Raw genomic sequence first — 139,680 nt, forward strand, 5'->3', positions numbered from 1 at the left:
TGGCCCAGGAGGAGGTGGCATTGATGGCTGCTGGGGGCAAGAGGCTTGAGGAACTGTCGGGGAAGTGGCTAAGGCTCAGAGAGGCAGCTAAGGGGCAGACTGGTGACCAGCGGCTTTAGAACCACCCAGGCAGAGGCCCAGTGCCAGGGAATGGTGCTGCCAGAAGCCAGAGCCCACCCACTCCAGGCACTCTGCCCACATCCCAGAGCACAGGAGCCAGGAAGACTCAAGACTTTAGGGTCCACCCCACTAGGAGACAGGGACACTGAGTCCCACATGTGCCCGCCCCACCCCCACACTCCAGCTTGGCAGCTGATACCGTTGGGATGCACTGCACAGCCCCATCCCTAGCATCCTCCTCCCCCAAAAAGGGCAGGCTTGGCTATAAATACTAGTAGAGGTGAGCTCTGGGGCCCCAGAAGCCTGAGAGGCCTTGCATATTTGGTTTAGAAGCCAGGAATATCTTGACAGGCCAGAGGAGGAACCCTGGGGCTTCCTCCAACCCTTCTAGACAATCCCTGTGAGAGCCCACCCCTTAATACATAGGCATTCTGAAGCCAGGAGGGGAGTTCATACCTTCCATCCTGCTGAGGTCTGGGAGCTAGATCCGCACTCTGTAAGACACAGGCAGGGGTGAGGGAGTCTCCTGCCACTAAGCCCCACCCACAGGAGCGGCAGGTAAGTGCCAGGTTCCAACACGCAATCTCCAAAGCACCGAGAGGCCAAGAGGGGAGATGAACGTCCAGGAGGCAGAGTGACCTTGGAAAAGTCACCTTCCTGCTGGCTTTTACTGCCTGTCACCCTCCAGTGAGTGTGTGCGCCTTGGTCTGTTGGAGGCCCCTGGGTAGAGGTCACAGAGGGGTATGAACAGCAATATGGAGTCTACCAAGAGGCCCTAGTACATGGGCCAGGTGCCTTGACAACGCTCCCCGGGGCACGGGAATGCTGGCAGGGGTGTCCTGCTTTCTTGCCTGGGGACAAGACCCGGAGACACTCCTGGAGCACAACCCTTTACAGTTTGTTTTGTTCTGTTCAAGACAGGGGTCATTCGCTGTAGCTGGCATCAAACTAACAGCAACCCTCTCGCCTCAGCCTCTCCGGCGCTGGAGCTGCAGGAATGTTTATCACACCTGGCTCTTTGTGGTTTGTTTTGTTGTTTTTAATTTCATGTGTATGAGTGTTTGCCTGCATGTATCTAAGTGTACCATGTGCACACAGTCCATGAAGAGGCCACAAAGGTGTGCTGGATTCTTTGGAACTAGAGTTACAGGTGGTTGCGAGCTACCATGTAGGTGTTAGAAACAGAACCCAGGTCCTTTGGAAGAGCAGCAAGTGCTCTTAGCTGCTGAGCCATCTCTCCAGCCCTTTTCCAGTTTTTAAACTGAAGGCGGGCCAAGTCCACCTCGCCCAAAGCCCTCCTACTCACCCCATGGAGGACTTGCGTCACTGTCCCCAGCTCACCCATCCTTTCTCCACAGTTCCCAAACTCTCCAGCCTCTTTAGAACTATTTCCTCACTCCCTACCTGTCCCACCATCTCAAGACTGTCAACACCATTCTTGTCAGCCTTCTGCCCTGGTACACACTTCTCTCCTCTCACCCTGGCTTCAGGCCCCCCCCCCCCCCCCCCCCCCGCTTCCCACCTCTATAGTCAGTCCTACGTCAGCATGCATGCTCCCCACAACCCATCCCAACTCTGCCCTGCACATGCTATCCCTACATTCTTTTCTCCAGCCTTTCTCCAACCTAGACCATAGCCTGCCCTCCCCCCGGGAGCCCCCCCACACACACACACACACCAAGCAATGGACAGATGTATTTCCTTAGCAAGCAACAATTATGTGACCCTTCTGCTCATAGCCTTCCATGTATTGTCCTCTTGGCTCCCTAAACCAGACTTGAACCTCTCAACCTCGCTGGCAGGGCCTAGGCAATCTGACCCTTGCTTCTCATCTGCTGCAATGTTGCCCCCACTCACCCACCCACCTGCCCACAGGCCTTTGAAGCGCTACACCCAATTCTTGGGATGTCTTTCTCCAATGCTACTGGAGACCTCAGCTCAAGCCTCGCCTCCTTCAGGATGCCTTCCTAGACTCCCCGCAACAATCCCACAGGTGTTCTCTCCGAACTTCTGGTTGCAAGGCACCCAGCATAAAGTGCTAGACTATTCTCTTGCACCATGGGCCTTATTCCTGGCCCTGATTGGGCCTGGCAGGAGATGAGCCCTGGACTAGGACCCTCATTCCATCATGCCCGCCACTTGGGGAGGGGATAGGCTTGGAGAGAAAGGCAGACTAGCCCCAGCTTCTGGCTGGGGTCAAGCTCAGGCCTGGTGCCCCAAACCAGACAAGGACCTTGAGCGACTTTGCATGGATACACGGCCTGAGCTGCAGCCTCCAGGCCTGCCGAGTGTTCAGAAGGAGGCGCGCAGCTGCCTGGCCCCTCGGCAGCTGCCCAGGGGAGGAGGAGTGTCCCAGGCTCTGGACAGCCACCAGGATGTCCTAGGAAGTCACTCCACTCCACCTACCCCACCCCCTCCTGGTAACCTAAGCCCCCCTGCCTCACAGACACCTGCTACTTCTTTGGTCTAAAATAACTTAGGTCATGAGGAGGCTTCCAGGAAGCCAGGGGTCCCAGACAGACTAAGGTTACAGAGTAAGCAGTCGGGCCTTATAAGGCTCCCTGGGCCAGGGCCCCAGCGACTCCTAATATGACTGAGTGGTCTTCCAGGTGGTTCAGGGGGCAGAGGCTCCAAGGGATAAGCATCTCCCATCTCAAGGCCTGGCTGTCTGAGATGCACGCTAACAGAAGCCTCACAGACTGCAATCCATCAGGGCTCTAATCACAGCTCCATCACTCAGCTGTATGACCTTGGGCAGCCGCTGTCCCCTCTCAGGTCGGTCTTCCCGCTGCTGAAGTGTCGTGGCTAAGCAGCTGATCAGAGTTGTGAGTCAGGCTCCCAGGCGCCTTCTTCAGAGCCCCTGATCCAGCAGGAGGTCCTGGCAGGGCTCCAGCGTCCAGAGGCCCCAGGTCCTCCCAACACTCAAAGTGACATTACAGCTCTTGGAGCACACAGGCTGCCCTTACCCAGGTCTTCTGGGGCAGGGAAATCGGCTACTGTCCGTCCCCCTTCCCTTCAGGGATGTGCCAAGGGCACAGACCTGATTCCCCAGTAACACCAACCTGGGACAAAGGGGCCTGGGAGGAGACACACACACACACACAGCCACAGGCACATGCACCCAGAGCTGACAGAACACACATGCAAATACACAGTTCATAACCATGGATACAAACAACAAATACACAAGACATACAGAACCCAAGGGTAGCCTGACCAGAGCACACCCACACACATAGGTGATGCCTCCCCATTCCCCTTCGCGGGTTTCCACACAGGCGGACAATGGAGCAGTCCCACACTGACCTGGGGGAGGGTGTGGTGGGCACTAGGGCCAGTGCGTGCCCGTCCGTCCTCTCAGCCGCCTGCAAAGGCTGTCAGTGCGCGCACGCATGGCATGCCGGGAGCCAGCTCTCTGGCGAGATGGCAGGGAGAGAGAAGGGAGGAGGGAGAGGGGGGAAGGAGGAGGGGGGAGGAGGAAGCAGGGACTCTGATGGGAAGCCTGGCGAAGAGTGAGCGTCCCCAACAGGCACCCCCAGGGACTGAACCTGCACACAGTTCTGCCACCCCCACTCTGTCCACATGACTCCCCACGGACAAGGGTCTACACCTGGAGAAACTGATGCTCGGACAGATGATTTGTGTGTGTAAACTCTCACTGTGTTGGTGGTAAGGAGGCCGGACCAGGGAAGTAAGGAGGGGGTGGGGAACCAGGGTATAGACCTCGGGGGTTCAAAGGCCACAGTCCAGAGACCCCCTACCCTGAGACATCTTTGTTGGAAAAGACTCTTTGGGCTCCTCCAAGTCCCAAAGATCTGGTGGTTAGGTAGAGAAGCCAGCCCTGACCCCATGAAGCTGGAACACTTGAGATAGGGACTTTCAGAAACCTCTGTGTATCCAGATCGAGGGGTTGGAAACCACGAGAGCTCTCCTTTGTGAGCACCTGGGTGGAGCACCATGCCAGCAGCAGACCTCAGCTGTGCCCAGGGAACCCCTAAGCACAGAGCAGTACCCAGAGGCTAGCTGAGGCTCCGGGCTGGGAAGCCATGTGCCTATGGAGCACCCTTGAGGACAACTGGCATAGGGTAATAGGTACTCAAAGCCCATCAGGGCAAATCTGAGAGAAAGCCCAGGACCGTCAAGGTTCAGAACTAATGTATTTGACCATTGGCCCGGTAAACCAGGCACTGGCTCCAAATGGCAAGATGGGATGAAATCAGAAATTGTCTTGTAAATACTAGGGAGCCATAGAAGGCTTGGCGTTGCCTTAGCAACAGCAGCAGCGTGGGTACCAAGATGCCTGATCTAACCCCAACTCTGCCACCTGTGGCATCAAGCAACGCAACTTTTGCAGTTGGAGGCTGGGGGGCAGATGCAGTAAGCCAGAGGTCCTGTGCTGGTCTGAAAGGCCCTCTTAAAAGACTTAGGTGGGGGGCTGGGGAGATGGCTCAGAGGTTAAGAGCACTGGCTGCTCTTCCAGAGGACCTGAGTTCAATTCCCAGCACCCACATGGTGGCTCACAACTGTACTCCATTTCCAGGGGATCTGACACCCTCTTCTGACTTCCCACAGCACCAAGCACACATATGGTGCACAGATATCCATGCAAGCACAACATTCATTGGAGATTTTTCCTCCATACATCCCCCCCACCTCCTCTCCCCTTTCCTCTCTCTCCCTCTCCCCCCTTTCCTTTGAAACCTAATCTCACATAGCTCTTCTGATTCTGCTGCCTCCTGGGTGGCAGGATTACAAAGCCGCCATGCCCAGTTTCTGTGGTGCCAAGGATGGAGCCAGAGCCCCTGCATATGAAGTAAGCTCTATCCCAACTGGGCTATATCCACAGCCTTTTTATAATTGTTTTTCTCTTACATTCAGTGTATATGTGGGGCCACATGAACGTGTGGACGCACATGTGCTAGGCACACTTGTGGAGGTCAGAGGACAACTTACACGATTCGGTCCTCTCCTCTCACCATGTGAATTTCAGGGATTGAATTCAGGCTTGGCGGCAGCATACACCATTACCAGCTGGGTCATCTCTCTGGCTCTGTGCTTTAATTACAAACCTTTTTTTGTATAATTAGATTCATTTTATATGTGAGCACTTTGCCTGCACACATATATGTAGCTTGGTGCCCAGAGGTCAGGAGGAGGAACTGGAACCTCTGAAACTGGAATTACAGATGGCTACGAAGCGCCGTGTGGGTGCTGGGACTCACACCCCAGTCCCCTTCCAAGAGGACCTACTGTACCCCGGCCCCAGCTGTGAGCTACAGTGTGGGTTCTGGGAATCAAACTTGGGTCCTCGGTAAGAACAAGTGCCCATAACCACCAACCCATCTCTCCTGCAGCCTCATACCTACATACGCCCGCTTTTTCCTTTTATTTTTGTTTTTTGTTTTTAGTTTGTTTCTGAGACAAGGTGTGCCTATATATCCCTGCCTGTCCTGGAACTCACTATGTAGACCAGGCTGACCTCAAATTCAGATTGGCTTGTCTCTCCCTCCTGAATGCTGGGGTTAAAGGCATGTGCCACTACGCTGGCTTTAGGATTTTATTTTTATGGGTATGTATGAGTGTATATCACACATTTGCAGGTGCCTGTAAAGGCCAGAGGAGGACACCAGATCCCCTGAAGCTAGAGTTATAAGTGGTTGTAGCCACTTGATACGGGTGCTGGGAATTGAACCTGGGTCTTCTAGAAGAGCAACAAGCACTCAAAACCACTGAGCCATCTTTCTGGCCCCCAGGTTAAGTTATTTTATACCTAGAAAATTCTATGTCAGGCAGTGGTGGTGCACACTTTCGATCCCAGCACTGGAGAGGCAGGTGGATCTCTGTGAGTTCGAGGCCAGCCTGGGCTACAGAGCGAGTTCCAGGACAGCCAGGGCGACACAGAGAAACCTTGTCTTAAACCAAACAATAAAGGTGAAAGCAGTTGAAAATACTAAAACATATCTTGAGGGCTGGGGAGATGGCTCAGCAATTAAGAGTGCCCGGGGCTGTTCCAGGGGACCCAGGTTTAGTTCCAATCACTCAAGTGCATGGCTCCCAACAGCCTTTCGCTGCCGCTCGTCACTCTGGCTTCCTGGACCACCTGCACTCAATATGTACATGTCCACACACAGACACATAATTAAAAATAAAATGAAATATTTTGACTGCAGGAAGAACTCCAGGGCTTGAAAACAAACCCCATAGGGGTGAGAGTGGGAGAGGGTGGATGACCCTGGTCCAGCCATACTGAGGCTCACAGCTGGATCGGTGTGGGTTAGTACTGAGAGGGGGTGGGAGTGGGCACGCCCCAGGTGGACTGGCGGAGCACAACCACCAACATCCGCAGGAAACATCTGGATAGGAAGCCGAGAACAGAAGGGAAAGGCTCTGCAGATGCTTTAGGTGAGCCGCAATCACGAGGCAGGGAGGCTATGGCCTCTGGCAGGGGAGAGACAGGCAGCATGGCTTCCCAGGCCACCCCGCCCCCCAGAGTGCAGACATAGACATAGGCGGACACCTCAAACGCCAAATGAGGGAGGTTTGCTCCCGGCCAGGGAGTGAATGGGGATCCATGGAAGATTTCAGAGCTGTGGGGACGTGGGCTTCAGAAACCAGCAAGTTTCCAATGGGTTCCACCTGAGGTGAGAACTGGGGCTGGGGGACTGGGCCCTGCGACCTCCAGCCCTCAGCTCAACTGACCTCCCAGTACCAGATCCACATTCAGCATCTGATGTTCTCTTCATACCCACCTGTGGGAGAGCAGAGGCACCAGTTTTATGGGAGAAATTCTACCCAGGCACACTTCACAGGATCGTTTCAGCAGAAGCCTTTACATGGAGCTGGAGTGTGCTGTGTCTCAGGCCCACAGGGCTCAAGACACCCCTATTATGACAGTGTCAGAAGTCTCTGCCTCTCTGGTCCCCTTGTCTCTGCCTGCATCACAGTGGTTGCTTAGCTACTGGCCCTGCCACCTAGCCTGGCCTGCTGCTGCCCCACTGAAGGTGGCAGACAAGCACCAAGCCTTTGCCGCCGTCGGGTGGGTAGTCCTGGCTGCTGGCCATCTGGCCCTGACTCCTGCCTTACCACACTCTTTACTGTTGCTGGAGTTACAGGTCCCGGCTGACACTGTTTCACGGAGGCCACCTAATATGGTTTCGGGCATCTGATGATTAATGGACCACACGGGACAAGGAACAAATGCTAGGTGTCTCTCTTGCCTCCCCGCCCTGGCGGCCCACCGCCTTGCCTGGCCCGGAGCCCAGGACAGTTCTTTCTCAGCCCCTCTGCAGCCCTGTACTTGTCTCACACACAGTCACCCTTTGTCAGGCCTGGCTCCCAAGGGAATCTTATCTGCTCCAACAGGCTGTAATTTCCTCTGGAGTCAGGGACCCTTCACCTCCTGCCCGTCTGGAGTAAACAACACTCGCACTAAGAGGCTGGCAGCCATGTTTACAACCTGCCAAGCTCACTCTACCTGGAGGGTCCTTTTTCCTGCCCTCAGGCCCCAGGTCCCAGTGCTGACTTCCGGTCCCAGACCATTGCTCTCCCTACAGTCCTTCTTCTCCAGCTGTTCTGAGGCTTCAACTTCATGCAAGCTCCTAACCCAAAGGCTACAGGCCGGTCCTTAGGATATTCCCAGCTGGGAGAGAGGAGGGCACATGCAAAAATGCAGACTCGCGACACAGAACACTGAGCTGGGGCTTACGTGTGTTTATTTCTGTATAAATCATTACAAAACCAGATCTGGGACTGTCGCTGCCCCCCATTACCCCAGTGTGCAAGGACTCACAGCTGGCCAGCCCCTACCCCGCAATCCACAGCCTCCTTTTGGAAGCCCTTCCCTCGAAGGCTGTGGAAGAGGGGGAATTAAACACACCCCACCCAGCCCCAACTTTAATAAAGTGCTTGAGCAGGGGACAGAACCCAGGTAACCCAGCTCCTGTGTCTCTATTCCCATCCCAAACTCGGAGGGAGACACTTCTCCCCCAAATCCTCAGCATCTCTAAACAAAGGCTGTCCTGGTGTGGCGGGGTACCCTTTCTCAATCCCAAAGGCTCCTCGGGCAGCAGGGACCGCTCTCCTGCTGCAGGGTAGGAAGAGACGCCTGGCCGACAGGAGCCAGGCTAATGGCAGCTGGACTGACAGCCGCTAAGAAAACAGCTGTGTGTTTGTCCCACATCTGCCCGAGTTCTTCAACCACAGGGGTATTTACACAAAAATACCCTAAAGTTTCCAGGAGGTGGGGAAGAGTACCCCGGCTCCCCATCCCCAGGGAGCTGAGTCCCCAGTGAGGGATGACAGCTGGGGGAATTTACACTTAAGTACAATGGAGAGTGAGTCTGTCTGCACACAGGAATGTGATCTCATAGTATGCCAGAAAGAGAGGAGGGCTTGTCCAAGGTCACTCGGGAAGAAGCCAGGACCTGGACACAGGCCTCCTACCATTTCCAGAACTCCACAAACTCTCTGGCCTGGCCTCCTGGCAGCTCCTACCCCATACGGTATCTCTGATTCTGGAACTGTGGGCCAAATCCTTGGGACAGACCTTTGTCCCAGCTAAGGAGGGAATGATTTGGGGCCCATTCCCGGGGCTCTGATGCAAGGCCTTACAGGAAAGGACATGACGTAAGCCTCAGACTGACTCAGAAAGACCCCTATACCCTGATTGACGATGCTCAGACCCTGACTAGACAAGAAAGACCCCCTGACACCCGATTAAACCATACAGAATTCCAAATCCCTGATTGGCCAATAGATAACTCCAGCCCTGATTGGCTGGAGGAAAAACCCTCATCAAGGCCCTGATTTGATTGACTGGGAAATACTCCAGCCAGCCCAAACTGGCTGGAAGATGGCCATGGTCAAATGGTTGAGCCCAGAGCCACTCTGCCTGTATCTCTCCGAGGTTGTAAGGACAGGATGACTAGGTCCAGGAGGGATGGGAGAAGGTGATGCCGTAGAGCTGGGCCCAGGATGAGAAGACCCTCTTCTCGGTGATGAAGCGGTGGTGATTGCCCTTACGGCTGTGCTCATTCTGGATGTACGTGACACACTCATCGGGCCCCTTGGGCTCATAGTAGTGGTATGGCATGCGCTGCAGGCGGGGCCGCTGGCTGGGCACAGCAGACAGGGGAGTCAGGGGCATGGGGGCAAGACCCCACCTGTAAGGGGTCTTTTCTACTTCCACCCCTCTCCTATTCTAGAGTCTCAGTGGAATAAATCCTCAATCCCTTCCTCAAGCCTCAGTTTTCCCATCTATAAAGTGGGTATATGGTAGACTAAGTTTGTGGAAACATCAAGCTTCTTTTTTAAAAAAATGGAACTTTTTTCTTTCCCCAACAGAGCAGCAGTGATCAAGAACTGTGGGCTTGGAGGCCTGGTACCCCTTATAATTTCTGAGACCTTCCTTGGTTCCCCTCACTAAACACCCTCCTCAATTTGCACTCATAAAATGGGGAGGACAGTATCCTGGCACTGTGTGAGGAAATGACACTTGGTGCATGGTCAGCACTCAGTAACGTATGACTAGCACTCCATGGAATTCTCATAGTCAGTACCAACAAACAAGCTCAAAACCCAGCTTGGAGTGGAAGCCCCTGGGGCAGCTCCAAGAAACCCACCTCTGCAGAACAGCATGAATTTATCCCACAGAGGCCCTCAGAGGAACCCTCAGCAGCGTCCCCAGACCTCCCAGCTCCACCCTGTAATCAGTAACCGGGTATGGTTCTGGGGTGTACCGGAGCTCACCTGCAGTAGTCAGGAGGGACCATGCCATACACGTGCACATGGTCACACAACTCCACCGCAATCACCATGGTAAACCAGCCCGTGCTCAACCAGGAGTGGGACTTTTCCCTGGGGGCAGAGAGGAGTCTCAGTGAAGGGGCATGCAGGCAGGGATGGGGAGCAGGCAGGGAGAAATGGTCCACCCCCACGGAGGCTCCCAGAAGCTCTACCCACTGTCTCTCCAGGCTCTGCCTCTACATCAGACTTGTGTACCACCCACTGTGGGAGCACTCAGGCTGCTGAGGGGAAAGGGCACAATGCAAACAGGTCATGAACTCAAGAGGCTAATAATTCAACGGTGCACACTGCGATTAACCATGACGACCATAAAGCATGCTAGCAGCAGCTGTGTGTCCTCTGGGACCAAACTCCTATGGGGATACTAGATGATGCTGAGAAGATGATGCCGAGGTGACCACAGAGCAAGGCATAAAGGAGAGCCCACGCCCTGGGGCTACAGCAGCCACCAGCTACATGTGGCTTTGTAAGCACTTGATATGTACCTGAGAGGTACTATGTCACCAGCTACGTGTGGCTTAGTAAGCACTTGATATGTACCTGAGAGGTACTATGTCACCAGCTACGTGTGGCTTAGTAAGCACTTGATATGTACCTGAGAGGTACTATGTCACCAGCTACGTGTGGCTTAGTAAGCACTTGATATGTGTCTGAGAGGTGTATGTCAAATGTGCACTGGAGCCCTTGGGTAGCATGAAAAGCAGAATGTAGACTATGTCATTCATAGTATTTTGATATTGATTTAATATATGTTTTATATATATATATATATATTATATATATAGTTTTGTGTTTGTTTTGTTTGTTTTCCCTGAGACAGAGTTCTCTCTATGTAGCCCTGGCTGTCCTAAACTTGCTATGTAGACCAGGCTGGCCTCAAAGATGTCTGTGTGCATATACCATATGAAGGCAGTGTTCATGGGGGCCAGCAGAAGGCATCAGATCACCTGGAACTGGGGTTGCAGGTGGCTGTGAGCAGTCTGTCCTGGTGTGGGTGCTGGGAACCGAACTCAGTCCTCTGGAAGAGTGCATGTGCTCTTAACCGCTGAACCATCCCTCCAGTCCTAAGTACACCTGAAGGTGAGACTATTTCCACGTATTTGGTGGGAAGTGGTTCTTTGGCACATTTAAAAGAAAAGCACGCCTGTAACAAGTGTGACAAAGAAAGATGACACAAAGCTGCCCAAGACAGGAATAAAAGAAATGACCACACTTCCTCACGGATGCTAAGGGAACCCACAGATACTACAGATATAAATCCGATACCTGACATGAAATGGCCAACTCCTTAAAACCCACGAACTCCCTAAGATGAAGGAGGCTGCCTGAACACTCTATAATATTAAAGAAAATGAACCCAGTAATTCCAGGGCCGGGGGTGCAGCTTTCATAATAGAATGTGTGCTTACCATGCTTTGGGCCCCGAGTTCCACCCCAGAAATAAAAACTACAAAGACTAAACATCTTCTACAAAGGGGCTCTACAGACCCAGACAGTTTCACAGCAAACTCTACCAAATGATATCTGTTCTGTACAACCTCACCCACAAAACAGAAGGGGAACTTCAATGTGTGACCCCAAACTCAACCTAGAAAGAAAACTACAGCAAAACCAGCCTGGGTTGAAAATCCTAGTGCGACATGGTGAGAAAAAAGAGGCACAGATTGGGAAGGAAGAAAAAACAAGCCAGTATCTCCACATAACATGATTATTAATGGGTGAAAGACCCAAAGAACCTACAAAAATCTCCTTCAACTGGTGAGTTTAAGAGTCAACACATTGCCGGGCGGTGGTGGCACACGCCTCTAATCCCAGCACTCGGGAGGCAGAGCCAGGCGGATCTCTGTGAGTTCGAGGCCAGCCTGGTCTCCAAAGCGAGTTCCAGGAAAGGCGCAAAGCTACACAGAGAAACCCTGTCTCGAAAAAACAAAAAAAAAAAAAAAAAAAAAAAAAGAGTCAACACATTAAACACTAACCATTTTTAAAAACACACACACTAGCAACAGGGTTGGGGGGTGGCTTGGAGGGTAAAGCACGCGCTGTGCAAACATCGGGGCATGACGTCCACGCATCCACAAAATTCCAGATGGGCGTGGTGGCCCATTTGTAATTCAAGTGCCCAGGAAGGAGACACAAGGGATGCCCTAGCCAGATCAGTGAGTACTGGGTTCAAGTGAGAGACTCTGCCTTGGTATATAAGGTAGAGAGCGAGCCAGGAAAACATCTGACCTCAACCTCAGACCTCTATATGCATATGCACACATACGTATGCACACTTACACACACACATGAACACGCATACATACACACAGAAAAAATACACTAACAATAAACTGGGAGCCTAAAATAAAAATTGAAAATTGTCACTTATAACAGCTGAAGGGACACTGGCCCACTCGAGCATGTGGCCCTGGCAGGCCTTGCCCTTCTCCCCATTCCCTCTGCCTTGATAAAAACCATCAGATTATAGTCCTCAAGATGCCACCAAGGCCTGTTCCCTTATTGGGCCACTTCCTCCTCCTGAGGCTAACAAGGTCCAGCTATCAAAGTATTGAAGTCCAGCAATCAGAAGCCCCCTTTGGTCACCTAATTAACCTGCCCAATCAAAATTAAACACTTCATCCTAACACGGGGGTTCCCTCTTTACCTTTATAAACCGCCATTTGCCCATATGCCACGTCTGTCTCCTCTCTATCCAGAGACCGTCCTCTGTCCCTCTGGACAGATGACCCTCCCCCTTTCCCTTCCCCCCTCCCCTTCTCCCTCATCCCCATCTCCTCTACCACTGCATCCTAGCCCACCCTAACAGAGACCTCCCCTTCTTCTCCCTTTAAGAATGACACCTGCAACATCATTTGCTGTTTTTCTGCCTAAGTCAGGAAGCAGCCACTTTAACTTTTCTTCCCAGCTTAATAAAGGATCTCTCTGTGAAAACAGGTGTTTGGGTGTGGTTTGTGCCTAATCCATGGTTTGTGCCTAATCCGTGGTCTGGAAACACCCCCCCCCCCACCGTGTGGGAGTCTCTTTCAATAGCCACAAATCTTTAAAAACAACTAGGTATAAAGGGGGCTGAAAAGATGGTTCAGTGGTTAAGAGCAGTGACTGCTCTTCCAGAAGACCTGGGATCAATTCCCAGCACCCACATGGTATCTCACAGCGGTCTGTAACTTCAGTTCCAGGAGACAGAACACCCTTTTAGGAGCTCCTCGGGCACTAGGTATGAAGTAGTGCTCAGACACATGCAGGCCAAAGGCTCAGACATATGAATCTTTGAAAAACAATAATTGGGTATAAATCTACCAACATACACATAGAAGCTGTATGTTGAACCCATTGGTTTAAATAACATTGAAGTTAAATGCATCCACTGCCATTATCATTAGCTTTTTTGACAATAACTACCATAATATTTTAAATGTGGCCCACATTGTATTTATACAGGAGGGGACTGACTAGGTTTCTAGGGAGATTAGTCAGAGAAGAGCATGATGGGAAAGCTATTTCCTTAGAACAGAGCATGCTAGGCGCACCTGTGTGCTTACACTGAGGTATGCCGCTAACAGTCTAGACTCTAGGTGCCACACTGTGGAGAGTACCACCTAGAAAGATGCCAGTGCAGAGCATTCTGGGAGCCCCTGTTCCCTTGGAGTGGAGGATGCTGGGAAGAAGCTGGGGTGGGGGGTGGGGGTTTGGAGTGGGCAGGTGGGTGAGGCCAAGGTGAACATTTTGAAGATGACCCACGCTAACAGCTGAGGAGAGCTGGGGGGACCTGACCAGAGGAGGGTGGCAAGAGGTGACTACACCCTCAACATAGTGCATGCTGGGAGTATCAGGCCAGGGATGACCGCAGCGGGCAGGTGGGAGGTTGGCTGGTACCTGTCCTTGCCCGTCTCACCCCGGAAGAGGTCGTCAAACTGCTGCATGCGGGTGGGAGAGACGGCGTAGGCCTCCATGTTCGGGAAGGCGAGGCCCGCCCGCTGGATGACGCGCAGGAGGCTGCCCTGCGGCTTCTGCATCTTGTTTGGGGGGCCCCAGAAGATAAACACCGTTTCAGGGGTCCGGTTGACAAACTCCTGGGGCCTCCGCAGCACACGGAACACACTGGAATGGGCCACTACGCGGAAGGTGGTTTTGTTGCCGACATCCGCCGAGTAGCCCGTGGTGGGAGCATCGTTCATGCGGATGGTGCACTCAGCCCGCTCAATCTCGGGGCCCAGTTTGGTGCCCAGCAGGTGGCTGGAGCTGGTGATGATCACACACTGGTTGCACCGGGAGGGCAGCGTCTGTGGGGCAAGAAGGGGGACACTATCAGGGCTGCTCTGTGCAGGGTCCCCAGCGCTAGGCAGCCAGGCCTGCGGGAGCCGGGGACCATCTCGACCTTTCAAAGCACATATTCCTAACCATCTGGGGACACAGCAACAAAGGACAGCCAGTTCCTGTCCCTCAAGATGTTTGCCATCCTAGGGAGCAGCACAGGCTCCAGAGGTCCCACCCCTCCCAGACTCTCTCTAGGCGGTTTATGGATGCTGGTGTAGGGGTTGGGTAGGGGTTTGAGAGGGGGAGAAGAGAAAATAAAGGAGAATAAAGATGATCAAAATACATTATACACATGCATGAAGATGTCATAAGAAACCCATTATATAATTAATATATGCTAATAAAAAACCAAAACCAAAAAAAAAATGCTTAGAGTTGGGGAGACAGACAGCATAATACACATTAGGAAAAAACATGGAAAGAGGTGATCGGAAACAGAGAAGTGGAGGCTTCTTTAGAACAGTCTTTAGAGCCGGGCGGTGGTGGCACTCGCCTCTGATCCCAGCACTCAGGAGGCAGAGGCAGGCAGGTCTCTGTGACTTCGAGGCCATCCTGGTCTACAGAGCAAGTTCTAGGACAGTCAGGTTGTTAACAGAGAAACCCTATCTTGAAAACAAAACAACAACAACAACAAAACAGTCTTTAGAGTCACACCACTTAGGCAAAAATGTTCAAGGCCAGAGGAAAAGCAAGTACAAAGACTTGAGACAGAAATATACAGGCGGCACACTGAGAAACAGAAGATGGAGACCAGCGTGTGTGGCCCAGCTCCCCCAAAAGAACGCTCTCTCCCAAAGCACCAGGTCATTTTCCATGGCCTCCAACAAGCTCCAACACTAGTTCTCTCGCCATCAGGCGGGGAGAAGCAACAAGCCACGCTCAGACCCTTTCCCTTCAAACCACCCTCGCTCACGAGGTCCCTCTTTCTCCCCATCTACTCTCCCATTCCTCTTAACCCCTACTATGGGTCCTTTTCAGGGAGGGTGTGTCCACAGCCAAGGGGCCTCCATACACAAAGGCTCTGAAGAAAATTCAACAAAGGAAGACAGTCTAAATACATGAATTTCATAGACACCCTAAGGCAGAGAGAGGTCCCCAGGATGACATGACTGGCTGACAAACCAAGTCTGTAGAGGTGAGAGTGCTGAACCCTAGCCACCAGGCCCCCGTCGCTAGACTTTTCTGTCTAGCTGCAATTTAGCAGGGGCTGGGCAAATCTCTGGCCCTCCCATGCTGCGTGGCTGCATGATCACCTCAGGTCTGCTAGGGAGATGACAGCACTGAGCAGCTGGTACTGGAGAAAGGGCAGCCGGCCATTACTGTTTCTGCTCTTGTGTTCTCCAGAACCTCAGGGGTCTCCGCCCAAGCTTGTCGGGGTGTGTCCCCAGAGAGCCATGAAAACCGGAAGTCTGACTCAGGAGCAACAGAAGGTATGTTTTTAATTATTAAAATACATTTGTGTGTGCACATGTGTGTTGTGTGTGTGTATGGGGGGGGTGGCATCCCACAACACACTCCCTTGTGTGTGGAGGTCAGAGGACAGCTTGCTGGAGGGTTTTTTTTTTCCTTCCACTATGTAGATTCCAGAGATCGACCTAACTCAGGTCATCAGGCTTGGCAGAAACACCACCTTTACCTACGGAGCCATTTCACTGGGCCAAGACAGACTTTTTTTTTCCTTTGGTTTTTCGAGACAGAGTTTCTCTGTGTAGCTTTGTGCCTTTCCTGGATCTCACTCTATAGACCAGGCTGGCCTCGAACTCAAAGAGATCCGCCTGCCTCTGCCTCCTGAGTGCTGGGATTAAAGGCGTGCGCCGCCACCACTGCCTGGCCCAAGACAGACTTTTTAACACTAAGGGTGGGACCTTAATGAGAACTAAGGCCCACTGTCAAACACCTGTTCAAGATCCCGCCCTAAGCAAAGGGCCGGGATCTTGACTGATGACCCTCATCCATCCTCTCCTCTCGGAGGCACAGAAGAGAGAAGAGTTGGAAGGTGGACATATCGGCAGCCAGGGAACTCCCCACAGAAGCTGCTCTACCTTGTTTCCGAGGATAGGGAAGTAGGCGTTGGAGAAACTCCACTTCTTGAGGTTGACAGGCCGACGCGTGCGGCCCCTCAGGGAGCCGTAGTGGAAGACCTCGTTGGCACTGTTGGAGCTGTAGAGGATGAGGATGGTGATGAGAGCCAAGAGGACCACAAACACTGCTGACCGCTGCTCCTGGAGAGGGAAGAGGCCATGGAGGGTTCAGGCACACACACACACACACAACAGGCTCGGTACCCCCTGCCTGCAGCCCACCATGCCCTTCATACCAGAGCAGATGAGTTCAGGTACCACCTCCTTCTCCTGGCAATCCGCCTATCTCGTTCCTTCTTAGTCTCCCCCCAGCCCTAGGGACTGAACCTAGGGCCTCATGTATGTGAGACAATTACTCTGCCTCTGAACTATCCAGTCCAGTCTCGTCGCTTGCAAACTGCTATCCCTCCAAACTAGACCTGGAGCTCTGAGCCCTAAGGTTGGGTCAGCCTTGTTCCCCAGGGTGAGGCCTGCGGAAGGTGCCCAGGCCCCTGGGTGAGGCCTGCGGAAGGTGCTCAAGAAGAGAGCCCAACACGGTGTTGCACACTCCCAGTGCTTTGGAGGCTGAGGCCTGAGGATTGCTGCATGCTTGATGCTAGCCTGGGCTACAGAGAACAGGAAAAAGTGTTTCTGGACTGAACTGGATGTGGGTGACAAGGTCCTCTGCCTAGACACAGGTGGGGAGAGGGAATATCCAAATACAAGATCCAGATGGTCCAATGATAGTAACTCTCCATACGCTGTCTATATAGCTGGCCCCACACACTTTGAGGTTTGTAGATTCAACAGACCACAATCAACAGTCAAGCCTATAATGACTGTACCAGTACTGAACACATGCAGGCTTCCTATCTTGTTATCAGTCCCTAATTTTGGGAGGTTTTTGTTTGTTTGTATAGAAATAGGCTCGTGCTGGGTGGTGGTGGTGGTGGTGGTGGTGGTGGTGGTGGTGCATGCTTTTAATCCCAGCACTCGGAAGGCATAGGCAGGTGGATCTCTGTGAGTTCGAGGCTAGCCTGGTCTACAGAGCGAGTTCCAGGACAGGCTCCAAAACTACACAGAGAAACCCTGTCTCGGGAAAAAAAAAACAAGAAAGAAAAGAAATTGGCTTACATGGCCCATGCCACCTCCACCTCACTGTGTAATCAGGGCTGGCTTTGATCTACTGATCCTCCTGTGTCCGCCTCCTAAGTGCTGGGATGACAATCAGGCAGCATGACACCAGCAGTTTTGGTTGCACACATTGGGTTAGGCATTATAACTTATCTAGAGATGATAAACTCTGTTTTGTGGGTTATATGCAATTACTAAGCCATCCTATATGAAGAACCTGAGCTCACACCCTTGGATTTCTCTCTCCTCGGGATCCCGGGAGCAATCCCTTACATATATGAAGGAACATGTCACTTCTCATTCCTTGCCTGCTTGGTGAAAAAAGGTCTGGGCTCTTTGAGGTATTTTTTCTTGCCAAAGCATCTTAAGATTTCTCAGTAGAGGGCGCTGGAGAGACACTGTTAAGAATAAAGACAGTACCCCTAAATCGCTTTGGTTCTTACTGGGACCACAAGTATTTATTTAAAGTTCAGCTCCTCCGGGACACTCAACCACCAGCAGCACCCAGAAGCCAGCAGCTTCCCCTTCGCAGGGCCATGTAGTAGACGGTGAGTGGGCTGCGGCTGGGCTGTCTCCAGCTGGGCCTGCACCTCAACCCTTGGGGCTTACACCCGGTCCTGGATTTAACAATCAGGTTGCATCCTGATCAACTCCACTCAGCAGTGTGTGTCAACCGGCTCCTCTCAGCAAGAGGGGCTCTTTGGAAGCTGCGGGTCTCAGCCCCACCCAGTATCACCAGGTAGCAAAGGAACAAAACTTCAAGTTTCAAAGCGCAGGTCCCACTGAATACTTCTCATTTTTGCATCACCAAAATTCAGAAAGCCCACGTCTGGCAGCTGGGGGTGCGGGTCAGTTGACAGAGTGCTAGGCTAGTATGCCTGAAGCCCTGGTTCTGATTCCCAGCACTACATAAACTGGGCATGGTGGTACAGGCCTGAAGTCCCAGTGCTCGGAAGTGGAGGCAGGAGGATCAGAAGTCCCTTAGACTACACAGTGAGGCCAGCCTGGGATACACAAGACCCTGTCACAAACAAAATTTTTTTTCTAAGTCTAACATGACAAGTCAGAGATTCCCACATTTCTTTTTATTTTTGAGACAGGTCTCTCTATTTAGACCAGGCTGGCCTGGGATCACTCCAGAGATCCACTGCCTTGGCTTCCTGGGTGCTGGGATTGAGTCCCATTCCCTGTTTGTTGCTCCATGTCCCATTGCCACTGATAATTCTCTGTATTAAATCATTCCTGTCAAAGGGCTGTTATCTTTCCCCTGGACTCAGAATGCTACAACCACACGCCCCACTTTCAAATCTCACGTTCTGCCATGGAGCCCCGGGAAAGGTGTTGGGGGGGGGCGTGTCAAACACATAGTAGGACCTCAGGAAATATGAACAAATACATGATGGGGAACTCAGGTACTGTGACTTTGAACATGGCCATTCCCCCAAGGCCCCTGCTCACCTCCCTACCCGGTTTCCCCGCATGCACAGCATCCACCTTCACACAGTGCTTTCCCATAGGTAAGTCAAGCTTAGGACATAGGACATTGGGCCCAGAAAGAGGCAAGAGGCCCCCAGATCAACGGCTCAGTGGCTGAAGCCAGGGTCTGCACCCAGGCGTCCTGTGTGGGTTAGAGTGGCGGTGCCCTGGCCAGGGCGGGTTTCAGAGTCCACTCCACAGCAGGTTGCCAGCAGCTCAGATGCGGGCAGGAAATGAGGGGGACTTACTTTGTTTCCACTCATCTCTCTCCGGCGTCTGCTGAGGGGTAGGGGCCAGCGTCCTGCAGGTGGCCCGGGGGGCAAGGCTGTGGGGTCACACCTGTAAGCCACCAGAAAGGGTTATGGCCCGAGGCCCTCCCCTGGATGCGGCTGGATGACAGGTCTCACCTCTACCCAACAGCTCTCCTACATGCCCCCAAACTTTAAGGCTCAGGGCTGCATCCATTTTGCCCTGGTTCCCACTCATCATACTTCAAGCAGGGACGGTTCAAAAGTTTCCGACGTCCCTGACTCTCCCCAGGGGCCACCTCACTGACCTCTGAACTATGACTCGATGAGTTCAGTCATTGGCCAGTGTGATCTTGGGGTCAAGGGCACAGCCATGATTCTCGGAGGTACAGTGTTGTCTCAGCTGAGGGACGGCTGCAATCACAGCCGTGCACAGGCCTGCCTGCCCCGAACCCTCGCCCCCACGGCTGGGCCGAGCCCGGCTACACCTCCATTTCCCCACCTGTAAGCAGGCCGTCAGCATTCGGGTCAGTCCACCTCCTCCGACAGCAGAAAGGGATGGTGCGGAAGGAAGGCTGGGCCTGGATCCTCGCAGGGGATCCCCGGCTGGGAGCCTCCCGGGAGCCTCCCGATTCCTGTCACTATCCCCGCCCCCTGACCGAGCTGCTGTTTACTCCCTACCCCAGGAATAGCTAAAAACCTCAGGCCAGAGCGCCACACACTCACCCCGCTCCGGATTGGCCAGGCCTGGCCCCGCCCCCCGCCGGGCCGGCCCCGCCCCCCGCCGGGCCGGCCCCGCCCACCGCCGGGGCGGCCCCCTCCGCCCTCCCCAGGCCAGGGTTCTCTTGGGCCGTCCCTGCACCTCCGGGCGTGGAGACCCCAGACTCCCATCTGTCCCCACCGGGCAGTCCGGGAAACTGAGGCTCGTCGGAAGGGGGGCGCGGCTTGTCCTTGGACTCAAACCGTTAGGAACACACACAGGAGTCCGGAATGCAGAATCCGAGCGTCCCCATCAGCCCCGCCACCTCCAGCACTCAGAGCGCTCCCGGGTCTGGCCGCAGCTCCCGGGCAGACCTCGGGCACACTACCCTGTCCTGCGCATGCCCCGTGCTCCAGCCACCCGGAGCACTCCAGGTCCCAGGCCCACGCCCCACTTTCCCACCTTTGCCTGAGCAGTGCCCTCAGCCAGGACCACGGTCCCCCTGGTCAGCCCCGTCACGGTCCTGCTCTGAGAAGGCCATGGTCAGGACAGCATGTCAGGTGCCAGTGCGAATGTCGGGTCCACACTTACTGGCTGGGGGGCCTCGAGCAAGCCATGTGACCTCTCTGAGCCTCAGTTTCCTCATCTGTGAAATGGGAATGATAAGAACTAGTAACTCCTGGGGTGACTGGAAGGACGCATGCAGATGTGACAAAGGGCGCCCAGGGCTTGAAAGTGCTCTATCAGATGTCCTTAGCCTTTAGGGTTCAGAGCCCGCCCCTGCACAAGCCTGTCCCACAAACAATCCTCCTCCCCTTGACCCCAAGCCAGGGACTACCCTTATATTACGGAACGAGCCCCGGGGCCACGCTAAGCATCGCCCGCCTACAGAATCCTCCTGGCAACGCGGCCTGGTAGGTGCTCTTGCTCCCCATTCCACAGATGAGGAGACTGAGGGATCAGAGAGACGAGGCGCCTTGCAGGCCGCCGGAGCAAGCAGAGGGAACCTTGTGGACACGTTTGTTTACAGGGCGGAGCCTGGCAGGGTCTCCCAGGAGGGTCCCCCCCAGTCCCTGCGTGCGCCCGGCGTGGACAGGCCTGGTGGGGAGCGGCTCACGCCGCCGGGGAGGCGGCAGCCCCGGAGCCTGCACCCCGCCCCGCTGGACGTGCGGAGGCCGAGCTGCGGGTGAGGGCCGCACCCTGAGCTCGCCCCGGGGCTTGGCTTCTCCGGGCGCCGGGATCAGGGTGCCCCCAAGTGCCGCGTGGGAGGCTCGGCCCCGCGCCCCCTCTTGGGCTGCTGCAACCCGGGGTCGGGCACCCTGACCCCAGCTCCGGAGGAGAGGGGTGCGGGGCCGCGGCAGGGTCCCCTCGTCTCCAAAGCGGCAGGCCCAGCGAACCCCGCGGGCTTTCACATCTCGGGGTGCGGTTAGCAAGGAAAGTGGGTCTCGGGGCGCCCCGGGGTCCCCCGCCCCGGCGGCTCTCCATCCCCGCGGCGCCGGCACAAGCCCCCGCCCCGCCGCCCGCCCCCGCGCGGCGCCCGCTCACCTCCGCCGGGGAGCGCCAGGCCCCCCGCGGCCCCCGAACCCCCTCACATGGCGCCGGGAGCCGAGAACCGGGGTCCGCGCTGCCCGGGCCACCCAGGCCCCGCCGCAGCTCCCGCCCGCGGGGTCCTAGCGCCGACGCTCACGGGCCCGGGCCAGGCAGGAGGGAGGGCGGAGCCTCCGGCTGTGGGTGGCCCCGCCCCAGGGAGGAGCCAGAGAGGAGGGATGCTCTCCATCAGCCTCCCATGCCATCCCGAGTCCGGATGTTTCTCCATTTCTCACACCCACGCCCCGCCCCGCCCCGTATGGACACCAAGACCTCCGATTAGGAAGGAGGTGGGGATCACTGGGCTCGAACTCTGGTTCCTCCACCTTGAGACCCAGTAGTAACCCCTGGGCAACCTGATACATTGCTTTATTTCCTTACTGACGGAAAATGGAGAGAAGAAGGTCTCAAAATGTAGCTTCTGCTGGGCCTAGTGGTGCAGGCCCCTGAGCCCAACACTTCAGAAGGTAGGAGAGAAGATTGTTGGAAATTTGAGGCCAGCCTGGTAGACATAGTGAGTCCCAGGCTGGCCAGGGCGACATAGGGAGACCCTGGCTCAACTCTCTTCCTCCTGCCCCGTGTATTCATTGTATGTTCTGCGATTAAAAGGAAGCAACATGGGACTGGAGAGATGGCTCAGCAGTTAAAAATACTGGCTACCCTCCAAAGGACCTCGGGAATCTGACGCCCTCTCCTGGCCTCCATGGACACTGCACATATTTGCGGTAAACAGACATGCAGGCAAAGCACCCATACACATAAATTTTAAAAAAGGCAATTTGAGGGCTGAGGAGATAGTCAAGTAAGCCAGACATGATGCCCCATGTGTTTTTGTTGTTGGTTTGGTTTGGTTTTGGTTTTTCAAGACGGGATCTTACTGTGTAGCCCTGGCTGTCCTGGATCTCGATCTGTAGACCAGGCTGGCCTCGAACTCACAGAGATCCGCCTGCTTCTGCCTCCCGAGTGCTGGGATTAAAGGTGTGTGCCACCACTGCCTGCCAAGGCCGTGTGTTTGTAACCCCAGCTGGGATTACTCTGGGCGTGTGAAGGAAGACAGGGAGATCCCTCTGGCTAGCTTACCCTGTCTGAGCCTTCCAGGTCAGCGAGAGAACATCATTGGAAGTTCACCTTTGACCTCCACACACACGGACATGCACATATGTACACACCCACGCGCAAAAGCAACCTAAGTAGCATGTTAGACTGGGTAAATAAACACACAGTCTGCTCATAGTGTTCTAAGAGGCTGGTAAGATGAAGCACGGGGGTCAGTGTGCGTGCCGGGAGAGGGGGCTGGGACACGGGGGTCAGTGTGCGTGCCGGGAGAGGGGGGCTGGGACACGGGGGTCAGTGCATGTCGGGAGAGGGGGCTGGGACACGGGGGTCAGTGCATGTCGGGAGAGGGGGCTGGGACACGGGGTCAGTGCATGTCGGGAGAGGGGGGCTGGGACACGGGGTCAGTACATGTCGGGAGAGGGGGGCTGGGACACGGGGGTCAGTGCATGTCGGGAGAGGGGGCTCGGACACGGGGGTCAGTGCATGTCGGGAGAGGGGGGCTGGGACACGGGGGTCAGTGCATGTCGGGAGAGGGGGGCTGGGACACGGGGGTCAGTGTGCGTGCCGGGAGAGGGGGGCTGGGACACGGGGGTCAGTGTGCGTGCCGGGAGAGGGGGGCTGGGACACGGGGGTCAGTGTGCGTGCCGGGAGAGGGGGGCTGGGACACGGGGGTCAGTGTGTGTGCCGGGAGAGGGGGCTGGGACACGGGGGTCAGTGCATGTTGGGAGAGGGGGGCTGGGACACGGGGGTCAGTGTGTGTGCCGGGAGAGGGGGGCTGGGACACGGGGGTCAGTGCATGTCGGGAGAGGGGGGCTGGGACACGGGGGTCAGTGCATGTCGGGAGAGGGGGCTCGGACACGGGGGTCAGTGCATGTCGGGAGAGGGGGGCTGGGACACGGGGGTCAGTGCATGTCGGGAGAGGGGGCTGGGACACGGGGTCAGTGCATGTCGGGAGAGGGGGGCTGGGACACGGGGTCAGTGCATGTCGGGAGAGGGGGGCTGTGTGTGTGCCGGGAGAGGGGGGCTGGGACACGGGGTCAGTGCATGTCGGGAGAGGGGGGCTGGGACACGGGGTCAGTGCATGTCGGGAGAGGGGGGCTGGGACACGGGGTCAGTGCATGTCGGGAGAGGGGGGCTGGGACACGGGGGTCAGTGCATGTCGGGAGAGGGGGCTGGGACACGGGGGTCTGTGCATTCCGGGAGAGGGGGGCTGGGACACGGGGTCAGTGCATGTCGGGAGAGGAGGGCTGGGACACGGGGGTCAGTGTGTGTGCCGGGAGAGGGGGCTGGGACATTTACAGGACACTTAAGTATAGAAAGCAAGTTTGAAGAGCTTCATGTTATGCAATCCCTTTGGAAAACAACATAGTAAAAATTTCCGTTTAACACCCTGGGTACCTAGAAGTCCCTGCAGATGTACCCAGCCACGTGATGTTCACAGCAGCGTGGTTTAAAGACAAAAGTGGCAATAGTCCAGATGTCTGGCAACAGGAGAGCAGAAGGTTTTGTTTGGTCTGGTTTGGTTTTTTGAGACAGGATTTCTCTATGTAGCCCTGGCCGTCCTGGAACTCACTCACTCCGTCGACCAGGCTGGCCTTGAACTCAGATCTACCTACCTCTGTTTCCCAAGTGCTGGGATTAAAAATGTGCAACACCACTGCCTGGCAAAGGTTTTTCTAAATATTATGAAATATTCACACTGGAATATTACACAGCAGGGGCAATTAATAAGCTACAGCCACGCTGGTGAATCTTGGAGACCTAAGGAGTACAAAAAAGAAATGTGGGGAGGTAAGTAAAGCTACACACATGGCTAGCAGAGGGGATAGAGTAGGCCAAGACTATCCTCAGCTAAATATCAAGGTCAAGAGCAGGCTGGGCGGCTGAGGCTGTTTCAAAAAACAAAACCAGATGAAGGGAAAGATCAGTTTTCTTCACCCCCGTTTCTACCCCTGCTCCCATCTGTGAATCAGGCTGTAGCCCCCAGCTACTGCTCCAGCACCACGCCATGCTCCCGGCCGTGATGAAAATGGACTAAAGCTCTGCAACTGTAAGCAGACCCCCAGTTCAATACTTTCTTTTAAAAGAGTTGCCGTGGTCACGGTGTCTCTGCACAGCAACAGAACAGTGACCAGGACACAAACAAAAGAAACCCTAACAGCGTTGCCAAGGGCAGGAGAGAGCCTGTGCCCGGACCACTGATTAAAGTTTTAAGAGCCCTGAGGAGGTGTGCACATTACAGTAAGCATGGGTATTGAGTTCAAGAGGCTCATAGAGTCCACGTGCGTTCTAATTTACTAATATAACGTAGACAGCTCAGCCTGTCACAAAATCAGAATATCACAATTTTAAAAGAAGAGGTTCAGGGCTGGTGAGATGGCTCAGCGGGTAAATAGCGATTGCCACCAAGCCTGATGACCCGAGTTTAGTCCCTGGGACCCGTGTGGTAGGAGAGAATCCACTCTCGCAAGTTGTTCTGACCTCCACATGCGCACTGTAGGGTTCTCACACCCCCCAATAAATAAATAAATAAATAAATAAATAAATAAATAAATAAATAAATGTAAGAAAAAGAAAGAAGGTGCAAAAGAAGATAAAAAGATAAAAACGAGATACTCTTTGATCATTATGACAGCATGTCTGCGAATGCCTGGTCTCTGAGACCACCATGGTCCTTCTCAGGGTAGAAGTTTCAGCATGACTCAGGAACCAATGTTGGTTCAGACGTCGGGAGTCTGACCTCGAGTTTATTTCAGGATGATTATGGTGGCACAGGCTGGTCGTCTCAGCTACTGGGGAGGCTAAGGCAGGAAACCCCAAGGGTGCTGGTGCCCTCTCCTGGCCTATGAGGGCACCAGCACACACTTGATTTACATGCAGACAAGCAGGCACACACACATACAATAAATTAAAATTTATAATTAAAAATTTTGTTTTTAATTTTTATTTTATATATAGGGGTGTTTTGCCTGCACGTATGTCTGTGCATCTCTTGTGTTTTGGTGCCATGGAGGTCAGAAGAGGACACTGGATCCCCTGGACCCTGAGTTAGAGATGGTTGTGAGCCATCGGGTGGTTGGGAAAGGAAGCCAGCCCTCTGCAAGGGCAGCCAGTGTTCCTAACTGATGAGCTCTCTCCAGCCCCAGGACTTTAAAATTTTAAAAACTGAGTCGCACCTGCGGCTTTGTGCGAGCATGTGCTCAGGAGTGCTCACGTTGGTGTCGGCTGCAGCCAGCGCCTGACCTCACTGCTCAGCCTTCTTGTTAGGTGCCTAGGAAAGACACGGAAAGAAACTCCGCCTTGTTCTTGGTGAGGCAGGGGTTCCTCCAGGCTGGCCAGAGAGCCTCGGGGATCCAGCTGTCTCTTCCCCTTTCTTGTTGTGAACAAGGACCTCACACTTAGGATTTTCGGGGGGGGGGGGGGGGAGATTCGGAGGGCTAAGCTCAAGTCCCCGGGCTTGCGCTACACAGTGCTTTACCAAGTGAGCTCTCTCCCCAACCTCCCTTTCTTTTCTCCTACTTTTTCTGTTACCTCCCCTTTAATATAATCACCATGTTAGTAAATGCACGTAAAAGGTGTGGGATAGAGTCCACATGGAACTGAAGCGGTAACTGCCTAGCTCAATAGTTCTCAACCTTCCTAAGGCTGCGACCCTTTAGTACAGTTTCTCATGTCGTGGTGAACACCCAACCATAAAATTATTTTCACTGCTACTTCATAACTGTAACTTGCTACTTTATGAATCATAAGGTAAATATCTGTTTTCCGGTGGACTTAGGTGACCCCTATGAAAGACTCCCAAAGGGATCTGGACCCACAGGTTCAGAACCTCTGCTCTAGAGGTTCGTAGGAGTGCTGCCATAACTTTTAACTTTATAAACTTCTAAGTTGTTTGCATTTCATTAATTTAGTAAGTTGTGATTGGTTGATTGGTTTGAAAGTCTTACTACGGTGGAGGGGGGGTGCTATGTGACCAAGGATGACCTTGAATTTCTGATCTTCTTGCCCCCTTTCAAAGTATTGGGATTGCAAGCATGTGCTGCTATGCCAAATCTACTTTGGGAAGTTAATAACACTGTTTTATTTTTATTATTATTATTAAAACAGGTGTGATGGGGTTGGAGAGACGGCTCAGTAGTTAAGGGCACTGGCTGCTCTTCCAGAGAACCTGGGTTAGATTCCCAGCCCCCACATGGTGGTTCACAATCGTTTGTAACTCCCATACAGGAGATTGGGGGCCCTCTTCCAGCATCTGATGGCACCAGGCATGTACATGGCACACAGATGTGTATGCAGGCAAAACACACAAAACAGATTAAAATTGAGGAGAAACAAACGTGTGTGTGATAAACTCCAGACTCCAGCCATGGTGGGCAAGCAGACGACCCAACCAGAGTGGACGCAGGACAGAGTCCTGCTCTCCAGGACTAGCCTTCAGTGCTTCCTGCAAGGCAGGCCTCCTGACCCCACCCTGCAGGACAGAACGGAAACCACGGTGGGCGTGGTTGAGGAGAAAGAAAGGAAGGGCGGGTGAACAGTCTGATGAACTTGACTGCTAGGTGCTCAGAGACCAAGGGCTCTCTAGCAAGGACAGCCAGGGCGTGGAGGTTGTGCCAGTCATGGGAGTCTCCTGTCCCCACTACAGCCCTTCTCTACCCCAGGCCCTGCTAGGGACCCTGAAAATGAAGGGATGCTTAAGCCCAGATCCAGACCAAAGCAGAGTGGACTCAAGCCCGTCAGATTTCTGGACTCCCGTTCTAGGAGGGCTGGCTTCCCTTCCTGGACCCCAAGAACAGTAACAGCCCCCTTTTGTGGTACTAATAATGCGGGTAAGAGTTGGTGTACACCTTTAATGCCAGCACTCGGGAGGCAGAGGCAGACAGATCTGAATTTGAGGCTAACCTTGTCTATAGAGCTAGTTCCAGGACAGCGAGGGCTACCCAGGGAAACCGTCTCGGAAAAAGAAACAAAAGGGGGGCTGTAAGAAAGACATAAGATCCTGTTGGGGTGCTAGTCTCTGCATTAAGCCCTTTCCAAGCACCCCTCACCAAATCCCTAAAGGAACCTGTTACAGGGGAGCGACTGGAAGTCCACTTTCCAGAAGACCGGAACGTGGGAGTGACAGGTTCCAGCTTGGGGAACATGGAGGTGACGGGCTGACGATCATCTAGGCCTGCCTATTTAATGACCACTGAGCTGTTAGACACACAGACCCCAAGCCTGGAGGAACTGAACTGGCCCAGCCACAACAGAGGCTCATGGATGGGACCAGTCCCGCCTCATTCCTGGAGAAGTTCACTCAGTTTCAGTCCTTTCTCCCCAGGGAAGGCATATATGTGACAGCCGGGTACCCCTACTTCCTGCAGTTTACCAATTGGTCCCCCTGACACACACGGTTGGGGCTGGAACCCAGGTGTATCTAGCAAACACCCTATCACTAAGCAACACTTAATCCTTCCTTTAGCAAACTTCTTTGTGCTCTTATGATTTTTCTGGAGTCTTTTCCTCACCTACCATCTCAGATCCACAGACAGATTGGTGCTCAGCTCCACTGAAGTCAGGCCTGGGGACTCCAACTTTCGATCTCTAAGGCGGAGGCTGGAGACTGAGTCAGAGCTCTGAGCATGGTGCTGGGGTCCCCAGGTCCCTGTGGACAGGGGCTGGACAGAGGTGCCCAGCTGTTCCCAGTAAGCTTGGAGTTCCTTTCTTCCCCTGAATAGACACCGTAGAGAAACGCATACCCCAGCCAGAGGTCCCTGAGAAAGGAGTTCTAAGACACCTGGTGCTGTGGGACCCACCTCACTTCCTTTCTGGGCTTAAATGGAAGTTGGTGGGTCCCCAGTGAGTTCGCTGAGAGACAAAGGAACCAGAGGAGGGATAAGAACACACAAGTTCAGAGTCTGTAAACCTGAGTGACCCCCACAACACCTCAAGGCTTTGCCCGGCTCCTGTCCCCTACTCACCTTCCAGCAGGTGCCAGGCCCACAGCAGCGAAGGAGGGGACTCCTCACTGTCATCACGGGAGAGCCTTCAGTAGACCCTATTCCAACAACCAGACCTGTCAGAGGGCATCTCTGTGTGCCTGGAGGAAGTAGCTGGCAGTTTCCTGAGAAACATAATTATTCAGGCCAACCCAGCAAATAAACACCTCCCCCGGAGGCAGGGCCAGGACAGAAGCGTTCCTGTGTGCTGGACCCAAGGATTCGGCCAGCGATTCCTGGTGGGTAGAAAATGTGAAGACTGACTCCCAGGAAGGAATACAGCCTAAATCCCACCAGGATGGGGATGAGGGTGGGGGACGTCTCTGAACACCCAGGGTGAGGGCACGGGTCAGAAGACTTCAACTGGGGTAGAAGGCCCACTACCCCCTGGGAATGAGAACTGGAAAGCAGCTGTAACTACAGAGACCGCCCAGAGGCCAGAACTCGCTTGATCTTGGGCTCGCTTTGGCTGGAAACAGCCATTCCTTGCATATCTTTAGTCTACCATCCCGTAACTAATAGATAAAAACCTTTGAAAGCTATTAACTTAGCAGATCATGAGCTTCTACCACCTCAAAAGCTAAGAACGCCATCAGATAACATCTCAGGCCTATAGGAGGGCTTCCCCCATCTTGCTGTGACTGCCTCTCTGATGCACCAGGCAATGTATTTTAAACTCGCCTTGATGTATGACTTTGTCCTGTGAAATTATAAAACTTCAAGAAACTGCTTCCACATTGGAACATGGAATTTGGGGTAACCCAGATCTGTGTCCTGGGCCACAGATACTCATAATGGCTCCAGAATTACCTCTCCCATTAAGATAAGAACAGTATTTTTTGTTATTTATTTGTTTGTTTTAAGACAAGGTTTCTCTGTGTAGCTTTGGCGCCTTTCCTGAAACTCACTCTGTAGCCCAGGTTGGCCTTGAACTCAGAGATCCTCCTGCCTCAGCCTCTTGAATGCTGGGATCAAAGGTGTGCGTCATCACCGCCCAGCTCCAGAGGCAGCCCAGCATCTCTGAACTCATGCAATCTTGTGAGGTAGGAATTACTTGATTGCCTTTTTTTTTTTTTTTTAATCGATGGGGAAACTGAGACCCAAAAAGGTTCTAATGAACCAGAGCCATAAATCAGAGAGTGGAGCCGTGGAGCCAGAGTGGAGTCGAGCCTGCTGCCCGGGTCCTCCATCTCACCCACTCCTCACCTCTGCCCTAGCACTGCCCCTTAGCACTGCCAGGCCTGCGGAAGTGCCTTGGCATTCAGCCTGCATGCCTGGCTCAGAGTTCCCCCCTCTCCCCTCCTCCTACTTATGAGAAGGCTTCCGGGCCACCTGGCACAGGATACACAGGGGACAAGGGCAGTGCTGTGGGCCAGGCGCCAGGTCTCCAGTCACTCCTGAGGAAATGGGTAAGAGGGAGAGAGGGCTAGGCCACTAGAGTCCTCAGCAGGACGGGCTCTGTCATTTGTGTGATCCAGTACAGTATCTCAGTGAGAGGTTCCTTGTTAAAAATGAAAACCTAACACTATAAAGAGTTTTAAGTTTGTAGCCAGAGAGACTAAACGAAGCCCAGGGCTGTGGGGACTGCACAGGTCATACCCAGAGTGTCCTGAGCTCTGAAGCCAAGAGCTAAACACAGGGTTCCATTCCTCAGTCGTCCAAAGGGGGGAGGAGGCAGGGGTAAGTGAGCTCCCAGGTCTGACAGCCCCCCAGCTCAGCCACCTCACCAAAGCTAGCCTGGGCTACCTCATCTGTAATAAGCACCAGCTCCATCCTCAGGGGGGTGTCACACCGTCATTAACAGCAGGAAGGTGGCTGTGTCAGTACTTCAAGGGCGAGAAAAGAGAAGTTCACATCCTTCCACACAGCGCCCACTCTGAGCTGCAGAGTTAACAGGCAGTTTGACCGGCAGGTTTTGGAATCGGACTCATAGGACAGGAAAGCAACGTTGGGTAGGGTTTCTTTCTCACCCTGAGCCCTCCCAGGCCCGGCTCTGTGCCTGCCTGGGACAAAGGGAGCTTTCCTGGGCCAGCATCATCCTGTGGTCAAACCTGAAAGAGCAGGCGTCTGTGGGCCGAGAGAAGGGCTGGAGGGCTGTCTGCCCTCAGTGAACATGCTCCAGGTCTGTGTCCTAACCCCCATCCCACATCGGTTACCACACTAGACACCATGTCCAGAAAATATGCATTTACTGGCACACTCCTGAGACAGGGCTGGGAGGCTGATGCTCAAAGACCCTTGTGCCCATCAAATCCCAGGCTCCAGGCTGCACCAACCCAAGGGCCACCAGCCCAAGAACGTGGCACCGTGTGGACAGGGACAGGTAGAGGAAAGATCAAAACTGGCACAAAGTCATGATGCTGGTGGGGGGGGGGCATCGGCCCCAGGGCAAAGGCCACTTGAACGCCCTGGAGGCAGGATGGACCCCAAGATGAAGACGTGGATTTGCCAAGGAGCAGGGGTGGTATAAAATGGCACCCTCCTGACTCCCCTTCAAGTCACAAGGCCCAAGATTTCTCCAAGTATACCCAGCCTAGGGTAACAGAGACCCCAGGTTCCACCTGGCATCAGGCAGAAGGCGAGAGTCATAAAAAAATGTTCACAATGGAGTGTGGTGGCCTCGAATGGGCTGCAGGCCTGGCGAGGCCTGGTGGCCACTGGCAACGGGAACTACTCGGCCCTCCAGGAGGGGTGGGCGAAGACGATGGGCCTTTTCTTGGCCCAGCGGGAGAACACGGCCTTCTCAGTGATGAAGCGATGGGCGCTCCGTGGTGCCCTCTCATGCAAAAGGTACATCTGACACTCGTCCAGCCGGCCCTTCTCAAAGTAGTGGTAAGGCACGGAGGGAGGGCTCTTCTCACTGTTGGGAGGGAATAGGGTCAGGTGGGACAGACATGGGACCTCAGAGCCGCCTGCCTCCAGGACTGTGCCTCAGCTGCTGGGACATCCACATCTGAACAGCAGGCAGGAGGCCAGCAGGTGTGGAGCCCAGTGGCCAAAACTCAGAAACTGCTTCTTGCAAGTTGGGTGACGGGATAGAGAAGCATGCCTGAGCCTTACCAGTCCTTCTGGAAAACTGAGTGGGGCATGCAGCTCCAGGGAGAGCAGGTCACTCAAAGGATGAGTTCTCCAATTAGTGGTGCCCAACTCCCATGCCCAGAGCCACTGGCTCTGCACAGCCCCTGCCTGGAGGCACTTTGTGGGCCAGCCATGGCAGGGGCCACCCTCTTACCCTCTCTCTCATATGCCCAAGGCATAGGTTCTGAAGGGAAGAGAGTGAAAACCTGTGGCCTTTTCCAAACTCCTTAGTTATAATAATATTGAAATATAATAAAGTAACATGGTCACAATACAATTCCATTTCACATCTGAACTCACAGTACTTAAGTAATACTGCAACTATTTGTGGTGTTTTCTTAAAATATATATACGCGGGGCTGGAGAGTTAAGAGCACTGGCTGCTCTTCCAGAGGTCCTGAGTTCAATTCCCAGCAACCACATGGTGGCTCACAGCCATCTACAGTGGGATCTGGCGCCCTCTTCTGGCATAAAGTTGTACATGTAGACAGAGCAGACATATACATAAAGTAAATAAATCTTTAAAAAAATAGGCTCCAAGGGGGATGGGCAACACTTTTAAAGATTACTCCATCAGGTGGGTCCAACTCAAGGCCCATTTTTGCCAAATCTTTTTTGGCAACTTAAAAATGTTAATTTTTTTGCATTTTTGTGTTTGTGTGTGGTGGTGGGCGGACAAGAACCTGACACAGAGAACAAGTGGAGGTCGGCAGACACATTGAGAGTCAGTTCCCTCCTCCTGACATGTGGGTCCTGGGGGCTGAACTCAGGCTGTCGAGCTGGGCAGCAAGTGCTGTTACTGCCTGAACCAGTCCACCAGCCCCTTTTTAAACTTGACGGAATGGTTCTTGTTTGTTTGTTGAGACAAGGGTTTCTCTGTGTAGCTGTGCTTGTGCTGGGATTAAGGATGTGTGCCACCACCACCATCGGTGATGACGTGGTTCCTAAGTGTGAACTTTGTAGATGACGATGTTGCAATGTCACAAGCTTAGACACGCCTGCTCTGACAACTCAACAACCTTCCGAGAAAAGTACAAGTCTTGGCTTTTGCTTGAGTTTTTTGAGAGGCTCTCAAAAAGAGGGCTAGCCTTGAACTTGATGTGGAGCCAAGGCTGGCCCTGTTCCTAATTCTACCCCCTCCACCTCCTAAGTAGGATGACGATGCCCAGCTAGAGGCCACACTTTCCCCCAAAGGTCTGCACTTGGGGGTGTCTGTGCCTACGTCACCCATCATGAAGCCCGCACAGCTCACAGACCCTCTGGCTCAAGGCTTCGTGACCACCCCACCCCTCCCCCACCCCTCCCCCACCCCGGGAGCTGGTCTGACCTGCAGTAACTGTCACTGACCATCCCGTAGACCACGATCTCCTCACACAGCTCCAGGGCCAGGATCATGGTGAACCAACCAGTGCTGAGGAAGGAGCCCGACTGCCTCCTGGGGAGGACGGGACATCGTCAGTGGTCCCTCCGACACCCCTGCTCCCCACCTGACAGCCAGAAAGGGGTCCTGGGGAGGATGGGGAAGAGGCAGCGAGGCAGCCTGAGGTCAGCAGTGGGTCAGAGGTGAAGCTGCACACGAACCCAAGTCTGATCAGTCTTGCTACCCAAGCTGATGATGCGCCTGGGCCTGGGGAGACCCCAGGGCATGAGAGCACAGTTGGTAAAAGTGATGGAGTCTGCTGGAGAGCCCCGCCTCTGCTGTAGGAAACCTGACTCACTCCTGGAACTCAGCCTTAGTGACACAGCTGTGAAATGGGGAGACTTCCAGGTGGCTTTCATGGGGGAACACGCTAGCCTTGCCCATGCCCTCCCCATCCCGCCTGGATCAAAGGTCACCCCCTCTGAGGGTACAGGCTGGCTCCCCCATTCAGGCTGAGTACAACCAGCACCTGCCCCACCTGGTGCTAACACTCTGACGGAGAAAACATAAACAAAGTGATGTCTAACGGCGGCGAGAGCCCCTAAGAGCCTGGGAAGGGCGTGGGATGCAGAACACGGGGGCAGGCCTTCAGAGGAGGTGGTCGTTCCTCTAGACCAGACAGAGACAATCATGGGAAATTTTAGAATATTCTAGGCAGAAGGAACTCTAGCTATGACAGTGTAAACATCTGGGGATGGGGGTTGGGGCGAGGCATGTAGGTGAGGTCCCACGGGGAATCCTGAGGGCCCTTTTGAATGAGGTATTAAAGAGGTGTCTGATGTAGAGTGCTTAGCACAGGGCCTGAGTCGGGTTGAGAGTCTCGTGTAGCCCAGGCTTACCTCAACCAAACTCCCTAAGTACCTGAAGATGCCCTTGAACTCCTGACCATCCCGCCTCTACCTCATGAGTGCTGGGATTACGGAGGTTAGTTTATTCTGTGCTGGGGATGGAACCCAGGACCTCGGGCACGCTAGGCAAACTCTGCCAATGGAGCCGCATCCCCAGCCTGACGGCGGCTGTTCTGACGGCAACTCTTACTTCAGTTATCTGGAACAGACCTCAGAGGCCACCTCCAATCTGAAAGCATTTCCTGGCACAAAGAGGCTCTCCGAGAAGACAAGCCCCAGGTGCCGGGGGTCCCCGGCTCACCGGTTCTTGCCCGTCTCCTCCTGGAAGATCTGGTCACAGTAGGCCATCATGCGTTCAGTGAAGGTGTACACCCGCAGGCCTGGGTACATCCTGGTGAGCTGCAGCAACGTGCGGTAGGTGCGGCCGCCCAGCATCCGGTCCATGTGCCTGCCCTGGCCCCACACCACGTACAGCGTGTCCTGGGCCTGCTGGAAATAGTGTGAGTAGTTGCGCAGAAGCAACGGCACGCTTGTGTGCGAGATCACGCGCAAGGTGCTGCGCTGGCCCACGTCCTCCTCAAAGCCCACGGTGGGCGCCTGGTTCATGCGTAGCACACACTCGGCACCATCGATCTGGGCACCCAGGCCTGAACCCAGCATCTGGCCAGAGCTGGACACCACTGCACAGCTGTGGCAAAGCTCTCGGACAAGGGGCTGCAGAGGAAAATGGAGAAAAGTCAGAAAACCTCCACGCCAGCTGCCACCCGCTTGTCCTACCTGTCCCCATCACACCCACTAACCTGCCCGATAGCTGGATCAGTTCCAAGGACTAAGAGTTACTGGTTTTCGTTTTTAAATTTTGTTTATGTACATACGTGCATGCACAGGGGTGGGTGTGCTTGCACACATCTGTGTATGTGTGTGTGTGGGGGGGGATCAGAGGTTGACACTGAGTATCTTCCTTTTTTTTTTTTTTTTTCGAGACAGGGTTTCTCTGTGTAGCTTTGCGCCTCTCCTGGAACTCACTTGGTAGCCCAGGCTGGCCTCGAACTCACAGAGATCCGCCTGGCTCTGCCTCCCGAGTGCTGGGATTAAAGGCGTGTGCCACCACCGCCCGGCCTGAGTATCTTCCTTAATCACTATTTATTTTTTTGAGACAGAGTCTCTCACTGAACCAGGATCTCGCCCATTCTGCTACACTGGCTGACTAGGCAGCTCCAGAGAGCCTCCCGGCCCAGGATTACAGGTGCATGCCAGGCACCCACTCTTTTTTTTTTTTAATGGTTTTTCGAGACAGGGTTTCTCTGTGTAGCTTTGCGCCTTTCCTGGAACTCACTCTGTAGCCCAGGCTGGCCTCGAACTCACAGAGATCCGCCTGCCTCTGCCTCCCGAGTGCTGGGATTAAAGGCGGCGTGCGCCGCCACCACCACCCGGCCTGGCACCTGGCTCTTACATGGATGCTGGAGACTGATCTCTGGTCCTCAGGCTTGCCCACTGATCACTTTTACCAAGTGAACCACCTCACCAGACCCTAGGGTTTTTTGTTTTTTGGGGGGCGGCGGTGGCGGCGGCGGCGGCGGGGGGGGGTGGGGTGGGGGAGCAAGTGCCATAGTATGCATGTGTCGATCGAGGGACAACTGGCGTGAGTCAGTTCTCTGCTTCCACCGTGTGGGTTCCAAGGTAGAACTCTATAATAAGTGCTTTCATTAGGCCCTGGCTAGTCCCAGTTTTCATTTGTGATATGAAACTTTGTTGCTTAGATGTGCCTTGAACTTGTGGCGCTTCTCCTGTTCAGCTTCACAAACGCAGGAACTATATAGAGAGGACAACCACCACATCTGCCTCCAAAGACCAAAGTTTGCCCACTTGGCAAGCTAGGCATGGGAAAATAACTTTCCCGAGCTTCCTTATCAGTTATAGGTAGCACTGCTGCTGTCCCCAAGGCCTTAAACAGGCCCTATACTATTGGGACCTTGTTAAGGCTACAGGAACAAATATTTATAAGGTACTTAGAATGGCCTCTGGCACAAGCTTGATGTCAGGCAAGTGTTTGTTAAGCAAATGCAGAGCCACATAAGCCCCTCCCCGCCCTGTCCAAGCCCAACCCACACTGTACCCAGTTTATGACAGAAGGGTTTTTGGTAAGAGGGGTCTTCCATGGCCAGCCCATGACAGCTTTGGCAGTCTGGTTCCCCAGCCTAAATCCTGGCTCCAGGGCAGGGCATGTCGCCTCTCATCTGTGAAGTGGGTGTGAGAACCATCTCCTCTTGAGAATACAATAGAAAAAACACAAGGAATAAGGAGCTGGGGGACAGGGTGGTCTTGGGGACAGGCTGCCAACGTCAGCAGGCTAGAATACAGTGGAATGGAAAAATGCCTCTCCAAGCTTCAGGCCTGCCCTAGTGTTTCTAAAAGCCAGAGATGGCTGCAAAAGGCCATGAGAGAACTTTCAGGAGTGACCGGAAAGTTCCACGTCACCATAGTGAGGGCTATTCATGTTCTACTTCTGTCAAGACTCACTGTCTGGGTGTGACGGCACAAGCCATTGGTCCCAGCACTGGGGAGGCAGAGGCAGGTGGATCTCTGTGAGTTTGAGGCCAGCCAGGGCTATATGGTGAGACCTTGTTTATAACAAAAAAGCTCCCTTGAACTGTACACTTATAATGGTGAATTCTTTTACAAATTGTAGTTTATTAAAGCCGATTTCATGTGTTTCCTCTCATGTGTGTTTACATGTGTGGATTCACATCCATGTGGAGGCTAAGGTTGACACAGAGTGTCGTCTTTGGTCATTCTCCACCATGTATAATGAGATAGGGTCTCAGAGGTGGCACACTAAGAAGCCTGCTTTGGCTAGTCTGACTAACTACCTTACCCTGGGGTCCCACCTCTGCCTCCCCAAAGAAGGGATCACAGGAAGCTACCACGCTGACCTAGCTTTTTGTGGGTTTGGGGCCCACACTCTGGTCCTTACAGTTGCATGACACACACTTTATGGCAGCCATTTCCCCCATCCTGCCCCACCTCTTTTGAGATGAGGCCTTGATATATAGAGACTGACATGGCACTCGAGTGCTGGGACAACAGATGTGAGCCACCACACAGACCTCTGCCCGGAAGGGCCACTGGCTCCACTATGTTAGGCACAAACAGTCAGTGTCAGGGCTCCCAGGGAAAGGCTGGGGCCTCACCTGCAGGAACTCAAGTTTATAGAGGCATGTGAAAGATACAGGGACATTAATTCCACTCAATAAAAGACATTGTGAAATACCACTTAGGTACGTTTCTTTTTTTATTTGATAAAATGTTGATTTAAGAACTCATATTTTCTGTACCACGGTGTTTAAAAAAAAAAAAAAGGCATTCTAGACCAGGCAGGGTAGGGCAAGCCTATAATCCCAGCACTTGAGCCTGTGGCCTGAGGATCAGCTCAAAGACATCTGCCACACAGCAGGTTCCAGGCCGCCAGGGCTGTATGGGACCCTCTCCTGAAAGAACAGAAAACATCAAAAAGGACAAAAGGACTTCCTTGTGGTGCCATCAGTCTGAGCCTGTCCTGGCCATGGGGAGACGTTTATTCTGATCCTAGTCACCGTCAGCTCCATCAAGTATCCTTGTACTGGCCCTCGCAAGACCTTAAGTTCTGTTCACTATTACAAGTGTGTAAAAAGTATCTCTGTTGACATTCCATGTCTGGATTTCCCACTTAAGAAAAACAAAAGGAGGCCGGGGAGAGTTCTCCGTGGCGAAATAAGAACCTGAGTTCAATCTCCAGTCCTTGCGGGGAAGGAAGGAAGGAAGGAAGGAAGGAAGGAAGGAAGGAAGGAAGGAAGGAAGGGTAAGTAAGTGCATGAGCTGGGCACCATGGCATGAGTTAGTAATCCCAGCACTACGAGGGGCAGAGACAGGTAGATCCCTAAGACTCACTAGCCAGTCTAGCTGACTTAATTCCAGGTAGTGAGAGATCCTGTCTCAAAAAATAAAATAAAATAAATAAAGGTGGACAACATCTGAGAAACCAAGGCTGACCTCTACACACACACACACACACACACACACACGCAAAGAAAATGTTCTGTGAGGCCTAAGTGTCTAAAAGAACTCTGGTCACATCACGGCAGACTGGACAGTGTCCACCCAGCACACCTGGCATCTGTCCCACTTGGCCATCCTGGGGGAGTGGAGAGTTAACACCCCCAGGAGTCTTATGCTTTGGTTTGGTTTGCTTTGGGATCATGGGGATTGAACCTAGCACCCAACCTTGCTCACAAGCAACACTCTAGACTGAGCTACAGCCCCGGCCCACCCCAGCAACTTCCACCCTTTATCAGCTATGCCCACGTCTGCCAGTCACCCTTTGAATCTCGAAGCAGCCCAACACAGGCAGGAACGGTCCTTTACAGATGACGAGGTGGCGGAGACTCCGAGGGATGAGGACCCACACGTCTCCAGCAAGCCAGTGCTAAGCATGCCCCTGGGGCCGACTAAGAGCCATCCAACCAAGAAAGAATTTCAGCGTCAAGAACTAGATGAGATGGAGTTAGGAAGCTGCTGAATGTGGGTGACACACAGGGTCACTGCTATGAGGTCAAGGATGGGAATGTCCCTTTGCCACACCAGGTAGAGCAACTATGGGGACAGGAGCCACGGGTGTCCTGTCACTCTTGGACTCCAGTGTCCCTGTCTCGTGAGTCCTGGGACCACACATAAGCTTGACCTGTGTTGGCTCTTTACCCTCAGCTGCCACACAATGACAGGTACAGTGCAGGGGCCAAGCCATGTTTGCTGAGCATACGGTGTGGAGACACACAAGTCTAAAGGTATACACTGACACACAACGGCACTCCCAAGTGGGCAGCTACCCTTCCATCCCAGCATGTAGCTGGAAGTAGCCAGGCAGCGTCTGCTTAGTGCAAACCATACTTCCTCCTTGAGTGCTCAGAGAGGTTGGTCAAGTGACTGGCAGAAGTCACACAGTGGCTGGTGAGCAGAGATGTCGTGCTCAGAGTCGAGGCCGTCTTGCCAGCTGCCCAGTTCTCAGTGTTCCCCAGAGCTGGGGACACGCGGGCCTCCTTAGCGTTTCCCGGCTGACTCACCTTTCCGTCTGGCACGCTGCTGTAGCCACTGAAGTGCAGGGGCCCTGGCACAGTGGGTCTGGGTGCCACAGGGAGGCGGCGGTCCAGGCAGGTTGCCAGGCAGAGGGGCAGGCAGGCCCAGCAGCACAGGAAGATGTAGACGGCGGAGAATGCCAAGGTGCACAGTACGAGGAGCAGAAGGCGGCCCTGAAAGAGACAGTGGTCACGGGCCTGTGCGGTGCTTGTGGAGAGCACCCAGCCTCCCTGTGTAGAACCTCTCCAGTAGAATTCAATCTCTGTTGATGAGACCTTCATCAGGGATGCCCAGCTCTTGGCCCTTGAGACTACAGGTAACTCTCTAAAGCCCCTCTTCCAGGTCAGGACACCCACTTGGGATGAAGCCTACATACTGCTCAAGGCCACACACAAGGGTGCGGGGTACAGGCTGGAGTCGTAAATCCAAACTGCAGAACCCAAATTCTCACCCAGAACCCAGATACACGCTGGAGTCTGGGGTCTCGATGGCCTTCAGCCCGGGCTAGTACTGCCCTCATGGCCCCACCTCCATCACCCCGGCCGCCCCCAGCTGGCCCAGTGTGTCCCCTTGGCTAGGATCTGGGTGGGCAGTATAGGAGGTGGATGGGGACTTGGGGGAAGGCATCTTTTAAGAAATGCCTTCAAGGGATAGGAAGGAGGCTGAGTGGGGATGAGAGCATTCTGCACTTGCACCAGGTCCCAAGAGCTCACGTAGGATGTCTCACGACCACCCATCATCTAGATAGATTAGAGAGATATCTCCAAGCATGGCAGCTCATCCCTTGCCTGAGGCAGGACTGCTACAAGTTTGAGGCTAACCTGGGCTACACAGTGAGTTCCAGGCTAGTCCAGGCTACAGACTGAGATTCTGTCTCAATAACCAAAACCAAACAGGAATATGCTTTCAATGGTTGGAACGCTTGTTTCTGCTCGGTCATTCTAAATTCTAGAAACGATACACCAAAGGCCACTGGAGATAACCCTCTGGCTCTCTCACCTTGGGGTGGCTACCTACGCACTCACTGGAAATGCCCAGCAAGCTTTGAAGGAGTCATGCCTCAGGTCACTGTCTGCTGGGCCATCCATCTCGATACCCGTGACTCTCGGAGCTACGATTTTCTAGGCCAGGGCCATTCCAGAGGAGGCACTAAGAGCTGGCCAGTATGCCCAGAAACCAGAGGTGCGGAACAGCCCCTGGCACATCCTGCCAGGGGCCCACCCTTCCTTGTCTGTCCACAAGCCACATCAGCTTCTAAAAATAAGTCTTCTCTGTGTGGCCAGCTGTCCAGGAGACAGGGTTCACAGCCCCCGAGGCTTCGGGCTCTGCATAGCAATTGGTCCCCTGCCCACAAGGGACCAGTGACCTTGACTCAGGCAGTGATTAAATCTCCCCACCCCAACATTCAAGGGGCTCACCATCATGCAGTCTCATCCCCTCCACTGAGTGACATTGTACCCTTACTTCCATTTCAGGTGAGAAGAGCAAAAAGTGAAACCAAAAGGGGAACCGGAAATCACTCGCCTGGGGTCACAAAGACTCAGGAGCAGGGGTGGCACAGGGGCGCACAGGGGCGCCCACCGGGGCTGTGGGTGGGGCTCTGTTCGGGGTGTGTGCTCAGCATGTGCATGGCTCTGAGTTCCATCCCCAGCACCAAAAGGGATGGGGAGGATCACTATAACTCCTGGCATGGGAAGGTGGCTGCGAAGCTCTGCCCAGGTTGCCCCCAAGCTCTGCCCAGGTTGCCCCCAAATCCCCAGTGAGCGTTCTCTCTTCCATGTCACTTACCCGGGCCTTCATGCTGTCTGCGCCCTCAGCAGTCCGGAGGCTGCTGTCTCCAGAGCTTGGGATGGGAGAGGCTGGAAGCTGGTCCTATGATGTGAGGGAAACTGAGGCAAGGGAAGAGGGTACAGATCCAGGTCAAGGCAAACGGGCCCAGGAACCAATAGCCTTAAACTCTCCAAGCATGCGACAACGTGCCCCAACCTAAAGGATGTGGGTTCAGAGACCCTGCCAAACCAATGCCATTGTGCAGATGGGGAAGGACAGGCAGAGAGGAGGCGCTCTCGGCCCAAGGTCACCCATTTGGTCAAAAGCAGGCAAAGAAAGCCAAGAGCAGGGATTTCTTCCCCATGCATCCCACCTCTCTACCGCGGTGCAATGGAGAGGCCTGGGGCGGCCAGGATGTGGAGTTATCACCCTGCTAGATTCCACCGTCCCCTCCCCAAGCTGCGCGCTAACCAGACGGGCAGGTTGGGGCGCGCCGGGGGCTCACGATGCGCTGCTCGGAGCTCCATGTCCAGTGGGCCCGACTAGAGGGCCTGGAACCGACCCCGGTGGGAGGCGGTGCTGCGGGCGCAGCTTCTGCTAGATGGAAGCTCGAGCAGCGCAGCCCGGGGGCAGGGGCGGGGCCTGTCGGATGGGGCGGAGGCTTTGCGCACAGGGGGCGGGGTCTACGCAGCGGAGGCGGGCGGAGCGTGGAGGTCTCCGAGACCTCCGGGCTGGTGGGGGCGGGGCCTGTCTACTTCAGCATCCCACCCTACTCGGTGTGCGCCAAGGGCATGGAAGAAAGAGGAAAAGGTCTCCAGAAGGTCTGAGCCACCATGCAATGGCTGCCTGACCGGAGCGATGAAGTTCTCCATTTCTGAAATTGCCGGGAAGTGACAGGGGGACAGGAAATGAAGCAAGGGCTCCGAGTTAAGCAGCCCTGGGTTTCAGGCTGGTAGGGCTGTCAGCTCAAATGAAGTGCAAGATGTGAACTTGAATCTAAAATTCAGATGGGCAATGATGAAACGTTTTCGTTTTTGAGACAGAGTCCTACATATTTGAGACAGACCTCGCCTCGGGCTTACCAAGATCGGGCTTCCTCTGCTAGCTGGGGCAGAGGGTTGAGAGCTGGGATTAATGGCTCAGGCTGTTTTCCACACAGCCAAAGTTTTGCACTGATTATGTCAATACAGCCTTTGCCTGAGCTGTCCCCCCTCTCCCAGTGAGAGAAGGGCAGTGGTGACTCAGGGCACTACCAGAAAATTCTGTAGTCCCAGAGAGGCACTTCAGCTTGGTTTTTGTGGAGTTCCTACTGCCCTCTCACTGGCCTCTGGGCCTCTGGGGACAAGAATGGAATCCCTCATGGAAGCCGCTGTCACATCCAGCGCATTCCTATGGCAGGACCTTGCATTTCCTGCATTCTCCCCCCGGGCTGCTCCAGCCACATGCCTAGTGGGACTCCCTGTCACTCAGCTCAAACCTCAGCTCCTCAGGAGGACCCTTTCCAATGGTACACCCCAAGTTTATTTTATCATATCAGACAGGATCTTCCTATGTGGCTGTCCCAGTCTGCTTTCTGTTGCTGTGACGAACACCAGGACCAAAAGCAACATGACAAAGGGTTTATTTCGGCTTGCAGTTCCGCATCACAGTCTTCACTGAGGGAAGAAGTCAGGGCGGGGACTCAAGGCCGGAGCGTGGAGGCAGGAACTGAAGCAGAGGCCATGGAGGGTGCTGCTCACTGGCTTGTTCCTCAGACTCACATTCAACCACTTTTCCTATACCACCTGCCCAGGGGAGACACCACCCACAGTAGGCTAGGCACTCCCACATCACTCATTAATAAAAGGAAGGAAGGAAGAGAGGAAGGAATACCCGCAAAGATATACCTATAGGTCAATGATGGAGGCATTTCCTCCACTGAGGTTCCCTCTTTCCAAATGACCCTACTTTGTGTCAAGTTGATGGAAACTCACCAGCACACTCCCGGGTAGTCTTGGACCCTGCTCAGCCCCATGAATGCTGGGATTACAGGCATTAGGCACCCCAGCCCCCAGCTGTGCACCAAGAAGTCACTCTGTGAATCAGTTCCCTTGTTCTCATGCCCATGTGCCCATTAGACTCATTTCCAGATGCTGATGTTATCACCTTCAGCACCCACATGGTACCCACACATACAAAACAAGGCAGGAGAGCCGGCAGGCCTGGGTCTCTGAGGTCTTAGGTCACTCCCCACACATCCTCAGGCCCTGTCAAGGTTCCCAGGTAGAGGCAAAGTTGTCACCTTTGTGTGTGACCTCAGGGCTCTGAGTTCAAGGTCAATCCCCTGGGAGCCAGACCCCAGAAGATGTGGGAGCAGATCCCAGCTCCTGTTCTGGCCCCTTCTACCTTCCTACATCCCCAGCCGGACACCTGTGGGTGGCATCAGAAGCTGAACACACTTTCTCAACTTCCTGCCAACCAAGAACAAATCCCTACACAGAGTAATCGTCCAAGAACACCCAGAACAGGCCATGTGTCTGTCTGAAAAGTACCAATTCCTGGAATGTTCCACTGAGGCTAACCTCTTCTGCCCTCCCTTCCTGGCCCTGTCCGCAACCAGCCACTTTTCAAAGTCTGGCCATATCCGATGGGCCAATAGAAGAGTTATTGGGAGGCTTTTCCAGGAACCTAGCCGGCCAGTCCTGGGGGGGGGGGGGCATCCCTCAACACCCCTCCCCACACCCCCCACAATGCTACTTCTTGCTAAGATGTTTACTTTCTCCCAAATTCCAGGTCCTTCACTGTGCTCTTGGCCTGGAACCTAACAGGGACACGTCTGACCCTTCTGGTCTCAGCTTAGAAGATAAGGCCCCTTCCCTCCTGACACCATCTGTGAGGTGATTTGGTAATGGTTCCTTTTCCTGGGACTTTGGGCCTAGCCTTCTTCCCAACTGTGTGTATCCCAGGAGAGAGCCTGTTTTGGGCAGCTGCCCAGGCAGTGTCGAATGAGTTCCTGAGGTCTGTGTGCACCATTTCTACTTCACACATTAGAGCAGGGAGGCAGGGGTTAGCACCATGCCTGGGAAACACAGCCAGGCTCTACAGCACCTTGGAAGAAAAGGCCATTGAGCAAAACTGGATCAGATTGGGGTCAGAGGCCATGCTGGTTTCCCAGAGGAAGGGACTCTACAGGCCAGTCTAAAACCCTTGGGCTAGCCACTGAAGCTTCCTCATTTGACAGGGGACTGAGAGGTCATTCAAGATCAACGGTGACAGGTCACCTCCCAGCCAACTCCAGGAGGCCTGCCTCGGCTTCATCTTCTACTTGTCTCCCAGAGGGGAACTGTGGAGCCTTAATCAGAGCTGGGCGTTGGGAGGCCTAGTGTCCGGGGCTAGTCTTGCTCCTAACTTGCACCTTAAACCTCTGGACTTAGCCGGGCGGTGGTGGCGCACGCCTTTAATCCCAGCACTCAGGAGGCAGAGCCAGATGGATCTCTGTGAGTTCAAGGCCAGCCTGGTCTACAGAGCAAGATCCAGGAAAGGCACCAAAACTACACGGAGAAACCCTGTCTCGAAAAACAACAGCAACAAAACAAAAACAAAAACAAACCCTCTGGACTTGTTCCCCCATTGGGACAAGGGGGCAAAGCCTCCACTTTCCCCTCTCCAGAGTGTGAGGCTTTGGCTACAGGAGCTGGGTGGTCAAGACTCTTAAGTTCCCAGGTCCAAGGCATGGTGCAGGCTGCTTACAGCATTTATTGCTGAATGGTCTCTCTCACCCCCTTCACCCCATGAGCCTCCATTTCTCTGTCTGTAAAAAGAGAATACCAACATTTTTTTAATAGTAAATGAGCTAAGGGGGGGGGGGGAGAGTCCTTTCTCTAAACAGGGTACAGCACCATCACCGGATAGGGCTGAGTAGTTACAGCATTAGTTAGGGGATGCTGCCCTCCTGTGGCTAAAGCAGAAACTGCAGCTAGCTCCTGGGTATCGCTGGAAAACTGTTGTGGGCTCATGCCCTTTGTCCAGATGAGGAGAACGCAGACAGGTGGGAGTCGAGTCACTCGGTGTGCATCTCCACCCACTGACAGAGGCGACGGGCGTAGAGAGCCGGTCTGACCGTGGAGAAGGACTGGCCTGGATAGCGCATCATTTTCCACAGATGCTCCAGCCGTTTGCGAAGCCCATAGACGGTGGTCAGATCCACCAAGCCCAGAAAATAACGTTGGTCTGGCCCGTCCAAGACATGGAGGGCGTTGGGGACGTCGGGCAGCAGCCGGCGGTTCTGGTCCTCCGCCCCCCACGAGTTTGGAGCACCATGTACGGACCTAGGTGTGGGAATAGGATAAAGCCGTCCCCTCCCAACCAGCGAGCCTAGGAGGCTGAGGAATAGCATACTTGACCGTCAGGCACTGGCCACAGTGGCTGCTGAGCCCTTGAAATACAGCCAGTGTCATGGGAAGCATCAGGCTCCAATATAAACTGAACTTCAAAGTCAGCAGTGAGGGGCTGGAGAGGTGGCTCAGCCATCTTGCTGTTCTTGTAGAGGACCAGAGTTCAGCTCCCAGCATAAACCAAGAGCCCCTCAAAACTGCCTGTAACTCCTGAATCCCCGGCTCCAAGGGATTCATCGCCATCTTCTGGCCTCCGCAGGCCGTGCACTCATATTCACACAGTAATTTAAAAATAAAATCTTTACAAAAGGCAGTATTGAAAAATAATGCAAACGATCTCATCAACTTTTAGGTTGATGAAATAAAATAAAATAAAAAATTTTTTTTTGGATTTTTGAGACAAGGTTTCTTTGTGTAACAGCCCTGGCTGTCCTGGAACTCACTCAAATTCTGGCCTTGAATTCAGAGATCCACCTGCCTATGCCTCCCAAGTGCTGGGAATTAAAGGCGTGTGCCACCACATGCGGCATAATCAAATATATTGATTCAATATTATTATTTTTTTTTTTTTTGGTTTTTCGAGACAGGGTTTCTCTGTGTAGCTTTGCGCCTTTCCTGGGACTCACTTGGTAGCCCAGGCTGGCCTCGAACTCACAGAGATCCGCCTGGTTCTGCCTCCCGAGTGCTGGGATTAAAGGCGTGCGCCACCACCGCCCGGCTCAATATTATTATTTTTAAAGGTATGGGTTTTTACATTTATTTATTTTTATCTTATGTGCATTAGTATTTTGCCATGGGTGTTGGGTTCCCTGGAACTGGAGTTATAGACAGTTGTGAGCTGCCATGTCGGTGCTGGGAATTGAACACAGGTCCCCTGGAAGAGCAGTCAGTGCTTTTAACCACTGAGCCATCTCTACAGCCCCCTCAATATTATTTTTTAAATTTTTGGTCCCCCCCCCCTTTTAAGACAGGGTTCCTCTGTGTAACAGACCTGGCTGTGCTAGAACTCACTCTATAGACCAGACTGGCCTCGAATTCACAGAGATCTGCCTGCCTCTGTCTCCCGAGTGCTGGGATTAAAGGCATGTGCTACCATGCCCAGCTACCAGCGCCCCCCTTTAAAAAAAAAAAACTTTATAAATGAGGCTACCAGGGAAAAAATTAATTCTATATTTCAAAGACTCAGCAGCCACTTGTGGCCTATGAATGAGACATAGGGCTGTAGATTGAATTATATTTCTGTTGGGGAAGACCAATTTCAAGCATTTTGGTCATGCAACCTGGCCCTCATCTTGAATCTCCTAAACCTCTGTTTGTGGATAGTCCAATTGTAGAAGCCTTAGGCTCATAGAGCTGAAGAACCGAGAACAGTCTAGCCCCAGTTTGTAGACCTGTGATCTCTCTTAGGCGCAGGTTCCCCAGTCGCCAAATCCCAGGAAAAGCAAGTTCAACTTTTCTACCTTGTCCTGGAGTGGACGCTATAGGGCAGTGGTTCTCAACCTTCCTAACCCTGCAACCCTTTAATACAGTTCTCACATTGTGGTGGCCCCCAACCATAAGATTATTTTCACTGCTACTTTGTAACTTTGCTACTGGTATGAAACATAACGTAAATATCTGATATGCAGGATATCTGGTATGCAGCCCAAAGGGGTCAAGACCCACAGGTTGAGAACCACTGCTATAGAGCTATGCTGAGGGCGGGCTCTTGGAGAAAAGACAACCAATTAGAGACGAGCCCCATTACAGTATGGACCAGTCAAAATGGGTGGCAGAAGAGCCTGGGCGGGATTAACCTGGAAGCTAGGAAGGTGTGGGGCAGCGATGAAGAGCCTATTGGGAAATACTCAACATGATGACTTGGCAGTGGGCAAGAGCTGGCTTGAATGACACTGCTCCATGGATGTTCCTTCAACATCTGATCCAGGCATGCTTGGGCCGTGACTGTGGGGAGTCTGGATCCTGCTCCAATCTCCTTCACCCCAAAGCCTCTGCCATAGATGGAGCAGGAACAGAAACTGCATGAAAGCTGAGGGCAACCTCTCTTTCACTTCCCCGGCCATGCATGAGACCAACGGGCTTGGATTCAGGGTTGGTGCTATTTGAGACAGGGTCTCAGACAGTGGCTGACCTCGAACTCAGAGATCCACCTGCCTCTGTCTCCGAGTGCTGGGATTAAAGGTCTGCTTTAAAGACCACATTCAGCAGGATTGGCCTCTTAAATGACCTTTCTGTTCAAGCACAGGGGTGAGCCTGGGAGAACTGTTATGGGATTAGGAGCCTTTTGACATCCCTCGCCTGCTCTGAGCTTGTTTGTCACACCCGGAAGGTGAGAAACAATTCTAGTCAACATGGACAGAGTGACAGCTACTTCTACACAGGACACGATGATGCCAGTGGCGGTGACTTCAGAGGTCTAGGGATGGAATGACTGGGTAAGAGGGCACAAAACTAAATGGGTCTTGTCCCTGCTCAGAAACCTCTGGTGGCCCCATAGGTCCTGCCAGAAAATAGCAGAGTGCTCAAACCATCATTAAAACCTTGTCCGGCTGGGCGGTGGTGGTGCACGCCTTTAATCCCAGCTGGTCTACAAAGTGAGATCCAGGAAAGGCGCAAAGCTACACAGAGAAACCCTGTTTCGAAAAACCAAAATAAACCTTGTCCAGTTAGGGCCCTTCAGTTCTGTCCTCTGCTGTGGTCAGTCTGGGTCCCTTGCCTCCAGCATACACACACACACACACACACACACACACACACACACACACACATGAGTACTTCCCAGCCTCCAAGCCTGGGCCATGCCATCAGAGGAAAGGGAGTCTTACACTTACACCTCTCTTTCCACACCCGTCTTGCCATCACTCATGGAGGCAGGGCTCACCTGATTGTACGGAAAATGCTGCCACGGTCCTTTTGGCCCTTTTCGTCTTTGTGGAGAAGCTGAAAGGCCACCAGGAGACTGTAGTCCAGCACATTGAGGTCCCGCAGGAAGGCGGTGTCCAGCTCCATCTGGCGGAGGAACCAGCTCCGCTGGGGTCCTGTGAGAGCACCAGACCCCAGCTGAGTCCTTCTGTGGTGGCTGCACCTGCACTTGCCCCAAAAGTGGGAACGTCACTGCCATCCCCGGCCGGTGACTTGCCATGCACTCCATTTGTGGGAGTCTAGAGCAAGGATCAAAGTCCTGGGCTGCTAAGAATCTGGGCAAAGTACTAGGGACCCGCTCCCAAAGCTCACCCTGAGTGGAGGAAGAGGAGATAGCGACATCATGTGACTCACCCAGGTTAATGGTCTTTCCCTGAAAGTTGAGGTCCTTCAGCACCAGGAGAAGGGGGCTGCCCTCGGGAACTGGCTCCACCCAGCGGCTCAGCTCACAGGCCTTGATGTCATACCTTGGAGGAGGTAGGGGACACACAGAAATCACTGGAAGTAAGAGCTTCCCAGATGTGATTGTTCCTGTATGGGCTAAATCACTAGGGATGACACTTCCTGACACCTCCAAACCTCAGCACCCCCTTAGACTGTGCCCATGTTAGAGATGCAGAAATAGAGGCTCAGCACCCCCTTAGACTGTGCCCATGTTAGAGATGCAGAAATAGAGGCGCAAGCATCTCTTTAACCTGCCTGTGTCACAGGGTAAGCAAAGAACAGAACAAGGATTTGAACTCAGACCTTTGCAAGTCCAACCCAGGCATAAGCCCTGCCTTGCCTGTTTCTCAGTATCTTGTCTGCCAGGAAAGGATCTCACCAGTAGGGTGGATCTGTTCTCCAATTTCAACTACATTTATTTATTTATTTATTTATTTATTTATTTATTTATTTATTTATTTAGAGGCAGGGTTTCTCTCTGTAACAGGCCTGACTATTCTGAAACTTGCTTTGTAGATCAGGCTGGCCTTGAATTTACAAAGATCCTCCTGCCTCTGCCTCCTGAGTGCTGGGATTGAAGGTGTGTGCCACCGCTGCCCGGCCATTTATTTATTTCTATGTGCATATGAGTGCATGGTGCCTGTCCATGACTTGAGAGAGTTGGACATGGCTTTCTACCGTGTGAGTACTGGGGACTGAATTCGGGTCCTCAGGCTCGCGTGCAGGTGGTTTGATTGACTGAACCATATCACCTGTCCTGTTCTCTGATCCTATGAGACTTCCTCAGTTTATCAACTGTAAAATGAAGGTGGCTAGTACAGTGGCCTGTGATCCCAGTACTGGGGAGATAAGGCGAGAGAATGGAAGGCTGGAAACTAACCTGGACTACGGAGACTGTTTCAAACTAAAAATTAAACAAAAAAGATCTGGAGGGAGATGTAGCTCAGTGGTGAGCCTAACATGTACAAAACACTGGCTTCTGTCCCAATCCTGGCCCCTCAAAGAGAAAAGAACGCAAACAACTTAACGCATTTTTAAGAGAAGTGGGTGATGGAGAGCTCTGTCTCCTGCCTACTGGATCTTGGGAGGATCAGTTCTTCCTGGGCCTATTTGGGGTCTAGCGGGTAAGAATCGCAGCCTCAGATTTCACTGTGGCATCGGAACCGTGTATCCGCTTCAGATGGTCTCACCTCTCAGAGATGCGGCTGGGAGGGTAGAAGACGCTCTGCATGATGATGAAGTACATCTGGGGACAGGGATGGCGAGTGAGGGAAGCCCGGATCTCACCCTCCAGCAGCCCCCAGCTGCTGAGCCACCTCGCCTGTGCCACACCCACCTTTTTCCCGCGAGCCACGCGCAGACTGTGCACCCCTGGAAGAGGACAAGGCACCAGGTGAAGGCTCTAACTCCGCAATCGCGGATCCATGTGACCGGAGTTCCCTGCTCCAGGCCACGCATCCTTCTTAAGACCCACCGCATTCCTGAGCCTGTCACTCCAGTCCCGTCCCAGACTCCCTTCTGAATCTGTGTCCCTTGTGAATCAGTGAGGTCCTACCCGGAAACACGGGCCCGAGACGATCCATCCCAAATCGGCCACTTTGGGCTCCGCCCCGTCCACAGACCCCTCCCTCCCCAGGCACTTTGCGGTTTAGGACCCTCCTCCAGCCGCGTACCCAGCAACCGTGCCAGCAACGTGTGTGGGTGCCGCCGCAGGTGCTGCACGTAGCGGGGCAGGTGGGCGAGCAGCACCTGCACCTCGTGGCGCCTCTGGGTCTTCAGGAAGAAGCGCTGGTCGTGGCTGCCGGTGAGAAAGAGCAGTCACTGTCCAGGCTTGGCTGGAGCAGTTCTGACCCAGTCTCTTTCGTGCCCCTGCTTTTGCATGAGCGTGGATGTGTCTGGCCACCCTCCCTCGCTTCATCCCACCTTCCTCCGGCCCTGCTCCTCTCTGCCCATGGCCATTCCGCCAGCCTGGAACCGAGCCCCCACCCCGCCCCACCCTGGCTGCAAGCTCACGACAGAAAGAAGCTGGCTTTGCTCTTGGAGGTGCTGATAAATTGAAGGTAGGGACCACCGGGGCCCAGAGTAGCCTGATAGTCTTCTTCAGTCAGACCTAGGTATTGCCTCAGACGTGCAAAAGCCGGACCGGCCAGGGTTCCCAGCTCGAAGCCCTGTAGGGGAGAGAGTAGCCCCGAGGGAGTCCACCCACGTGGGTCCTGGTTCCGGAGAGGCAGGGTCCGGCAAGGTCCTGAGAACAAGCCATCACTGCCACTCACAGCTAAGGAGGAAGGCGCCAAGGCAGACTCCAATTCCTGCTGGGCTCCTTACCTCTTGGTGAACCTGGGTCATGACTTCCGAGAAATCCTTCTGGGTGGGAGGTCCCTGCAGGGGTGGGTAGAGGGGTTCAGAGAAAGTCAGGGTCTGCCATCACCTACCCGGAGATTTTGAGTACAACACCTGGCCTTGTCCATTACTTTATCAAACAGGGACCCTATGAGTCTTGCTAGCAATTGGGCTTCTGGTTAACCCAGGGCTGGAGGAAGGATGGCGGAGACCTGAGGCAGGGCCCCATGGGTGAGTCTTCAGCACCAGGCTGTGAGTTCAAGCCTGCTACATGCTTTCAAACACTCATGCTGGCTGTGTACAACCAGATTACACCCCAGCAGAAGGAAATGCCCCTAAAGTCAAGTGATCTGCCAGGTGTGCCCAGGAGAACCAGACTGGGCAAGGTGACCTCTGAGCAGAAACCTGAAGGGGATGGATTGGAGAAACAGGGTCCTCAGTACTGGCAGCCAGGGCAGGGTAAGAGGATTCAGGTGTTTAGAGCCCAGAACTGAAATGGATGAGACTGGACAGGCAGCCCGGCCACCAACGGTATCTTCAGGCTGTACTCAGTCTCAAGGAGCCATAGGAGATTTTCTGCAGGTGATGAAGTCAGGCTGTGGTCTAGGGAATTTCCTCCAGCCTGGTTGGACTGTGCACACACAGACAACATACAGGCTCACCCGCCTGCTGGGTTGCTGAGTTGGCAGTTAGGTGACCCTGTCTGCTGAGCCAGCGTGGCCCAGCCTGATCCAGGGAGGATGGGCTGGGTTAGGCTGGGTGGGGGTAGGGGCCCTTGTTAACTCTGCAAGCTAGCAGGGCCTGGGGGGGGGTCTCAGTAACCAGTGGGTAGTAACCCCTCCACCCATTATACAGATGGGGATACTGAGGCCTAGAGAGAGAGAGAGAGAGGCCCACCTGAAGCACACATCCACCGCTTGAAGCAGGAAGTCCCTTCATACCTCCTAGGCTTTCCAGCTTCCCACCCCAGAATTTCTGCTTCCTGACACACATCCCTGCCTCCCCCTTTTTTGTAGGTCTCTCTGATCCCCAGTGTCACAGTATTAGCAAGACAGATAGCGAGCGGGGTCTCCCTCTTGGGGTTTGAGTGGCATGGGATGGACTGGCCATTCACCTTGGGTGGGTTGTCCATGGAGACCTGGGTGGCAGCCCAGAGCCCTTCCTGCAACATCTGCGTCATTCTGTGCAGTTCATGCCCTGGATTGATCTCAAACAGGCCCACTCGATTCTGCTTGTCTCGAAGGCTCAACAAGAAGCCACGGTGACTCCCTGAGGCAATTGGCCTGTTTCCAGCCTCCAGGGAGGGGGCCTGGGTCTGATGGGAAGAGGTACAGGAAACAAAGAGCATGTAGTGGTGTCTCCAAAGGAAAACGCACACGGGTTCAAATCCTACTTTCACTCATTCGAAATCTTCTTATCTTTCTCTTCCTCAGCCATAAAACACAGGGATAATGCTATAGCCACGCCCCAGGTGTTGAGGGGCCACACAGCACCTGGCACCTGGTATCCAAATAGGATGTAGACAGAGCGTGCTTTTTTTTCCCCACGTTCTTTTTTATTTATTCTATGTGCCTTTCACATCATGGGTCTTGATCCCATCCATTTCCCTGTCCTGCATCTGCCCAGAGCATGCCTTCTATAGTCAAGCCCAGTTGAGTCTGCCTGACCTTAGGTCAATCGGGCCTTTTCCCCCTGGCAGCGTGTAAGGTCTGTTACACGTTATCGGCTACTGCTGTGCCTCAGCTGCCTTCACATGAAGCCTTGCCAGCAGGCGCTAGGATGCTGGCAGATCCATCCTGTTCCTCCTCTGTGCTGTGTTCTTCTGTGCCAGCAAGAAGGGTCAAATGGATGCTGAAATCATACCAGCTGACCCACTGCTAGTGGAGACCCATCATATGCTCAAAGCTGAGAGCTTGAGCTCTTAACAGCCTTATGGAAGAACTTATCATCCCCATTTTCCTGAGGAGCAAACTGAGGAAGACCTGGGGAGGAGAGACACCCACCTGATCACCACCCCTTTTATACCTGCGCCCATGTGGGGCGTGTCCTGGTTTTTCCAGAGCAAAGTCCCACCCTGACTGAGATGGGGGCGTGTCCACACCTCTGGCCAAGAGGAAGGCGGGACCTGCTCACTCACCCTTCCCTTTTCTGTCCCGGTTCGGTCCGCATCTACCTCGCGGGGCCCAGGGCTTGGAGCGGCCATCGCCCCCAGCTGCAGCTTTTCTGGCTTTTGCTGTGTCCCCGAGGCCCCGGTGCAGGAATCAAGTTCCACCTCTGCATTGCGAAAGGCCAATCGCAAGGCTCCTGTCATGGTTACGCCCAATCCGCGAAGCGGGCTCTGGCCTTGGCCGGCGGATCCCACCTCCGCGGCTGCAGCATCCGCGGGACCCTGGTCCTGGCCGGGCGGGGCCGCCGAGCGTTGACTGGGCTGCCGGAGAATGGGCTTTCTGGTCACGGTTGTGCCCAATCTGGGAATGGAGCTCTGGCTTTTGCCTGAGGGTTCCACCTCCGCTGATGAAACATCTTCCGAACTCTCGCCCTGGCTGGACGGGGCCGCTGGGCATTGGCTGGGATGCTGGAGAACGAGCTCTCCTTTCAATTTCCTTCTGGACCGACTATGTGGTTTTCTGGTGCTGGTTCTGGAGGCAGGTAGCCTAAGTCGTGAGCCTCGGATCTTTGTAGACATGGAATTCCCATTGACTGTCTCTCTAGTGAAGAAACTAAACGCATAGAAAGAAATGACTATCGCCAGGTCGTACAGAAGTCAGCACATCCTTCCGTATGATTTGAAGCACCCACTGGGGGCCAGAGCGGAGCCAGATTCCGGAGATTTCGTGGTGAACTAGCTGGAGGGACACAGTTCTAGCCTGATCTTTTAAAAGCATAGACAGGATGATGTCACTCTGGTACTTTAAGCCTCGAGTGACTTGTCTTGGCAGTAGAACAGAATTCAAACACCCCACCGTGGCCCAGGCCATCTGCCCTGCTCTAGACTTGACTCCAAACACCTGCCTGCCCTGAGCCCCGCTGCAAGCTTCCTCCTCTAGGCTTTCCCCTTCCTGTCTGGACTTTTACTTGCCTTGATCCTTCTCGCCACCTTGCAGGACTCTATGCACTTCCCCCACACTCTGGACCACATGACCTTTATTCTCATCACCCTTGACATGAGCAGAGATTGTCTTGCTCATGTATTGGTTTATTACATCAAACCTCCTAAAATGGGAGTGCCACCAGGGCAGGAGCCACATGGACCTCACTTCCTGCCTCAGTGCCCTGCACAAACTGGTGCTTGAGAAGCAAGGATCGGAATGACGGGAGTGGGGGTGCACAGGCCTTGACGTGCCCCCACAAGTAAAACACCACAGTGGCTGTAGTAATTATAGTCGCTGTCATGAGCCTTGGGACAGTGGGAGGGACGACCCGGAGGAACTGGAGGGGAAGGTGAGAAGGATGTTAGATGTGCGGGCTTCAGAATGTTTATTCATCTTTAAAATTACCTACCCATGTGTGTGCATACGTGTGGGGGGGCAGTGGCATCTACACGGGTCAGTGGCTGGAATGGCAGGCATTTGGAAGTTACTTAATGTGGGCGTTAGCACTGAACTCTGGAGAACTGCTAAGACATGGTTCCAGCCCGATAGGTACTTTTGAGAAGCCATCAGGAGCCAGAGTGGTAGGGAAGCGCAGAGCTGAGACCCTCACTTTTTTAGGGAGAGGTGGCTCTGTATCCAAAAGGGGGCTGGAGAGAGCATGAGAAAAGGGGAGTGAGAACTGATACAACTTGGGGTTATGTAGATGAGACGGGGGAAGGAGCCACGGTGAGGGACACAAGCTTGCCGAGCACACATGAACCCTACATTCAGACCTCAGGTGTGGTGTCCCAACCTTGGAGTCCCAGCCCTGGGGAAATGGAGACAAAAAAAGATCAGAAGTTCAAGGCCATCCTCACCTACGTAGTTTAATGCCAGCCTGGGCTCCACAAGACTTAAAGTGTGCCAGGCTTCTGTTGACTCCCCAGCTGTGACTTTTACCCAGTCAGGACCATGTCTGTCCCAGTCCCTGCTTGACCCTATGTCTAGCATAAGGCCAGCACAGAGGCAGCACCTGAGGTACCCTCACTGCTCAACTAGGCAATCTCGGAAGCTCCTCCAGCCAGTCTCCCCAAAGCAAGGACGTCAGAGAGATAAACACCATGATCAACATTTATTTGTAAGTTTTCCCAAACAGGCCAGCTGGGACCTGGGGCGGCTGCCTGGATGTCTCAGGGTTCTGTGGTCTGTCAGTCTTTCCCTAGGGCTTTCTGGGTCCAGAAGTCCTCACGGGGTCTGGACAGTGTCAGACTCAGAAGAGCTGCCGTGTGAAGGGACAGGGTTTGAACAGAGGCAGGGAGGCTGCACACAACCGGAACCTGCTCTGTCCATCAGCACATGACAAGGGGAAAACCGGGAGCGGAACCCAGTGGGAGTGGCAGGGAGCTTTGACTGGTGGGCAGGACCAGCAAGGTTCAGGCCCTGAGCCTGAAGGGGGCGAGGGAGAGGTCCCAATCCACCTTCCTCTCGACTTCTGGAAGGACAAGTAAGAGAGGAGGGCTCCAGTTTGTCAGAGTTGAGTTGTAAGCAGCTCCGCCTCCTGAAGAGGGTTTCAGCACAGCCAGGATGACTGTCTTGCAGGCTGTGACCCTTGGTCCCTTCCCTGGAGGAGCTATGGAGAAGGCTCTGGTAGTCTCATCCCTGCTGGACCTTCACTGAGCCTTCTTGGTCACCCTCTGGCTCTTCAGCATCACGTAGGTGATGAACAATCCTGGAACACAGAGAGAAAGGACTGGGAGGACTCAAGTGAAGGCTGGACGACCAGGGCAAGGTGACCCACATGCAAGGCCGGGCTCCCAAACAAACACCCTGCAGGCGTGCCTTCCCAGTCATTCCTTAAGCCACACAGCCACTCACGGAGAGTCAACCATCACCAAGTGAACACAAGGTGCTTTGTTGAAGGCTTCAGGTTTCATGGGGAATGATCTACCCATCCATCTACTCATATATCTGCCCTCCTACCTAGCAGCACCCCATCCCATCATCCATCCTCCGAGCCACTCTGCTAGCACTAGCCCAGGGCCGCTCCGGTGCTAGAGCCTAGAACGCTGTCATGATGAAGACATAGTCCCCAACCCACAGAAGCAGTAAGAGATGCAAGGTGACAAGAGGGGTGAACAGTGAAGATGAAGAGAAGGGTGGGACAGGAAAGGGGGGGCGTTTCCTTACTGCCCCTAGAGCCTGAAGCACTGGGAGGACCAGAGGGGTTTCTGCCTGTGGACTTTAAGGAGGAACAGGAAAACCCCAGGGAGAGTTGGGGACAAGTAGCTTCTAAGCAGATGTACAGCAAGTGCCAAAGTGTGGAAGCACACCGGGGTGAGTGGCCAGCCTTCGAGACACCCTGCCCTGGATCAGGAGACCTTTGGAGAACGGGAGACTTACCCACAAACAGGAGTAGCAGGAGGCCTGTGGCCAGTGGGATGAGGACAGCGTAGGCGCGAGGCAGGAAGTACTTGTGGATGACATGCTGGCTGTCAATGAACGGCTGCCACCGAGGGAAGAGCTCGGTGAGTACTGCTCATCTTACCCAGCCCAAAGGGGAAGCCATCCCACCGCCTCTGTCCAAGGGGCTGAACCCACTGACAGCACTGGGTACTGAGGACCTGCCCTGATGGCATCCCCAGCCTAGCAAAGAATTTATGAGGAATCCCCAAGGGGTTCCCAGCCTTGGCTCTTCTGGGTATGGACACGTATTTTTTTTTTTTTTTTTTTTTTTTTTTGGTTTTTTCGAGACAGGGTTTCTCTGTGTAGCTTTGCGCCTTTCCTGGATCTCGCTCTGTAGACCAGGCTGGCCTCGAACTCACAGAGATCCGCCTGCCTCTGCCTCCTGAGTGCTGGGATTAAAGGCGTGCGCCACCACCGCCCGGCATGGATACGTATTTTGACAAGTCTCATTATATTATCTCAGGTAGCCTGGAACTACTGCCTTAGCCTTCTGAGTGCTGGAAATCATTCTTTTTGTTTCCTGAGGCAGGGTCTCATGACATAGCCCTGGCTGACCCAGAACTTGCTCTGTAGACCAGGCTGGCCTCACAGAGACCCACCGTCCTCTGCCTTTGGAATGCAGGTACTCTAGGTCTTTTTAAATTATTTTATTTTTTGATTTTATATATATGTGCACATGCATGCAGGTATACCTCATCCAAGCCCTGGATCTCCAGCTCCTAACACTCAAGCAGCACTGCTGTTTCAGGCACTTTGGCTGGATCTCCTGGAACTGGAGTTACAGACGGTTGTAACTGGCCATGGGAGTGTTGGGACTTGAACCCCCAGTTCTCTGGAGGAGCAGCCATTGCTCTTAACCACTGAGCTATCTCTCCAGGCCCCTAATTTTTTTCTCTAAAGGATACTAAGTACTGCAAGATCCCCCTTTTCAAACACAATGCACTTTTAGGCAATAACTAACAAATTTTCCCACATTAAAAAAAGAGAGAAAGCCTCAAGGTGTTAATAAAAACCACTGGCGATTGCTACACCCAGGAGGTGGGGCTAATCTCACAGTACAGCAGTTGAGAGGCTGCGCCTTACCCTTCTCCCTGCGTCTCAATCTCATCTATAAAATATAGACACCATCAGCAATCATAGTGGAGATTTCGTGAAATTAGGGCAGGCCAAGCATCCAGCAGTGCTTGGCATGCAGAGCTGCTTAAGTCGTGTTAGGGGTCGGTTTGTTAAGAGATCCAGGGCAGGATGAAGGTGGACTGGGGGGGGGGGGGAGCAGATGGGAGGGCACATACCAGAAGAATCACCCAAGTAGTGTAGTAGGTGAAGATAATCAGGCTGATGGCGACGAGGCCAAACCCCACCGCTTGGTCTGTCCCTGTGGCCTGGAGAAAAAGGAGGGCTCAGCTGGCGAGATGACTCGACCTGCGAGCGCACTAAAGGAGGGTCCGCGCAGACGGTTTACACTCCAAGCTTCTCATTCGTTCAGCAGCTGTACACGGGGGCTGACTAGAAGTGGCTCTCCGGTTTAGGAAGCCGCGCCGGGCCCGTGTCACCTGTCCACCAGCGGTCCGCAGAGCGATCCGGGTTCGGAAAGCCCAAGCCCCCCAACTCCAAAGGAGTCTCCAGGCCTCACCCCTGATATCCCAAAATCACAGAGGTACCGCACCCCGAGGCTCACCATCTCACCAGCGTTTCGCCGGAGCAACAGGTCATATCCGGTTCCTGGTTCAGGACTTTCCGCCTTGTAAAGCTAGAGTGGTACTCTGGGAGTTGTAGTCCTTAAATCCGTCCAGGACAGACGTGCGGGTACGTCCCCCACCCCGCCCACTTTGCATGTCGGGAAATGTAGTTTCTGAAGGGAACTACGTAGCTGGGACTTCCTGGTCTTTGTGGCTACAGCACTGTCAGACCCTCCCCAACCAAAAATCTTCCTTTAAACAACACAGTCCCAAACCAAGCAAAATGCATCCCGAGGTTGGAAGTTTTTTTTTTTTTTTTTTCCCCTTCACGTGGGAAAAGTGAGGCTCAGAAAGCCATAATCTGAGTCAGTGAAGCAGACACCAGAATAAAGACTGTTTCCTGGTCTGGTCCTGAAATTGTTGAAAGAGATTGTAGAATGATGACACCACCAACCCCCCCCGCCTAGGAGAGGTGGGGTCAGACAAGCCAGCACACATGAGGGTTTCCACTGGCAGAGAGAGAATGATACTCCCTCACATTGGCTGGTTGCCTTCCCTTCACTGCCCTCTTCTAGGTCCTGACTGCCACAGATTGCTGAATGGCCCTGCGTGTCTGCACCTGAGGCAGCAGCTCCCTTTGTGTCCCCACAGTCCCAGGTATTCTAACCAGTTTTTTCTGTGAGTAGCACCCCAAGTCCAGAGTGCCTGAGCACTGGAGTGTCATGGATAAATATTCAAGACAGGGTTTCTCTGTTTAACAGCTCTGGCTATCCTGGAACTTGCTTTGTAGACCAGGCTGGCCTTGAATTTACAGACATTCACTTGCCTCTGCTTTCCAAGTGCTGGGATTAAAGGTGTGCGCCACTACCACCTGGCCATGTTCTCTGACCTTTGCTCATGCTCACTCCCCACAAAATAGAACTGAAAATGTTTTTTTAAAAAAAGCAAAGTTTGGCAATGGTGGCGCACACCTTTAATCCCAGCACTCAGGAGGCAGAGGCAAGTGGATCTCTGAATTCAAGGACAGCCAGGGCTACACAGAGAAACCCAGTTTGGGGTGGTGGTGGTGAGTTTTTTGTTTGTTTGTTTTGTTTTAAGGGTGTGAGGATTATGACTGGAGGCAGGATTGGAAAACCCTGGCCTCCTAAGCTTTCTCCCGGCGAGTCACCCTGCATATGTAACATATATGGCTAGCTTCTGTCATTTCGGCCCCCAAGTGAACATGGTAATGAGATAATTAAAAAAACAAACAGCCGGGCGGCCGTGCCACATGCCTTAAATCCCAGCTCTCCGGAGGCAGAGCCAGGCGAATCTCTGTGAGTTTGAGGCCAGCCTGGTCTACAGATCGAGATCCAGGACAGTCACCAAAACTGCACAGAGAAACCCTGTCTCGAAAAACAAAACAAACAAACAACAAGACAGTAACAAAAACATCGACGTTTAATCCCCCCCCCACCAAACATTGACACTAGGCTGATTTCCCATACGACATTATTTTCTACTATAAGCCGAGACAGAGATACAAACAGCCCATGGAATGAGAGCAGCGCTACATTGTTAGAAAGGAGGGAATTAAACAAAAGCAAACCCTCTTCCCCAGTCACCTCCCCACAGAGGAAGACCCGCCTTCTCCATCCTGCCAGACCATGCAGTGTGGTCAGTTGTGGGAGTAACCAGAAAAGAATCCTAAAAATAATGATTTTGTATCTCCTTAGTAGAAACATTAAACTGTCTTTCAAGGTTCCAAACTGGCATTGCATAGACCAATTCCTTTCCAAAAATATCTCTTAATAAATCCTATCTCTGTATATAGAATTTGAAGTCCAGGTGCTCTGGGCACCCTGTGGGAATCACTGAGCTCAAGGGGACCCTTAGGCTGGAGAAAGGCTTAGTCTCTGGCTCGCGTCAGTGTTCATTTGGTTGTGGCCATGTTTTCAGGCCAATGCCTAGAACGGGAGGATGTGGCATAGTGACCATCTGGTTCAGACCCTAGGGTTGGTTTGGAGGAGTCCCTCCTGACAGGACCAACTGCTTTGTGTTTGGAGCCCTGAAATTTTGAACCGGACTGAAATAATGCTCCGACTAGGCAGTCACAGACCAGCAAGGGTAGTGCTCTCTCCATCTTCTGGGGGTCACCTCACTAAGAAACAGAACCGTCAGCGTCCCTTAAAGTGCCAGATACCTGCTGGGCAGGAAAGGACTCTCTGAGCTGAGCAGAACCTTTTCCAGCCATGTTCTGCCCTGCCTCGGCAGCACCTTCTAACATTCATTTCCAAGAGTCCTCAGGTGTTGAAAATAATGGCAACAAAATCCCAAGAAATGCTCTGGTCCCAACACCAGGAAGTTCTAAAACCACAGCCCAACTCATTAGCTAAGGAAGACAGAAACCGGGCAAGGAACCTCCGGACCTGGGGAGTCCAGCTATCCCCCACCCGCAGAACAAGTGTCCCACCCCGTCCCCACCCCTGCTGAGATGAAGGTGGAGTGGGGAACAGAGGCACCTACCTCCCCTTGCTGGGGGAGGAGGAAACAGGACTGTGAACTCAGGAGGAAAAGGAAAACACCAGCCTGCTGGGTTGATACAAAATGGGTGAAACTTAAAAGAGGCGCGAGTTTATCCAGGGCTGGACTGGCAGCCAGTACCATCCTTTAAGCACATTACGGGACAGACAGAAAGTGCTAGAGTTGGGGAGGTATCAAGAGGGTGGGTAGTAAGGGGAAGGCCTGAGCAGGGCACAGGACCAGACTACCCAGGAAAAGCATGCCCCTTGCCCAGAGGAAGGCAGAGGCTTGTCTGGCAATAAGCCAGCTCCAGTCCATCCAGTCACAGCCCGGCACCTGGCCGACTGCCTCTCCAGCCTGGAACCCAGCCAGGTCTGCTGACATGAGCAGAGGAAGAGGCCTTTGCTTACCCAGCACAGCTGGGCCCTACCCTTCCTTTCCTGCAGGAAGGCCAGCTGCTCAGGACCCAGCCCTGGGCAGATGGCACCTTGATGCTCAGACCTTTCTAGGCTCTGCTCTCCGTCTGAGCTGGGGATAATTAGAGGGCAGGGACAGTGCCACGCTCCAGCCGGGCTACTGTACCCTATGTCTGGCTGCACAGCAGACAGCACCCAGGAGTCCTGGGGAAGGGCAAGGGCCAGTGGCTGTGCTGGGGACAAGCACGTGCAAAGTGCAGGCTGCAGGGCAGCAGGAGGACATCTGACGAGGGAGGTGGGGTCTGAGGTCTTGGCTCCCAGGAGAAGGCTGCCAGCAGGTCTCCTCAGGACATAGAGGACAGCTGAAGCACGAAGCAGAGGGTCAAAGGTGGCAGGATTCTGGGGGTGGTCCAGCTCCTGAAGGGCAAGGGCACAGGAGCAAGAGCCCTGTTAGACTGGCTGAAGCTGTTGCTCCTGAAGTAAGTGGGTCATGGGGGTGGGGGGGCAGCCACAAGCACCCCAACATGAAGGAGTGGCTGTGTCCTTTGCTGGGCCCAGGTCCTCTCTAGTCTGGGCAGTTCTGGATAGCTCCATCTTGCCCCGTTTTCTAGTGGTTCAGAGGACAATATTCACAGTGGCACCCAGGACCAGTGGTTCCAGGGTGGATGAGAGGACAATGGAATGATGCTTTGGGGGCTGGTGTGGCGAGAGTACAAGGAGGCACAGACGCAATGCAGAGCAGATCCGAAGGGCAGGTTCCTGCTCCTCCAGGAATGCCGTTGGCCTGGGTACAAGAGATGGCAGGGCCCTTCTTCAGCTGGCCACCTCATCCCTCAATGGCTTTCAATCACGACTGGCTCATAGACTCCAGAGGAGACTCTGCAGGGAAGAGAAAGGTGAGCTTATCCCTCTGATGCTCCAGTTGGGCCAGGCCCTTGTCCCTCACATGCAATCACTGCTGTCAGTCTCTTACAGACGGGCTGAACTGAGGCCCCAGTGGTGTTTAGTCATTTGCTCAGGGTGACAGAGACAGTACCAAGAGTCAGTGGGGTCCACAGCTGTGCCTGATCCCCTCTGAATATCACCTGTGTACACACCTGGATGTACCACCCTGGCAAGGAGGGGCTGTAAGATTTGTTAAGAAGGCAAGAGAATGGAGGTACCCATGGTTTCTTGCTCTTTCACCCAGAGCAGCCCAGGACTGCTGGGAGAGGGTGGTTGTAATTTCTAGCCTCAGCCAACAGGGGTCAGCAGAGCAGCACAAGACACGCCCTTCACAAAGTTGTCTGGCCTCTGGATCCAGAAGTTCAAAGGACATGTTCTTAGATCCCCCAAAACACAAGGAAAATCCCCAGGACAGCCCAGTATGCTGGATACTACTTTCACTCACTGGCTCAAAGGCCTGGGGAACTAGAAGTCCTGGAGTTCACCACCCAAAGGCCTGTGGGAAGGCACTCTGAAGGTACAGTTATCAAGGACTCTGAGGATGGGTGGGTCCAAGGTCACTGGTGACAAGACCGGTGTTCAAAGCCAGGCCAGGGGTCCCCATGGCTGCCTTACCACACTTCCCTGTCTCCAGCTCCTACCTGTTGGCCAGCTGAATGCCACTCAGTGTGGTGGAGCCATCACGGCTCACGAATAGCCGAAGGTTACTGTCTGTGGGGACACAAGGGAGGACAGTGGCTGAGTGGGCAGGGGTCGCTTCAGAGGTTATCATCACCCCAGCTGGCTTGAAGTGGGCAGCTCACCCTCAGTATTGCTGCCGTCAGTGAAGTCCTGGCTCTGCATTATCTTCTCCACAATGTCATCGGCATCAATGCGAGTATCGTCCACCCAGGTTGGGTGGCTCTCCACTGAGTCCTTCTTTCGCCTTGGGGGAGAGGGACAGAACGATGACAGGGCAGTGACAGGTACAGCAACAAGGATAACCCCAGCACCTGTGGCACTAGCACATTCTATGCACACCCCATCAGAGGCACGTGCTGACAGACTAGGACTGAGGTTAAGTTCCCTGCTCGAAGCCAAACAGCACGTATGCAGTGGTTCTAAGGCTCAAACAAGCTCTGTCGGGTCTACAGACAAATACACAAAGCCATGAACAGCAGCACTGGATAAGCAAGGATACATGCCTAGTCCAGGGCTGTGCTTTTGTGACCAACGGTCGGTTAAATCATAACCATTCTGTTATAATTATAACCTACTCTGTTGTCCCTGTGTGGTCAGAGGCAAAGTATAGGGAGGGTTCTGCTTACCAGCGAGTCCCAAAAATTACACTCACCGAAAGGAGCGGTCTGACAGATGCAAGGGCCGTGGGGGTCGTGGGGGCTTCTCAGGAGGACGAGGTGGCTTCTCAGGGGGCCGGTGCTCCCTGTCGGTGCCCTCAGGACCCTCTACAGCCATGCTGAGGCCACCAGAGGTGCTGCTACTAGTGGACGTGTTTCTTCGGTGTGTCAAGTCAGACAGGCTGGAGGAGCGGGAGTGCTCTGTGCTGTAGCCTGGAGAGTGGGTGATATTGGGAAGGTGACTACAGGGGCCCAGGGCTGTGGGAGATCCCAAGTTGAAGGCCTGACCACTCACCTGACAGCTTGGACTGCTGGCTGGTATAGCTGGGGTTTCGGGAGTGGCCAGAGTGGAACACCTCCTCAGGACTAGACAGGCTCTGGTCTGGCTCCTCTGGCAGTCCTGGGGACAGGAGCCAAGGTTACTAAGGTACCACACCTCACTCATAACCCTACTCTCAACCAGCCTTCCACGGGACACTTGTGCCTCCATTCCACAGACTGAAGATCAAGGACTAGAGGAGCAGAATCTACCTCAAGCCACGGGCTACCCTTGGAACCCCGGTCACCCATTCCACAAGAAGCTGTTGGGACCTTCGTGAGTAGAGAATATCTGTGACAGATCTTTGAGGACAAGGGCTTTGAGACAGTTATCCACAACCATGGTGAGTAGGTGTGGAGCAGGAACAGCGTCTATGGAGGGCCTGGTCAGTCTGTCGATCAGGCAAGCCTTTTCAGGAGAAGACTTAATGCTGAGACCTTTAGGACACCAAGAAGGGGGAGACAGAGAAGGCAGCAGGGACAGGGCCTTCCAGTCACAGGGAACAGCACCCTGAAGGCCTTGAAACTGAAATGAACTTAGTTCCAGGGGCACATCTGGGAAAGGAGGAGCATGGAGGAGGACGGGAACAGACAAGCCCCCGAGACAGGCCAACAGCCACGTTCTCGGTCCTTTCAAACAACTTTCCTGGCACTCACTCCCCAGCTGTAAACCTAAGGAACTAGGGGACACAGACAAGGCTCTGCAGACGCACACATCCCAGCCTTGTCAGCCTTCTCCCTCGAGAAACGAGCATGGACACCCCGGCTACAGGCTGGATTCAGGTCTGCCATATTCCCAAAGCAGCGTTTCGATCATTTTTTTGGATAGGGTCTCACTAGGCAAGTGCCTCTAACTCAGAGATCCACCTGCCTCTGACTTCTGGGATTAAAGGTGCGTACCACCATGCCCCATTTTTTTTTTTTTTTTTTAAGATAGGGTCCTATGTAATCCAGGTGGATCTGAATTTGCCATGTAGATTGAACTTCTGATCCTCTTGCCTCTCCTCCCACACTAGGATTACATGCATGGACCACACCAGCTTAGGCAGATTTCAAGTCACCAAGCTCTCTGTATATGGCAGGGGAACCAACTGCAAAAGTACATGGGCCCTCAAATACCACTCTGTTCTGGAGAGAATTATTGCCTTTTGGTTTACACAAGGGCAGCATCTATGCTGAGGTGCCCTGGTCTAGACAGCGCTCTCCTCTGCACCCCAGCCTCCACTAGCTAGGGAGAGCCATGGTGCTGGGAAGCCCCGACATGCCAAGCCAAGGCAGGCAGGAACGGTAGCACCTAGGGAAAAGTCAAGCCCTGTGGTTAGGTCCATCACAGCTCTCAGGTCTGGAGAGCCACATGCCTCCCAGCTTTGAGGGTACCTCTGGGAGGGTGTGTGTAGGGTTGAGGCCATCATGGCACTCAGTCACATGAGCAATGGCAGCACCAGCAGAAACATGCGTCCTCTTCCACCATCTCACCACCCTCTTTTTGAGACAAGGTCTCCCTGGGTAGCCCTGGCTAGCCTGGAACTCAGAGAGCCTCCCGCCTCTGTCTGAGCAATGGGATCAAAGGTGGGTGCCACTGTGCCTGCACCCTCCTCTTGATAAGTATCTTCCTGGGACAGGACATTCAGGGGAGAAGCTGTAGTCACAGGCAGTGGAGAGACAGGCGGATGAAGATGGTACCTGAACCCAGGATGGTGGGTCGGGCCTTGGGGGGCCGGGACCCAGTCAGGGAATTAGTGCTACTGCTGCCGCCGCCGCTGCTGGTCCCACCACCTTTACACGTCAGCTGCAGGGAGGAGTCCTGGCCCGGGATGGAGATGGACTTGGCAGTAGATGGTGGCCTTGGGAGGAGAGAGGGCTGTGACTGGAGTGTCCCAATCTCAGGATCAGATGGAGACGGGTACCCCAGAGCCTGGAGGAAGAAGAATCTATCTCATGGCCCCCATCCCCACCGATAACCAGGGTGACACTCACGTCTTGAAACAGGGGTCTCCAGAGAGCAGGGACATGCCAATGGTGACCTATTGGTAGAGAGAAATCAGCACTGGGTGCCAACGCCCAGCCCAGGTCAACCTCTGGGCTCCACCTGCCCACAGTGTGTCCTGTGTGGAGGACAGAGTAGGCAGCCCCGAGGAGGGAGTGACAGGCCTCACTTGCCACCTAGCCCCTGAGTGCACCACGTCAGCACCTCCAGTTCTGACCGGACAACTGGAAAGTGAGCTCCAGGGAACACACTCATTCACAGGTACTTCACCCAAATGTGTGAGAACAGAGCCTGGAGTCGGGGAACAGGGCTCAAGGAGCTCCACAGGAGGAGGGGACACCCACAGGACCTACCATGGCAAGCAGGAGCTGGCTGAAAGTTTTTTGTTTGCTTTTTGTTTTTTCCAAACAGGGTTTCTCTGTAGCCCTGGCTATCTTGGAACTCACTCTGTAGACCAGGCTGGCCTCGAACTCAGAGATCCACCTGCCTCTACCTCCCAAGTGCTGGGATTAAAGGCGTGCGCCGCCGCCACCTGGCTCTTGCTGTGTAGCTCAGGCTGGCCTCAAACTCATGATCCTCCTACCTCAGCCTCAAATTCTGGGATTACACAGTAAGTATGCTACCACATCTACCAGCCTAAACCTATTCAGATGTTTTTCAAGTCCTGTCAGCTACCTCGTGCCCAGCTCTGTGCCAGGCACAGCTGGCCACTCCTAGGTCAGCTCAGAGGTAGTGTTAGGACAAACCGGTTTTCTTGGCCAGACTGTAAAAGGGGGTGGAAAGGGATGAAGAGGTGTTTTGGTGCAGACACCTGGGTATTTCTACTCTGAAGACAAATCGCCAGCTGTCTGGGGGAAATGAACTACTGGGCTTCTGGAGACCTGTGTGGCCAGCAGGGCATGCCTGCCTTGGAGCTCTCAGAGTACATCCCCCAATGTTGCACGTGGGTCCAGAACACCAGTTCTGATCACTGATACCAGGAGCCAGGAAGTCTCAGATCATGATGGGCAACAACCAGGAGCTAGGCTGTGCAGTTAAATGACTGGTGGGACTGAGTGGGAGCTCTGCGTCTGAGCTAGGGCAGATGACTTCTGCTGTCACGACTCTCTCCTGTTCAAACTCAAGAGCTAAGGACAGACACCACACCCACAGGCTGTGCTTGCTGTTAGGGCCACGAGACAGAGAAGACAGGCACATGGCACAAGGTCCATCTTAAGAAAGGTGCTTATCAAGCCCTTATGGAAGGTGAGGGGTCGTGCCCAACCATGGATGGGAAAACTGAGGCCATGACCCAGGGTCCTATACCCTCCCAGCATCTCTAAGAATTTGTATTTTCTGATGAGGAGCTACATTTGTCTCTACCCCTTAGGAAGGCAGAAGAGGCAGCACGGCCCAGGTACCTTGAGGATGGAGTTGTCCTGGCGGGTGTTCTTGGTGTCATATCCCTCCAATAGGCAGCAGCGCACGGTGGAGCCTGAGCCTGCAAACTCAGCCAGGTTCAAGTCAGTGAAGCCCAGCTGGGAGGGAAAAGAGAATGTGGGAGGCTGCAGGGAGTGTGGGTGCTAGGCAACAGATGCACCAGAGGGGTTAACCTGAGGGGGGGCAGGCTCGCCCCACAGCCCCAGTTGACTGTTGCATAACCAGGACTCAAGGACAGGATCCTGGGTCAGCAGCACCAATGTGGCAAAGCAAGGGGCTGACATCCCTGAGTGGCACAAAGCACCCTTTGTGTGGAGTCCCAGGGTGCACTAGGGCCAGTGTGCCTGAGATGAAAGGACATTGTTGTCTGTGACACAGACACATTGTTCCCAAGGAAACAAGGCCATGCTGTCGGGAGCTGACAGAAGAACAGGCAGAGGAGAGGGGAAGGCCTGTGGGAACTTGGTGGCAGGGTAGGTGATGAGACACTACAGAGTGGGCAGGTCCCCATGAAGTCCTGGTGGAGGGAAAAGGGAAGAGTCTATGGACAGGAACCCTTCACTGTCCTGAGCACACAGGCCTCCTGGGTAAGACTTCACCAACCAGTTCGGACCTGTTCCTCTCAGGATGTGTGCAGGTGAGATGTGAGAGATAAAAAGGGTAAAAGCAGAAGCACAGGGCCACAGGGATGAGTCAGACAGAATCCAGTTTGCCTGAACAGAGGAAAGCGAGGCTGCGTGAGAGCGCCAGGCTTGGGGTCACCAGGGTAGCAAACTCACTGGACATGTACTGTGCACCAGTCACATACAGGTCTTGACCACAGTGTTTAGGACACCGATCAGAAAACTGGGTTTGGAATCAAGCCCTTGTAATGACTCAGAGGGACCCCATTTTACAGCTCAGGCTTTCTGTATTGTTTTCCTCATTTGCATAATGGGTAAAGCCCACGGTGAGGTGAGGTCCTGCTACGGAACAGCAGGAAGGTCTGGAACATCTGATGTGGGCTGAAGACTCCTTGGCTGTAGACTGGCAGTCCTTACTCATGAGTAAACAGTAGACACACTTGGACAGACCCCTCCATTGCTGGGTCAGGGCAGGCATACAGAGCGGTGGGGATGTCTGCTACCCAGATCTCAGGTATCCATCCCCACAGGGTAAGAGGTGGGGCAAATGAAGATACAGTCCCTCCTGTGCTGGGCTGGCCAAGGGAAGAGAGATGGAGGACAGGACATGCTCATTCAAAGCTGGGCCATCTCCTCCCAATTTTTCCCATGGAAAAGGTTTTCCTCCTAGGGCTAAAGCCAGGGTGGGGGTGGGGATGGGGGCGGAAGGCAGGCACGAGTGAAAACCTAGGGTCAACACAGCTCTCCAACAGCAGTGAATGGCTGAACCTCCGTCACCAGGCACACAGTGGACACTGCTGCCATTAGAAAGAATACAGAAAGCTAGGGTGACCTGAGAAGATACTCACGATACCCTGGGTAAGTAAGAAGCCTAAGCTGCAGAATCTGTGCATCGTTTGAACAACCACTGCTTTCAAGCACACATGTGCAGAGCACTCCCTTTCCATTTTTCTACATCATATGCACACTTTTACTCAGTTTTGTATGTGCGTTCCTTTTCTCCTTAGAAAAATGGAGCAGTGGTAGAGTATCTGTCTAGCATGCATAAGGCCCTAGGTTCAATCTCCAGCACCATACACACATACACACCCCAAGTATAGAAACTGGGTATGGTTGCACACCCCTTTAGCCCCAGCAATTGGGAAGCAGAGGCTGGGTGATCTCTGATAAGTTCTTAACCAATCCCTAACCTGACTAGTGAGGAAGGGAGTGGTGTGAAGCAAAGCCACCTTACCTTGGAATAAGCCTTCCCGCCTTTCAGCTCCTGCAGAGACAGAGAGACACATGGCATGACTAGGAAACTCTCAGAGATCTCCCCAAAACACCATGAAAACAGAACACAAAAAGGGGCCAGGGTAACAGCCCACATTTCTCCTTTCAGTGGCCATGGTAGGAAAGGGGCCTAAAACCACAGGTGGTCAGTTCCACACCCACGCCTCAGTTCTGAGCTCACAACCCCTACCTAGGCTCAGTCACATGAACCCACCTCACCTTGCGCACAGATACCCGAAAGATGCAGGGGTCCAGCAGGCCTGTGGCCGGGTTGGCACTCATCTTACACACGAAGGTAAATTTCTTTCGCCACCGTACACAATTCTCCTGCACCTCCTCCCTGCAGAGACAGGGCAGATGAACATGGGACAGGTGAATGAGGTTAATGTGAAGCATCAACCCCCACTCCAGTCCTATCAGGGACGGGGGAAGGGCCCCCTGCCAGAGTGTTTTCATAAGACTACGACAGTATGATGGTAAACACACAAAAATCATGAAATGAAAAATGAAGAATCAGCCGGGCAGTGGTGGTGCTTGCCTTAGGAGTTTGAGGCTAATTTGGTCTACAGAGTGAGTTCCAAGACAGCCAGGGCTACACAGAGAAACCTTATCTCCAGCCCTCCCCTCACCCGCCACCCCCCCAAAAAAGAAGAAAAACAAAGAATCAAAAAGGCCGGGGCAGCTAGTCTTCCAGGGACCCACGACGTGCTGAGCCTCTCCTCCCAGTACCTTGACCTTGGCTGTTCCTACACTCCCTGTATCAGCCCCTGACAGGTTCCTGCTGGCCACCTGATGTGACCCTCACTTCAGTCTTCCCAGGATGGACTCACTCAACCCACTGTACAGTAAGAGGTCAAGGTTAGGTCAGCGCCCCAGATCTCCTGGCAGCCTGTGGGGCCCACAGCTAGACTCCTCTAACAACAACACAGTAACCACAACAGCTCATGCTCTTGCTGCTTCCCAGGTGCTAGGCACCATTCAAAGAACTGCAAAGCAGACTGGACAGGCAGTCACCACAGACTGCCCAGAGTGCTGGAGAAAGCCTGCCAGCCACTGTCTACAAAGAAACAGAAGGTGCTGAGATATCAGGTGGGATTCTAGCCTTCCAGCCCTGGAATGTGACTACAGTAACAACCCAGCACTTCTAAATGAGGCCGCTGGTGTTTGATGGGAACTCTGGGGGCAGCTCATCTACACCTCAGCCAACTGCTGTGGGAGCTCAACAAGATCTGGGGTGGCAGCAGTGCACAGCCTGGAGAGCTGAACTGTGGCACCACTACAGTCCCTTCCCAAACCCTGGTACTCAGGAAGGGGCAACCATGGGAAGGAGGTGGTGTGACAGTATCTCCATTCAGTGCATCCCACCTAACTGGATGGACAGTCATACAGCTGAGAAGTGACCTTCCCACACCCTGAGTGACCCAAGAAACATGGGTTGCCGGCCAGATTTAGGCTTTGAGGTGAGGGTCAGTGAGGTCAGGCTGCAGTCAGGCATCTCCTGCTTTTCTTGGCAGCCTAGGTGGTTGTGGATCTATGCCACCCTTTTTTTATAGTTGGTGGCACTGGGGCTCCAGCAAGATTGCAAGACCAGAACTCACAAAGCAGGCTGAAATCCAGGCTGTCTAGCTTCAGAGTGAGAGCCCTAGGCTGCCACATTGGCTCAGGGGCACAAAAAGCAGGAAAACCTGGCAGCTGAAGCCCTGTGGGCTTGTGAGGCCAGCCGTTCCACATTACCATGTGATCCAGTAATTCTACTCCCAGGTCCACACCCAACAGAAACAGAATCTACATCCACACCAAAACCTGCATATAAATGTGCCAAGCGGCACTATTCGGAACAGTTAAAAAGCAAAAGCACCCCAAACCCCCACCCATGGTAAGTGAGTAAACTATCTGTGGTCTGCTCATGAGGTCAGTTGTCCTTTGGAAGGAGGCACTTACACAGTGCTACTAACCTTGAACACATTATTGCTAAGTCAAAGCCAGGCACACAGGAGACCTAGTGTAGCTTTGATTTGTAGGGAAGGCCCAGAACAGACAAATCCAGAGCGGCGGAAAGTAGACTGGGGGCTCCAGGGGACAGGAGTTGGGGAGTGAAGAGGGACAGCTAAGATGTGCGAGGTTTCCTGGTGAAGTAATGAAAACGGTCTGCAGAGGACTGCAGCGAGAGCTCAACTGTGAGTGGGAAAACGACTGGCCGTGGGAAGAGCGCTTGCTGGTCATGTGCAAGGCCCTGGGTTCCATACCTAGCACCAAAACAAACACTGAACCTACTCCTCAGGTAGATGAATTATGTGATATGTAAATTCTGTGTCAGTAGAACAGAAACAAAATGTACAGCCAATCTGACCAACAGAAACACGGAAAGCAGAGCTGGGCAGAACAAGCAGGCAGAGCTGCTACTTTAGGGCGGTGTCTAGAGATGCACCTTCCAGCAATGGTAGCTCAGCAAAGCTGGGAGTGGAGAGAAGTAAGGTGAACGGCAGTCTGAAGGCCCTGTGTGAGAATATACTTGGTAGACAGAAACACCAAGGAGGTCGGCCAGCGGGGAGACAGTGAACAGCAGTGAGGGCGGGGCAGGTGTCTGAACCTGCTCATGGCTGCCTTGGCACATGGATGGGGCCAAGATGGAAGCAGAGAGCATGCACACACACAGGCAGGGAGTAGGAAGGAGAGAAGAGTCACTCTTGAGCAACTGAGGCCTGAGCTTTAAGGGGTCAGAACTGGGAAGCACTCTGTGTGGATCCCCAGCCCCCACCTCCACCCCACCTACAAGGAGAAGCAGCTGCTGGAGACCAGCAGAAGCAGGAAGGACTTGAAGCACCCAGAGGAATTAGGATTAGAGCCTGGGAACAAAGGCTGACAGCAAACTGCCCGCCCCTCCTTTGAGATTGTCATGGGAATACCAGCTAGGAAGCCTGAGGCTCAATTGTGGTTCCTGTCAGCCCTGCCAGGCCAGAACAAATCATGTGAAGCCCTCCCAGGCTCAGGTGACAGGCTTGCTCCCTCCTTCTGCAGGAAGGTGAGCAGGGCGGGGCTTATGGAATGAGCCCTGGACCACCCTCCTGTTTCCATAGGAATTCTGAACAATCAGTATTACATGTCACCACCTCTGGGGAAAAGCAGCAGCAAGCAGCCTTGCCAGGTGCAATAAACACCACAGCAGTGGTCACTTCTTGATGCCCTAACCCCATCCCACAATGCATCACCACAGAGGTGACTGTTTCCCTGTCCATTTTTCACAGGAAGATGAAGTTCAGAAATGCTGATGCCTGGTGGTGGTGGTGCGCGCCTTCGATCCCAGTACGTGGGAGGCAGAGACAGGTGGATCAAGACCAGCCCAGTCTACAGAGCATCCAGGACAGGCACCAAAAGTATACAGAGAAACCCTGGAGAGAGAGAGAGAGAGAGAGAGAGAGAGAGAGAGAGAGAGAGAGAGAGAGAGAGAGAGGGAGGGAGGGAGGGAGGGAGGGAGGGAGGGAGGGAGGGGAGAGAGAGAGAGAGAGAGAGAGAGAGAGAGAGAGAGAGAGAGAGAGAGAAAAGAGAAGAACTCTCAAGCCCAGACCTAGGCCCCTATGGAAGAACAAGGAGGTTCTAGACAGAGCAAGGATGAGATGGACAAGAACTTAGGCCCAGAGGTAGGACTGAGGATGTCAAAAGGGCAGCCATGAGTCCTGGGCAGGAGCTGGCCAGGCTGGGTTTAGGAACTACCAGACTGGAGTCACTTCAGATCCATTAACTAAAGCACCACAATGTGCTAGACATGTCTAAATATCCTGGATGGAGAAATGAGCAATACACAAAGACAGAAATTCCTGCTTTTGAGGGGCTACTACTTAGGCAGTGGGTAAGAGACAAAAAAAAAAAAAAAAAAAAATGCAGGCAATGCATGTCCTAGTGTTAAAAAGGGAATGGGAAGAGGTGGGCAGTGGACAGTCAAGGAAGACAGAGCCGTGAGGAAAGGCGGCCAAGGAAGGTCTTAACTAGAAAGGAACATCAAACCAAAGCACTGAAGAAGTGAGTGAGCCACACAGACACTTGCAGGATGAAGACACAGGAGTTCTGACAACAAAGAGCCTGAGGTAGGAATGTGGCCAGTGTGTGTACAGAGTGGCAGGCTCCAAAACAGGTAGGGGAGAGGAGTCTTGGCCCCAAATTACAAAGGGACTGACCATGTAGGGTGCTAAGGCAGGGTGAGTAGTAGCCAAGGCCAAGTGAGGCAAAAACAGAAACAACTCCAAGGTGAGAGACTGCTCAGTGACACCAAGGGAAGGGAAGTTGGGCCTGGGAGGCAGAGGAAGGCAATCCGAGCTCTGAGTTCAAGGCCAGCCTGGTCTACACAGAGAAACCCTGCCTGGGGGGTGGGGGGGAAAGGAGGAGGAGCAGTGCTTGGTGGCTCACACCTTTAATTCCAGCACTCCTGAGGCAGCAGCAGATGGATCTCTGAGTTGAGGCCAGCCAGGGGTACATAATGAGATTCTGTCTCAAAAAAAAAGGAAAGAAAGAAGAGAAGGAAAGGAAGATGGCCTTGCAGGACAGCAGGAAAAGAGGCAGACCCAGAAGGGCTTCTACAATGCATCATCTCCTTTGGTTTGTTTTTTTTTTTTTTTTTTTTTTTTTTGGTTTTTCGAGACAGGGTTTCTCTGTGTAGCTTTGCGCCTTTCCTGGAACTCGCTTTGGAGACCAGGCTGGCCTCGAACTCACAGAGATCCGCCTGGCTCTGCCTCCCGAGTGCTGGGATTAAAGGCGTGCGCCACCACCGCCCGGCTCTCCTTTGGTTTTAATAGGACACATTCGAGATGGTGTGCACAGAAAATTCAGAGATGCCCATGACATCATATGGCAAATGAGGGCCACCACTGGGCACTTGAGTGTCTGGAAACTACAGGTGAGGATGGGCAGGGAAGAGAGAGTGTGTCTTTTCTCCCTCTGGGGATGGAAGGCAGGACCTTATGAACAGCAGGCAAGCGAGCATTCGACCACTGAGACCCTTTCCTCTTTCATTTTTGGTGGTACCAGGGATTGAACCAAGGCCTTGCACATGTAAGGGCCAAGCACTCCACCACTGAGTTAAGTCCCCAGCTCCTTAGTTATTCATTCAACTGTTACCAGTGGTTGTAAATTTTCACAACGCCTGCCTGGGTAAAGGGAACTAACTCTTCTATGAGTCTTGGAGTATACAGTATCATCAGAGGCAGAAAAGCACTTTAGGGAACAGAAGAAGCCCCTCTAACACCGGGAGACCCAGTATCAAAGATGCCGAGACTGAGCACCATCTTATGCTATCTGCAACCTCAATGAGCTGGGAGGTGCTAGGAAGACAGAGTCTGAGCCTGCTAGGGCACCACAGGCCCATGCACAGCAGTGCCCAATATATATATCCCCATTCATCAGGAGCACAGTGGGCCAGCCATGGAAATCAGGAAAGTGTGAAAGACAATTACACCTAAGATGTAAACAGTGGCCGGGCGGTGGTGGTGCACACCTTTAATCCCAGCACTTGGGAGGCAGAGACAGGGGGATCTCTGTGAGTTCGAAGTCAGTCTGGTTTACAGAGTGAGTTCCAGGACTGTTACACAGAGAAACCTGTCTCAAAAAAAAAAAAAAACAAAAAAAACAAAAAAAACCCACAAGATGTAAATAAAACAGTGTGTATCTCACTCTCTGTCCTGATAATGTGGCTCAGGATGCAGGCAGACAACAGCAGTGTAACGTCATAAAACTTTAGCATGCTCAGCCCAGATAACTAACTAAAATGGCAAAAACCAAGGCTCAGAGATCACCTCAGCCCAAAAAAGACCAGGACACTGGACTGCTAGCTCCCTGGACACCTGGCTTATTCATACTGATATGAAGAGACAATGGCCAGAAAGAGGGGACAGTTCAGTCGAATCTATTAGAACTACAGGTGAGGAGTTGCTGGGGCTACCTTGTTTTTGTCTAAGAGTAGTTCTCCTCATCAAAATTAACTTTAAGTGGGGTGGGGGTGGTGGTGGTGGTGGTGGTGGTGGTGGTGGTGCACACCTTTAGTTCCAGCAGGTGGGTCTCTGTGAGTTTGAGGCCAGCAAGGTCTACAGAGCTAGTTCCAGGACAGCCAGGGCTACACAGAGAAAAGCATGTCTCGAAAAGTAAAAAAAAATTTAAAAAAATTTTTTTTAAATAAATAAAATTTAACTTCAAAGGAAAGGGAAATTAAGTTAGGATGAGTGGTTATAACAAGCAAAGGGATTTGAGCCACAAGTATCTGATTCAAGGCCAGGGCCCACCCTTACTCCCTGAGGCACTGCCAAGTGGGGACATGCTGAGTGAATGTGGGCAACCTGCTGTCAGGGTTGGAAGGCTGAGAGTCAGCTCTTCCAGCTTGGGGTTTCAGGGCGTGCATCCCTGCTCCCTGCTGCTGCTGCTGCTGCCAGGGACAGGTAATTAAAGAGACAGGTTTTGCTTTTAGCTTTAAGATATACAATCAGCCGTGCAAATCCAGTGAGACAGGGCGAGTCCTGTGGCCACTGTGGCCACCATGTAGTTATTTTTGAACTGTCCTAAAATAGAGTAAGCACCCCACAAAACAGTGGTCTCAGAAGCTTTAGACTTCCCGGATCTCTCCTGGCTCTAGGAATCTCCCAATCTGACTCCCTGACTGCCTGGGCCTACCCCAGGCAGCTATCCAGAGGTTCAGCAAGAACCTTGGACCTGTATCCAACTGTCAAGCAGACCTCTGTGAGGTATCCACGGAGAGTGGCTGCAGGCATCAGCTCAGGCTGTAGGCATGGAATGAACCTTTTGAAGGGTCCTGGGCAGAGTGGGAAACATGTTACACAAGAAACAACTGGCAGCTGACAATATCTCTGAAGGGCTACAAGAGCACTCTACAGGTCAGAGTCAGGGTTTCAAAGCTGGGGTCAGCTGGGTAAAGATGAAAGAAAAGGAAGTCTCCAGCAATAGGAATAACACAGGAAAGCCTGAAAGGGAGGAGGTGGCATGCCCACTGCATGGGGCTGTTGGGGTGACTCCTTTGTCTCTGCTCAGTTCGAGTGGGATGTAAAGAGTCCATCAACCTAGTGTCTGCAGGGCCACACCTTCCAGGCATCTATGTGCCTTGCTGTGTCTTGGGACCAAGAAACGTGGCTGGCCACCATCAGGGTCCCACACTAATGGTGACCACATCTCTCTGTCTATTACCATGGCCTCTTTCCCCAAAAGTCTAGGACAGAGCTGGCAGAGTGGGATCTCTACTCTATGTGCTCCTTGGCCCCTCTACTTAAAAAAAACACCCCCCATGCCTTGAGTTTATTCTGTGGGATTAATGGTTCAAGCACAGGACTGAAAGAACTCTCCCATAATCCTGAGGCCTGTTGAAATACCATCCCTGTTCTAGAGGTGAAAAAACTCAGGTCCAGGAAGGTGGAACACAGTCACAGAACACCAGGTCTCCCTACAGAAGCCTGCCATGAGGCTCCCCAATTCACTATGCCATTTTGGTCTCCCCTTTCGCCCCCAGAGGAGGAAGGTATAAGCAGACACCATGGAGGAAAGACCACTCTATTTGCCTCTCTGGCTCACAACAACCAAGACTATTAAAGAGGGTGGGGAAGGTGGCAAGTCAGGCTGAAGTAAACCACTTCCAACAATTTCTCTAACAGAAATGCAATGTCCCCATTAGGAGTCACCCCAGAGTCTGGCTTCATAGTTCCTAGCAATGAGCTCACTGCAACAAATACTGTACCTAGCAGCATCACTGCTTACAAGGTACAACAGCGTCCCAGAGCTTTGGTGGCCCTGGGTCTCCACCACACAGGTGACAAGAGATTGACTGCCACAGGAGCTCCCTCCTAGGCACAGGCTGCTAGGAACCCATGGGCCCAGGGACTCTCCCACAGCTAGTGCTACAGTGCAAGCAGGACTGGCAGTTGCCATAGGAGCAAAAAACAAGGAAAAGGGAACCCCAGGGAATACTATGGCAGCTTAGTCCCCATGATAGGGCTCCAGGGTGACCCTAGGGCCATCTACAACACTTCACTTTCCCAGGGGCCAGCTAAAAGACTCACCAGGAAAAGGTGCTTGGTACACAATCCTAGCAACCTGAGTTTATCCCCCAACACACATGATGCACGCACACGTACACATGGACACTCAGGGACACACACGGACACACACACACATGTAAATGCCCATCAGTACATTTACTCACCACCACTGGCATTCTCAGTATGGAACACTGCACTGGCAGAGAGTCAAGAGCTCAAATCTGAGCAAAGTAGAGTCTGAAGCCCGGCAAGACAGGCATTTCCAGACACAAGTGAGCATAGACGTGTCTACCAGCCTGCAGGACCACGGCTGTGCAAGACAGGTATTTTCTCTGTGAGAAGCTGTCCTGGGCACTGTGCCACATTTAGCTGCACCCTGCCAATTACAGTTGAACAACTCCAGATGTGACAAGCTGTCTTGAGACTTAACCAAATCAGCTCCGGTTGAGACACACCACTAGGGGCCATGGAGGCCACTCTTCATTCAACTTCCAAGTAACTCTGATCAGGGAGGTAGGCACTTGATAGGACCCCAGGGACCTGCCAGCTCTAGCTGTGCTCCTGGGTCCTAGGAGACTTGGTCCTCTGTTTCAGCCCACAGGCACCAGAGCAAGTTCCATCTCCTGCTATCCAGCCTGCCCGTCCCTGGCTTTGCCCAGCAACAGTCTGAACCCCCAGGCTTTGCATGGTTCCTCAAGGACTGAGTGGTCCTAGTGATGCAATCTATGTTCTGGCCTGATGAGAGGCAGCCCCAGCCTGAGTGAGAGTCTAATAAGGAAACAATTTAAATCGACAACATCTGCCAGTGCTTTCCCAAAGAGAACGGCACAGCTGCCTGGGGAGGGGCCCACTCCAGGGACCAGCCAAGGCATCCGTCCAGGGCCAACGTGGCAGCCCAACAGTGTCTGGCTCCTGCCAGGAGTTCAGGGCCACGTGCAGGGGAAACAGTTCCCTACAGTTCGGCAGGCCAGTCTCTCCTCCTGTGGGAAAGTTCCTAGAAGCCAAGTCACTTTTTGTGCCCAAAGCTGGAGAGCTTAGAGAAGCCCCTTGGGGCCCCATACTGCCTTTTCTGCTCCCCTGCTGGCAAGAACCCTAAAAATGGTTCAGGGGTTGACAAGAAGGCTAGGAGTACAGGTTGACACTGACAAGGGACCCCATCAAGCACAATGTGGGCAAACTGCAGCTTTAGAAACTGCACAACAGAGAAGGGGTGAGTTTTCAACAACGGGCTTGCTGGGTTAGGAGCATCAATCAGGGTTAGACACACCTGGGTTTGAATCCTGCTATTCTTCAGCCAAGTAACCTGGGGACTGACCTACAAAAAGCCCAAGACAGGTAGGTAGGTGTTGGCATCCTTTGTTTACAGACACAGGCATGTAGCTGTCCCATTCTACCTTCCGCTCCACAGCCAGGGTATGCAGACAGCTCATGTTACCACCCAGGAAAATGCCTGTGAATGGACTCTGAAATGGTGCCAGTAGTCACTGTCTTTTTCTTTTTATTGTTGGTGCTAGGGTTGAAACCCAGAGCTGTGTGCATGCTAGGCAAGAGCTCTACCACTGGGCTCCACCCGCAAGCCCTAGTGAAGGGATCCATAGTAAACTGCTGGCTTTGAACCAAATGCAGGTCCAGCCCTATGCACTAAGCAAAGGAACCCTCCTGGCTCCTGTTTCTTGGATGTCCTCCTGTAGGCCAAGTACAAGCTCTTTTCACATGCTGACGCCCTACTTTCACTTCACAGATCAGCACACTGATTCTCAGGAGTCCAGGAACTTGAGGCAGATCTTACAGGAATGGAGGGGTACCCATACTCCAAGCCCCAACCCTGCAGGATCCCTGGGAAATCTGCCAACATAGGAGAACCATTCTCGGGTCTCAGTGACAGTATGACTATCTGTCATGCCAGAACCCGAGGCCCTGTGGCCTCATCCTTTACCACGAGTATTACACAGAAGAAAAGAGATGGTATTGCAACTGGGCTCATTCCAAGGAAGAGATGGTCACAGAATCCACAGTCCATTAGCCCCATGTCACAGGCTAGGAACCCAAGGCCCAAGAATTCACCTGCCTAATGTCTACTGATTGGAGGTTTGAGATCTGAACCTATGGCTGTCTGACTCTGGGCGCCGAACACTACATTTTCATGTTAAGGGCCATAAACTAGAGGCCCTAGGAATTCAAAGCAAGAAGACACAGTGGATGGTACACTGGGATGTGATACCAACCTCCTCTCCTAAAACCCAGACTATTAGCACACACAGAGCTGCGGAGCGTCCCTTCCTGTTCCCAGCAGGCTCACTTGAGAGGCTTGGGGAGGCAAAGATGGGTCCAAGCAAGCCTCTGCCACCCAATGACCACCCGAGCTTTTCAAGTCTCAGTCGACTCTCACCCTTTCTCATGGAGTTGCTACCAGCTGGCCTAAAGAGAGAAGAGCATAGTTGGCACCTCTGCTGACTGGAGGACACGACCTATCCCTTGAAAAGTACCTGCAGAGAGGGATCTCAGAGGCAGGTGGTCCGGAAGCATGCGAAACCCACGGCCAGCCTCCTTCCTTGCCCCGGACCCTGGATCTGGCCATTTCCCCAGGCCTGAAACCCAGCTGTGATGTCCAGAGGTATGGCAGGTGGCCAGGAATGTGTGACCAGTTCCTGGCTGACTCAGGCCTGGGTGGTGTTTGATTCACTCGGAGAGGAAGGAGTGAGAGGAAGGAGGGATTCCTGTCCCTGAGGCCTGATTCCTGAAATGACTGGACACCAGTCATGGGGACACCTTCACCCAGGCCCATCCTGAGGGTACCTCCTGTGCACATAGGACTGGGTCTATCCATGTAGCAGAAACCAAGCAAGGCCTCTGTCTCCCAGGCAAGCTCCCAGAGGCAAGGCCTCTCTCTGTACACTCACTCACTGTTGTCTCCTGTCCTCAGAGACGGTGCTGACGATATGGCAACTGAACGAGAGATCTTTGTGCTCTATCTCCGTAGAGCCAAGTCTTCTCATTCTCCTTCTAGGTAGGAGCTTCCCAGGTGTGACTGCACCTTGTTCTCCAGAGTCTGTGGGGTCAGGGACCATCAGCACTGCATCTACTACTCAGGTGCTCCTGCTGCACAAAGGACCCCATGGCTCTCTGAACTTGGGAGGTGACAAGATAATCGGGAGTCACTTAGCCAGTCACCTTTCTTCACAGCCTGCCACTGACTCAGACCTGTTTTTTCCAGCTGTCCTCAGCAGCTACCCAAGATTCCAACCACAGGACAGAGGGCCCAGGGTCAGACAGAACCATGGGGCCCTGACTCACAGGGTTCCGCCTCTTCAACGCACACCTGAGACTCTCTCTGCAGACTCAAAGACCAATCCCGGGCCCACCATGACTGCTGCCACTAACATCACTCATATTTACTGAGCACTTACTAGGAGTCAGGATGAGCGGGCCCCTTCTAGACACAGGCCTCACACGGCAAGGATAACCTTACCCTTCCCCAACCAGAATGCCTTTGAACTCTACTCAAGTGCCATCGAGGATCTTGCCTTTTTGCTCAACGGTGTAATGTGATGGGTCCTTGTCTGTGATAATGGCTGCTACAGAGGATGCCTTCTACAACCCAAAGCCAAAAGCAGTCCACCAGACTGCTGCCCAGATAAAAAGTCTGTCTTGCCTATACCCATAATGGGCATGGCCAGCCTCACAACCAGGTCCAATTGCTCCCTGTTATCCTTTTGGCAAACACAAACCCCAGAAGAGCTGCTGAGCTCAGGGTATGTCTTTTGAGACATAGTGGGGCACATGAGTCAAGTTCATCCCAAAGATGATGCACACCATTTATCCCGGCACTCAAGAAACAGAGGCAGGCAGATCTCTGTGAGATCCAAGCCAGCCTAGTCTATATAGTGAGTTCTAGGCCAGCCAGGGCTAAATAGTGGGACCTTGCCTCAAAGCCAACAACAAAAGGTAAGGGGTTGGGGTTGATGTAAGCTTTAGTAGCAAAACCCCATCCCCTCTATGCTCTGCATTTCTGAGATGGATATGTCTAATGCTTAGAGGCCTCAGGTGGAGAGCACAAGTATCATGGCCGGGGCAGTGGCCCAGCTCTAATCACACTTGTTTCAAAAGGTGAACCTCAGGAAGAGAGAAGAGCAACAAATGGAGGGAGAAAGGAAGAAATATGAACCTTTCCTTCCATGCTTCCACCCCAGGTCCCCTCCAACTACTGCTCTGAATTGAAACTAGCCATGCCAGCCTTTACTGAGAGGGTGCCCTGAGCCAGAAGCTATGGTGGGTAGTAACAGGTTCACCATGGCATCCAGGTACCACGGAAGAGTTCATTTACCCATCACAGGCAAAGTCCAGATACCCAGTGGTCTGGTGGTAACCTCAGGAGCCCACCAAGCCTTCTGCTGAACTCCAGAGCCTGGAAGTCCTGTTCTGCTGGGGTTGTAAGTGAGAGAAGGAAAATCCCCAGCCCAAGAAGACTGCCTGCAGTTGCCAAAATGAACCACTGCCCTGTAAACAAGAGCGATGCTCATCGAGTTGGAATGGTTCAGACTTGCTTGCCAGAAAGACCCAGGAAAAATCCCAAAGATCAACTTCAGACTTCCAGGCACCCTTGCGTTTGTCTTGAAAGCTTTGGTGCCCACCTAGAGCCTAGGGGTATGGGCATCTCGAGGCTTGTTTCTGCAACAGAGATGTGCAGCTCACAAGTCTTCAGAGAGAACATACTTGTGTAACTAACCCTAAGCAGAATTCTGCAGGCCTAAAAGCCCCTTCCAGATATGGCCCCAACTCCAACAAACACAACCTCATCTTTTCTGAACCAGAGTGTTTTTGAACCCTATGAAAGTATCATCATGGACCTTGTCTTGGGCCTTTTGTCTGTGGTCCTATTCACCTTGGCTGCTGTAGAGGATGGCTCCAGCTTTGAACTGGTCCACGACAATAACTGGGAAGATATTAGCCCTTCTTGGCTTAACACAACTGGCAGCCCTAAGCTGTCTATCCCACTGGTACCTTTGGTAGTTCTAAAGTGCAAGACTACGGGCTAGAGAGATGGCTCAGCAGTTAAGAGCATTGGGTGTTTTACCAGAGGACCAGGGGTCAATTCCCAGCACCCACATGGAGACCGACTACAATCTGTTAACTACAGTTTCAGGGGATCTAACACCCTCTATTGGCTTCCATGGGCACTGCACACACATGGTGTACAGACTTACATGACAGCAAAACATCCATATACATAAGAATAGTAATGAACTAAGAAATAAATCAAATACACTGAGCCAGGTGTGGTGGTGCACGCCTTTAATCCCAGCACTTGGGAGGCAGAGGCAGGCGGATCTGTGTGAGTTCGAGGCCAGCCTGGTCTACAAAGTCAGTTCCAGAACAGCCAGAGCTGCTACACGGAGAAACTCTGTCTCAAAAAAAAACAACAACAAATAAACAAACAAACAAATAAAGGAAAATCTGATTGAGTCAAACCCACCCCAGCTTCTTCAGCATACTGTCAAGTCCATCCCCAAGAGCCTCCCCTCTCTAATCCCATTCCAAACCACTGGCTCTTTCCTGCTCAGTGACTCTTCTCCTACAACCAATCTCTAATTCTACCCACCCCAAATACACATCACTTCCTCAAGGGCTGCTGAGGAAGCACTGATAGAATTCATGTGCCACAGGTGGGATCCTACACAGGCCCCCATGGGATTCCTATGGCCCCAGACACATAAGGTAACCAAGAAACTGTCATGGAACAACCCAGTGAAGTACAAGTCACAGGCACTGCCTGCACATGTCTGCAGAGTCCAGCCCTGCAGACAGGAAGTGGTGGGTGAAGAGGGTACTTCAATATGAATAGGGACCCAGCCTCTGCCCTCCTGATAGCAGGTTGTACATTTCCTCTCTTGGCAGGTTTAGTTGGTGGCAGCTGCCAGGGCCTGGTCATGTGCTGATCAGGTAATCCTTGATCTTGGGCAGATCTCCTACCCTCAAGTGAGTGCCCTCTAGAAGAGAAAACAGTCCGCAGAGATAAAGCCCTTGGCCATAGTCACAGAGCAATTCAGCAGCTGCAAGACCCAATGGCAGTGCTGAGCTCACTCCCTCCCTCCCAAACCTGCGCGGTCAATATCCTCTGCAAGGGGTACACTCAACTCAGCCAGTGGACCCTTGGCTGCATCTCAACTGCCGTCTTTAAGCCAGCTGTCCAGTATATGGGTAAGGGTTCCTCCTGGCACAGACTGATACTTCAGGCACTGGGTGGGGGGTAGGCTTGGGCTTAGCAGCTGGCAGTAGCCACCACATAGTCAACACCAACAACCACACTGGTTCAGAGTAAGGAGAGAGAAGTCCCAGCCTGGGACACTGCCAACGCACAGCAAGAGGCCCAAGGACTAAGATGCAATGGAGGCTTTTCTGGCCTTGAAGGGTCATAGTCTGGGGAAGGAGCTGGACACAATGAATAGGGACTGTAATACCTTGAAATGAGGGGGCTACAGCAGGTAATAAGGCCAGCAGGCCAGGGGGAGAGCTTCCAGAAGTGGCCATTGGGCTGAGCAGTAGTTTCACGTGGAAAAGCAGGGTAAGGGGGTTGAGGAAGAGCAGAGTACCCAGAAAAACAAGGGGCAGGATGTCAGCCACTGAAAAGACCTTGTGTTCTCTCATCTATCCCACCCTACCAGGTTTACAGCCAGTATCCTGCACCTCTATGAGGGGCTGTCTGCTTGTCTGCAAGGGTCCCTTGAGCAGTGTTTCAGCACAGCAGGACTAAGTCAAAGGGAAGAGAAAGTATGTGAACCCCACTGCAAAGCCCACCAGGCCCTGAGCTCAGACACTAGGGTATTCCCTACTGGCTCTCACCACTGCTGAAGACAAAGGAGCAAGCCTGAGCAACAGGCACCCTCTCTTGGCAGCACCACAGGGGTTCAGACCCTCGGGGAGTACCAGCTACTAAGATGCATACCACTTGGCCCAGAGGGAGCAGGACAGAGTATAACGTAGTGTTCCCACTATGGACCAGAAGCCAAGCTGGCATTCCAGCAAGCACTATCACTACATTCTCCAGCCACAGCAGCCCTGCTTCAAGGGATACTCGTGGAAGAGGCTAGGGTTTAAGGCCATAGGTTGAAGCCATAGGCAGTGAACAGCAGGCTGGGGTATGGAGGTGGAGGAGGCAAAGGAGAAATCTAACCAGTAGAAAGTCAGTTCCTATCAGCAGTACTCCTTCCGCACAGCCTGAAATGAGGTGGCTACAGAGCTGAGGGCTGCTTACTGCAAGTCAACATCTGGGCAGAATGGGGTAAAAAGCAGTTTCAGGTCTATATTCAAGAGCTCTTCTAAGCCATGGCTACCAAGAGACTCAAAGCAAGACCACAAGTTTGCAACTACAACCCTCTGATGACACTTAGGCGAGGTACAAGTCGGGCAGCATCAAGCCTACAAAAATGTAGTCTGACCTTTAGGGAGCCAGCAGGCCCCCCTAGGGCACCTTGAGGACCCGGGAACAAGTCTAATGCCCCCACAATCCAATGCACTCGCCAGAAGTAGATAAGGAGGAGCTATATATATGCCCTCCCATCCCACCTCAGCTCCAGGTCTGTCCAGGTCTGTCTGTCGTTCTCTCACACTTGTCCTTGGCTCCTTACTCCACACACCAAATCCCTAAGTTCCTGAGACCTGGAGGCAGACTTACTAGCTGGCACCTGGATGCAAGTCAGGGTTTCCAGGTTCTGACAAAGTAGAGCTCAAAATCACTCAGGGCCTTCTAGCTACTCCCAGGTAAGCAGGGCCTGCAGGCAGGCAGTGTTATTGCTGCCAAGAAGCCCCAGCCAAGTAGGAGCTCCAAGCAAAGAGCAGGCCTCGGGGAGCAGCGCTGGCTCCAAAGAGCCAGATCTCCTCGGGTCAGGGCTACTACCAAGCTGCCAAGCAGGCTAAGGCACTGCCAAGGTGGCACATGCCAACAGTGTAGCCAGTTGGCAGCAAAGGCCAGGTCCAAGAAGCGGCTACTAAGACTTGAAACAGACTGGGAAGCTTCTTACCAAGGCTACTTGCAGTATGATCTGACTTCCGAGAGAGCTGGGTGACCTGGGCCTTGTTGCCCAGCCAGCCTCTAAGGACCACTCCTTCCCTTTCCTCTGCCAGAGGGGTTTCTCACCATAGGTCCGCTCATCCCCGCCAACCCCACCCCATGCTTGCACAGGAAAGACCACCCACAGGGCCTCAGGAGCCAAACTGACAAGAAGAGACACTCAGAACATGTCAAGGATCTAAGAGCATGCTGTAGGGGAGGAGGAGCCCTCAGAACCCAGGTGAGGAGGCAGTTACAAGGCCCCTGGGTTGCCTGCTACCTTGCAGCACTGTTGTCTGATTTTCCATTGAAAGGAAACTGTCAATCTTGACTTTTACCTGAGCGATCGTTCCCAGGGCACCTTTGAGCACTATGCACCTTCAAAGGATGGTGCCGTGCCTTAGGACAGGGGACCTTCCCGCCCATTTTGCCTGCAACCCTCACCACTCTGCCAGGCTAGGTCAACACTGCCTGTCGTCTCTCACCAGCACCAAGAGCCATCATCTTACGGTAAATGATGTCACATTGTTCCCCTGCTCCCGGTAGGACCCCCAAGACTAGAAACAGTTCCAGTCAAGCCACCTTCCATCTGTTTTCTCCAGCCCCTCAACTCTTCCAACACCCCAACCCCACCTCGTCCAGACATGTCTTCCCCGTCTTCAGCTCGAGCCCTCTCAGCTTCTGAGACTCCCTCCCTATGGTGATGGGGGCTTACCATGAGACAGTGAGCTAGGGGCAGGGGTGAGAAGACCTGAGAGAGAACAGAGATGGACAGAGTCTGAACAAAAACATTCCCCAGTTGATCTGCCAGGGTCCACTGGGACCCACGAGGACCCGCCCCAGATTAGCTTGGCCTACGGGCATGCTGCCACCATCTATCTGGGAGGAGCTGCGAGGAACAGGACTACCTAGTCCAGTCGAAAGGGAGTAAGTTTCAGTCAGGGAGGATGGAGAGACCCATGTCTACCTTCCGATCTGTTCCGCCCACAGCGTTCCTATTCTAAGCAGGACAATAAATACCTTACCCAATTTAGGGGTTCTCCTATATCTTCAGACTGCTAGAGAACCCTTAGTGTGGGTATCTATCTCCACTAAGCTTTCTCAGAACCCCATACCAAGCTATCCCAGAATATGCCTTGCATGGCTGTGAACCCAGTGGCATTCTACAGCCTTTTTCAATGAGGGTGAGAGACAGAGATGGAACCCTGGCCAAATGTGTGGCTTGGGTAAGGAATGATCAAGCCTGTCTGCCTGCCCCAGAGCCAAGGGTCTGGACCTGGGCACAAGGCCTCTGGACACAGAGCTAACTCTTCCAAGGACTTCCTTCATGCTCAAGGAATCCCAAAGGCTCCTTTGAGTACTCCTACATGGTGGGCACACGGCTGTGCCCATAGAAGGCAGGCAGTGCCTGTGTGGTAAGCAGCCAGGCTCTATTTACGAAAATAAAACTCCACTGAAGGCCCACTGAGGACTCAAAGCTGGCCAAGAAGAAAGGACAAGGATGGGGTGGGGGTGGGGGCGGGGGCTCTTCAAGTCACAGTCAGCTTCTCAGACAGCCTGGCACTCAAGCACAGAGCAGGAGGTAGCCTTGCAAGGGATCTTTCTTCTCCTCCTGGCCAGCCCACTTTCTTAATGGGTTGAAGCACAAGGGACAGAGGTAAGAGCTAGACTATTATAGTCTGTCCAACTGGGTCAATTATTCCTCCTATGAAGTAGCCCTGGCAAGTCACTTTTCTGCCCCAGAGTGTGGTTTCCCCATCCATTGGCTAAGGGGACAGTATCTTCCTCTCCTCTCTCTCCTCCATCCTGTGAGGTAAGTCAATGTTCCCTTGTACTCCTCTCCCCTGACACAGCCACCACATGCATGTGGCAAGCCAAAGGACCAATGCCGTCAAGGAGCAGGGCCCCTGGGAGGTTTGGGATCCTTCCGACCTGAAGGCCACTTGGACACATTCGCGTCTGCCAGACTCACCACACTTGGATGGGACCTCTGTATGCTCCTGGATACCCTCCAAACCCAAAAGCCCTCCCAGGTACACTTGGCCCCAGGCAAGGACACATGGCAAATGCCCACTGTGCTCCACTGACTGCCTAAGCCTGACCACAAATACAGTGATTATTTTAGTCCCCTCCTCACCTCATAGTCTTGGGGGCTCTGTATTTGCCTTGAGTTTCACAAAACCCAGTTCAGTGCCTCTAAACTATGCAGCTCCAGATTCTGCCGTACCACCCAACCCACTGAAAGAAGCCTTTGTAGGGTCTGAAATGTCACATGGGTCTCTAGTTGCTTCTCACTCATGCCACCAAGGCAAGGCAAGGCTCTGAATTGGAACTGCTGCAATTAAGTTCTGTCTCTATTCCAGAGATCCAGTCACTTCATCTCTCCTGACCTCAGTGTCCTCACCTCCAAGTAGGGCATATGGTCAGTCAGGTATTTGAATAGCTCAGCAAGTCTCTGGCATCAGCAAGTCCACACTGAAGAAAGCCACTATGAGAAAAGAATTGTTTCCCCAACTGCCATTTACAATCTGGTAACCTCCCAGCACATGATTTTATCTCTCTGGTCTCAGTGTCTCTCCAGATGGCTTGGAGGATTAATGGGGATACCCTGTGCAAAACACTCAGCACTATGCCTGGCAGTCTGGGTACTGACAGCCTGGTTGCTGTGTGAACTGCTGCTCCTAAGGCAGTGTTGGAAGATGAGGCTAAGGAACAACCTCGGGAGTCACCTGTTCCACCTGCTCCAACTGGGTCAGACAGAGCTGAGTACCAGTTGTTGCCATGGCATTCAACACACTGGAAAACACCAGCTAGGGAGCCGGGTGTTGCAGGGGTGGGGCCTCGGGCTGTTGTCAATCTGACACCACCCATGCTGCCAACAGCACATCAAGCAATTCAGAGGTCCCTGGGGTTGGGAAGATGTGCTGCCACATCCAGGCCCAGGATCTAAGCAGTTCCAATCACCTCAGTCCCTACCCCAACTTATAAACAATAGGGTCATAGTAGTGGAGGGGTGGCCCAGGCTGCAACATCAATGTGGAAGGGATGTGGGCAGAGGGAATAGCAACCTAGGAGCCCCCACTGCCTGGGTAAAAGCTCACACAAGCCAAAGCCACTTCAAAGTGACTCAAGTTCCAAAATCACTGCTCTCTGCAGCCACAGCTGCAGTACCCTGGAGCCCAGCATCTAAGTGCTCGGCTTTGGGCCTCAATGCCAGCTCTTCTTCCTCTTTAGCAAACACCCCCCGCCCTGCAGGCTTTATCCAGGAGGGGAACCAGGAAAGGCTGCCTAGGTTCAGTGGGGCTCAGAGAATCTGTGGCCTCTTGCCAGGAGGAAGAAGGGGAAACAGAGGTGAAATCCAGAGCATGTGTGCTAAGTCCCGGAACTTTCCAGACTTTCCAGGATGTGGGGGCAAGTTGGGGCAAAGGAAAAGCTGACAGGTAGGGTCACAGCGGCTGGCTGAGGGTCTAGGCAGACAGGTGAAACTACACCCTGGGGTTGGTACAAATTCCTTGGTTCTGTGCCCAAGCCCAGCTCACATGTGCTGATTAAGGGATGTCATCCCGTGTTGCCCACGTCCCCCTGCCAATGACCCGGGGTTGGGGGAGCTGGGGTCTGGGCCTGTTACAATACAGTAATAGTAACTGCTGTAGCAACTTCCCTGGCCAGACACGGTACATTCTCCATCCCCCTCACACCAAAAGGTGGGTATTACTTCCCCATTTTACAAAAGAGGAAACTGAGGCTCTGAGGCACAAGGTAGCAGTTAAAGCCACTCTCTCTGAGCCTCTATTTTCACCTCTGTAAAAGTGCTCCCCCAGACCCCCACCTCTACTCCTGCTCCATGGCACAGTCCAGGGGTTGAGAGGTACTAGTAAAATGGCAAGCAGAGCACCAATAATCGCCAGCTCTTGAGATCAGAGAATCAGGGAGACTGGGTAATTCACCCAAAGCCTAAAAGTGGCTGGGTCGAGGACCCTCTCTGAGCACAACCCTCTGACACTGTGCCCTTAGGCGGAGTAGCCAGAGGGATTACAGGCCTGACGGGCAGCAGGTTGCGGCCACCCCCACCACAAAGGGCACCCCTTGTCCAAATTCCTCAGATAAGCAGCTCCTAGCAGAACAGGAGGCCCAGTGCATAGAACAGGCACCTCACTCTGTGCACACAGATTCCAAAATCAGAATCAGGCCACACAGCTTCTCTTCTCCCAGCAGATTCACCCAACAGGTCTCCGAACAGGCCAAGTTTGGTTGACAACTGACTCAGGCAAGGTCCCTGGCAACCACTTACTTCCTCTTTCTGAGGCTCATTATCCCAATCAGTAAAATACACCTCTGAGATCTCAGGGTAGTGAGTGAGGCGTCTCCAGCTAACTAACGAGGCCCACAAAACCTAAGGAGCAAAGGCCGGACTAGGTAAGGAGTAGAGTATCCCAGACCCTGGGCCATACGCTGTGTTGTGGGCCTATCTACTGCAACTTTTCTCCACAACTCTGATGGGGAAACCTGTGTGGTCCACTGTGCAAAAGAGGAGCAGGAACCCAGAAAGAGCCAGAACTTGACTCCCCTTCCCCATCAGCGGGACTCCAAGGACCTCGGCAGGCAGGCCAGAACTGTGTGACCCCAGTGAGCTCAATGTGCAAAGGGTAGACTGAGAACTCTGATCTCATTCAGCATAAGCTGGGAAGCTGGACCTACCAGGATCGCCAGAGACACAAAACCAAACTAGAGGGCTTCTTTCACAGAGGAAGGCCGTCTCCTGGCAAGGACATTTGCAATGCAAAGCAGCCCAGCTTCAGCCAGAGGAGGGCAGTCACACAGAGGGGGCTGGGCAAACCCAAAATCCAGCCACCATCTTCAGTCAGATCCAGGGAGTGACTGGGAATGGGTTTTCCCAGCAAAGAGGAGAGTGCCAGAAAACCTGTGGCTGGCCCAGGCTCCCAATCATATGACAGCCACAGGGGCCAGCTTGGTGACAAGATGGCCTGGGACACCCCTACTTACTCCCTCAAGGTGCAAATTTTATTCAGCTCTCTCCATGCAAGTTTGCAAAACGGGTGACCTGGAGAATGCATACAGGGCCCTAACAGGTTTCTGGCTGGTAACCTGCAGACAAGTGCCTGGCACACTGCCAGCTCACTAGGACCCAAGTACTGCCTAGAGCAAATCTTCCCCCAGACACGTAGGACGCCCGGAAGCCCCTTGTCCGCCCCCACCTGAGGCTTCCACACTTGCCAAGATCTCACTCACCAGCACCCCCGACACAGACACACACACACACACACCTTCCCCTGCAAACACGAAAGCCTCAATGCCTACCTAGACGACAAACTGACAAAATCCCCGCCATCCAGCAGCCGGACTTTGCAAAAGAGGACCCCGTTCACGAAGGGGACCGCAGTGAGCTCCTCCAGGGTGAAGGTGGTTTGGAATTTAAATTTCTTCTTCTTCATCAAAAAAGCCATGAGCGAGTTCCCTGAGTCTTAAGCCCGCAGGGCAAAAAGAAAAAGAGAGGGAAAAAAAAAGGAGGGGGATCCCAGAAATCCTCGGGATTCCTTTCCCGACACCACACCCCCCCTCCTCAAAAACACCAGAGCCGGATCCAGTCCAGATGGCGGCGGAGGCTGCGGGGCAGGAGAGGATCTGAGTCCGGAGCCCGGGATCTGAGCAATCAGTCCTGTGAGCCGGCTACTTTCACCTTCGGGGGGCCCGGGCTCCACCGGCATGTAAACAGCGAGGCGCGGCCCCGGCGGCGGGGGCAAGCGTGGAAGGCGGCTCGCGAGCAGGCAGCAGCATCCCGAACCGCGGGGCCCGGCGGACCGGTGAGACTGAGACGCCCGGGCGAGCCGCGGGAGGCCCGGGCTGCGGCCCCGCCTCCGCCCCGCTGGCGGCCGGGGGAGGCGCCCAGGCGGCGCACACGCCTCCGCACCTGGCGCCCCGCGGCCTGCGCAGGTGAGGCTCCGGGAAGCGGAAGCCACCTCAGCGACCGCCCCGGCTCCGCAGGGACCTCTCCAGGAGGTGCTGCCGGACGGGGAACGTGTGCCGGTCGGCCTCCGGCTCAGTCCTGGGACCCACGCCACGCCTGCCCTGACCGGGCCCGAGGCGCCTTCCGATCCAGCCAGGTAGCTTCTGCCTCGTCCAGTTCCCCAGGAACACAGCGGCGCCGGCGCCGGCGCCCGCACCTCCGGACGCAGCCGGCTGAGCCCGACGCGGTTCGGCGCCGCTCGAAGAATGCCGAAGCCCCGGCGCGGCCGCCCGAGGAGCAGCGGCCAAGCGCGGCAGGGGCGGGGCGCTCGAGGCTCACAGCCCATCTGTGATTGGACGGGCTGACTGTACAAACGCCAACTTCTATTGGCTGGCGGTGGCGTGGGGCCGGGCTCGCGGAGGCAGAGCCGGCTCGGGGCGCTCGGATTGGTGCACGAGCGGAGCTGGACACGCCTCCTGGAGAAGAGCGGGGGGGGTGGGGGTGAAGGGGGCCGAGAAGGGTGGGAGGTCGCGGGGTGGGGGCCCGGCGCAAGCAGGAACGGGAGGAGAGCGCGCGCGAGCCCAAGGAAAGGAGAAACAATGGCTAGGAGAAACCATCTGGAAACTGAGGCTGGAACGGCCTGCCCGGGTCCCGCCCAGACCTGAGCTGGCTGAGCAATGCAGCAGGCTGAGGAGGTAGTGAGCCCCGGATTCCTCAGGAAAACGACCCTCTGAGAGGTGGTCCAACACCCAAGCGGGCCGTTCTCAAGCTCTGAACGTGGCTCCCGTTTGCCCTGGCGTTGCCGTTTGTGAAGATCCCGCGGAGCCCTGCAGCCTTGTGACCCAGCTTGCCTCGTTCCAAGCTGTTATCTAAGGCTTTTGTTCTTCAGTTGCTAGGATAGTTAGGGCTAGATTGACTGCTCTGGAGGCAGAGGACACTTTGGGGAGCCTCGTGCTCTCCAAGCTGTCGGCGTTTTCTTTTCATCCAGTCCGCCAATGTGTAGGGGCTCTGCCCTGACGCAGGCAGGCGCCCAGTGGGAAGTCTGGTGGGCTTCTCTTCTACCCCTCCAAGCAGACCGGATCATAGAGGGGGCTACAGTCAACTGAAGAGCTCAGGTAGACATATGGGGAGGTCAGAGGAGGCATCTGGCTTGAGAAGGAAACTCAAAGGAAGAGTTCTGACACAAAGCAGTCCCAACGTCAGGGTACCGACAGTGGCAGCCACCAGAGGCCTGCTGGCCAGGCAGCGTGGTACTCAGAAAGTTTTGAGCACCCCTGAACGCATTCTAAATTGAGAGAAAGGAAGATCAGGCTAGAATCTGGCACAGTCTTGTAGACCAGAGTAAAGAGGGAGCCACCACCTGGTTTTTTGAGCCAGATAGTAGTGACTTGCTGTTCTGGCCTCAGGTGATGGGGAACGGGTGAGTGAGGCCATTTTTGATTCTGGCAGGAGCTAAGGCCTGCAGGACCTCACTGTGGAGGATTAAAAAGAGTGGGGCTGATTGGCATTCAAGATGCAGATGCACCGCCGGACTTGCTATGTTTGGACATGTAAAAGAAGACCCCCATTTCTGAGCTTGCATTTCAGTAGCATGGGTGGCAATCTTGCCTCTCTTAATTGTCCTATAAAGTAGAAAACACAGTCAGATTGGAGAAAAATGAACCAGTCCAGTCCTCCTGATGTAGCTAGGCGTCTCCTTTTACAGCTGGGGAAATAGAGGCCTAAGTAAGTTACATTTATTTCTGTGAATGGTGGCCAGAGAACAGCCTAGGTTCTCTCCTACCGTGGGGTCCTAAGATCACATGGAACTTAGGTCATCGGGCTTGGCAGCAAGCACCTTTCCCTGCTGAGCTGCTGGGTTCCTGCCAGCTCTGGCTGTGGCTTTTTGGTTTGATTTGGTTTTGACATGGTATCTTTATGTTTTTAGCCCAGGTTAGCTTCAAACTGACTGTGGCTAGAGATGATACTCCTGCCTTTATCGGTTAAGCCCTAGGATTACAGGCTTGCACTTCCACACCAGACTTGGCCTAGAGGCTTTAAATTCTTTGGCTGGACTCTTAACCATTCTCTCCAGGCCTGCTCCATAAGGGAAGAGCCTGTGGCTACCTGAGCCCCAGTGGGATTTCCCAATCAGCCAAGGATGTCTGGAGGCCTAGCTGTCTCCTCAGTTTCAACTGTGTGTAGCCTTGGGCCACTCCAACAGGAAATAGTCAGCTTTGCTACCAGACGTGGCTCCATGTAGCTCTGTGCAGTCTAAAGACTAGGACCCAGGAAGTGTCCCCTCTCACTTCCCAGATGGTGAAAAAAGTGTGGTACAAGGACAGGATGCAAGATTTGATGTGAGACAACCCTAGTTAGAATTCTGGCTCTGGGCTGGGCTGGGCGTGGTGGTGGTGCACACCTTTGATCCCAGCACTTGTGAGATGGCAGAGGCAGGTTGGATCTGTATGAGTTTGAGGCCAGCCTGGTCTGCAGAGGGAGATCCAAGACAGCCAGGGCTACACAGAGAAACCCTGTGTAGAAAACAAACAATCCTAGCTCTGCTGGTACATTGGCATGGAGGCTTAGTTTGTGACACTGAGGGTTGGGATCTACAAATGTCAGCGGGGAATGCCTTATAGTGAAGACAACATGCTTTGAAGCCAACAATCCTGAGTTCTAACCAATATGCCATTGGCAGTTTGTAGTCCACAAGCTTGGGTGAAGACTTGCATACACAGAAGAGAATGTGAAAGAGCTTCTTCCGAGAGAGGGGCTTGGCTGCCAGTCCTCAATACTCCAGTAAATAAGACGAGTGGAAAGTAGGTTTATTCAATGTGGTTCCACTGGGGAAAGGAATGATAAATCCAGTGACCTCCCAAGTCACTAGGCCACTGACATGAGGCTCGGGTTGAAATAAAGGGCAAGCAGTGTAGGTGATGCAGAGCTCACTCCTGCCAGGGTGGCTACACTCCAAGTGTGGTGACACATGCCTGTAATCCCAGGACTCGGGAGACTGACCTATAGGATCCCAGCAAGGCCAATCCTATCTTCAAAAGAAAGAAGGGGTGGGGGAAGGGACCTCAAAGGAGATACCTTAACTTTTCTACCTATAAGCTGGCATTTCTTCCCTTGCAACTTTTCTAGAATGTGCCATGAAAGACCCAGGACTAGAGGGATCTGAGCAAGTGGTCTATGGGAGTCTCCTGGCAGCAGTTCACATTCCTCCAACGCCTTGACCAGATGAATAAGTACCATTTCAGACAAGCAGTCTCGGGGGAAAGATGTAGGGAGATTGTCTGAGCAGATGTTCTGACTCAGATGTGGTGGCCAAAGGATGCCTCTTAGAGGTGTATCTCAGCTGAGCCTTCGGTAATCCAGGGAACCCAGGCACATGAGGCACTGGGGGCAGAGGCATACATTTGCATATTTAGGGGACTCTGTGTGACTGGAATGGAATGAGAGGGGGCAGAGAAAGGTTGAAGCAGGAGGGGCACTAATTACAAAGGCCCTTGAGGGTCTTAAAGTTTAAATTTTGCTGTAAACGCAGGGGGACCCTGATAGAGTGACACGTTTGTCGTCCCAGCACTCAGAGGCAAGAGCAGTGCTGCACATTGGAGGCCATCCTGATCTACAGCAAGTCCCCCAGGCTGGCCAGGGCCATGGAGCAAGACACAGGGACAGAGGCAGGAGGCTGGAGCCAGTCCTGTGGGTAGAGAGAGAGTGATGGAATGAGAAAGGGGACAGACCTACTTCACAGGAAGCACTGATAGTTCTGCAGCACTTGGAGTTGTGCGGCGGCCGGCAAGGGCTAGAGAGGCGGCTTAGCAGTAGAGATTTTGCTGCACGTAGCCTGACGACCAGAACCTATCATGGAGAAAGACTCCTGGAAGGTGTCCTATTACACTTTCAAAGGAACACTGGGAGTGGCAAAACACAACTCTTTATAACTGCCTGGAAGAGGAAGACAGAGAGAGAGAGAGAGAAAGCCATGCCTTGAGTTAGGCTGACATGGAGGTCAGCCACAGGGCCTACCCGCGGCCTCAGGGCAGAAGCGGAGAACTTTAGACAAGCAGTGAACCCCAAGTGTTAGGAAAAGCATGCTTAGAGAACAGATAATATGAAGAAAAGGGCAGCTGGGCAGACTTACAAAGCTGCATGGTTGTGCCTCTATAAGTGACTGTATCAAATAAAGTTTTTATTTGTCTATTTTTTTATGTTTATATATGCTTTACCTCTTCTGTGCACCACATTCGTGCCTGGTGCCTGAGGAGGCTAGAGGAGCATGTCAGATCTCCTGAAATGGAAACTACAGATGGCTGTGAACTGCCGTGTGGGTGCTAAGAATTGAACCTGGGTCCTCTGGAAGAGCAGCCAGTGCTCATAACCACTGAGCCATCTCTCCAGCCCCCCGATAATTTTCTTTAAGTTACTCAAATTCCTGGTCAAAACTAGAGAGTCCAAGAAGGACACCCCACCCATTGAATATCCTCAGTGTTTTTAATTGGATTGAATGCCTTCTGCAAGGTTAGATTAAGTGAAGGTCAGCAAGGGTTCAGGCATGGGGAAGGAGTAGACAAGAATGAAGAAATCTAGTGTGAACACAGCCATCAGAACAGAAGGGTAACCGGAGGAAGCAGGGCACCATAGAGAATCTACCTTCTGTGCTGGTGAGTTTTGGGTTAACTTGACACAAGCGAGAGTCATCTGGGAAGAGAGAATCTCAACTGAGAAAATGCCTCCGTCAGACTGGCCTGTAGACAAGTCTGTGGAGCAGTTTCTTGATTAATGACTGATGTGGGCAGTGCCTCCCCTGGGCAGGTGGTCCTGAGTTGTAGAAGGAAGCAGGTTGAGGAAGCCATGGGAAGCAAGCCAGTAAGTCGTGTTCCTCTATGGTCTCTGCCCCAGATTCCTATTCTGCTCAAGTTCCTGCCATGGCTTGCCTCAGTGGTGAAGTGTAAGCCAAATAAACCCCTTCATCCCCCAATTTTTTGGTCTTTATCACAGCAATAGAAAGCTAACTAGGACACTGCCTCTGGCCATGGATATACTGTGTGGCCACCTCCCACCTCAGCACACAGCAGCCTCCTGTTGCTATTGACAACTTTGTCTCATTATAGCAGGGACTGCACAGTCCAACACTTCACCCACAGGGTCCTCTTATCCAGTTCAAAGCCTGCTACATGATGCAACTGTGACCAGATGTATGTGTATGTGGAGATATAGATGGATGGGTACAGAGTGGACAGATAGAGGCGTGGGTGCATACATGGATGGATGTGTGGACATGGATGGATGGGTGGACAGGTGGACAGATGCGTGGGTGGTTGGATGAGTGACTATCTACAACAACCATACAGAATGATAAATATTTGTTGGGCTAGAGAGACTGTTCAGTGGGTAAAAGTGCTTGCTGTGGGAGACTGATGACCTGAGTTTGATTCCCAGAGCCCATGGTGGAAGAAGAGACAAACTCCGGAAAGCTGTCCACTGACCTCCAAGAGTACGCCATGGTATGCATGCTCTGACACTTCACACGCACACGCATGTAATAATTTTTTTAATTTCGCAATTTAACGTGTATACTTGTAGTCTCTGTAGAGCCTGAAGCAGGAAACTGCTCCAGCTAAGAGTTCCGGGCCAGCCTAGCTAACAAACAGGACCCCGACATCAAAAAAATGTTTGTGTTGAATTCCTTTTGTTTGAGACAAGGGTCTCGCTCTGCAGCCCTAGTTGGCCTTGTACCTGCTACATATCCCAGTGTCCTCAAACTCACAGTAATCCTTCTGCCTCAGCGTCCAAAGTGCTGGGATTATAAGCATGTGTCACAACACCCAGCTCTCAAAATTCCTTTTCACAAATGACCTGACTGTAATACTTGCACGTGCATGGGAAGGAAGGCACATACACAAAGCAGCCTGGCTTACATAATGAGTCGCAGGCCTGCCAGCACTACATAGTGAGGCTCTGTGTACAGACAAGCCCGCCCTGCATGCTGTGTGTTATAGGGACACACTGGGAGGAAGGCAGAGACCTCCAGGGCAGGACTGGGTTTGGTCCCTGCCTCCATCCTGAGCACTCAGTTCAAGAAGTGTCCTGTGAAGGCAGGTGACATCAATGGGCTCCTGAGAGACTGGTGTGTGCTGAGGCGGAAGGTGGCCACATTTCTCACAGAACAATGTGTAAAGGATAAGTTTGTTTTTGTGAAGAAACATGAGAGCTGTTTATGTGAGCATAGAAAAGGATCTTGGAGGGATACACCCACAAGGGTTGTCACCAGAAGCTTCCACCTGAGGAGAAACTTTGGAAAGACAGGCTCGCTTGGGTTGGGTGTGGCGCAGTGGGAAAGCACTTACCTAGCATTTGCAAAGCACAGGGAGATTGAGCGCCAGCACCACACACACACACACACACACACACACACACACACACACACACACACACGCAGGCACGCACAAGTTCATTAAAAGAAAATACTCCTGGCCCTTGTTGATTTTCATAATAGAATGAGGTAGATTTGTTGTTGTTTGAGACCCGATCCAGTACAGAGTCAGCTGCTCTCAAACTTGCTATGTAGCCAAAGACGCCCTTGAATTTCTGAGCTTCCTGTCTCTACCTCCCAGGCATGTCCTACCATGTGCAGTTTATTCAGTGCTGGGGACGGAACCCCGACTCCATATGCTAGGCCAGCACTCTACCGCTGAGCTACATCCCCAGACCTGAGTTAGTTTGTGCCATTTAACAATAAACAATATATAAGACTATGCTGGGTGGTTGGTGGTGGCACATGCCTTTAACCCCAGCACTCAGGAGGCAGAGACAGATGGGTCTCTGTGAGTTTGAGGCCAGCCTGATCTACAAATCAAGTTCCAGGACAGGCTCCAAAGCTGCAGAGAAACCCTGTCTCAAAAAACAAAAAACAAAAAACAAAAAAAAAAAAAAAAAAAAAAAAAAAGAAAAAAGAAAGAAAGAAAAGAATATTATAAACAAAAGTCCTACACATTTTTGTCTCTCTCTGGATAAAAAGCCAAGTTCTTAGCCTGGTGTTTAGAGTGTTTTATAAGCAATACTCCGACCCTCTCTGCCTTTCTCCCTGACCGCCCAGCACTAGCTCATGCATCCACACATCACATCATCCTTTCCTTTCTGGTACAATGCCTGCCCCTGACTCTGTGTCCTCGGGGTACCAAACACCCACATGCACAGAAAATGAGAGCCTAGGGTCCCGTTTACTCTCCCCTGCCTAGGGCTTAGAACAACACCTGGCCATATTAATTGGAAGAAAGAAATGGAGGGTGAGAAGATCAAAAGAGAACCAGACACAGAAGGAACTAAGGTAGGCATGTAAACGTCACTTATCCAAATACCCTGGAGGGCAGCTACCCAGCTGGCCCAGGCTCTCTGTCACTTGACCCCCAGCACAGAGCCGCCTTCACACAGCAGCCTTCCTGGCCCGGCGTGCCAAGGGCAGGCAGTGCTGATTCACCGGTGACTGGCTCCAATTATTTGCAGAACCGGAATGGCAGCCGAGCCACCAAAGCAGCTGACCAAGGACATATTGATTTGTCCTGGGCTCCTTGCTGCCGTCTGAGCCAGCCGCACAAGAAGATAAAGACTCCAAAGAACTCACCCACGACAATTCATCCTGCTTAAGCCTCCCACGGCCAAGTCCACAGTTCTCTGGATAATCTGCCAACTCTGCCCTTTTCAACCCAAGCCTGACCATCACTCACAGGGGAGTCATGGTTCAGAGCACGAGATCTGGAGTCAGCCGTCCTGCGTCAGGCCCAAGGCTCACTGAGTCAAAGGATGCTTGCAAACTTGCACATTGGTTTGTGATGCCCCCAAGCTGCCTCCTAAAAAGGCTGAACACATTGCTGTTGACATGTCCCACCAATGTACAAGACCATGCACATCCCACATCTCTTCCATCTTTTCCAATCTTTTGGAATAAACAAGCAAGAAAAGCTGTATTATTCTGCTTGCCTATCTTTATTCTGCATATTTTCCTATTTTTTAAGCTATTTGTATTTCTTCTATGAGTTGTCTATTTCTAAACTGAGGTAATATTTTCTTATTTATTTGTGGTGGTTTATTATATAATATGAATACCAACTGCTGTTATATGTGTACTAAAGTGTTGCTTTCATTTATAGATTTGGGTTAGTGTCGTTTGTCCTCACAGGGACCTCTGACCAAGCCTGAGCTAATACACAGGAGTTACTTGACTTCAGCAGAGGGTATACTGGATTGAGAGTAAGAGACTAGGGGTTTTTGTTTTGGTTTTTTTTTTTTTTTTAGACAAGGTCTCACTATGTAGCCCTGGCTGTCCTGCAACTAGCTATGTAGACCAGGCTAGCCTTGAATTCAAAGATCCACCTGCCTCTGCCTATAAATGCTGGGATCAAAGGCGTGCGCCACCACACCCAGCCAAGGAGCCTTGGTCTTCACTTCCACCTTGTTAGTTGCATTTGTTTCCTTATGTGTGTGTGTTTGTCTGAGTGGAGCACACTACAGGGCACATGTGAGGTCAGAGAACAACTTCCAGGAGTCGGTTCTCTCCTTCCGTCATGTGGGTGAGGGACTGAACTCAGGTCCTAACCTTTCCCTGCTGAGCCAGCTCTCTGGTCCTGGTTTTGTTTGTTTTAATTTTATTTATTTATTTATTTATTTATTTATTTATTTATTTATTTATTTATTTATTTTTTCGAGACAGGGTTTCTCGAACTCACAGAGATCCTCCTGCCTCTGCCTCCCGAGTGCTGGGATTAAAGGCGTGCACCACCGCCCAGCTGTTTGTTTGTTTTTTTAAATAATTTATTTATTTGTATTTTATGTACATTGGTGTTTTGCCTACATGTATGCCTGTGTGAGGATGTCAGATCCCCTGGGACAGGAGTTGCAGACAGGTATGAACTGCCATGTAGGTGCTGGGAACTGAACCCGGGTCCTCTGGAAGAACAGCCAGTGCTCTTAACCATTGAGCCATCTCTCTGGCCCCTGTTTTTTGTTCATAGTAGGGTCTCATTGTTTATTCCTGACTGGTCTAGAACTCATTATGTAGACCACGCTGGTTTCAAACTCACAGAGACCCACCTGCCTCTGCCTCCCGAGTGCTGGGATTAAAGGCGTGCACCACCATGCCTTGCTCCTGTTCTCTTTTTTTTAATTTTTTGTTTGTTTGCTTAATTTTTTTTAAACAATGCTCACCCATAGGTCAGGCTGGCTCCAAACTTTCTACATGGAGGAGGCTAACCTTGAACTCCTGATCCTTCTGCCTCCATCTCCTGAGTGCTGGAAATTGTAGGTCTAACATCCATGTGGACACTGGAATTACAGGTATGTGCCACCAAGCCCAGCTTTACATGGTGCTGTGGATGAAACCCAGGGCTTCATGTATGACAGGCAAACGCTCTCCTGACTGACCTCCTCCTCAGGGCTGCACCTGTTAATTATTGAAATTCAAGGGGTTTTGAGGCCCGTTTGCTTCCACAGAACTCTGTGAGGTGACAGGAAGGCTCCCTGTCTGTGCTGTCAAGTGTGGCAACCATTAGACACCTGTGGTTATGAACACTTGACGTGGAGCTCGCAAAGCTGAGGGACTGAGTTTTCTCTGTGTGTTTTAGGACAGTTTCACTATATAGCCCAGGCTGACCTAGAACTCACTTATGTAGCCCAGATTGACCTCCAGCTCGCAATCCTCCTGCTTCTACCTCCCAAGGGGAACTAAGTTTTCAGTTTCATTTCATTCAGATTTGAAACGTAAATAGCCACAGATGGCTGAGGACACAGTATTGAACAGGGTAGGTGTAGCAGGTCCACGCCTCTGAGGGAGCTACAGTATAGAGGAGTATAGAGGTCGGGGTTCGGGAGTCCCTATGGGACATGGGTCAGCTCACTTCAGCTCTCTCCACCTAGGTTTCCTTACCTGTTCAGAAGCATTCACAACAGTTTTGATTTATGAGTATAAATAAAAGCCTTGGCCTGATGTGGCAAAGATGAGGCCAGATTCCTAGGGTGAACCTGGGGTGTGATCACACCCATGGTGGCTTTCACAGAGCTGCCCATCTCTCCCTTCAGCCGCCGGGCCTGCTTCAACTTCCACACCCGGGCTTCAGCTCTGGAAGGCCATCCCTTACAAACAACCACAGGGCAAAGTGACCCTGCTCGCCCACGTTCCTGGCCAGGGAGGGCCGGCCCTCTCCTGGGATGCTATTCCTTGTACAGCCTACAGATCTGCTCAGCAGTCTCAGCCCTTACTCTCATCCCACCTTCCAAGGTCAGCCGAGCCTTTGGTTCACTCACACCATCCATCCCCAGGTGCACTTCACCATGTGCTTTGGGGCTAGGCTGCAAAGAAATACAGCAGATGTGGCTCACGTGGTGAATGATTGTGTGTCTGGTGACTGTGGTTGGGCAGAAGGGCCAGGAGCATGGGAACCAGAGAGGCTTGGTGGGGTGTGGATAGTCAAGGCAGGCTTCTCTGAGGAAGTAATAGAAGTCAGGCGGGGGCAGCATCGCAGAGAAACTGTTCCTGCTAGGAGGGAAAAGAGTATAAGAGCACAGAGTCTTCCAGAGGGATGGGCAAAGCTAGCAAGGAGCTCAGGCCCAATCCCACAAGACCACATTAACAATGCTACATTTTTATCTATGTAATGGGGAGCCATGGAAGGTATCAGGCAGAGGATGGTAAGCCTAAACCGGCTCCATGTGGCCTTTGCCTTCCCATAGGACTCAGAAGTTTACCCCCTTCACCTTTCTCTGTCTGCTGCTGGGTCTCAAACCACCTCACAAGTACACAGTTTCCTGGACCTGCCTCCTTTCTGACCAAGGTGTAACCTGAGTTCAGAAACCGGCCCTGCCACTCCTTGGTCCTATGGCTCAGGGAAATCATTAACCTGTTTCCCCTTCAGTGTCCTCACCTGTGAAAGGAAGATAAGGATACCTTCTTTGCACAGTTACATAAGGCATCAGGGAAAGGGCTTTACACAGAGATGCCAAGGAAGTGGAAGGGGGGGGGGGCAGCAGGGAATAGGCTGGTTGAGGTCTCTCGGTCAGCCTAGCCAAATGCTAGGCCTCCTCCAAAGACACCTGCTCATCTTTGACTGGGTCTTCTGGATCTTTCTAAACTCCCACCCACTGGCCAGATGCCGTCTGCAGGCATGGAGCTTACATAACCTGGCAGGACCTTTCACCCAGTGATCAGGGCTGTGCTTACCATGGAGAAGCACTCCAGGGTCACTGCCCTGTCCTTAGAGTCTTGCACACACAGGGCCCTTCAACCTTCGCTGAGCTCTGCATATTTGCTAAATTCTTAGTCACAGTCCTCAAACTACAACTGTTTTTAAATGTTGACAGCTTTGTGGTGGCATGTAGTGGTGAAATACTGGGAAGATGGGAAGAGCAGGAGATGGATGGGACAGGGGAGTCCCAGGCATGAATCAGGATCGTACTGGCAGCCTCTGTGCCTTTCAGCTCTGGAACCTGGAGCCAGGTGTGGCATTCCTGAGCTTCTGTTTTTCACTTTATGGTCCTACTAGCCTTGTGGATCTGACAAAGTACTTACACAGTCTATAATGTAGAATATACCCTCTGCATTCTATAATACATATAAAGGACTTTGTGAATTACCTGGCAATAGGAAGCACTCATCAGATGTTGGCTACTAGCAGCCTGATACTGGTGTTGTTGTTATTTGAGATAGGAGTTTATAAATGTCAGGCTGGCCTGAAACTTGATATACAACTGAAGATGATCTTGAGCGGACAGCCCCTCTCTTGTTCCAGATGTGTGCCGCTGCACCTGGTTGACAGGGTCCTGAGGATGCAGCCCCAGGCTTGGCACGCTAGGCAAGCACTCTACCAATTGAGCTCAGGCAGCCCAGCCCAGCCCTCAGTGCTATAGAATGTGCTCTTTCTAGTCCTCTGGCCCTCCCCAGGGACAGTAGGGAACTTACACTGTCGGGGTTTCCATCAATCCCAACTTCCCGACAGCTGGGTACCCTAAATTTTAACATTCTGCTTAACCTTAGGGTCCTGCTACCTCCCACATTTCAGCCCCCACTTGGGGAGCTGTGGACGGCTGGACAGGGTTGGCTTATGCTCTGATTCTACCCCTCAGACCCAGAGACCCCAAACTCTGTGCCCAGCCTCCTCCTCTCTTCATTCATTCAGCTAGCAAGGGTCACCTCAGCTTCAGGCTCTGCGTCTGCCACTGAGAAAGTTTGGGCAAGTTGCTTAACCTCTCTATGCTTCCATTTTGGAGCTCTAAAATATGAATCATCCTAGTGTTTGTTTTGAAGGTGTTTCTGAGAAGTGAATTAAAGCGTTGGAGAGACATCTCAGCGGTTGGGAACACTGAGTGTTCTTCCAGTGGGAACCAAGTTTAATTCCCAGCACCCACATGGAGATCACAGCTGGCTGCATCTTCAGTTCCAGGAGAATCAACCCCCTCTTCAGGCTTCCACGGACATGGCATGCACATGGTGCACAGACGTACCTGCAGGCAAAATGCCCATATACATAGTACGAAATAAATTAAAATGTAAAAAATGGAGTCCTCACTGTGTGTGCTAGGGGCTGCTGTAGGCACTGGGAGAGAAAGGTGAACCATAATGGTTTCCCTAAGGTTTGTCATGGCAAGAGAGACCCAAAATACTACCTTAGTGATACAGTCCTAAGGCGGCATGGTGTTGGGCACCCTGCTTTAATTGAAGGGTCTTGATATTCTCCACTGCCTTTGTTGGAAACAGTGGCAATAACTTCGGTGTTTTGGCCTCAGCCTGAGAGCACTGTGTCCTGGGATAATTAAGATCTGCTGTAATGCCCGCTACATCCTTCCAAAGCTACCCTCATCTTCCCCATTTCACAGGAGGAATAAAGGCCCAGTGAGGCTTTACCTGCCTCCAGCCTAGGGCCTGTACAGCAGGGGCCAGAAAGTGACCACTGAATAGATGAGGAAGTGGGCAACTGAGCCTGGGACATTAACGGTAATTGTTAAGCCAAGAGTCAGGAGCCCACAGCCCCAAGGGGGCAAGAGTATGTTTCCACGTTCAAATAGTCTGTGGCTGCTGCAGCGGACTAGGCAGAAACATCCAGTTTGCGACAGGCAGGCCTCCTTCTCTTCCCCTGCTCAGCATCATTGCATTAGGATGCTGCCCGGCAGTTAGCCTGGGATTCCTGCATGGAAGCCTTCCCACTTCTCACGGCCATCCCATGGGGTAGCTCTCCTTTCACAGACGAGGAGACTGAGGCTCGGAGGCAGCATGACCATCCTGCCTGGGGAGTCATTGATGGAGCTGACTTCAAATCCAGAAAGTTCCAGTCCCAGCCTGAACTTTTGACCAGAGCCATGTAGTATATTAACATGGTGAGAGAGCATTTGCCCAACATGCCCTGTTTGATCCCTAAAAAAGCCAGAAAGGCAGACTATGTGTGGGTGGAGAGGTGACTTCAGAGGGGGAAGGCACTTACCACTGAGCCCCTTGGCCTGAGATCAGTCCCCAGGCCCCACCTGGGAGAAATAAAGAACTGACTCCCAAAAGCTGTCCTCTGAACTCCACACATGCATGAATACACACCCACAAATAAATAAAATGTAAAAAATAAAAATCCTGAAACTCCTGGGCAGTGGTGGTGCACGCCTTTAATCCCAGCATTCAGGAAACAGAGCCAGGCGGATCTCTGTGAGTTCAAGGCCAGCCTGGGCTACAGAGCAAGAGCCAGGACAGACACCAAAACTACACAGAGAAACTCTGTCTCGGAAGAAAAAAAAATTACTGAAACCATGTATTACACACTAGCTCCCATCTCAGCTCCCCACCAGGCCTGATGACACCGTTTCATACCCCGCTTCTGTGGTTTATCTCCTCTGAGTAGTTCATCAAAAAGGACCCATGCCGCCGGGCGGTGGTGACACACGCCTTTAATCCCAGCACTCGGGAGGCAGAGCCAGGCGGATCTCTGTGAGTTCGAGGCCAGCCTGGTCTACAAAGTGAGTTCCAGGAAAGGCACAAAGCTACCAGAGAAACCCTGTCTCAAAAAACCAAAAAAAAAAGGACCCATGCCATTGTTTGCTCTCTGTTCCTGGCTTCTGTCACTTAACGTGTTTTCAAACTCATCCATGTCCTAGCACAGGTCCTGATGTCCTGCCTTCCCAAGGCTGGATAACGTTCTGTTGTGTATAGCACATCTCACTTGCCCATTCATCTGGGAATGGACACTGGAATTGCCTTCACATGTGACCTAGTGTGAATGATGTTGCTAGGGATGTGGGGGAGGGGTGCAAGTATCTCTTCAGAAGTAGAATTGCTGGGTCATATAGTTAATTCTATTTTTCATTTTTTGAGGAACGACCATAGTATTTTCCTCAGCAGCTGTGGTGTTTCTCACCATCACTATTTGCTATTTCCTAGGGGTTTTGTCTTCAGATACGTTTTGTTTTGGTTTGGTTTGGTTTGGTTCGGTTTTTGGTTTTTCAAGATAGGATTTCTTTGTGTAACAGCCCTGGCTGTCCTGGGACTTGCTTTGTAGACCAGGCTGGCCACAAGCTCACAGAGATTCATCTGCCTCTGCCTCCCCAGTGCTACTGCACTGCTGTGGATGATTGTTTGATAAATAAAACACTGATTGGCCAGTAGCCAGGCAGGAGGTATAAGTGGGACTAGAGAGAGGAAAAAGAAAAGGACAGGAAGGCAGGGGGAGGGAGACACCGGCTGCCGTCCAGAGAGCACCATGTAGAGGCAACAGGTAAAGCCACAGAACACGTGGCAACATATAGATTAACAAAATTGGACTTAGTTTAAGAGTAAGAGCTAGACAATGGTAGGCCTGAGCTAATGGCTGAGCAGTTTAAATAATATAAGAGTCGGTGTGTTTATTTTATAAATGGGCGCGGGGACTGGCAGGGCTTGGCGGGAGCTGAAAAAAAACTCTCCAGGTACATCGCACCCTACCTTGAGACCAGTTCTTATGTGGTCTAGGCTAGCCTCAAAATCACCATGACCTTGAATTCCTGATCTACCTTCTTCTACCTCCTACATGCTAGGATTACAGGAGCATCCACTATGCCACCATGGTTTATGTGGAGCTGGGCATAGAATTCAGGGCTTTGTGCACTGAGCCCACTGCCACTCAGCACTTAGCTGTATCTTCAGTCCTGTTTTTCTCTTGAGACCAGGCTTGGATGTTTAGTCTTCCAGCCTCAGCCTCCTGGGTGGTTGGGATTACAGGCCTGCACCATCAGGTCATGTTCAAATTTTGAGTGCACCCTTTTTAAATATTTTTACTTAAGAATTTTTTATATATTTACTTTATTTATGGGTATGGATGTTTTCCCTGAATGTATATATGTGAACTGTTTCCATGCCTGGTCCCTTGAAAGTGAGAAGAGGATGTCAGATCCCCTGGAACTAGAATTACAGGTTGTGAGCCTCCGTGTGAGCACTGGGAATTGAACCCTGATCTTCTGCAAGAGTGACAGGTGCTCTAAACTGCTGGGACATCCTTACTGTTTTAATGCTGGAGATCAAACTCAGGAACTTGTGTGTGCAAGCCAAATGCTCTACCACTGAGCTACATCCCAAGCCCTGGATATACAATTTGTAGCAAGTTTTACTCATTCTAAGGGTCTGTGTTTTTACTATTGATATTGAACTTCCAAAAAGATTTATCTTGGTTGCGTGTGTGTGTGTGTGTGTGTGTGTGTGTGTGTGTGTGTGTGTGCAGATGCTCTCTCAGCCTTAGAGCTGGAGTTACAGCTGGCTGTGAGACTGTAACCTATGTGCTGGGAACTACACCTGGGTCCTCTGTAAAAGCAGCAGGTACTCTTAATCAGGAAGCATCTCTCCAGCCCCCGATAGATACTGTTTTGTTAATGCATGATTTTAGAAATGTTCATGGGTCCAATTTGTCTCTTTTCTTTTGCTGCCTTTGATGTCGTAGCCAGGAGAGCATTGCCAAATCCAATGTCACAAGGCTGCTGCCCTTTTCTTCTGAGAGTTTTATAGTTTTAAGGTCTTACATTGAGGTCTTTGATCCACTTGGATTTAATGCTTGTAACCAGTGTTAAACATAAATTACTTCACAGTACCTCTCGTTGAAGGACGACTGTTTTTTCCTCCTGTGTGATCTTGCCAACCTTGCTAAAAATCACGTGACCACATGTGTGCAGACTGGCGGCTAAGCTCTGAGTTCCTTGCATTGTTCTGTCTGTCTTTAAACCTGGTCACTTTCTTGGTTGCTGAGTTTTGTAGTCAATTGTTTCTGTTTCTATTTTCATTTTCTTTTTATGTATATGAATGTTTTGCCTCACATATGTACACCATGTGTCTGTATGGTGTATTCTGCCCTCAGAGGGCAGAAATGGGCATCAGATTCCCTGGAACTGGAGTTACACGTGGTTGGGAACCACCATGTGGGTGCTAGGAATTGAACCTGGGTCCTCTGGGAGGACCAGTGTTCTTTTTTTTTTTTTTTGGTTTTTTCGAGACAGGGTTTCTCTGTGTAGCTTTGCGCCTTTCCTGGAACTCACTTGGTAGCCCAGGCTGGCCTCGAACTCACAGAGATCTGCCTGGCTCTGCCTCCCGAGTGCTGGGATTAAAGGCGTGCGCCACCACCGCCCGGCTGGACCAGTGTTCTTAACCACTGAACCATCTCTCCAGTCCCATACGCCCACCCTTGAAAACAAAACAAAAGATGGTATGTATGTGTATATGTCTGTGTGAATGAATGTAGTGTGTGGAAGCCCATGGAAGCCAGAAGAGGATTTGGATCCTCTGGACCTGGAGTTACAGGTGGTTGTGAGCCACCCAAAATGGGTGCTGGGAACAAAACTCAGGTCCTCCTGACCAGAAAGTGCTCCTAACCACCGAACCATCGTTGGGCACCAGATGTAGATGGAAGTTTTCCTGTGTCCTAACCGGTTCCACAGCCACTCGGTCCCAAGTAAACATATAGAGGCTTATATTAATTACAAACTCTATGGCCTATGGCTCAGGCTTCTTGCCAACTAGCTCTTTCATCTGAAATTAACCCATTTCTATTAATCTATGTGTTGACACATGGCCGTGACATTACCAATCTGCTGGCATATTGTTGCTCCTTGGGCGGTGGGCTAGCTAGCGTCTTTCTTATCCTGTCTTTCTCTTTCCTGTATCTCTGCTTGGATTTCCTGCCTGCCTCTAAGCTGCCTTGCAGTAAGCCAAAGCAGCTTATTTAACTTTTTACCAGTGGGAACAACACATATTCACAGCGTACAGAAAGACCATCTCACAGCACTTCCCCTTTTCTATTTAATCAAAAAGGAAGGTTTTAACTTGAACATAGTAAAATTATATATAACAAAACAGTTATCAAGCAAGAATTACAGCATCTCTCCAGAACTGTAAAAAGTTTTGAAACCGGGAGATGCTGTTCTCTAGCTTTGTTCTTCGAGATTAACCATGGGGTTGGTTCTTGGGGTCCCTTGAGAATTTTAGGATGGATTTTTTTTCTATTTCAGACATACACACACACATACACACATGCACACACACGAACACACACACACACAGGAAATCATTGAGATTTTGATAGGATATCACAGAATCTGTAAATTGCACTGGGATTCTTCACAGTGTGTTTTCCAGCCCATGAACATGGAATATATTACTATTATTTATGCCATTTATATCTCTCAGTGATATTTTATATATCCACTGCCTCTGCCTCCTGAGTGCTGGGCTTTAAGGTGTGTGTCACCCACCATGCCTGTCTATTTTATGTCTTTTGATGCTAACATCAATGACATTATTTATATAATTTCCTTTTCAGAATTTTTTCATTGCTAGCATAGAGAAATGCAATTGATCCAGGGTGGTGGGATTCTGAGTTCAAAGCCACCCTGGACTATATATTCAGATCCTGCTTCAAAACGGTCTGAGGAGAGGGTTTGGTGGTTAAAGCACCAGTGAGCACGAAGACTAGGTCAAATCTCTAAGAGCTCATGGATGTGGGTGTGACATCCTGTCAGTAATCCAGACCCCCCCCCCCCAAGGTAGAGACAGGACCCAGAGCAAGCTGGCTAGCAGTACTAGCCAATCCGTGAGCTCTGGGTTTGACTGAGAGACCCTGCTTCAATGAATAATGTAAAGAGCGATCAAGGATAAGTCTCAACTTCAACCTTAGCCCTACACTTACACACACACACACACACACACACACACACACACACACAAGAATAGTGTGCCCACACATATGCAAAAACATGCATAAGACACACATACTTGAAAAATAATGGGCACGGTATGCATAACTTTAATCCTAGCATTCAGGAGGCAGATGCAGGGAGATCTCATGAGTTCAAGGCCAGCCTGGTCTACACAGAGAGTTCCAGGCCAGCAACAGGCACACAGTGAGATCTTGTCTAAAATACAAACAAACAAAAAACGGAAGAAAGAAGCCACAAAAACAAAATAACAACAATGAAACATTGTTGATTTCTGTTATTTTCAGAAAAACAAAGATGGGATTACACAAAACACACTTTTGTTTTTATCAGGCACTCGAAGAGGCTGCTCCTTGTTGGGAAGGCTGTTCAGGGCTCCACAGCCTTCCGGCATGCGGGCATTCACACTGGGACTCGATGGTTCCATGGGGATAGTAGGTGCGTACAGGCTTGTGCTCTCTCAGGTCACGTGTGGTGAGCTTTTGTGCCCTTACACGTTGTTGTAATCATCTGGGGTAATTTCTGGAAGCAGAACCCCTCAGCCAAAGGGCTTGAACATCTCAGGTTCCCTCTAGGAGGCAGAACCAGCTCAGCCCAGAAGGCAGAGGACACAGGTGTCCCCTGCTCCCCGCCCCACTCGCAGTTCTGTTTGCTGGACAGGTTAGCTGAGCAGCGTCTTGGCAGTCCTGTTTGGTGAGAGTCCAGTCCAGTCTCTCCTGGTGACAGATCTGGCTACTGCCGTTCAAGTCCAGAAACTGATGGTGTTTGTCAAGAATCTCTCCAAGTGGTTAAGCCGAAAGCATGTCAAAATCCTGGTGTTGCCTCAACTGTTAGAGAAGCTGGGAATGTCCCACACAAGCCTTTGGAGGAAGGCAGCCTCTGACAGCATCTGCGTGCTGTTCCCTTCCTCCATCAGTCTGGCGTTTTTCCCTGACTCATGACTCCTGCAGACAACACCTAGAAGTTATGTCCTTCCGGACACTTGGGATCCAACGTCTTTCTGAGTACTTCCCCAGAGTGGTTGTCTTGCTACCTCCAAGAAGGCTGTAGACATTCACCTGTGATTGGTAATGGAAATGTGGAACAGGGTCACAGAGTCCAGGGTTGGGCTCTTATCTCGCCCTGTCACCAGTAACCTGGTGACCTTTGGCAAAATGCTTATGTCATCCAGGACACACTGTATATGCCATTCTGTTACCTGGTGTCTCCACGCTTTGCCGGGTTCCTTTTGCCATTCTTTTTTTTTTTTTTTTTTTTGAGCTGAGGATCGAACCCAGGGCCTTGAGCTTGCTAGGCAAGTGCTCTACCACTGAGCTAAATCCCCAACCCATTCCTTTTGCCATTCTTAGACTCAGCATCAGTACCTTCCTGGCCCTTCCAGAGAGGGGTGGCTGGTCCCTTTCTAGAGACTTTTAGAGAAGCTTGCAGCACCCAAAACAGGAACATCCCCAGGACCACTACTGTTGATGTTTCTGTCCCCTCAGGTCCTCAGTGAGGGCCACACAGCCGGACCTATGTCTCTGTTGAAGCAGGGTCTCATGTAGCCGAGCTGGCCTCAAACTCCCTATGTAGTTCAGGGTGACCTTTAGATTCCAGTCTTCCTGTCTCTCCCTCCCAAGTGCCGGCATTTACAGTATGTACCACTGCACCCAGTGGATTCTGGTGCTGAGATTCAAGCCCAGGGCTCTACGAATACTAACCAAGCCACATCCCCCCAGCTCAAGACCTGTATCTGTATCCCAGTATCTGGAATTGCATCAGGCACAAGTAGCCCATCGAATAATAACAGGATGGAACAGGTCTGAACCCTGCCTCCATCCACTAAACAACTTACTGAATGTCTGCACCTTAGTTTCCCTGTCAGTAAAATGGGACTAGAAGCCTGTTGTGGTGGCGCACGCCTTTAATCCCAGCCCTAAAGTGGCAGAGGCAGGGGGATCTCTGTGAGTTCAAGGCCAGCCTGGTCCACATAGTGAGCTCCAGGACAGCCAGGGCTGCACAATGAGATCCTGTCCCAAAATGAATAAGTAAAATGAGGCTAAGAATACTACCTGATTTCTCAGAAAAATTGGGAAATGATCTACCTCAAGACCCAGCCATACTATTCTTGGGCATATACCCAAGGAATGCTCAATCATACCACAAAGACACATGCTCAACTATGTTCATTGCAGCAATATTCATAATAGCCAGATCCTGGAAACAACCTAGATGCCTGTCAACTGAAGAATGGATTAAGAAAATGTGGTACATATACACAATGGAGTACTACTCAGCAGAGAAAAACAATGACATCATGAAATTTGCAGACAAATGGATGGAACTAGAAAGTATCATCCTGAGTGAGGTAACCCAGACCCAGAAGGACAAACATGGTATGTACTCACTCATAAGTGGATACTAGATATAAAGCAAAGAACAATCAGACTGTAACCCACAGATCCAGAGAGGCTACCTAGCAGGGGGGACCCTAGGATGACTGTGGCTTATAATAAGTTTTGGTTTTGCCCAATCATCACTGGGCATGCTTTAGTGAAACATTTCACTATTAGGATAAGAATTTGTACCATATTAAGCTGATGAAAGGATATGCTGGCTGTACTTTCAGGAGGGGAGGCTAAAATCTTTTTAGATTATGGATTAGCCTATAGAAAAATGTCTGCTGTAAATCAAACATAGCTCTCTGAACAGAAGATAGGTTTCTTCTGTATCCCAGAATCTAATCAATATTTATATGCATAATTCAACTAATATTTGTCTTAAAAGGGCCTATTGGGAAACGTTATCATTTTTACTATTTTCTACAGGGAAAATATTTTCCAGTTTGAAATAACTCTGGACTTTGGAATTATAACCTGTTTTTACGTTAAAAAAAACATTTAAGTGGAAAATGCTGAAGGATCACTGAACTTGATGTTGTATTTACATATCTATATCTGTATAAAATAATGATTATAAATGTTGGTTTAAAAAGGAGAAGTACAAATGTGAATTTAACAAGAAGTTGTGGATTTCCAACACTCTACACAAACTCCTTTGTTACAAATAAATATTTATGCTACAAAAAAGAAAGAAAGAAGAATACTACCTGAGAGTTCAAAGGAAAGGCTCTGATGGCTGTGTGCCCTCCAGACACGGGATGGGAGGGGTCAGCCCACTGAGCTCCCCGACCGGCCGCCCTACCTGTGGTCTCCCCGGCTCAGGCCCCTGGTGGTTAAAACCTGATGACCCTGTGGTGTGCTAGCCACATCCACACTCTTTGGAGCCAACGTGGATGAGTGAAGATGTTCGGAATCACCCTGGGCCCAGGCTCCACGGCACACACGGTGATCAGCGTCTGTATTACTTGTTGAAGTAGGGTTATCCTCACAGACCCCCAAAGGGAAGGCCTACCGAGTTGTTTGAAAGCAACAGCAGTTCATTTGTTTTCTCCTGTGCCTGGTGGAGCAAGCACTGGATTGTGGGTATTCTGGGCAGACATGAAGGACTTCATCATAGAAGTCGCTACAAGGCAGGGAAGAAGACATTAGCTGTCGTTCTTTGGCTACGAATACTTTTGGCTTTCCTTCAGGGAAACTAATAAATCCCTCAGATGGAAAAAGAATACGTCTTGATTATTAGGATAGTAGAGGGGCTGGAGAGATGGCTCAGCAGTTAAGAGCACTGGCTGCTCTTCCAGAGGACCTCAGTTCAAGTCCCAGCACCCACATGGCAGCTCACAAATGCCTGTAACTCCAGTTCTAAGGGATCTGGCACCCTCACACAGATAGATACCTGTAGCTTAAGTTTTCCTGCCTGGCCCACAGTCAGGACAAATCTCTCTCACCTGCCAGTCCCACAGCCACTCAGACCCGACCAAGTAAACACAGAGACTTATATTGGTTACAAACTGTATGGCCGTGGCAGGCTTCTTGCTAACTGTTCTTAAAGCTTAAATTAATCCATTTCTATAAATCTATACCTTGCCACGTGGCTTGTGGCTTACCGGTATCTTCTCATGCTGTTTGTCATCATGGCGGCTGGCAGTGTCTCTCTGACTCAGCCTTCCACTTCCCAGCTTTATTCTCCTCCTTGTCCCGCCTACACTTCCTGCCTAGCCAATGGCCAATCAGTGTTTTATTTATTGACTAATTAGCAACACATTTGCCATACAGAACATCCCACAGCAGATACCCATGCAGGCAAAACACCAATGCACATAAAATAAAAGTAAATCGGGGCTAGAGAGATGGCTCAGCAGTTAAGAGCAACGGCTGTTCTCCCAGAGGACCAGGGTTCAGTTCCCAGCACCCACATGAAAGATCACAACGTCTGTAACCCCCAATCACCAATGCACATGAAATAAAAATAAATAAAATTTAAAATAAAAATAAATCATTTTTAAAAAGCACTTGCCTTAAAAAAAAAAGGACTAGTAGGAGAGCTACATGAGTGGATGTATGTAGGTACTAGGGTGGAGTTACAGATGGTTGGGAGCCTCCACGTGGGTGCTGGAAAGCGAACCCGGATCCTCGGTAAGAGCAGCCAGTGCTCTTAGCTCCTGAGCCATTCCTCAGCCCCTTTAGACAGAGTCTCACTATGTGGCCCAGGCTGGCCTGGAACTCATGCCAATCCTTCTGCCTCAGCATACCCAGTGCTTGGTTTACGAGCATGGGCAACCACACCTGACTTCTGAGGGAGTCTCTCTCAGCACATGCAGCCAGTAGTAGACATATGCCCAGAAAAGCAGAGGAGAAAGCAGATACCAAGACTGGTTTCCTGTGGTATTGTGTTCCTCCAAATATTGTACATGCTAAGAAACTTATCTGGGGTCAGAGACAGAGCAGCCACAATATTAAACATAGAGGTTAGGCAGTGGTAGCACACACCTTTAATCCTAGCATTCCAGAGGCAGAGATCCATGTGTTCAAGGATACAACCAGGCATGGTGACTGACGCCTTTAATCCCAGAAATCGAGCCTTTAATCCCAGGGAATGGTGGTAGAAAGCAGAAAGGTATAAGGCGTGAGGACCAGAAACTAGAAGCATTTGGCTGGTTAGGCATTTGGCTGGTTAAGCTTTCAGGCTTCTAGCAGCACAGTTCAGCTGAGAGCCCTTGGGATAAGGACACAGAGGACACAGTCTGAGGAAACAGGATCAGCTGAGAAGTTGGCCAGGTGAGGTTAGCTGTGGCTTGTTCTGTCTCTCTGACCTTCCAGTGTTCACCCCAATACCTGGCTCAGGTTTGATTTTATTAATTAGAACTTTTAAAATTCCTGCAACAGTTTCCTGGGTCTTTTCCCCCCATGTCTAGGGGGCGTGGCTGGCCCCTTTTCCTCCAACTACCCCTTTCTCCGAGTAGTCGTCCCCTCCCCTTTCTGTGTGGGGAATGGTGGTTCCCGGGTGGAGGGCAGAGGACAATCTAGGCTATCAAATCCTCAGGCAACCTTTACCTTTTGTTTGAGACTGGGTCTCTCATTGGTGGGAACTTTGCCACATAGGCCAGGCCACCTTTCCAGGAGCTTCCAGGGCTCCCCCCATCTCCACTTCCCATCTCCCCAGCTGGGATTTGCAGGGCTACACCACCATGCCCCTCCATTTTTACCCGAGTTCTGGGGATCTGAACCCAGGCCTTACAAAGCATGCACTTTACTGACAGAGCCGTCTCACTAGCCCCAGATGATGAAGCTAAGCGTGAGAGGGCCGCCCTCCCCGCCCCCTCCCCCTTCCCCCCACGCCCTACCCCTACCCCGGCTTCCGCTCTCAGGCAAAGCTGTGCATTTCCCACTGCCCTGGCCTGCCTCTGCAGAGGAAACCCCGGGCCCTGTGGCTGCCAGCACAGCCGGGGTGGCACCAGTGACTTAGTGATGCTTCAGGCCTGACCTGAGCCTTCCGGGAAGCATCTGTGGCCACTCCCGTCTCTATCACGGAGCGCCTGGGACACGCGGGCCAGACAGGAAGCCCTTGAGTCTTCTGTGTCATCTCCCAGTCTCAGGTCAGAACGGAGCAGCCGCGAGAGAGGAGCCTCTGTGAGGTCAGCGGGGCCAGGATCTGCTCAGAGTGCTTGGTTCTTTTCCTCTTGCAAAAATGGAAATTGCTTTATCTATGATACATATAAATGCAGATATCTGGTTTTTTTTTTTTTTTCTTTAAAAAAAATCACACAGAAGCAGGAAAGTTGAAAGAAAAAAAGCCTCATTACCTTTGATCCCATTTCCCAGAAAACACACATACTGGCATCTCACCCCCAGAAATTGAACTGCATGTATTGATACTCACGGTGTTATTTGTTTTGTTTGAAGAGATCGGTCTCACGTTGTAACCCAGACTGGCTCCGAACTCATTATGTAGCACGAGCTGACTTCAAATTTACAATAATTCTCCTGCCGCAGCTTCCCAACTTGGCATCTAGTTGATTATCATTATTACTGTTGCTATTTTTTAAGACAGAGTTTCTCTGTGTAGCCCTGGCTGTCCTGGAATTCAGTATGTAGACCAGGCTGGCCTTGAACTGAGAGATCCACCTGTCTCTGCCTCCTGAGTTCTGGCATCAAAGATGTGCACCACTTCAACCGGCTTTTTGTCGCCCCCCCCCCCCCCCCCCCCCCCCCGGCCCCGCTTTAAGAATGGGTCTCGCCGGGCGGTGGTGGCGCACGCCTTTAATCCCAGCAGTCGGGAGGTAGAGGCAGGCGGATCTCTGTGAGTTCGAGGCCAGCCTGGGCTACCAAGTGAGTTCCAGGAGAGGCGCAAAGCTACACAGAGAAACCCTGTCTTTAAAAACCAAAAAAAAAAAAAAAGAATGGGTCTCAGCAGCAGGGCTACACAGAGAAATCCTGTCCCGAAAAGGAAAATAAACAAAAAGACAGAGTCTCACCACTTAGTCCTGACTGGTCTTGACTCTGAATGTAGACCAGGCTAGCCTCAAACTCACAGAGATCCGCCTGCCTCTGCTTCCCCAGTGCTGGGATTAAAGGCATGCGCCACCATGATGGGCTCAAAGTAGTTTTGTTTTGTTTTTTAAAGATTTTATTTATTTATTTATTTTTTGGTTTGGTTTTTCGAGACAGGGTTTCTCTGTGTAGCTTTGTGCCTTTCCTGGATCTCGCTCTGTAGACCATGCTGGCCTCGAACTCACAGAGATCCGCCTGCCTCTGCCTCCCAAGTGCTGGGATTAAAGATGTACGGCCGGGTGGCTCAGGTGGATGTGTGGAGATCAGAGGGACAACTTTTGGGAATTCTCTCTCTTCGATGTGTGGGTCCGTGGGATTGACTCAGGTCAGCTTCAGTGCAAACACCTTTACCTCTGAGCCACCTGGCCAGCGCCCAGTTACTTATGACCCCCACCAAGAGCAAAGCTAATTCCAGGACTGCATCCTTCCTAGTACTTGATGTTATCGATCCTTTTCTACTTTTACTCCCCTAGGCCTGGAGTCTCACTGCCGCCTCAAGTCACGTGTCCCTGGTGTCTTAGTCATGTCTCATCGCTGCAAGGAAACAACTGACAACTAAGGAAGGAAGGGCTTATTTGGGCTCGCAGTTTGTGAGCCGCGTGACGGGGAGCACTCGGCAGCGGAGTTGGTCAGACTCACAGCGATGGGGAGCACGTGGGAGCTGAGCTGGTCAGGCTCACAGCGATGGGGAGCACTCGGCAGCGGAGCTGGTCACACTCAGTCCTCAGTGAGAAGGCAGAGAGCCGAGAGTACTTGCTAGTGCTCAGTTTGCCCTCAGCTTCTAATTCAGCTCAGAGCCCTAGCGATGCTGCGAACAGTCAGGGCTAGCCTTCTCCCTCAATGAACCTTCCTTCACAGACAAGCCAGATGTTTGTTTCCATGGTGATTCTACAGCTGGAATCAAGTTGGAGCTGGAAGATGGCTCAGAGGTTAAGAACACTTATTGTTCTTTCAAGGGACCTGGGTTCAATTCCCAGCACTCTGTGATGCTCACATCCATTCACAACTCCAGTTCCAGGGGATGTGACAACCTCTTCTGACTTCTGTGAAAACCAGACACACATGTGATGCAGATACCACATACATACGCGCAGGCAGAACAATCAGACACATAAAAGAAAATAAATCAATCTAAAAAATAAGTAAATCCCATTAAGTTTACAGTCAACATTCACTATCACACCTTAGGACTCATGGATCGGGATGTCTTTTCCGTGGTTATGTGAGGCTATCCTGGTATACCTTACTGTAGCCATCAATGACGCTGTAAAGCGGACTGCTGGACTGTGCCCATAATCTCAGCCTGCAGCAGGCTGAGCAGGGTTTGAGGGCAGTTTAGACCACAAAGTAAAACTTCCATTATCTTTCATTGTTGGGGACCAGGGATGCTAGACAAGCACTCTACCAAGCCATACCCCTAACCTATGTTAACACTTTGTTGTATGTGTGTATGTACATGTGTTTATATGTACACTGTGTGTGTATGTATATGAGTCCAGGAGTGTTTATGTGTAAGGGTCAGAGGTCAGCCTCAGCTGTCATCCCTCAGGAATCATCCACTATGTTTCTTGGTGGGGTCCCTATTATCTGGGGTACCCCAGTTAGGCAAGGCTAGCTGATCAGTGAGCTCCAAGGTCTGCCTATCCCTGCCTCCCCGGCACACCAGGATTACACCGCGGCCCCTGGCTCTTCATGTGTTCTGAGGATTGAATTCCGGTCTGACATTCGTGCAACAACCGCATCACCTGCAGAACCACGGCTCCAGTCCTTGTTACATATTTTAAAATTGTTTCCCAGCCGGGCGGGGGTGGCGCACTCCTTTAATCCCAGCACTCGGGAGGCAGAGACAGGCGGATCTCTGTGAGTTCGAGGCCAGCCTGGTCTACAAAGAGAGTTCCAGGACAGGCATCAAAGCTACACAGAGAAACCCTGTCTCGAAAAACAAAACAAAACAAAATTGTTTCCCACTTAAAAATGTTTAGCTTTTGTGTGTACATAGGCGTGAGTGGGCCACAGAGCATGTGTGGAGATCAGAGGACTGCTTCCAGGAGTCTGTTCTCTCCTTCCAACATGTGTGTCCCAGGATTGAGCCCAGATGGTCCCAAGGAACTAGGGGTCAGATTCTCTAATAGGCCAGGCGGTGGTGGCACAAGTCTTTTATCCCAGCACTCGGGAGGCAGAGGCAGGCAGATCTCTGTGAGTTTGAGGCCAGCCTGGTCTACAAAGCAAGTTCCAGGACAGCCAGTGCTACACAGAGAAACCTTGTCTCAAAAAAAAAAGATTCTCTAGTAGGCAGACGGATAGTGAGAGGGGCCGTGAAATCCAAAGATGGCTGCCTTCTTCCTCACCCCGCTGACCTGAGAAAAACCTGGCAGTTTAAAACAAAAGCCTTAGCTGGGCAGTGGTGGCTCCCGCCTTTAATCCCAGTACTCGGGAGGCAGAGGTAGGCGGATCTCTGTGAGTTCGAGGCCAGCCTGGGCTACCAAGTGAGTTCCAGGAAAGGCGCAAAGCTACACAGAGAAACCCTGTCTCGAAAAACAAAACAAAACAAAAACCAACAACAACAACAAAACCCCAGAAGCAAAGGCCTTGCTAGTTTAGAAGACTGACTAGGACATGTTTACACAAGAGCTGTGAGCCAATCAGCCTTCCTGTCTTTCTTCAAACTGATCAACCTAAAATAGGAAGGAAAGCCCTTCAAAGACCTTAAAATTCCAGCTCTCAAGAAGCTGCATGTGGCTTCCTGAGCTGCACTCTGTGTACCTGCTGTGTGTGTCTCCTCACCCCTAAAGAAAGCCTTTCGATGCCAAGTCTGTCTGCTTCTGTCTGTGTTCAAGATTTCTCTGATGCTACCTGATTTTTCCTGCCTTTTAACTCTTTAACCCAATTAAGACCCCTAGATGGGCTGGAGAGATGGCTCAGCCGTTAAAGGCTAGGCTCACAACCAGAAATATAAGACCCCGAGATGGCAACAGTCAGGCCTGCAGCAAGCGCCTCTGCCCACTGTGCCCTCTCACCGGCCCTCTCAGTTATGATCGCTAGTGACCACACGGTACTGCAACCGTGGGAACATCGTTTTAGTTGGTATGTTTCTGTGTAGTAAAGCTGTCTGGCCGGGCGGTGGTGGCGCACGCCTTTAATCCCAGCACTCGGGAGGCAGAACCAGGCAGATCTCTGTGAGTTTGAGGCCAGCCTGGGCTACCAAGTGAGTTCCAGGAAAAGGCGCAAAGCTACACAGAGAAACCCTGTCTCGAAAAAAAAAACAAAAAACAAAAAACAAAACAAAACAAAAAAAAAGCTGTCTGTGCATTTCTGCACACTGCACACTTGCCGGTTTCCTTCCCGTGGCATGGGCGGGTGGAAGGAACACACGGTAAGGTTCTGGAACCCTGCCCCGGTTCATCCCACGCCCTTTGGCAGCATATGGGAAATGGTTCCTGCTTCTAATTCAGGCAGAACCCTCCAGAGTGATGACTTGCGGGGCTGGAGGAAGTCTTTCAAGTGTGACCCTCTGACCTCTGGCAGGAAGCCAGAAAAGAGGGTAAATTAGCCACAGGACTCACTTGAGGCAGCCTTGGAAAGTGCTTCAGTGGGGCTTGGGGGAGGAGAGTTGGGATGAAGGAGGAATGGGGTCTGACCCGGAAGTGAGGCCTAATGCAGGAAGTCCTGGCTCTGTGACCTTGGCTCAGGCATTTGATCTTCCTGACTGGTTTTTCCCAGATGTGGAGGAGAGCTGGTAGTACCAGCCCCAGAGTGTGGGAACGACCATTCTAAACTCTAACACTTCACAAAAGGTTGCAACTTCCGTTCTTCTCCAAAAACTGGACTTTGACTCAAAAACAGAGTGGAGGGCTGGAGAGATGGCTCAGAGGTTAAGAGCACTGGCTGTTCTTCCAGAGGTCCTGAGTTCAATTCCCAGCAACCACATGGTGGCTCACAACCATCTGTAATGAGATCTGGCGCCCTCTTCTGGCCTGCAGGGATGCGTGCAGACAGAATATTGTATACATAATAAATAAATCTTTAAAAAAAAATAAACAGAGTGGAGAACTGAGGAATGACACAAGAGAGTAACCTCTGGCCTCCACACACACCACCAACACATGCAGTAAGTAAGTAAATAAATATCAACACCTATTTATTTATGTATGTATTTATTGGCAGGGTCTCATGTATTCCAGGCTGGCCTCTAACTCAGTGTATAGCCAAGGATGACCTTAAACTCCTTCCTGCCTCCACCTCCTGAGTACTGAGTGGTGCACACTGCCTCATTTGTGCGGTCCTGACATTCAAACCTAGGGCGTCATGCATACCAAGCAAGCACTCTACCAGCGGGACCATAGGCCTATCCCACACCGTTTGTTGAGCGTAAGGATGTTAGGTGATATAGGCTGGGAGTGTTGCTCAGTGGTTAGAGTGCTTGTTTAGCATGGGCAGGGGCCTTGACTTCATCTCCCTGTTATCACAAAAAGCCTGTGTGAGGCATCTCATTTAATTTCCTCAGTGCTCTGGTTTTAAAGCTCACTGTCTCCGTGATTGTGGCCCGAATCCTGCATGTTGTGGCCCTGCTGATGTCTCTCGGCTCGCTCTCTCTTTCACCCTCTGCATCCAGCTTCTCTCAACCCCAGAAATGAGTATGACTCGCCCTTCGGCATTGTGCCTACCAGGAATACAGCCGCCCGGCTCTCCACCCATGCGGCCCCTCCATCTTCTGTCTGATCTGAGGCCGTCAATTCTGCACCTTCTAGATAACCAGGTACAGTATTCCATTCCCGCCGTGGGTATCACTGCGTTCACCTGATTCCCCAACACATCCTTAGGGCTAAGCGGCTAGGACAGTAAATATCTGCAGAAGGAACAATGTGTTTATTGAGGGAATCACCGTCAGAGTCTCTGAGGTTGGTAGTGTTCTTGTTCACAGTTTCTCTGCGTCTCTCTTTTGGGATCGTGTAGCCCAGGCTGTCCCTAAATTTGCTGTGAAGCCGAAGAGGACCTTGAACATCTGATCGATTTACTTCTACCTCCTGAGTAGTCAGATTACAAGTGTGCACAGCCGTTTTGTGTGGTGCTAGGGATTGAACCCCAGGGCGTTACGGATGTGAGGGGAGCATGTCATTAACTGAGTTCTCTTCCCCGTTCCTTCATCCACAGTTTTTCAGAAGCAGAAATGGGCTCAGAGATGATGAGACACCAGGTGACTTGAAAGGCCTCCATCTTACAGGAGGCCAAGGCTCAGGATTGGAGCAGACATTCACTGTGAGTCGGGGGTCAAAGCCAGCGGCACTTGGGCTAATCTAAGAGACAGGTCTCCTGGGGAAGTGCCTGCAAGAGATGTGCGGAACACAGCTGCCCAGAAGAGGACGGAACCCATGCTGGGGTGGAGAGCATACAGACCCTGTGCCCTATGGCCCCTCAGACGTTCCCACGTCTGGCCTCCACCTCTCCTACCCTAGCCATCTTGTAATTCACATACTCACTGTGGCCAATGTTGCTACATAAATGGCCTTTCCAGTTGGGCAACCTTGGGAGTAGGCAAAGGTTGAGGACAAAGCCTACTTGCCCACTGTGGGCAGGAGTGGAAACCAGTTAGCACTATTTGGGAAGGTAACTTGTAGATGTGTGTCAAAATTTCCCACCTATGGCACTGTGACCCAGGAATGTGCTAGCATTTACCCTAAAGAAACCCTTACATTCACAGAGAGAATGAATGTTCACCGGGGCAGCACACCAGGACCCACCTACTGTCCATCAGCAGGAAACCCTAGAACAATGGTGCTCACTCGTGTAGTGATGATGTCATTCGGAGCCTGAGCTAATTGGGTAAAGCACTTCCTAGCATGTGTGTGGCCCTGGGTTACATCCGGCAGACCAGAGCAGTAAAGAACAGTATGAACCAACGTAGGGGGAGTTTTCGACAGTTCTATTTATCTTTAAGGTTTTGTTTTGTTTTTTGTTTTGTTTTGGTTTGGTTTTTTTTGGTTTTTCGAGACAGGGTTTCTCTGTGTAGCTTTGCGCCTTTCCTGGGACTCGCTTTGTAGACCAGGCTGGCCTTGAACTCACAGAGATCCGCCTGGCTCTGCCTCCCGAGTGCTGGGATTAAAGGCGTGCACCACCACTGCCTGGCTTTTTTTGGTTTTTTCAAGACAGGGTTTCTCCGTGTAGTTTTGAGGCCTGTCCTGGATCTTGCTCTGTAGACCAGGCTGGCCTTAAACTCACAGAGGTCCGCCCAGCTCTGCCTCCCAAGTGCTGGGCTCAAATGCGCACACCACCACCGCCCGGCTATTTTTTTTTTTTGACCACAGGTTAATTTTATTTAATCAAACAAATATAACGTGTCTTTGCATTGTTAACAAAAGCAGTAGGAAAAATATGTAACACACCTTAAAATAATACTCCACAACATCATGCCTTTTGTTTGGACAGGTGGTTTAGGCCAAACAAGCAAAACTGAAGGCAGCTCCCGGGCCTTCTTCCCGCCCTCCATTTTCTCTGCCTCCTTCCTTCCCTGAGTCTCTTATAGCTGGGATCTATGACCTCGATCCTCCTGCCTCCACACACAGTGTGCTAACTGTCTTGAGTCACCACACCCAGGCTTCTGGCATGCTAGTCCAGCACCACCAACTCCTGGATGTTTAGGTCTGGCTTTCAGAAGTTGAAGGAACTTGGCAAAGTGTATGCAGAAATTCTAAGGACGGTGATGGCTTTTCCTGGGTCCTCACCCGCTGAATGTTGTACCCACTGTGTACCACCTTGTCCTTTAAAAAGTAACCAACTAGAGATGATAAAAATACGTTAGGGTGTCACCACCTGGCTGTCTTTGAGTCTTATGTGTGTGTACATTGCATATATGTGGACATGTGGAGGCCAGAGGTTGTCTTCCAGTACCACTCTTCATTATTTTTGAGATAGAGTCTCTCACTGAACCTGAAGCGCATGGATTCTGCTTGGCTGGCTGGTCAATAAGCTTTAAGATCCACCGGTTGCCTCCTCTTCCTACCATGCCCAACTTTCCACTTGGTTCTGGGGATCTGAACTCAGGTCCTCACACTGTGCAGCAGGCACTTTCCTGACTGAGCCCCTCCCCAGACCCTGATGTGCATTTCAAAAGCTACACAAGCACATTTATATGTATGCTGCTGTGGGATGGCCTGTATGTCAAATTACTCTGATTGGTCAATAAATAAATCACTGATTGGCCAGTGGCTAGGCAGGAAGTGTAGGCAGGACAAGGAAGAGAATAAAGCTGGGAAGTGGAAGGCTGAGTCAGACACTGCCAGCCGCCACGATGACAAACAGCACGTGAAGATGCCAGTAAGCCACGAGCCATGTGGTAAGGTATAGATTAATGGAAATGGATTAATTTAAGCTATAAGAACAGTTAGCAAGAAGCCTGCCACGGCCATACAGTTTGTAAGCAATACAAGTCTCTGTGTTTACTTGGTCGGGTCTGAGCGGCTGTAGGACTGGCAGGTGAGAGAGATTTGTCCTGACTGTGGGCCAGGTAGGAAAACTCTAGCTACAGTATACTTTAAAAAATATGTATCTTTGTGTCTGTGCATAAGGTGTGCATGTGTGTGAAGGATGTACATGAGCCAGGCTGTGCATATGGAGGTCAGAAGACAACCTCTGATTATGGGCCCTCCCCTTCCGCCATGGGGCGTGTCTTTAATCCCAGCCCTAGGGAGACAGAGGCAGGCAGATTTCTGTGAGTTTGAGCCAAGCTGGTCTATATATGATTTCCAGGACAATTAGGGATAGCAAGTTCTTCTCTCATATATATATATATTTATAGATAGACAGATATCATACATATATATTATATAGAGAGCTATATGTACAAGCCTCTGTTATGTCATATCTACTACCAAGGTCCCATTCGTTAAGGCTGGTTATTTGATGAGGCTCCTATTTATCCAAAGAGCACCTTTTGCAGGATGTGGATGCTGGAGGCAAGACCAGAGGGCCACGGCAGCAGCAGTGAGGCCCAATGTGTGTGGTAAGGTTGTAGTGTGTTAAGAAACAGTGTGTGGTGGGCTGGAGAGATGGCTCAGTGGTTAAGAGCACCGCCTGCTCTTTAGGGACCCGTTTTATATTCCTAGCACCCACATGGCAACTCACAGCTGTCTATAATATCAGTCCCAGGGGATTGGACGCCCTCCTCTGGCCTATGAGGGCATTGCATGTATGTGATGCACAGACATGTAGGCAGCCAATACTCATACATAAATTTTTTTATTACATAAACTAAATACAAAGTACATTAAATTTTTTTTATTAAGCCAGGCAGTGGTGGTGCACACCTTTAATCCCAGCACTCGGGAGGCAGAGGCAGACAGATCTCTGTGAGTTCAAGGCCAGCCTGGTCTACAGAATGAGTTCCAGGACAGGCTCCAAAACTACACAGAGAAACCCTGTCTCGTAAAACCAAAAAAAAAAAAAAAAAAAAAAGAAGGAAACTGTAACTGTATATAAGGCTGGCAGCTCTCAGAGAATCACCAGAGGTGTGTGGGACAGACAGCTAGCCTGTGTGTGCAGTGGTGAATGGCAGGAGACCCTAACTCTCACGAGGAAAGCAAAGACCTATCATTGTCCTCTGACCTCCCCATGAGCCAGGGCAGGTGTGTGCTGGCATTTACACACACACACACACACACACACACACACACACACACACACACACACAATTCATTAAACAAACAAAAGGACAGCCCCATGTCCAAGGAGCCTGGAGCCAACCCAAAGGCGTCTCAAATCCAAAGGCAAAGCAATGTGAGCAACAGTAGATAATACAGCTGTGGATTGCAGTTTGCAGGATAAACTGAGGAGCTGGGGAAAGCTCAGAGGTGCAGAACTTGCCCGGCAGAGGTTTCTGGCCCCCATAACTGGGAAACAAAATCTGAAAGAAGTATGCATGCATGCTGTGTCCACACTGCAGAAGCCAGTGACCGAGAAAACAAATGGATGGGAAGAAAGGACCTTCTGTCTTCATAGGAGAGTTCAAATAATTTATAGTTCTTTCTCCAGGAAGCAGTTCAAGTCCCTGCCCCTTGAGTGAGCTTTTGACTTAGTGACTCACTTCTAAAGTATAAATGACTGGGCTGAAGTTCAGAGGCAGAAAGCATGAGGGAGGTCCTGAGTTTGCTAAAAAAAATTCTGAGCTGGGCCTGGTGGTTCAAAGAACCCAGCACTGGGGAGACTGAAGCCGGAGGAAGGCCATCCTGGGCTACATAGTCAGACCCTGCCCCTCCCCCCCAAAACCCACATAAAACAAAAAGAGACAGAGACACAGAGGAGAGAGTGAAGGAGAGAAGGAGGGAGGGGAGGGGGATGAGTAGAAAGGAGGAAGAGAGGAGAGCGTGGGCAAGAGAAGATACAGGAAGAAGAGTCAAAAGCTGGCACCACGCCTTAATCGGTGACGGTTAATTCCGTGTGTCAGGTGGTGAGTGTGTGTTTGACCAAATGGAATGAGCAGGCATCCATGGTAATCAGGAGAAATATGTATATAACACCGATAAACAGACAGACAGACAGACAGATATGGGAGGAACAGTCTACAAAACACCTGATGGCAAGCCTCGAAGCTCAAGTCAGAAAATCTGTCACTGGAAAGGGTCAAGGAGACATGGCCACATGGTCACGAATTTGGATCCTGGGACAGGACCTGTGTGGACCAATGAGTGAAATCAGACTTCAGGCTGGGTTTGGCTAGCAGTCATGACCAAAACCAGTGTTTCTGGACAATCGGTCCGCGGTTGGTATGGTGACGGCGTGAGGGATAGGATGAAAAGCATTTAACTCTGCAAACGCTGGCCAAGGTTTCTGTGAACCTAACATTATCCCATACAAATAAGTTTGTTCAGAGCTGTGGTCAAGGGAGTGATCCTGTGGAAGAACCTATGCTTGACATGTGCAAGGCTCGGGGTTCTATGGCCAGCACCCCCCCAAAAAATGCCGTAGTGAGAAAGAAAGCCAGGTGCGGTGACAGACCCTAAATCCCAGCACTGAAGAGGCAGAGACAGTGGATCTCCGTGAGTTCTAGGCCAGCCAGGGCTACATAGTGAGATCCTGACTGAAAAACCAAGAAGGAAGCTAGAGGGAAGGAGAGAGGGAGGGAGCCAGACAAGAGGATTGCTTGGATGGAAACCAGCCTGGGCTGCTGTAGTAAGTTTGAGGCCAACCTAGACTACAGGGCAAGACCTAAACAAAGCAAAATATGACAAATAAAAACAACGGATGGTGTGGCTTTGGGGATTAGAGAGGGACTGAGGGTGCAGGTCACAAACTGGGGATAAATCACTGCGCTGGCCCACACCTTCGATCCCAGCACTTGGGAAGTGGAGGCAGGAGTTCAGGAGCTCAAGGTCATCCTCTGCCTTGCAGTGAGTTTGAGCCACATCACAAAACAAGACAGACTGGCTGATGTCTTGCTTGCTGTTTCTGATGAAGCCACCTGCCGCAAGTTGTAAATGAATAAGCAAAGGAACGAGTGACGAGCACTGGCCTTGGAGTCCACACTACACACTCTTCCCAGCCTTTCCTCTTGGCAGCCCTGTGATCTCAGGTGAGACCTGCAGCCTGTCAGCACAGCCCCCAGTGTGTCCACAGGAGACAGCGTCCTTCACAGCTCTATGCCATGGTCATGTGGTTCCTGCTTGGAGTTAGAGGCAGGTGCCTGGGGTGGTTCATAAAGCCGAGGGGAGGTGTCAAGGCCCAGGGCCCTTCCTTAAGCAGCCACACCCCAGGCCATGGCCCTGACCCTGGGTGGGGATGCAGGAGGGGTCAGAAGGCTGTGTTCCTGGCTGCACCAGACAGGCTAGGCCTCCCTCTGAGGAGAGTTAATAGAATGTTCGGCCTCAGCACTTCCTTCTTCTGGGTGGCCGGGGAATGTGCTCTGGGGCATCAGCAGGGCCTCTGACCTGAGATGGCTGTGGCCAGTGTCTGAGGGCAGCAGTGAAAGTGGACACAATGTGTCGATGAGAACAGCTGAGGGACAGAAGGTCCTGGTCATGGAGCCGGAACCATGCTAGAACGTGACTGGGTTCTGACAAAGTGGACAATGGGCTGAAGGGACCCAGGCATCACTTCCAGAGCTGAACCATGGCAAACTTCCAGCTCTTCCTTTACCCTCTCACTCACATTGGTCCGCTGGTCATCTGTGACCATGTCACATGTGCACCAGATGGGATGGCTTCGTGGAACGATCTCTTCCCTGACCTCTTCCTGCTACCCCCAGACTCCACAGGAAGGGGTGCTAAGCCCACGGATGCTGGCAACCTTGGGGTCTTGGGTGCTGATGCCAACTTGGTGTGCTCCTTGGACAAATCTTTTTTTTTTCTTTTGTGGGGGAGGAGTTTAAAATAGAGTTTCTCTATGTAACAGTCCTGGCTGTCCTGGAACTCACTCTGTAGCCCAGGCTGCCCTCAGAATCATAGAGATCCACTTGCCTCTGCCGACCACATGATGGGATTAAAGGCATGCGCCACCATGCCTGACTCGGACAAACCTTTTTTAAGTCATCATATTCTAGGGCTGTTGAGATGGCTCAGTGGGTAAAGGAGCTTGCTGCCAAGTCTGACCACATGAGCTCCATCTCCAGGACCCACACGGTGGAGGAAGAGAAACCCACTCACACATCAGCTATGGCATGTGTGCATCCCTTAGAATAAACGAATAAACAGTGTTTAAAAGTAAATGATCGGCCGGGCGGTGGTGGCGCACGCCTTTAATCCCAGCACTCGGGAGGCAGAGGCAGGAGGATCTCCGTGAGTTCGAGGCCAGCCTGGTCTATAGAGCGAGATCCAGGAAAGGCGCAAAGCTACACAGAGAAACCCTGTCTCGGAAAAAAAAAAAAAAAAAGTAAATGATCACTCTCTCCCTCTCTCCCTGTCTCCCTCTCCCCCTTCCCTCTCTAGCTCGGGGGGGGGGGGGGGGGGGGGGGGGGGAAAAAAAAGTAAATGATCAACTCCCCACAAGTTTATCAAAAAGATACATGTATTATAGAAAGTGCAGTATCAGTCAGGTGTGGGGGTGCACTCTTAGAATCCTAACACCTGGGAAACAGAGGCAAGAGGGTCTGTGAGTTCTGGGCCAGCCTGGTCTGCAGAGTGAGTTCTAGGACAGTCATAACTACATAGTGAGACCCTATCCCCCCGAAATAGATTGGAAACCAGCCTAGGTCACATGGTAGGCACTGCCTCAAAAGACAAAACAAACAACAGAGAAAAAAAAAAGACACCTCTATTACAAAAGTGAAGAGAGGGGCCGGCAGCCTTTCCTGACTCCTGGGACGAGAGCTGGGAACACTCCTCCTGGCTTTTACTGTCCACGCTCAGTGCATTGTTCTACGAAGAACATCGTAGCGGGGCAGGTGACTCACGCCCGTGATCTAACACTTGGGAGGCGGAGGCAGCAACTGTCCTGTGAGCTGCATTGTGAGTGTCCAGGCCAGCCTGTGCCACACTATGAGACCCTGTCTCAAAGGAAACAAAACCAAACCAAAACCCAGAGCACCTAAGTCCACAACCCCTTTGGGAGCACACACACACACACCCCCTTTTTTTTTTTTTGAGACAGGTGCCTGTCCAGGATCTCACTCTATAGCCCAGGCAGGCCTCAAACTCACAGAGATCCGCCTGCCTCTGCCTCCCGAGTGCTGGGATCAAAGGTGTGCACCACCACCGCCCGGCTGCTCCTCTGGTTTTCTAATCCACTGATGCTCCTACAAATCCTAAGTCCTGGGATGCAGGAGTCACTGCTCACCAATTAGTGTAGAAAAGAAGGAACAGCATGCTGCTGCTAACTCAGGTTCCCACCACATCCTAGTACTGTCTGCTGATGACAGATTCTGTCATGAGTATATGCATGTTTGGCGTATTGAACATTTTATGCAGGGTCTCTTTACATTCTGTAGTCAGCAGATTTACAAACCACATTCCTTAGAATTAGGATTACTCACTTTGGTACATTATACTTGAGGCAGAGTTTCTTTAATAAGTTTTTAAATTTTATTTATATATTACATGTAAGTGTTTGCCTACAGGTATGCATTTGCATCGGTGCATGCCTGGCACCCAAGGAATCAGATCCCTGGAACTGGAGTTACAGGTGGTTGTGAGCCATGCTGTGTGCTGGAGTCAAACCCAGGTCCTTTGTAAGAGCAACAAGTGCTCTTACCTGTTGAGTTCTCTCTCCAACCCCAAACACACTCAACATTCTATGTGGTGTGTGTATGGTGTGTGTGTGTGTGTGTGTGTGTGTGTGTGTGTGTGTGTGTGTGTATGGTGTGTGTGTGTGTGTATGTATGTGTGTGCAATGTTTATGGTATGTGTGGTGTGCGTGTGAGATGTATGTAGTGTGTATATGTGTGTATATGTGTGTGTAGCCCAGTTCAGCATCAAACTTGTGACAAGCCTCTTGCCTCAGTCTCCTCAGCGCCAAGATTATAGTTGTGAACCACCATGTCCACATCTTGGTATTAAAATAAAAGTGTGCATTTTATCGGGTTTGGGGGCAAACACAAACCTCTGACAATGTCTAGAACATTCCTGCCCCATTTCCCAGATCTAGGCTTTCCTTTGCCGTGATTTCTGGTGCAGGGAGCCCAGCCGTACGCACCGTCCTTTCACTTGGTGGATGTCTGGAAGTCTCTCTGCATCTCAGTGTCGCCTGCGTCAGGGGCTGGCTCCTGTTATTGCTGCGCAGCGTTCTATGACAGCAGCACAGTTTGCTGTTCCGTTTCCTGTTGATGGCTGTCTGGGTCATTTCCAGTTTGGGAGTGTTATAAAGCAGTCTGAACACTCTTTGTGGACATGCCCTCGGTTCTTAGGTAAGATGCCGGGAGAAGCGTTGCTGACTCATGAGGTACCAGGGTTCTGTCTCCTCCACATCCTCACCCATTTGGGAGGCTGTCAGCCTGCCTACTTTTAACACACTGGGTGGTTGTGTGGAATTCCTCCTCAGAATTTCCGTTTGATGGCTCAGTGGATGCAAGCAAAGGACCCCGAGTTCAGATTCCAGCACCCACATAAAAAGTCGGGTGTGGCTGTGCAAACTTGCAACCACGGTGCTGTGAGGGCAGAGAAGGGAGGGTGGGGAGGGCTTGCTGGCCGCCAGCCTGGCTCCAGGTTCAGTGAGAGACCCTGCCTCAGGAGAATGAAGTAGAGAGTGATGGAGGAGGGCACATGGAGCGTTTGTTCCTTTGGTCTCTGAGATGTAGGCATACGCCAACACACAAGTAAATATGTATACGCTGTCTTACACACCACACTAACACACACTCCTTGCACAAGATTTTGATGTGCATTTCTATGATCATTAAAGATGTCCGAACTATTTCCGTGCACATAGTAATAACTTCTTACAAGCATCTATCAGAGCCTGTTACCCACTTTTATTGGGTTTTTTCTTATTGAATTTTTAAAAAGATTTATTTATTATGTATACAGTGTTCTGCCTGTACCCCAGATGAGGGCACCAGATCTCATTACAGATGGTTGTGAGCCACCATGTGGGTGCTGGGAATTGAACTCAGGACCTCTGGGAGAGCAGCCAATGCTTTTAACCTCTGAGCCATCTCTCCAGCCTCTTATTGATTTTAAAGAGTTGTTTACATTGAACTTATCAATACTTCATTTGACTCACCTTTTTAAAGTATTTTCTCCTAGCCTGTGACTTTATTGCACATAACATCATTTTGTTTTGTCTTTTTGAAACAGGGTCTGATGCAGCCCAGCCTGGCCTCAAACTCTGTCTATAGCCAAGGGTGATGAACCTGAACTTCAGATCCTGCTTCATCTACCTCCCAAGTGCTGTGATTATAGGCCTGTGCCACCATGCCAGGCAGCCTTATTTTGTTTTTTGTTTGTTTGTTTGAGAGACGGTTTTTTCTATATGCCGTGGCCAGGCTGGCCTCACACTTGTGTTTGCCTCCCTCCTCCTGCGTGCTAGGATTACCAGTGCTGTGTTGCCAGGTACAGCAAGACTTTTATCTGCACATCTGGGGAATTTTGCCAGCTTTGGACAGAGGAATCTGTGGCATCCTTTTTAACTTTAATGTGTTGTTTCACAGTACAACTGCATTAAAATACACTTCAGGAGTCTTACATTAGATCTTACCTCCACCTGCCTCTGCTTCCCAAGTGCTGGGACTAAAGGTATGTGCACTTTACCTGGTCCTTCCTCAGAGTTATACTGCACACCTTTTTTTTTTTTTAAAGATGAGGTCTTGCTGCACTGCCTAAGTTTACTCTAACTCCAGGCCTGAAGCCATCCTCCTGCCTTGGCCTCCTGAGATTTTACTTCTGCACAACACATCTCCTCAAAGCGTAGCAGCCGAGTGGCTGAGGAGATGGCTTGTTTAAAGTGCTTGCCATGCAAGCCTGAGGACCAGAGTTCAAATCCCCAGAACCTGTGTAAATGCTGGAGGAGCAGCACACCTGTGATTCCAGCCTCAGCAGGAAGAGACGGGTGTGGGGAGGTAGGTGAGGTGGGGGGTTCTCCAGGGTAAACTGGCTAACGAGGCTGCCTATTAGCCACTCTGGGTTCACTGGGGAGACCCTATCTCAGTGAATGATGTGGATGGAAGAGCTGGCATCAGCCTCAAGCCTCCACATGCATGGGTACATATGTGCATGCATACCCCTACACACATGTGCATACATACCCCTACACATATGTGCCTACATGAATGCAACGTGTGTATTAACACATGTACACCACCATACAGCTATAAAATAAAAAATAAAACAGCAGCTTAGAGCTGCAAGTATTTGTTGTTTCCATTTCTGGGGGGCAGGAATGTCAGGAGAGCTTTGTGAATGGTCTGGTTGGGGTGTTTCATGAGGCGGTGGCTGTGCTGAGTCCTTTGAAGGACTGGGATCTACTAGCAGCCTCTATTCTGTCCTTCCAGGCCCCAGGTCCGCACTCCCTTGCTGTCTCTGTCCCTGAAGTTCAGAGGTGGAGAGCATGAGGGAGGTCCTGAATTTGCTTAAAAAAAAAAATTCTGAGCTGGGCCTGGTGGTTCAAAGAACCCAGCACTAGGAAGACTGAAGCCGGAGGAAGGCCAGCCTGGGCTACACAGTCAAAGAACCCAGCACTGGGAAGACTGAAGCCGGAGGAAGGCCAGCCTGGGCTACATAGTCAGACCCTGCCCCTCCCCCCAAAAAATCCACATAAAACAAAAAGAGACAGAGACACAGAGGAGAGAGTGAAGGAGAGAAGGAGGGAGGGGATGAGTAGAAAGGAGGGAGAGAGGAGAGCGTGGGCAAGAGAAGATTCAGGAAGAAGAATCAAAAGCCGGCACCACGCCTTAATCGGGTGACGGTTAATTCCGTGTGTCAGGTGGTGAGTGTGTGTTTGACCAAATGGAATGAGCAGGCATCCATGGTAATCAGGAGAAATATGTACATAACACCGATAAACAGACAGACAGACAGATATGGGAGGAACAGTCTACAAAACACACCTGATGGCAGGCCTCGAAGGCTGGGATCTACTAGCAGGCCTATCCTGTCCTTCCAGACCCCAGGTCAGCACTCTCTTGCTGTCCCTGAGTGAGTCTGAGAGAGCTGCTCCTCCAGAGTGAGTCCTGAGGGAGCACAAGACGAAAGCTGCTCCTCTAGTAACTGACTCAGAAGTGACCGAGCCCTTCACCGAGGGCCTCTACCCAGCTCTGTTTGCTAAGTCACAGTGCTGGAAATCTTGGGTCAGATGGGACTGGGAGGTGGGCTCCCTAAGGTGAAGGTTGACACAGCTGAGGAAGCGTCCCTAGGCCAGCCGTGTGACTGTCCCTAATGCCGTCCCTGCACACCTACAGAAAGCAGGTGATCCGTTGGATCAACTCCCCTGGCAGAGTGGAGACACCATCCCCTGCTTTCTCTTTGCTCCAGCAAAACCCACAGGGTGGTTGAGCCCATTTGGCGGGTGGCGGGTGTTGGAGGCCACAGGAACTGCTCCGGGATTCTGAGCATCTTGGTGGGCAGCTTGGTTGGCTGGTTTGTTGTGTTTGAAACAGGATCTCACTCTGTAGCTCTGACTGGCCTGGAACGCAGAGGGATCCACCTCCCTCTGCCTCCTGAGTGCTGGGGTTAAAGTTTGTACCACCATGCCTGTTGGGATATAGACAAAGTATGAATTATCTAAACCAGTTTTCTCAGGGGGAGAGGAGCCCCACAAAGCTGAGGCTGGAGAATGTCTGCCAACTGCAGGGATGCCTCACAACCCGTCTGCCTTAGGTACACGAAGTGGATTCCCTGCCCCTGCCCCTCATCTCCAGGTGAGGTAATGGAGGCTTGGAAGGGACAGACTCGCCTCAGGCTGCACAGCTGAGTGGTGACAGAACCAAGAGTCACAGCCATGTCCCCTGACTCCTACCCTCCTTCCAGGCTCCACCACCAGGGCTAAATGTCAGACGAGGAACATGTGTAAGCTGCCTGGGTCCCACGAGAATCCTGAGGTAAACTTCATTCTTCTTCGGCTTCGTAGTGGAAGAAACCAAGGCAGCCAGGCAGGAGGTGTGCAGTGCCCACCGATGTCACAGGCCACTGAGTGCTTGGGCCATGGGCAGTCTGGGACTTGCTGGGGTGTTGTGACAAGGACAGAGGAGGGAGGAAGGAAAGAGGGGTGGGGCTTCACATAAGAGATCAGTTCCTGGTGCCTGGTTATCACAAATTTATATCTCGGAGGCAGCAGTGGAAACAGGATGTGGGTTTCCTTTGAGAAGTTGGTGCCCCAAATTGATAAATGCTGTCCCACATGTGAGCATCGTGGCAGAGGCGGGGCCTAACTGGTTAGTATAGCTGGGCTTGTAGGTGTGCGACTGCAGATGTGTGGCTTGACTTCTCCCGGCCTCTGAATAGAGCCCACCTTAAAGGCTGTTGGGGCCGGTGAGATGGGGCTTCACTGGCGGTGACAACAGCCTTTGCCACATTGGAGGAGCACACAGCTCTTCTCTATGCAGTAGCTCAGCCAGCTTTATCCTGTTCATTTGGTGTCGTCTAACGTCCATCCCGGCCCTCAACCCAGCAGTCCAAACTATACACACCACTAGAACGAAGGGCTAGCCTGCTACCTACACAGCTTCTAGACAGGCCCTCGTCTCCCCAACGCGGCCCTCCGTGCTGGTGGCCCAACGCCTGGCCCAGAAGCATCTTGTGACACAGGTTGGTTGGGTCGCTGCCAGGTGTCAGCTGCTTTGCCTGGGTGGAGAGGCAACGGCCCTACCCTGTCCCCACCCCAGAGTCACCTCCCAGGGAATTCCCTGGCCCCGTGGGTGTCACCTGCACATGGGGCCACAACCCAAGCTCTTGGGGTGACATCCACAGAAGGTTACTGGACAGCATACTAGAGGCTCTGAGTCTCCTACCCAAGGGGTAGGATGTGGGCTTCTTTTAAATCAGTCAAAACAGGAGAACTGCTCAGGAGTCAGCCTGGGGTGACCCCTGTCTAACACTCGCTGGGTGGGTGACATGCAGGAAGTTACTTAACATTTCCTCAAAGCCAAAGCTCAACTAATAATAAGGGCTGCTTAGAAAACTAAATGGTACCTTTAATCCCAGCACTCAGGAGGCAGAGGCAGGTGGATCTCTGTGAGTTCCAGGCCAGCCTGGTCTACAGAGTGAGATCTAGGACAGAGAGGGCTACACAGAGAAAACCTATCTGAAAAACCAAAAAAAAAGAAGAAGAAGGAGAAGGAGAGGGGTCGGGGGAGAGGGAGGAGGAGAAGGAGGAGAAGGAGGGGAAGGAGGAGGAGGAGGAGGAGGAGGAGAAAAAGAAAGAAAGAAAACTAAATGACAGCCGAGGAGAGCTTCATTCACAGCAGCTGCTCCAGTGAACTCACTTTTTTGTTTTTTTTTTTTTTTTTGAGACAGGGTTTCTCTGTGTAGCTTTGGCTATCCTGGAACTCACTCTGTAGACCAGGCTGGCCTCGAACTCACAGATCCACCTGCCTCTGCCTCCTGAATGCTGGGATTAAAGGTGTGCACCACTGCCCATCCCCCCCCTTTTTTTTCTTTTAGACAGAGTCTCAAGTAACTCAGGCTGGCTTGGAACTGGGTATGTAATAACTGTGGTTGTCCTTGAATTCCTGAGTCTTGGATTACAGATATGGTCCACCATGCCTGGCTTTCAAATTTCTATCTTATCAGAAGAATGCCACACTTCAGTGAACCTCAAACCTCACCAAGGGGTACTCCTCTCTTTATGTGCCAATAAGAAAGCACTGGCAGGCAGGGCAGGGTGGGGAGGTGACTCGGTCTGCAAGGTGCTTGTCACACAAACAGACGCACCTGGGTTTGATCCCAGACTCCACATAAAAGCCAGGTGTGGTGGGCTTGTGATCTCAGCGCTGCAGAAACAGCGAGGAGGGTCCTTGAGGCTCCCTGGACCTATTGATTAGGTCAAAGAGCCAAAGACCTAATTAATATGCCAAGCCAGGTCTCAATGAGACCCTGAGGAACTGCACCCAAGGCTGTCCTCCTATGTTCACACTCACAGACACACACACACACACACACACACACACACACACACACACGCACGCACGCACGCACGCACACACGAATGATGGTAACTGTCACACCAGCTGTTGAAGGGCACCCTGTCCACTGCCGCAGAAGACACTAATGTTGAGGAAGTGGGCCTCTCGGAATCTGGAATCCACGAGCTGTGGTCTGTGCAGGAAGAGAACAATCGGCTTGTTACCCACTGGGTAGTTTCGTGTCACCTCTCAGCTCCCACCTGCCCCCAGAAGCATCCTCTCTCTGCACAGAGCTGATTTTTTTCTCTAGCACTTGCTTATTTCTTACTTCTAAGAAATGAGCCCACACCACTATCTCTTGCTACATCTGTCTACCACACTCTGCCTCCAACCCTACCTCTTTACCCACCTCGCTGTCTACCGTGGCTGCGACTGCCTAACACGCTAAAGGAACACCCATGCTCCCCATTCCCAGCCCATCTCCCCTTCCTCATCCACAGTGGAAGTAAAATTGCAACTTGGGCTTAAATCGCTGTTTTTTGTTTTGTTTTTCCAGATATCTATGTTCATTTGCTCGCTTAAGATAAGGTCTCAGCTGGGCGGTGGTGGCGCACGCCTTTAATCCCAGCACTCGGGAGGCAGAGGCAGGTGGATCTCTGTGAGTTCGAGGCCAGCCTGGGCTACAGAGTGAGTCCCAGGAAAGGCACAAAGCTACACAGAGAAACCCTGTCTCGAAAAACCAAAAAAAAAAAAAAAAAAAAAAGATAGGGTCTCACCATGTAACCCCGGCTGGTTGTCCTAGAACTTGTTCTGTAGACCAGGCTGGCCTCAAACTCACAGAGACCCACCTGCCTCCGGAGCGCTGGGATTAAAGGCCACCACCACAACCAGACCTAAGTGTGGATTTTATAACTGTAGTTAAGTGTCTGGTAGTCAAGGTAGTCTGTCCAAGACCTTTCCACAACAAGAAAGACAGCGTTCCAGTCAACCCACACGCTTTTGTTGGTTTTATTTGCTGAAACAGGGTTTCTCTGTGTAGCCCTGGCTGCCTGTAGACCAGGCTGGCCTTGACCTCAGATGTCTTCCTTTAGTAGCTTTTGCCAGAGTACTTTATCACAGCGACAGGATAATAACTGGCACAGGAAGGAGATCTTCACTTGTTTATTTGTTTATCTATATGATATATAGATTTAGAGGGGGCCTCGTTGTTCTGGCTGGCTCAGAAGGGCTAGGTGGACCATACCGACGTGAACTTGTACTCTGCTGTCTCTGGCGTCCCGAGTGCCCTGCTGTTTGCTTTGCTGAGCTGTAGCAGTAGTTGAATCTTTTGCAGAGATAGATTTTGCAGATATTTTTCTTCTGCTGTGTGATTTAAGGAACTATTCTGTTCCTTAATAACGGCTTTTAATCTTTTTTTTTAAAAATTTTATTGGTTTTCTTTTCTGTTTCTTCTCTAATAAATCAATGACTTTAATTTTTTCTTTTTCTTTTTTTTTTGTTTTTTTGTTTTATTTTGTTTTTTTTTTGAGACAGGGTTTCTCTGTGAAACAGTCCTGGCTGTCCTGGAACTCACTCTGTAGATCACTCTCAGAGATCCACCTGCCTCTGCCTCCTGAGTGCTGGGATTAAAGGCGTGTGCCACCGCCGCCGCCGCCCAGCCTTTAATTTCCCTTATGTTTATTTTGTGTGTGCATGTGTACACAAGCACGCCACAGCATGCGTGTGCAATTAGAGGACAGCTTTCAGGAGTTGGTTTGCCATCTCCTTCCACCTTGTGGGTCCATGGGGATCAAACTCAGGTGTCAGACTTAGAGTCCATTTCTTCAGGGGAGAAGTCCGTGCCTGTGCTGTGGACCTTCTGTCGTTCAGGTGGAAGGATGCACTGAGCTCCGTCTTTTTTCTTGCTCCCACTACTCACAGACGTTTCACGTCGGAAGGTCATCTAATCTTTTGGGGCCTCAGTTTCCCCGTCCTGAGGGTATGGAGAACACGAAGGGTAAAAAGCAAGGTCAAATAGGAACATGGCTGTCACAGGGCTCTGCTGCTTCTTGGGCAGAGCAGGTCGAGGACCTTTGGAGTCCCCACACACTCTGGGCACTGCAGGGGAAACTGAGGCCCAGAGGTAGGGACCCTGACTTCTTTCCTGAGCTCTTTCTATATCCAAAACAGCCTCTGAGCTAGAAGGTCCTCTCCCTGGGGTAAGAGAAGAATGGGCTCCGGCCAGAGCTGGACACTCCCACTCCCTGGCCCTCCCTCCAGCCTCTCCAGCGATCTCACTCCAGCCGGAACCGCCAGAGCCTGAGACTTAGTGCAGTTATTTACCGCCACCTACAGGACAGAGATAGACACCTCCAAAAGCTTCTGCCAGCCCCAGTTAACCATAAACACACAGTGCCTCCTGTACACCCAGGCTACAGAGAGTCCTGTGCCCTATATGGGTCACTTGAAAGATGTATCATTAATTTTATTGCCTAAAAAAGAAAAATATTGCCTGTTAAAATATAACAGCACCCTTATCAGTTGGACATTTTATTTTGAGCTAGGCATGGTGGTACACACCTGTAATCCAGCACTTGGGAGACACAGGCAGAAAGACCAGGAGTTCAAGGCCAGCTTTCCCTATACAGCAACTCTGAAGCCAGATCGGACTACATGAGACACTGTTGGGGTGGTGGGGGGCTGGGAGACGGCCCTTGCTGCTCTTGCGGAGGATCTGGGGTTCAGTTCCCAGATGGCTCAGCAGTAAAGGCACTTACCATGCAAGCCTGGAAAATTGAGTTTGATCCCAGGAGGTCACATGAAGGCGGAAGAAGAGAAGTCCACAAAGTTGTCACCTGACCCCACACACATGCCCTGTCCCATCATGCACACATACACAGTAATAGTACAGATAAAAGATTTTCGTTTGTTTTTAAAGACTTGTTTATTTTCGTTGTTGTTGTTTCTTTGTTTGTTTTTACAAGACAGGGTCTCACTATGCAGTTATCACTGCCCTGAAAACCACTCGGTAGACCAGGCTGGCCGCCAACTCACAGAGATCCGCCTGCTTCTGCATTCCGAGTGCTGGAATTAAAGGTGTGTGCCACCACACCAGCGTTGTTTTTATATTTTATGTGTTTTGGTGTTTTGCCTGCATGCCAAACGCCCCAAGTTCATGCAGTACTGAAGAAGGCCACAAGAGGGCTCCAGATCCTTTTGGAACCATCATGTGAATGCGAGGTTCACAATTGTGGGTACATAAAAAGGAAATTATGATAAAAAAAAAAAATGATGTATTCCTATTAAGTACATCTTTTTGTGCAGCGTTGGACCTCCTGAGATGACTTTCGGTGAAGAGCATTAGGTCTACAACCCAGGGCCCTTACGTGGTGCTCTGTGTTCCCAGACCCTGACCTCCGTGCACAGTATGGATGACGCGGCCTTTCTTTGGAGTCCTCCACTATTGTCCTGTCTTCAGTGTTCTCCCTGTGTGTGTATGAGAAGGTCTTGCACGAGTGTGTCACAGTCGTTACCTGATCGCTATGACCTTAAGAGGCGTTAGATTGTGTGCACGGGGGTCACCGCTTGGAACGGATGAAGCATGGCGTCAGTCACAGCTCGTGTTAACAACAGTGCCGGGGACTCATTCCATGCTAGGCCCATGCACGGGATGGGAGACACCCCAAACCAGACTGACTGCTCCAGACATCACACCAACTCAGCTGCGTGATGGCCTCGGTTGCTCTGTCGTAACAGTAAAAAAAGGTCCTGGCTCTGCTGCCACCTGATGAACCCAAAAACTCAAGACAGAGTGACAGAAGAGTACTGACGTCCTGTGGCAGGTGAAGACAGCCATCATTCAAATTCCACCTTGTCAAGGGTCGCAGATGCAAAGCTTACATGGACGGAGCAGGAATGCTCATTTAGTCTCACCAGAATCAACTCTCCTCACGTTGTTTTAATGTTGTCCTTAGGGCACCAAGTTTCCAGGAGTCCCTGGTCCCTAAACCAGAGCTCTTAACCACTGAGCCATCTCTCCAGACCTATATACTTTTTTTAAGATTTATTATTATTATTATTTATAAAATTCATGTACTTTATGGATATGGGTGTTGTCTGTATGTACATTTTCACACCAGAAGAGGGCGTTGAATCTCATGTGACGACTGTTATAAGTCGATGTAAGCCACCATGTGGATTACTGGGAACTGAACTCAGGACACCTGGAAGAGTAGACAGTGCTCTTAACCCACTGAGCCA

General features: G+C 51.8%; 6 protein-coding genes across 11 annotated transcripts in view; all 6 read right to left on the bottom strand.

The window, feature by feature from the left end:
- The window catches only part of Ak1 (adenylate kinase 1), an 8,830-nt gene extending 5,289 nt beyond the window's left edge, over positions 1–3,541 (bottom strand). The window contains exons 1-2 of the mRNA XM_052724187.1: positions 3,427–3,541; positions 577–614 (exon numbers count right to left, since the gene is read on the bottom strand). Coding sequence (XP_052580147.1) covers positions 577–583 — 7 coding nt within the window. The 5' untranslated portion in view covers positions 584–614; positions 3,427–3,541. The remainder of the gene's footprint in view (positions 1–576; positions 615–3,426) is intronic.
- Positions 3,542–7,810: 4,269 nt separating this feature from the next.
- On the bottom strand, positions 7,811–21,559 carry St6galnac6 (ST6 N-acetylgalactosaminide alpha-2,6-sialyltransferase 6). Of its 2 annotated transcripts, none has more exons than XM_052724378.1 (7): positions 21,405–21,559; positions 20,451–20,505; positions 19,160–19,250; positions 16,284–16,463; positions 13,801–14,207; positions 9,868–9,975; positions 7,811–9,229 (listed from the first exon to the last, which is right to left on the bottom strand). In XM_052724378.1, exons 2-7 carry the CDS (start codon positions 20,474–20,476, stop codon positions 8,914–8,916), a joined length of 1,128 nt encoding a protein of 375 aa, XP_052580338.1. In that variant the 5' UTR covers positions 20,477–20,505; positions 21,405–21,559; the 3' UTR covers positions 7,811–8,913. The 2 variants fall into 2 exon arrangements, with proteins under 2 accessions (XP_052580338.1, XP_052580339.1); XM_052724379.1 differs by having other exon boundaries at positions 8,932–9,233; positions 21,405–21,557.
- Positions 21,560–30,655: 9,096 nt separating this feature from the next.
- St6galnac4 (ST6 N-acetylgalactosaminide alpha-2,6-sialyltransferase 4) lies at positions 30,656–41,347 on the bottom strand. The gene is made up of 6 exons (XM_052724804.1): positions 41,180–41,347; positions 40,727–40,827; positions 38,926–39,111; positions 34,131–34,543; positions 32,889–32,996; positions 30,656–31,343 (listed from the first exon to the last, which is right to left on the bottom strand). Exons 2-6 carry the CDS (start codon positions 40,736–40,738, stop codon positions 31,154–31,156), a joined length of 909 nt encoding a protein of 302 aa, XP_052580764.1. The 5' UTR covers positions 40,739–40,827; positions 41,180–41,347; the 3' UTR covers positions 30,656–31,153.
- A 966-nt stretch (positions 41,348–42,313) lies between these two features.
- Pip5kl1 (phosphatidylinositol-4-phosphate 5-kinase like 1) lies at positions 42,314–54,849 on the bottom strand. 4 transcript variants are annotated; one of them, XM_052722874.1, is made up of 10 exons: positions 52,925–54,849; positions 51,902–52,102; positions 50,773–50,826; positions 50,461–50,615; positions 50,121–50,245; positions 49,784–49,818; positions 49,638–49,693; positions 48,358–48,470; positions 47,963–48,119; positions 42,314–42,492 (listed from the first exon to the last, which is right to left on the bottom strand). In XM_052722874.1, exons 1-10 carry the CDS (start codon positions 53,471–53,473, stop codon positions 42,471–42,473), a joined length of 1,467 nt encoding a protein of 488 aa, XP_052578834.1. In that variant the 5' UTR covers positions 53,474–54,849; the 3' UTR covers positions 42,314–42,470. The 4 variants fall into 4 exon arrangements, with proteins under 4 accessions (XP_052578834.1, XP_052578831.1, XP_052578832.1 ...); XM_052722871.1 differs by lacking the exon at positions 42,314–42,492 and adding an exon at positions 42,500–45,015; XM_052722872.1 differs by lacking the exon at positions 42,314–42,492 and adding an exon at positions 46,238–47,072.
- A 122-nt stretch (positions 54,850–54,971) lies between these two features.
- Positions 54,972–58,049, bottom strand: Dpm2 (dolichyl-phosphate mannosyltransferase subunit 2, regulatory). Of its 2 annotated transcripts, none has more exons than XM_052722876.1 (4): positions 58,008–58,049; positions 57,614–57,703; positions 56,259–56,361; positions 54,972–55,587 (listed from the first exon to the last, which is right to left on the bottom strand). In XM_052722876.1, the coding sequence occupies exons 1-4, from the start codon at positions 58,032–58,034 to the stop codon at positions 55,529–55,531; spliced, it is 279 nt and encodes a 92-aa protein (XP_052578836.1). In that variant the 5' UTR covers positions 58,035–58,049; the 3' UTR covers positions 54,972–55,528. The 2 variants fall into 2 exon arrangements, with proteins under 2 accessions (XP_052578836.1, XP_052578837.1); XM_052722877.1 differs by having other exon boundaries at positions 58,000–58,048.
- A 1,372-nt stretch (positions 58,050–59,421) lies between these two features.
- Positions 59,422–90,733, bottom strand: Eeig1 (estrogen-induced osteoclastogenesis regulator 1). Its single transcript, XM_052722875.1, has 11 exons — positions 90,210–90,733; positions 69,039–69,159; positions 68,782–68,811; positions 66,906–67,022; positions 65,496–65,542; positions 65,202–65,362; positions 63,496–63,600; positions 63,197–63,413; positions 62,667–62,788; positions 62,505–62,574; positions 59,422–61,797 (listed from the first exon to the last, which is right to left on the bottom strand). The coding sequence occupies exons 1-11, from the start codon at positions 90,353–90,355 to the stop codon at positions 61,752–61,754; spliced, it is 1,182 nt and encodes a 393-aa protein (XP_052578835.1). The 5' UTR covers positions 90,356–90,733; the 3' UTR covers positions 59,422–61,751.
- Positions 90,734–139,680: the final 48,947 nt, after the last annotated feature.

Source organism: Peromyscus californicus, unplaced genomic scaffold (assembly GCF_007827085.1).
Source record: "Peromyscus californicus insignis strain IS unplaced genomic scaffold, ASM782708v3 Scaffold_7__1_contigs__length_154581171, whole genome shotgun sequence".
NCBI lineage: Eukaryota > Metazoa > Chordata > Mammalia > Rodentia > Cricetidae > Peromyscus > Peromyscus californicus.

What these genes read in the sequence shown, in the direction of transcription:
- St6galnac6 (XM_052724378.1), bottom strand. Translation starts at nt 20,476, where the DNA reads ATGGCTTGCTCGAGGCCCCCCAGCCA. An exon ending in TCCCTATCCTCGGAAACAAG is followed by an intron (nt 14,208 to 16,283) that starts GTAGAGCAGCTT and finishes CTTGCCCCACAG; the next exon opens with ACGCTGCCCTCCCGGTGCAA. An exon ending in GGTGAGACGGGCAAGGACAG is followed by an intron (nt 9,976 to 13,800) that starts GTACCAGCCAAC and finishes CTCTGCCCCCAG; the next exon opens with GGAAAAGTCCCACTCCTGGT.
- Pip5kl1 (XM_052722871.1), bottom strand. Translation starts at nt 53,473, where the DNA reads ATGTCTACAAAGATCCGAGGCTCACGACTTAGGCTACCTGCCTCCAGA. An exon ending in TGACCCAGGTTCACCAAGAG is followed by an intron (nt 50,616 to 50,772) that starts GTAAGGAGCCCA and finishes TCTCCCCTACAG; the next exon opens with GGCTTCGAGCTGGGAACCCT. An exon ending in GCGTGGCTCGCGGGAAAAAG is followed by an intron (nt 49,694 to 49,783) that starts GTGGGTGTGGCA and finishes CCCTGTCCCCAG; the next exon opens with ATGTACTTCATCATCATGCA.
- Dpm2 (XM_052722876.1), bottom strand. Translation starts at nt 58,034, where the DNA reads ATGACCTGTTGCTCCGGCGAAACGCTG. An exon ending in CTACTTGGGTGATTCTTCTG is followed by an intron (nt 56,362 to 57,613) that starts GTATGTGCCCTC and finishes CCTCGGTGGCAG; the next exon opens with CCGTTCATTGACAGCCAGCA. An exon ending in CCTGCTACTCCTGTTTGTGG is followed by an intron (nt 55,588 to 56,258) that starts GTAAGTCTCCCG and finishes TCTGTGTTCCAG; the next exon opens with GATTGTTCATCACCTACGTG.
- Eeig1 (XM_052722875.1), bottom strand. Translation starts at nt 90,355, where the DNA reads ATGGCTTTTTTGATGAAGAAGAAGAAATTTAAATTCCAAACCACCTTC. An exon ending in CCAGCAGTCCAAGCTGTCAG is followed by an intron (nt 63,414 to 63,495) that starts GTGAGTGGTCAG and finishes CCCACTCTCCAG; the next exon opens with GCTACAGCACAGAGCACTCC. An exon ending in CTGTCAGACCGCTCCTTTCG is followed by an intron (nt 62,789 to 63,196) that starts GTGAGTGTAATT and finishes CTCTCCCCCAAG; the next exon opens with GCGAAAGAAGGACTCAGTGG.
- St6galnac4 (XM_052724804.1), bottom strand. An exon ending in GAGGAGACGGGCAAGAACCG is followed by an intron (nt 32,997 to 34,130) that starts GTGAGCCGGGGA and finishes CGTCCTCCCCAG; the next exon opens with GAGGCAGTCGGGCTCCTTCC. An exon ending in GTCAGTGACAGTTACTGCAG is followed by an intron (nt 31,344 to 32,888) that starts GTCAGACCAGCT and finishes CCCTCCCAACAG; the next exon opens with TGAGAAGAGCCCTCCCTCCG.